This window comes from Myodes glareolus, chromosome 7, assembly GCF_982192425.1.
Source record: "Myodes glareolus chromosome 7, mMyoGla1.1, whole genome shotgun sequence".
In the NCBI taxonomy this organism is placed as follows: Eukaryota; Metazoa; Chordata; class Mammalia; order Rodentia; family Cricetidae; genus Myodes; species Myodes glareolus.
Window position 1 is genome coordinate 32,302,557 of NC_142032.1, and position 144,179 is coordinate 32,446,735.

Genomic DNA, 144,179 nt, shown 5'->3' on the forward strand with positions numbered 1-144,179 from the left:
AGGCTTTGCTTGGGACTAAATTGCTACCCATACTTGACTTCCAGAAGCTCAACCATCGACCTGCTCTTCCTGCTGTTCCTCGTGATGAAGGATGAAGAAAGTCTACGCTTCCCTGTTCAGAACAGCACACAGGTGAGATGATACTGGGATATCAGCTTAGGGACCACACTCATCCTTAACTCTTAACTGACAGCACAACACAAGAACTAAAAGTCAAAATGAGGAAACCTTGCTGTTTAACTCAACATACCCCCAAACTAGTATGAGACTACATGGCTTTTTTTTTCTTTTTTAGGAATAGTGTATCTTTTAAAAAGTTTTCACATGTGTTTGTTTATTTACTTATTGATTCTATGCGTATACATCAGAGAACAACTTGTACAGGTTGGTTCTCTCTATGCACTGAGTATGTACCAGGATCAACTCAGGTTGTTAAAATTGGCAGCAGGTGCCTTCATCCTCTGAGCCATCTCGCTAGCCCTAAATATTTTTCCAATTAACAGCCAACAACTCCTGAGGCAACATTTTCTGGGACATCTTTTGAAAAGTGTCTCTAGACAGTTCTCAGCATCCACATGGCAGTTCACACTTGTCTCTAGCTCCAGGTCCAGGGACTCAGATGCCCTTTCCCTCCTCCGACCTCCTCGCGCATGCCATGCATGTGTGTACATACATACACGCAAGCAAAACACTCATACATATGAAATAAATTTCTTTAAAATTCTGCACCTTGAGGGATGAGGAGTATATTAGTACTGGGACTGAGTAATGAGTATCTGAACCGAATTCAAAATCGGACTGAGTAGACTGGGGGAAGGAGAAAGAAATAATGAAGAAAGAAGAAGAGGAAGCTGTGGAGTTGACGCCAGAGCAATTCTGTATGGCAGGGATCTTAGATCTTAGTCTTGAAGAATGTTTCTGGGAAGAAGAAAGAAATGGTCAAACGGCACATGATTTTGTGTAATTTGAAGCATCACATGGGGGCGGGGTCAAAGGAACTGTCATGTCTATGGGGTTAATTAGGTTGAGTCAGTTCATGTAGTGATTTTGTGAAAGTCAGGCGTTCTGGTTTGAATATGCTTCATCCTTTTTCAAATTCATGTTGAAATTTGGTCCTCGTTATAACAGTACAGAGAGAATATCGTGTCATGGAGCCTTTGTCCTCTTGAATGAATGGACGCAGCTCTTGCACGACTGGGTTATCTGCTCTAAGGGTGAGTAATTTGAAATGAAGGTATGCTTATTAGTTTTTGTCAACGTGACATGAACCAGGGTGGTCTGGAAAGAGAGAAGAAGAGAAAATGCCTCCATCAGATTGGCCTGTTGGTAAGACTGTGGTGCATTTTCTTGATTGATAGATGTGGGATGGCCCAGTCCTCTGTCGGTGATGCCATCCTTGGTCAATGGTTCTTGATTTTATATATTATTTATATATTTATATGTATTTTATGTATTATATATATTATATATAATTTACATACTATAAATTATATGACATAAATATATGACAAAAATATTATGACATATAAGTATATAGTATATAAATTATATAATATGATTTATATTTATGTACTATATAAATAGAAATACAAATATATGTCATATATGTAGATTTGTACATACATATATACAATTTATTATTTCTATTTATACAATATACAAGTATCTACATAATTTCATATATATGAAAATATATTTCATATATATATATTGAGTAAGCCAGTAAGCCAGTAATCAGTGTTCCTTCATGGTCTTTGCTTTAGTTCCTGCTTCAGGCTCCTGCTTTGAGTTCCTACCCTGACTTCCCAGAGTGATGGACTGACCTGCGAGTTGTTAAATGAAGCAAAGAGTTTCCTGCCTCTTGTTGTTTTGGGCCACAGCATTTATCACAGTAATAGAAGGCAAAGCAGGACACAAGGTCGCCTCCTGTTCTGTGTATATTGTTTCTCACACCCAGTTGCCCTTTTAATTTCCCACCCTGCATCTCTGGATCAAAAACGTCATAAATTAAGTGAATGTATTCTCACTATACATTATGCAGTCTCCATTAACCCAGTATAGCAAAGAAAGCCGAGGTAGACCTAAGAAACCATCATTCTGATTATTATGGGATTGTTGCAGAGGGGAAGTTATAACAGCAAGAGCCAACCCACTAAGAATGAAACTCCAATATCGAAGTGTGTCTGGGGATAGTTAAATAAGCAATGGGAAACCTGAGTGAGGGCCAGGAGATGCCATCGTGGGTAAAAGTGCTTGCAGCACAAGCCTGACAGCCTGAGTTTGAATCCCTGGAACCCATGTGAAAACTGACATATTTCCTCTGACCACTACATGTATGTTACAGCATGTGTTCATCCTCATGCAGCAACAGGTTACAGACACATACACAAAAATAAATGAGTATTCAAGAAAAGTAAGAGGAGGGAGAGAAGGAGAGGGAGGAGGATGAGAAACAGAGAGAGAGAGAGAGAGAGAGAGAGAGAGAGAGAGAGAGAGAGAACAAACTGAGCCTTTGGTGTTCCATTTGGGAACTCCTGACCATATTTGTTCCAGTGGGTCATTAATATCACTAACATTTGTTTGATACCTACTGGACAAGATGACCCTTCAGCGATGTAAAGGAAATGATCACTTCCTGATGAAGCTCTGAGTGAGCTGGTAGGACCTTAACAATAGATACAATGATTATAGGCCTGAGTCTATTTTAATAAATTGGGAGAATACTCAAGATAGTATGAAAGCAATATGTGCAAGTCAAAGACGCGCCATTGCTAGGAAAAAATCTTAAAGAGTGAAATCCAGCATCTTTCCAAAGTCTAGGTCAGTGCTGCAGCTGAGTTAATGGCCACAGTAATAAGAAAGCAGGAAGCAGGAGACACAAGGAACAGGCAGCAGGGTGGTTTAGGGCTGAATCTCTGAATGCCATGTTAAGTTGTTAAGTATGTGTGATCCCTTTCTATGCTCAGCATGGTTCCTGGGGCTTGGGACCAACCCCGTAGAATTTTTCCAGCCAGCAGAAGAAAAGGAGGGCAAAGGTGAAAGGATGGAGACTTGGGCTTGGGCATTTCTCTCAGTACCTTGTACCCGAAGAGTCTGTCACCTCAAAAGGATGGAAGAAACTTAAAGGCACAACTAAGTTGTCCATTGGATTAGAACATCCTACTGATCCAGAAAGAATACATTTCCTTATGTTAGTCAGCTTCATACTGAAATGTCTTTTAGGAATTGTCTGAACTCTGTCACGTAGGAACAGAGAAAGCAACTGATGCCATGATCCAGGGTTGAGCCTCAGGAAAAAAGTAAATGAGTCCCTGCATAGAATCAAGTCCATTTTAGACTTTGTTGTGGCTTTTTAAAGCTGTACCATTTTTTAATTTTTTTTTCTGAAGCAAAAGCAAATTTTCACTTGAAAAAAAAAAGTCAGGGGCTGGAGAGATGACTCAGTGGTTAAGAGCATTGCCTGCTCTTCCAAAGGTCCTGAGTTCAATTCCCAGCAACCACATAGTGGCTCACAACCATCTGTAATGAGGTCTGGTGCCCTCTTCTGGCCTGCAAGCATACATGCAGACAGAATTATGTATACATAATAAATAAATAAATAAATATTTTTTAAGAAAAAGTCAGTTGAGAAACAACTGTGATTCTAACCAGTTCTGGAGAAAGCCTTTGTGGAGGCATCAGGTGTCCCAGAAGACCCACATCTGGTTTCTTAGTCCCTATGAACTCAGAGTCCAGACCACCAGTGAGCTATAATAAAGTTAGTTCAAACTTGTATCCTACCATCCAAATTTGAATGTTTATCATCATTTCTGCTGGCAAGACTCTGCTGCCATACGCTTTGAGTTTTCTAGCTCTCATACCTAAGTGTCTGCCAAAAGAATATTTCTAAAGGCAGAATTACGACTATCTTGCAAATAAAAGCTGAGCATGTGCCAAAAAGCTTGAACATTTTGCCAAGGAACTAATAACTTTTTTACATCCTTTTCTGAGGAGAACTTGGAGATACATATGTGTACCTAGAGAGACAATAGGAATGCTGGAAATAATTGAATACTGAAGCAAAACTGGATGAGAGTAGGTAAACAGATTGCCCCTCAATGAGACAGAACTTGCTTGCACAACTTGAATTAGAATCACTTGAGTTGCTATTCGTTTTCTAAGTTTATAGACCATTAGAGGCACAAGACTCAGAGAATCCGATATCCTGGAAGGGGATGTGCTAGGACTACTAGATCCTGCAGTCTTTCTCAAGTTTTCCCTCCCTGACCCACCGTTGTGCGCTACTCTATTCTTCTACCTTGTATTCTTAAAGCCATTATCTTTGACATTGACATTGTTTTTTTTCAGAATAGAGCCTTCTAGGAATTAACCCTTCCGTGAACAAGTCTGCCCCAGTTTGCCAGATTTTCTTCAAGATTGCCATTCTATTGATTTTTGGTTTTGATTCTCCTCTCTTTGTGTGTGTTGTGACGTGGTTTCCTTGGGCAGTCTTGAACTCTCTATGTACTTCCTCTCTCAGCCTCCAGACTACTAGGGTTACAAATGCTTACCACCATAGCCAGCATGACTTTTTTCTAAATTATTCTCCCCAGATCTTTCTAGCTACAATATGACTGACTGTGATGGTCCGTGGCCTTGTAGTACAGCATTTTCTGGATGTGAGCTCTGTTAAAGAGGAAACTGTAGTAGGCCATGGAACTGCATTGACAGCCAAGTCTGTTAGAAATAAGTAGCCATGCAGTTCAGGAAGAGAGGAAGACCTGGGTCTGGGTGGAGTAAGTGGGGATTAGAGGCTATTAAATAGGGCTAGCTACTTAGGAAATAAAGACATGGTTGAGAGAGGAATAATGCTCTGGGAAAATGGGTATCGTATGACAGAGTAGCTTGACCCACTATGAAAAGATGAAGGACTAACGAGTGCTCTGGAGAGGATACAGCCCTCCTTAGTCATAGAATTCCGTGTTCTTTCCTTTGTCCAGAGTCCAAACTAAACACAGAAAGTATGCGCTGTGACACTCAGAGCTGCTATAGAACAAAAAGTCTTTATAATGCATTTCATGGCCTCTTGGCTTCAGGAATTCAGAAAAGAAATAGGACTGGTGTATCAAATTCCAGTGTTGTTTCCTTTCATGCCTTCAACTTTCAGTTAAAGTATCTGCCCCGGAATGGATTTCCTCCTCACTGTTCTTACTACAAGTAAACATATAAATATTCTCAGGAACCCTGGGGCCAGCGCAGAGGCCCAAGGCCCACCTATATCTTGCCTCCAGGGTCTGGAGGACCACAAAAGACCTGCAGTCAAGTCAAAACACCAAGCGACCAGACTTGTTGCTATCCAGTCAAAAGTCACTACTTGGCTTTTGAGTGATAAACAGAGGGAAAGACATTCATTTTAAAATAGTTTTTCTCCCAAGTATATTACCTAGAAGAAATTAAGTTCACTGGAGAGAAAATATAGAGTAGAAAGGAGGAAAAAAAACATCTAAAGTCCTATCAATCACAGGGTTTGGTACTTGTGATAATTTCTGTCTTTAAAAGTGATTCTTGGCTGGGGAGATCATGCAAGTGTGTGCAAATACTTCCCACACAAGCATGATGACCTGAGTTTAAATTCCTAGAACCTCCCTATACCAAAAAAAAAACCCTAGACATAGACATATTGCCTGAGTGTGTGCATCACAGTGCTCCTGCAGGGAGATGGAAGGCAGAAATTGGAGAGAACACACACACACACACATACAACATACATACATACATACATACATACGCAAATCCATGCATACATATATACACATACCTATGAATACACACATGCACCCAATGGTTCTGATCCTACTGTGTGTGTGTGTGTGTGTGTGTGTGTGTGTGTGTGCTCTTTTTCATTAAGCATTTTATTAAAACTCACTAAGCTGAGACTGCAATGTGTTCAGTTGGTAGAGTACTTTCAAACAATGAACAAAGTCCCAGGTTCCCTTCCAAGCAATACACAAATAGGCCTTGGTCACACATGCCTGTGCAATCCCAGAACTTGGGAGCTGGAGACAGGAGGATCTAAAAATAGTAAATAAATAAAGGTAAAAGTCATCTTCTCTCAGATATAGAAGAGAGAGAGAGAGAGAGAGAGAGAGAGAGAGAGAGAGAGAGAGAAAGAGAGAGAGAAACTTTTTACTTAAAAATTTTCCTAAAACTGGTATTTACATGAATAAATATTAGTCTGGACCCATAACTCATACAATATTCACAAAATTGATTCTTTGTGGATCACAGTTATAATAAAAGCTATGAAGCTAAACGATGAAATCCAAATGCAGAAGCTTAAACTATGAAGAAAGTAGAAAATACCTTTACAGCTGAAGCAAAGTATTTTTAAAACAAAAAAGCCACTAACCATAAAGAAAAACAGATTAGATCCACTAAGCTTTAGAAGAAGAGCAAGTGGAGACATAACGTTTTCCCACAGTGAAGTATTCTGAGTACCCAAATTTCTTGAGCTGTGTGGCAGTTTTGAAGTTGGCCCTGCTACAGTAATGAGTTGGTACAGAGGAAAAGGAAAACACACTTCTCTGTATAAACTCTGTGTCCCAAGTGGAAAATGCAATGTCTAAAATAAAACTCTTGAAAATTAGTGCCCCCAAAATAAAAAGAGAAGTAGCAGAATTGGAAGAAAATATTTACAATTCAAAAATCAAAGGATTTGTATATGAAATGTGTAGGTGATTCCCCAAAACAGTGGTCCTCAACCTTCCTTATGCTGAGACCCTTTATTATAACTCCTCATGTTGTAATGACCCAACCATAAAATTATTCTACTGCAACTTCATGACTGTAATTTGCTGTTATGAATCGTAACTTAAATATTTGATATGCAACCCCAGAGGGGTCATGACCCATAGGTTGAGAACCACTGCCCTATAATGTGAAAAGGATAATCTAGTTTCATCGTTTGAATTCATTTCAAGGCATGGTCAGGTAGCTGCAAAGCAGGGGAACGGAGGCTGGGCAGAGGAGCTACTTAGCACTCTCCAAGGCACAGTGACATTAAAAATATTTTAAATCTTAGAATATATTTTTCTGTCTTGTGTGTAACCCTTGGCTGTGGAAAGGGAATCTTGTTACTCTTTGGGGAGACTATGAAGTTACTTTATATTTTGTAGCTAGCCCTGGTAAGTCAGGGACTCTTACCCCTTGGAGTCTAAACAAAGGTGATAAAACTGAGGTTAGGAATTCGTGTCTCTGGCACCGTGATTAGGTTACTTCGCATTATTTACCTTGGTTCAACAAATCACACTGCTGGCTTTGTGTCCTTGTAAATAAGATTGTATTTTTCTAGTAAGAGTTTATCTTAAAATCCATTAGCAGGACACCTAGTCTGATCTAAGGCTATTTTGAAATTTTGTATCAGTTCATAGTATTGGGCTATCTTGGCAGCTGGGGAAATAACAGCTGTTTTCTTAAGCTGTGCTCCAAGACAGTTCTTGATGGAAAATTATAACTCCCAACTTGGGCAGCATCTCTTTGTATTTATCTTATTCATCATAGGCTAACATGATTAATAACAATTGGACAATACAGCTAAGGAAAAGCCATCTTCTTGACACTCCACAAATAAAAATGCCCAGTAGATAAGGAATGAATTCATTAAAAACAGACACACAAAATATACAGACTACGGGGAAATTCCCCACAGCCCCCAGGGAAAGAATGCAATCTGGCACATGTATAAAACTACAGGCAGAAGCAACCGATATGCTGAGTCTGCATATCTCATAGACTTTACAAAACAAGGTCCTCTCTCTATCAGAAATTATTGTCTGGTAGGTTGACACCTTGAGTATCAATTGCTATGTCATATTTTTATGTCACTACGGCTTCGAGCAGGCTAAGAGAGTTCCACAGGGAGACTCTGTCTCAAAACAAAACAAAATGTGGGAAAGCCACAAGACAAACAAATGAACAACACTCTCTGCTTTCAGAGTAGTGGTTTCCGACTGGAAGGTACAGCATCTCTCACAGGAGGACACTGATGATATCATGCAGCACCTAGGGCTGTCACAGTGCACATAATGAGAAACGATTCTGACGTGTAAGAAACCAGGGGTGCTGCCAACAAACATGGTGCAGGAGAATTGTCTGTATTCTGTCAAGCATGTTTTAAATAAATGCTGATTGGCCAGGCAGGAAGTATAGGTGGGTCAACCAGACAGGAAGTAGAGGTGGGGCAATGAGAACAGGAGTATTCTGGGAAGCAGAAAGCACTCCTGCTCAGACCACAGAAGAAGCAAGATGTAATCTTCCCAGCTGAGAAAGGTACCGAGCCATGTGGCTAACGTAGATAAGAACAATGGGTTAATATAAGCTACAAGAGCTAATAAGTAGCCTGAGCTAATGGGCCAATCAGCTTTATAATTTATGGAGATCTCTGTGTGATTTTCTCTGGGACTTGCCGTCTGTAGGGTACTGGGCGGGACAGAAACCCCAATAAGCCGGCCCTTCATGTTACACAAACAAACATCCTGCTGTGTTCAGGGATAACCCCCACCACACACAGCTGCCCCCCAAAAGTCGCTCTGTCTAATGTCAGCTCGCTGACATTGAGAAACCCTGATTTAGAGGGAAAATTGACAAATTAGGCAATGATAGAGGGAAAGATACTGAATTTGGGCCATTTATTGAATCCTAATAGAGCTTAAATACTCTTATTGGGATTTCTCATTGAAAATTTTCATAAAGAATTATCACCTAAAATTATGAAAAAGTGAAAGCTCTAAGCCTATAAGAAGTAAAACTTACAATAATGAACCTACCCTCGCAATTACCTTTTAAAAATCTTTAGCTTCTGGCTTATTTTCCCATGCCTTGTGTATTGGTTAGTGTTGTCAACAGAATCTAGAATCGTCCTGGAGAAGGATCTCTGAGCATGCCTGCGAGGAATTACTTTGATTATGTGAGCTGGGGAGAGAAGGTTCACTAATGTGGATGGCACCCATCCCCAGGACTGGAATTTTAGACTGTATGGCACAGGGAAAGTGAGCTGAGTCCATCTCTCTCTGCTTCCTAGTCCTGGGCAGATGAGATGAGGCGCAGGTTCCTGTGGCCTTGACTCCCCTACCATGATGGACTACACTTTGGTACTGTGAGCTGGAATGACTCCTTCTACCTCTAAGTGTGTTTTGTCAGACTTACTTTATCACAGACACAGGAAGAGGAAGTAGACAGACCAGGAAGTAAGTGTTGCAGTGATAAATCTGACAATGTGGTTCTGAGGCCGTTGGCACTGTTTTGTAGCAGAAATGTGGAAGAGTTTGAGATCTGGGCTTAGAAAGCTACAGAATGTGGGAAGCCTTCACTGTTCTCAGTTTGTTGGCTGCAGACACAATAGGACCAGCTTAAAGCCGCTGATGCCTTAATTCCTTACCATTGTGGAGCTGTGAGCTAAAGAAATCCTTTCTTCCTTAAGTCCCTTTCTTCAGGGTATTTCATTACAGCCAGGGGAAAATAAACCAAGGCAGAAATAGAAATGGCATTGGGACGGTTGGTGTTAACTGCCAGCTTAACAGAATCTAGAATTCCCTGGGAACATCTGCGGGTGATTATCTTGATTACCTTGAGGTTGAAAGACTTGCCACTGAGGATTCTGGGCTGTGTGAGAAGGAGAAAGCAAGGTGAGCACCATCCCTCATCACTTTTCCTCACCACAGACTCATGTGACCTTGACCTCCGGAGGTCATGACTTCCCCCATCTCAAACTGTGAACCCAAATAAACGCTTCCTTCCTCGGATTGTTTTTGGTCAGAGTATGTATATATATTTGGTTTAGTTTTGGTTTGGTTTTTCATTGTTATTTTTTTTTCAAGACAGAATTTCTTGGTTTAACAGCCCTGGTTGTCCTGGAACTCACTTTGTAGACCAAGCTTGCCTTGAACAGAGGTTCCCATGCCTCTGCCTCCCAAGTGCTGGGATTGGCATGTATCACCACTGGCTGGCTGGGTCAGAGTTCCTTATCACAGTAATAGGAAGAGAAATGAAGACATCCTGGCTCCACACACTTCTCAAAAGTGATTAGTGTGTTGGTCTTGGATGTTTAGAAGTGCTGTAGTTTCTCAAGCGTGTAGATCTCTGTTCACAAACACGTCACTGGCAAATGCGCGCTACATCATTTCTGAAGCAGCTCTGGAAAGGGAGAATTCAGAAAAATATCCCCAGAAGGTCAAATTCTGGCAGTATTGCCTCTTTTCAAAATCAGTGTCTGTTGACGCCAGTCCCTCTGGACTGGATGTCTGGCAGGAGATGGTCATTGTTACTGTAAAAGTTAAAAACATTTCCAGAAGATGTTGGTGGAGGGAAGTTGGGTTAGATCCCTGATATCTGGTCTTGACCATTAATGACAATTATAAGGGTTCACACTTTATGTTAGGAGCACAGTAAAACTTTTAATCTTATACACACCTGCCTTTAAATGTTACTTTAGAAATTTCTGTCTTAAAAACCAAACATCACAAACAAGGGAACAAGAAAGGAAAACTATCATATTATCACTGAACTTCATTGTAAAGTTAAGGTATTGTCTATGGGTGCCCTGAAATGTCACTTTGCCATGATGTGATTGGATGATGGCGTTCAGTTACAAATCCATTTTCCCCTCATTAAAGGAAAATTTAGTGTAAAACACTATGGTCAAGTTTAAAGGTGTAGATTTAAAGCAGAAATCAGAGTGTTAGCCAGTGAAAATTCCAGAGTATTAATACATGTATGTAAGGATTTGGCTAACATGAACCTTGAATGATAGCATTTACCTTTCAGGACCATATTGTTAGGGAAGTTGGCAACCAACAACAGAATTAACAACAGTTTAAGGAAGGAGAAAGAGGAGGAAGACAAACGGGAGGAGAAGGCAGTAAGGGGATGCATTGAAGGTTACCTAGTCATTCACAGACTCTCTTGGCAGACTAGAAAGCAAAGGAATGCACAGGCTCACTGTGGGTGGAAGCTAGCCTTCCTGGCTTCGTCACTGTCACTACCCCAAGTGCCAGAGGTATTCAGGCACCTACAATGCTTAGGACACGAGGCCAGAAATTTCTTTTCTTCCTGAGTCACGCCGTCCCTGCTGGCTCTCGCCCCTCTCCTCACTCTGCACTGGAAGAAATTGAAATCTGCTGGGAATCCATGTCGACTAGCAACCACCACCAATAATGCCTTAAATGAAATAGAAACGTGTTCCTGCTCAATCAAAGTCCACATCAGAGATGCGGAGGCAGCATGATACTCAGTGGAATGGATGCAAGGAGAATCTTCTGACCTTGCTCAACTCCAACTCCGCAGCTTTCCCCTCCCTGTGCGTTATCTACATCCTGAATGGGACTGAGGAAGGGACAGGACAAACAGACGGCATGTTTGTGTTCTCTCTAAAATTGTCCCGTGAGACAAGGGAGTCCACAAGGGAAATCTCAGGCTCCTAGTGTAACTTCAAGCATTTACTGAGCCTGAAATGGTCTGAGCCACCTTGGTCCCTTGATAGTCCAGTGATAACCAGCCTTTTCCGGACCTCCTCTTTGAACTTATGCTTAGAAGGACAGCATCCCTAGCTATTCACTCATTCTCCCCTACCCAAATGCCGCTTCTCACACTTGCTCCTTGTCCCAGCTTCGTGCTGGCACTTAAACTCCCCATAGTCTTTCAGGGATGTGCCATAATTTTACATCTTTGGCACCTAACAGTCAAGGTCATCCCAGGAGGGATGAGCAAAAACTCATACGATGCAGAGGCTGCCGCTGGTGGATGTGAGAGCGCCTCCTAGAGCCCAAATGGGGTATGAGGCAAATTCCCTTGGTCTTCCTTCACCACAGTCCTTAGTGGCCAGAACACGACACTCTGTTCTGGCCACAGAACACTCTGTTCTGGCTTCCTCTAAATTGTGTCATCTTCATCCTAAACCCTTTATGTCTTGGCAGAGCCTTAAATGTTAAACAGAATGTGGAAGGAAAAATATTCAGTGTTCCAGTAAGATAACTGACTACATTACTAATAGGATTATGAATAATTTTTGGTTTAAATGAATTACAAACTTTTTTTTTCTTTTTCTTTTTCTTTTTTGAGACAGGTTTCTCTGTCGCTTTGGAGCCTGTCCTGGAACTTGTTTTGTAGACCAGGCTGACCTTGCATTCACAGAGATCCTCCTGCCTCTGCCTCCCAAGTGCTGGAAATAATGGCAAGCACTATCAGCACCCAGCTAATTTTTTTTCTTTTAATTAAGAGAATAGAGTTCTGTGCTTGTATAGTAGATTAAATTGTGATTATTACTTGGCTTTGTAAAATTAAAAATAGAAAATCCTCATTTATCTTATTCTGAAAAACCTTTTAAAGTGGGAGTTTTCTCGGAGCACTGGCTGCTCTTTCAGGGGACCCAGGTTTGATAGTTGCTCACAATTGTCTATAACTCCAGTTCGAGGGGATCTAATATCACTGCAGACACTTCATGCACATTGTGTACATCGATACCTATAAAAAAATTTTAATTCAAAAAGGAAAAACAAGGATTTTCTGAATGCTAAGGAAGATCAATTGAAAGCTTTTTTACCCCCTTGTAGCAAGAGCATGAGTGGAAACATTCATATATTTTAAAGTAATATATATGCTTCAAAAATATTAAATTCCATTAATATATATCTAAAACAATCTGGGAAAATCTTTTCTCAGCAGACATAAAACAGATTCCTTAAAGCAAGTATCTTTAAACAAACCATTGTTAATAAAAATGAACTAGCTAGGTCTTCTCTGTATTTTAGCCATGAAGAATTTACAGTAGTAAGAAGGAGCATTGTCCCCCACTCCTTCGTGTCTAAAGAAGCTATAATTCTTTGTCTTCCCCAACTCCAGATCCTCTACTGATGCTGTGACTCATCTCCTTACCCGAGACAAAAGGACAGGACAACTGAAACGTCACTAAAATGCTGACTTTCCAGTGTTAAAAAATCGGTTTTCCTCAATGAAAAAAAAAAGTTAACCAATTGAGGCTTGAGCGACATGACTCAGTAGTACACATCCACTGGGTTTATTCATTTCCTGTGACCCACGGCTTCCTCCGTGTCGCTCCTTATCCTTTCCTTCCTACTAATTCTGCGGTTTGATGTATATTCTCACTCAGCTTTGAAATTCACAAGTTCAGAAGTTCAGCCCTTTGACGCTGAGTCACTCAGAATTTTTACTTCGTCTGTCCACTTCCCTACCACCACCTCATCCCCAATTTATTATTTATTTATTTATTTATTTATTTATTTATTTTTGAAGAAAAAAATTGTTATTTGCAATTGGGCGTTGCTTTTGTCACTATAACCGGTTCTGTGTTGTGCGGGTTCCTCTGTTTTATATACAAGACCATGACATCTTAGTTAGTGGACTTGCATTTTATTTGCTAGAAATTTATAGCTTTCACTTAAGATTTAGGAATATTGTACCTTTCTGGGGCTGATTATCTTTGATTGTTCCTCAGACAACTACGAAACCCAGCCCCCTTGACGTTGTCTCCTTCTTCCTGACTCTTGAAGCAAGGGTGCCACCTACTGACAGAATTTAAAATGCTGTTTCACAGAGATGGTGATTTGAAAATGGCGCCCATAGACTCTGATGTTTGAATGCTTGAATCCCAGTTGGTGGAAATGTTCTGGGAAAGGTTAGAAAGTGTGGCTTTGTTGAAGGAGGTTGTCACTGGCGGTGAGTTTTGAGGTTTCAAAAGGCCAGGCCATTTCCAGTCAGCTCTGTCTGCCACCTGCTCGTGGATCAAAGCACAAACTCTTAGCTATTGATCCAGCCTGTAGGCTACAATCTCCCCGCCATGGTGGTTATGGACTCATCCTCTGAAACTGTAAATCTCCAATAAGCTCTTTCTTCTCTAAGTTGCTTCGCTCCGGGTGGTTTGTCATAGCGATAGATAGGTAACTAAGACATTGATTGAACTTAAAATTCTTTACCATAGTGTTCCAGTTTGCTTTCTGTTATTGTGATAAAGACCATTAAAAGTAACTTGGAGAAGAAAGTGTTTATCTCATCTTAGTTTCACCTAGCGACGCTAAGGCAGGGACTCAGGGCAGGAACCTGGAAGCAGGGACTGAAGCAGAGACCACAATGAAATGCGGCTTACAAGCTTGCTTCCCCTGACCTGCTCAGCTTCCTTCTTATACAACTCAGGGCCCCAACCTCCCCCACCCCCCGCCCAGCGATGTTACACTCATTACCGAGTGGACCCTCCTCCACCAATTAGCAAATGAGAAGATGTCACGCAGATGAGCCCACAGACCAATCCAACAGAAGCATTTCCTCAGTTGTGACTCCCTCTTCTTGAGCCTGTCAGCCTGGTTCCTGATACTATGTGATACTATGACCCGTGCCAAGAAACTCTGTGGCACACTGGATTTTTGGACTCCTTCTCAGATTAGTTTTAAGCATGCGTACACACGTGTGTATGTGTGTGTGTGTGTGTGTGTGTGTGTGTGTGTGTGTGTGTGTAGGGGGGAGGGAGGGAGAGGAGAGGAGGGAAGGAGGGAGGGAGATCACAAAGGAAACAAATTGCGAGAACACTGTTGCAGCCAGAAGTCTATTGATTCCAGTTAAGAAGCCACAACAAGACTGAGCTCCCAAGGTCCAGTTGAAGAGCAGAAGGAGGGAGAAGATGAGCAAAGAAGTCAGGACCGTGAAGAATTGGTTGGTTCACCCACAGAGACAGTGGGACTGATCTAATGGAAGCTCACCAAGGCCAGCTGGACCAGGACTGAACGAGCATGTAATCAAACTGGACTCTCTGAATGTGGCTGACAATGGGGGCTGACTGAGAAGCCATTGATAAAGGCAACTGGGACTTGTTTCTATTGCATGTACTGGCTTTTTGGGACCCTAGTCTATTTGAATGTAAAACTTCCTAGACCTGGATGTAGGGGGGAAGGCCTTGGACTTCCCACAGGGCAGGGTTCCCCACCCTCTCTTAAGGAGGGAGGGGAAGGGAAGAGGGTGAATGGGGGAGCAGGAGGGGAATGGGAGGAGGGGAGGAAGTGTAAATTTTCGAATGGAAAAAAAGAAGAAAATTTAGAATACATATTTTAAGTGGATGGGGTCATGGGACCATGGAAATCCCTTTTGTCTAAAATATTGAATCCTTTTTTAACTATAAAAAAATGGGAAAAAAAGAAGCCACAACAAACTGAAAAGTTGTGATTATGGCGCCTGTAGGAACAACTCCTCTCTCTTATTCTGTGATTCAAGAATCATTATTCCAGAAAGGCTTCAGGAATTCCATTGTACGTTGTCCTCACCTTTGTAAATATTTATATGTTGTAAAGATTTTTAAAAGGGTTATTGAACACATAAAGGAAGTTTCTATGCAATAAAAATTATTTACTTGGGTCCAGCAAGACAGTTCAGTAGGTAAAGGTATTTGTTGCCAAAACTCATAACCTGAGTTTCAGCCCCAGGACCTATATGGTAGCAGAGAGAACTGACATCCTTCAGTTGTTTCTACACACACACACACACACACACACACACACACACACAACTTAAAGAATATAATTTAAAATTTTTAAATTGGTGATTTGGAGGAAAATATTGGGTTGTGTGTCTAAGTTCTATAAATTCTAGAAATTTTGATGGTTTTGTCTAGGAGAAAAAGTAGGCTTCCACAGAGCAGCTGAGAAGGCTGCTCTGTAGGGTTCACGCTTCCTCTGAATAGTTTTGCAAGGCCTACAAAGCAGGGTAGAGCACAAATAAATGCTATTCTTCAACTCCTCTCAGTAGATCTGCTGCTAAGCTTTCTGATTTGTGGGTCTTAGCCCACTAGAGGGCACTGTGAGCGCTGGTCAGATGGGGCAGGACAGTCCGCCCTCTGGATGGGATCCAAGAAAGAGGTCTTGAGTCCCTTGCTTATAAATAACCTTCAAGGAAAAGGTTCACAAATGACCTCAGGAGTGGAGAAGAGAAAACCAGAGACAGCAACATCGTCCAATGTTTTCTACATTCTTTTCCTCTCTCATTTAGATGCCACAAGTCCTAGGGAAGTAGGTTTTATTATTCCTCATTTGAAATAAACATACATTTTATTATTCCTCATTTAAAATAACAAAGAGGCATCTACTTTACAGATCTTCCTGAGTTTTCTAAAGATCAGCAATATTCAAGGTAGTTATTCTACCAGTCTGAGACCCTGAGGAATTAAAGGGGACAATGTCTGCCTGCTGACCCATGGTGACCGTGTGACTTCCGGAGATATTTGGAGATGAGGCATTATTACTTGTTACTCCAACATAATACATCTCATCTGCAGACCTGTTTAAAGTCACTGAGAACCAGGTGGGGTCATGAGCAGGGGAATCTTGTCTGGTCTGAGGTATTTTTCCATAACCCAACACTTGCCCATTTTAGTGTTCCACAAACACTGCTCAGAACACCTCACACCCACCAAGTCAGTGCTCAGTGTACTTTTTTTTCTTTTCTGTGTGTTTTTTGTTTTTATTTTTTTGAGACAGGGTCTTGCTGTAGCTTTGGAGCCTGTCCTGGAAATTAGCTCTTGTAGGCCAGGCTGGCCTCAAACTCACTGAGATCCACCTGTCTCTGCCTCCAGAGTACTGGGCTTAAAGGTGTGTGCCGCCACCACCAGACTACTCAATGTGCTTTTAAGTGTAATTTAATTTAAGAAATTAAATATTTGTACACACATTCCACAAAATGTACTTTTCTCCTGATCAAAAAACTATATAATGCTATATACCAGAGTTACAAACAGACAAAATTCCCTAACTTTGTGAAGTTTGTAGTCTAGAGAAGAAAAATAATGAATATGATGTTAATGTGTATATGACTGGGGGACCGGGTGGGACAGAAACCCCAACAAGCAGGCCCTCGTGTTACAGAACATGCTACATGCTAAGGAGCTCCACAAGACAGAGACAACAGGTAAGCGACTCCTTGCATGAGGTATACACATACATATTAAAGTTTGGGTTCTGATAATAATGGAACAATGATCCATTTAATGATGTGATGCAGAATAAAGACCAGAAGTACCTGTCAAAAGCAAACCAGCTCTTTGGTAAGCAGGGAAAGATTCCATATCAGTTTCAGTGGGGGCCGGAGAAGCCTGACACTAACAAACAGGTACAGAGTCACAGCCTATTCTAAGTTTGGGGGCTTTCGTTTTGTTTATTTTTGTTTTTTGAAGCAGGGTTTCTCTGTGTAGCCCTGGCTGTCAAAGAACCCACTCTGTAGACCAGGCTGACCTTGAACTCACAGAGAGCTGCCTGTCTCTGCATCCCAAGTGCTGGGATTAAAGGTGTGCACCACTACCCAACAGCACCCTAAATTTTTTTGAAGGTGTTTCTTGGTTTATATTTTAAGGCAGAGGTCCCACTAAGTCAGTAACACTGGCCGGCCTGGAACTTGTTGTATAGATTAGGCTTGCCTGGGACTCACAAAGATCTCTTGTTTCTGCCTTATAGGTACTATACTTAAAGGCATGTAGTTCCATACTTAGTCCAAGATTTTTAACCTTATATATTAGATATGAGTATGTGTATTTGTATGTGAATGCTTACAGGTATTATTAGTGTATCATTAGAAGAAAGCTTGATATTTTTTCAAAAGGTTTATAATACTGCCTATTTTGTTGCTATAGCAAAAATAAACCCTAGATCACAAAGGATTACATTCACATTTAACCAAATTAAGCCTGCTTCTATTCCAAAAGTTTATGAATTACTTTTTAAAATCAGAATAAAAGTGTAAAGCCCTCTATGCCTCATATTCTTTAGCCATTATTAACCTTTGATTCCTGCGCCAAACACCTGGGCCCTTACTTCATTTCTTCTAAGCCTTGGCTCTGGTTCCAGCCATGGCTATAGACGTCAAAGGTCCCTTCGAGGGTCACTCTCTTAGAAACTGGTGCCTCATCTAAGGCATATGTCTGAGGCTCCAGGCACCTCCCGTTCAACTAAGCTTTTTGTGCTGTTTTGTTTTGTTTTAAAGTCCCAGGGGCCTTATCAAGAAAAAAGCAAGTGGAGAACTCTCTCCGGGTTTTGGTCACAAGAGCCACCGCTACAAAAACCACCACTAAGATACTCATTACTCAAAATCAAGTGGCCCCGTTGGAAGTAGGCAGTTGTCATACGACCTCATTTTGCACATACTGATAATTGCCAGGGCTGGGAGCTTTGCAATTAGCAACCAGTCTCCCCTTTCCAGCATGAGCCCTGTGAGAGGACCCAGCTCTGAAAAGCATAGCTCCCCATCCTTCCAGCGCCTCCCTCGTCTCCGCGAACCTGGCAGAAACAGACGCTCTGTCATCTATTCTTAATTCTTTCCTGAAAGGGTAGCCAGCATCCTCCCTGTTCCTTCTTCCCCACCACACCCATGACACCATCTCCTTGATGCGCTAAAGTGTCTATAAAGCAGAGAAAACTATCTTCAGACAACGGCTCCTTCCCTTATAAATAGCCCCAGGAAAATGTGCCTGAGTGACCTTGGGAAATGGAGACTAGAAAAAGTGAACAAAACAGTCTCATATCAATTAATGTCATACAGTTTCTCTACATTCACATTTTCTCATATTTAGCTGCCACATTGACCCTGTGAAGTAGATTTCATTATTCCCCAACTTAAAAATGAGCAATGGTTTGGGGAAAGGACTCAGTGTTTAAAGCCTTACTGGGCAAGTGTGAGGACTGTAGTTGGGGTCCCCGGAATTCACATAAATACTGGGAATGTGACGGCAGCCCACCTGTAATTCCAATTTCCAAAAGCAGAGACAGGTTCCTCAGAGCAAACCTGCTGGCCAGACTAGCCAAATCTGACCTCTCTGGATATGATTGACAGATCCTGCCTTGTAGAAGAAGGTAGACAACAACCTTGAGCCTCCACTTGCAATGCAGACACACACCTGCTCCCCCAACATATACACATATTCATGTACACAGCTGATGAATAGGAAGAAAGCAGATAGATAGATAGACAGATAGACAGACAGACAGATAGACAGATGAAAGAAAGAGAGAGAGAAGGAAAGAAAGAAAGAAAGAAAGAAACAAAGAAAGAAAGAAACAAAGAAAGAAACAAAGAAAGAAAGAAAGAAAGGGAACAAACTGGGGACCCAACAAAATGGGTAAATGCATGTGCTGCTCCAAGCCTGATGACCTGAATTCAACTCCCAGAACCCACAGGGTGAGACTAATTCCTTCACATTGTCTCCTGACCTCCATATTTGAACTTGGCGTGTGCACGTGCACCTGCACATGCGTGTGCAAGCTCCCACACAACTCACTGTGGATGCTATTTATCAGTATGGAATTTCATTTTGACTCTTGGTCTTTTGTCTTCCTTTTCTGCTTCCTTTATGAAGAGAATCTTATGCTCCGGTGTTATTTCACGTTACAGACATCTCCTCATTTACCTTCCTCTGCTGTATTGATCCTTAAAGAAAGACCAAATTAAAGAATAATATTTCAAGAAACCAATTAGTATGCTTTAAAATTTATGCTGAGAGCTGGATGTGGTGACGTACACCTTTAATCCTAACACTTGGGAAAGCAGAAGTAGGCAGATCTCTGAGGTCAAACTGGTCTAAATAAAGAGTTCCAGATAGCCAGAGCTACATGGTGAGGTCCAGTATCAACCCCCACCCAAAAATCTATGTTGATACAAATATAAACATAAGGAGAAATTCTGAGTCAGCCATATAATTTCTGTTATTACCACTTGTCACAGGTGACAGAATAGAACCTGGAGTCCTTCGCCGTAGCTAGGAAGTTATCAGTATCTAGGTAAATATAATGGTCTGAACCTTACAGCTCTTTTCTGGTGGCAATGGGTTCTAATGGACAGAAGTAAGCACTGTGGCTCTTTGGCCTCCCACTCTAACAGCAGCTGATGCAGATATCACTGTCTTTCCAGGACTGCCTCTGTTTGAAACTAAGTGACTTATGGGGCAGCTTCATGCTGTGCAGGAAGAAGCCATGAAGACGTTTTGATGGCTCTGAAGCTCCAAGTTTCCCTAGACAGGTTCTGGACCCTCCCTGTGGCAATGAGGACTCACATTCAGGTCAGGCACCAACAGACCACCATTTCACATTCATTGTGTTCTCCACAAGTAGTGCAAAAAATACATTACCAAAAGACTCAAACTGTACAAAAGTATGTAGACTAAATAGGACTGACCTTTGTTACTGGGAAAACTGGGGGTCTCTTTTCATGGCTCTTAGTCATTAATAAAACAATTTTAAAAGGGACTGAGAAGAAAAATCACGTACAGTTTTATTCAAGCTTGAGAGAAAAAGAAATACGTGGGTGAACAAAAAAAAAATCTTGGCAGGTATCTAGGGGAGGGGAATGGAGAAGAGGAAATCCATGCCTCTTGCAGTGGAGGTTGGTAAGCAGCCATATTACTGAAGAGAGGGTGGGCTTTAGAGAGGGTAAGAAAGTCATGTGTGTCCGGGAGTGCATGCTTAGGCTTTGGGGCAGTGTAAGAGAGAAAAGACGGAAAGGAGAAAATAAGGAAAGCGTCTCAGTCCTACTTCTCCAGCCCCGTCATCTACAGCACACATACAGCTTGTCCTGTTGGCTTGGGCTGGCTCTAGTCCACATCTGTCACTGTCCCCAGGGCTTGTCCAGTGGTCCTGGTATTTTGACTGTCTAGGGCTCTCTACTGTAACTGAAGCTTCACATACATATACACACTCATTCGTATACATGCACACATCTTAAAAGTCAGGGGTATTGTATAATTTTAACAATGGCCACAGGTCTTACTTTTCATAGCTTCCCTTAGGATACAGAGTAATGAATGAAGACAGTTTGCACAAAGAAAACATTTATGAACACAGTTAACAAATATCTACAGAATATACCTGAAATTACAACACATTGAAATAGCATGATCACATTTAATCACGCATGAATGGCAGATCAAAGGGCAGTTTTTAAGGTAGAAAAAGGCTGTTATAGGAAGTCTCTGACCACATGCCATTGCAATATATGAAGTTACCTAGAGTTCTGAGATGAATACTACAATGTTCAGCCCACTGAGACTGTGACCAGACAGTGTTAGATTGCTGGATTTAATGATGCCCACTGTGGAGAGAAATAAGGGGAGCAAGAGTCCTTGTGCCCTTGCATTTCCTCCTGGACATGTAACCGGTGTCACAACCAAAGTAAAGATGGGTGGTCTAGAGCAGAGATTTCCTCACTTTGTGGTAACCCACCTTCTTGATGGTTTTATTGATTTACTTGAAAAATGTCTTTATGTCTGACTTTCTTTGTTCTACTACTATAAAACTCAATGAAACTAATGCAATATTAGAAAATGGAATTTGGAGTAACCTAAATTTGTATTCCCAAGCCATGGTCACTCACACTGGACTGCTAAATAAACTATTTCTTATCCCCTCAGAGAGGAGCGCTCTCTCTCTCTCTCTCTCTCTCTCTCTCTCTCTCTCTCTCTCTCTCTGTGTGTGTGTGTGTGTGTGTGTGTGTGTGTGTGTGTGTGTGTGTCACTTGTTTCTGAAGCCTTAGCATCAGAGAACTGATTGTACAAGTATAGAAGGAACACTTAAGTCAACTGGCAAATGGCACTTCCAGTTTAAACTGAAAACTTAAACAATGATTTCCAGTGGCTTCAGCCTAAACTCTCCACTTTAGAATTCCTAAGGTACGTCTGTCTCGTCTACCGGTTTGGCATCTGTTGGTTGCCACTATCTTGATGCACTTGTTCAGTGCTGCGGCAGAACAATTCTCTGACGGAGACATCCTTTTTGCATTTATTAGGTGGAGTCTGTACAGAGAAACATTTCCTTGTCAACTATTTGGCTGATGTGAATTACAGTTTGTGCAGGAAAAGACAGGAGAAACTTGATTATTGCTCTTAGCCAACTTCCAGAGTTGCCGACTTAGGAATCTAAAGATGATCAATGTCATAGTAACTCTTGATACTCAAAATCTATAACATTTGTTCATATTTTTTATCCTCTTTTAATCTACTATAGGCCGTTATTTTCTTTTTATATTCAGGTTGGTTTATTTTAGGCCCTTAAAGTGTTCATGGCATTTTCAAGGCATTTTGTTTTGGTTTATTTTCTGTAATTTTTTTTTAGTTGTTCTGGATTATTCTTGAAAAATATCATGCATGACCAACTTAATTCTATCCCTTTCATTTGACTCTAAATCTTTCGGTTCTTCTGTGAAATTAGCAACTTATCTTGAACTTTCCCTGATTTGGTAAGATGCTAATAAACAGCTTAATTGTCTGGTGTTGGGCTTGTCTGGGGAAATGATCTTGAGAGGCCCTCTCCATCGCTACAACAAAGCTACAGTTAATTACAGAACTTAAAATCGTTCAATTCTAACCAAATTGGAGTTTATGTGCACTTCTTATATGGGGAAAGGGAGGGACAATAACAACAAAAGGTGACTACAGGACAATTATTCATTCTAAAATGCAAGCTAAGATTTTAAATCATCTTGCATTTTTTCAAAAGTAAGAAGTCATAAATGATTGCCTTAAAATGGGTTTAATTTTGCTCCTACTGTAGAAATTACAGCAGTCATGTTAGCATGTGGAGAGCAATAAGAGAACAAAATGTGGACCCCAAGATTCACTTTCCAGGGAAAGGATTTTTCCTCCCAAATAGTTAGTACTGTTTTGATTTACATAAACGCTGCTTTTTATTGCTTTAGAAATATATAAACTGACAGATAACAGCACCTCAAACCAAATGACCAGGGCAACTCTTGGGATAATGTTTTAGTCTCCTCCTCAGATACTGTGTGCTATTAATACCTCTCCTGTCCTTGCCTTCTTTCCGGCCATCAAAATTCAGCTATTGAAAAATTTAGACTTTCTGGTTAACTGAACTGGGTGATTGACCAACATAATGTTTCTATTCTTTATGCATCAGCTTTCCTGTTCTTGCCAAAGAAATCATTCTAAAATTTGATTTATAGCACTTGACTAAAATCTTGCTACCATTATGGAAAGAACCCACATTTCTTAGCATGAAATATGACACCCTTCATCATCTAACCTCAACTTGTCTCCCCGTCTTCCTCCTTGCTGTCCCAGGCCTCTCAGTCCCCACACCTAATGCCCTGACTCTGGAACATCCGCAGAGAGCTCTCACAGTTTGCTTCAGGCCTCTGCATTTCAGCAAGCTGCCCCCCCCCCTCTTCAAACGGTTAGGACCCACTCATTCTCCAAAAGCCAGCTCAGCTATCACCTCCATCTGAGATTCCCGTCACCCACTCTGAAAACTAAGAGAAATAATCAAGTTTTCTCCTCCCTTTCCCTGCACAAATTGTGGTTCAGATTGACCAAACAATTGGTGAGGAAATGTTCTGGACAGACTCCCAGTTGATCTTCTCTATACCCCAGTGTGTTAGGTGGCTTCTTAATGCCATGGGCAGAATTGTTATCACACTAATTCCTTGAGTATGTGACATTTACTATCTCCCGTAAGCATCTTCATGAAGTTGATCTTTGTGTGTGTGTGGGGGGGGGGTGTATGTTTGTGCTCATGTAGGTTTGTGCAAATTTGTGCAAGTGGAGGTCAGAGGCCAACTTCTGGTGTCTTCCTAAATTTCCTTATTGAGATCTTATTGAGAAAGGGCCTCTGACTGAACTTTGGGCTCATCAATTTGTCTAGGCTGACCATTGAGCTCTAGAGATCTGTCTGTCTCTTCTTGCCTCCACCCAGTGCTGGGTTATATATGTGCAAGGGGTGCCCAGCTTTCCCATGAGCATTGGGATCCAAACTCAGGTTCTCATCATGTTTACATAGCAGGAACTTTATTTCCCTAGCCCTCTTGTATTTATAGCTCCAGTGAATAGCTTCTGATGGAATAAATGCATGACTGAACAGCATTTCATCTATTCTCTCAAGTTGTACTAAGTTATATACACTCCTAATGTAATCTAACCGAGCTCCCTGATGCTCCGCATCTGCGCCAGCCTTGGCATTGTCAGTCATTTACATTCCCAGCACAGCGGTGGCTCTGTCATTGTACCTTCCTGTAGCTTTAATAAGCCCTTAGTATGCTAACGGCTGGAGCTGTAAGGAAAACGTTTCTCCCACATTCATTAACGTTTTCTAAAACTGCAGATGCAGAGACTTTTGCAGCCAAGCTTTTTCTAGGCGCAGTAAGAAAGCCAGGAAATGTGGTACAAGATGAAGAACTATGGGTAAGACCTTAGAATCAGAACAAAAACCGATTTGATCCATAATTCTCAAATTTGAGTATTTATGTGAAAACTCACTGTGCATATTCAAATTACACATGCTGGGATTACAGGCCTCAGAATGCTAGGGTAGCTTTTAGGAAGCTGGTCCTAATATCTGCATTTTAAAATAAACATTCTAAGTGATCTTGACATGATCCAAAGAATGAGAAATACGATTCAGAGAAGAGTTTCATATTACAAATCAATTTAAGAGACCACCTATTTGGTGTGTCATCTTGTTAATGTGAAAACTCCAACCTGTGGGTATAGGCAGCAGAATTTCACAAAACTGAAATTCAGACTGCTTGGCCAAGTTTAAGACGAAAAACAATGAATGAAGGTCTCTGATGATGTTGCAAAAGCAAGCTGAGTTAAGGAGAAGTTCAGTAGTGAAAAAGAATAGGCAGACTTTAGACTCCGTTGCTATCTTAGACGAGGTCCTTCTGTCTCCCCAGCTCTCCACTTCTCACCTAAAAGCAGTACTATCTGGCCCTATCAGCCTTACAGAATTACACAAGGCTTAAAATGAGTGAGACAACTGCAGACAGGACAATCTGACCAGACAGTTACACTTTATAATTATGGTTTCAAAAGATACACCTGTCTAAATTAAAGATATATAGCCTCGGGAATTTGTTCTTAGGTAACCTTTGCAGCATCCTATTAAAGAGTAATTAGGATTCTAATCACAGAACGCCATCACAGTACAGTTTAGAAACACGTGTAAGGAGCATCTTGAGTAACAAAGATACAAAATTTATTTAGATAGAAGACCAGAATTGAAGAAGCTTATTACTCCAGATCATTTTCCCCATACTTATTTAGTAGCTTTTCCTAATCTCTATTATAATCCACAGGCCAAGGGATTCTGATGTACACCCGAATTTGAGAATCACCGGTCTTTTTCGTTGGATGTCATAATGGGAAGGAAATCGTTATCCTTTAATTGAGCTTATTGTGCTAACAGCTTTATTATGATATTATTTATATACCCTATTCACCAATTTAAATTGTAGAACTCGGTAGTTCTTAATATAACAGTATGGCATTGGGGAAACATCATCACTATCAATTAAAGAGCATTTTCATCAACCCGCAAAAAGAAATCCCCAGACAGTGGAGAGCAGTTATACTCCATAGCAACCGCTAATTAAAATTCGTATAGACGAGCTTATTTGAGATTTTTTATAAAAGTAAGGGCATCAAACAATATGTAGACTTTCGGGATGAATTTCTCTCCTTCTATCTCCTTCCCGCCTCTGCAGGCGCACACGGATCGGGAAAACACAAGGACGATATGCCCATCACGAAGGCTGCTCCCACAGAACGGTAAAACCCCACCCTCGCCTTCCAGGGTTTCCCCACCGCGTCCACCTGGGGAGCGCGCCCCGCCCATCCCCGCCGTCGCCTCATTGACGTCACTGCTCCAGCCGCAGACTGCCTGCCTCCTTCCCCGTCGCGGTAGCTTTGACAGGGCGCGATGGCGGCTGCCGGGTCTGCAGGGTTGCCGGCGACCGTGTCGGAAAAGCAGGAGTTTTACCAGCTTCTGAAGAACCTGATCAATCCCAGCTGTATGGTGCGGAGGCAAGCCGAGGAAGTCTATGAGAATATCCCAGGTCTGGGTAAGACTACATTCCTCTTAGACGCCGTCCGTAATAGAAGAGCAGGTTATGAGGTGAGACAAATGGCTGCCGCACTGCTACGACGGCTTTTGTCCTCTGGGTTTGAGGAGGTCTATCCAAACCTGCCTCCTGATGTGCAGAGGGATGTCAAGATTGAGCTGATACTGGCCGTTAAGTTAGAAACACATGCTAGCATGAGGAAAAAGCTTTGTGATATTTTTGCGGTGCTGGCCAGGAATTTGATAGATGAGGATGGCACTAACCATTGGCCAGAAGGTCTGAAATTCCTCATTGATTCGATTCACTCTAAAAATGTGGTTCTGTGGGAAGTTGCACTTCACGTTTTCTGGCACTTTCCCGGGATTTTTGGGAACCAAGATCGCCACGATTTGGATATCATCAAGAGGTTGCTGGACCAGTGTATTCAAGATCAAGAGCATCCAGCAATCAGGACATTATCTGCTAGAGCTGCAGCTGCCTTTGTCCTTGCTAATGAAAACAATATTGCGCTTTTCAAAGACTTCGCAGACCTGCTTCCTGGCATCTTACAGGCTGTGAATGATTCCTGCTACCAGGATGATGATTCGGTGCTAGAGTCCCTTGTTGAGATTGCGGACACGGTGCCTAAGTATTTGGGTCCCTATTTAGAAGATACTCTGCAGTTGAGCCTGAAGTTATGCGGAGACTCTAGGCTTAGTAACCTGCAACGCCAGCTGGCTCTGGAAGTAATAGTGACCTTATCCGAAACGGCAACGCCGATGTTGAAAAAACATACGAATATTATTGCACAGGCTGTGCCTCATATATTAGCGATGATGGTTGATCTGCAAGACGATGAGGACTGGGTAAATGCTGATGAGATGGAAGAAGATGATTTTGACAGCAATGCCGTTGCTGCCGAGAGTGCACTAGACAGACTGGCTTGTGGACTTGGTGGAAAAGTTGTTTTGCCCATGACCAAGGAGCATATCATGCAGATGCTTCAGAGCCATGACTGGAAATGTCGCCATGCTGGATTAATGGCCTTATCGGCCATCGGAGAAGGTTGCCATCAGCAAATGGAACCAATTCTAGATGAAACAGTTAACTCAGTTTTGCTTTTTCTTCAGGATCCTCATCCAAGGGTGAGGGCTGCTGCCTGCACTACACTTGGACAGATGGCTACCGATTTTGCACCTAGCTTCCAAAAGAAGTTCCATGAAATAGTGATTACAGCTTTGCTGCGGACCATGGAAAATCAAGGTAATCAGCGTGTGCAGTCTCATGCAGCTTCTGCTCTTGTTATTTTTATTGAAGACTGCCCCAAATCATTGCTAGTTCTATATTTGGAAAATATGGTAAAAAGTCTCCATTCCATCTTGGTAATTAAACTGCAAGAGCTGATTCGGAATGGAACTAAGTTGGCCTTAGAACAACTTGTGACAACCATTGCCTCAGTTGCAGATGCAATAGAGGAAAGCTTCGTTCCCTATTATGATTTATTTATGCCCTCACTCACACATGTTGTTGAGCTCGCGGTTCAAAAGGAACTCAAGCTTCTTCGAGGAAAAACTATTGAGTGCATTAGCCATGTGGGTCTTGCCGTGGGGAAGGAAAAATTTCTGCAGGACGCATCGGATGTGATGCAGTTACTGCTGAAGACACAGTCAGACTTAAATGCTATGGAAGACGACGACCCTCAGACCTCTTACATGGTGTCTGCCTGGGCTCGAATGTGTAAAATTCTTGGGAAAGACTTTGAGCAGTATCTGCCCCTGGTGATCGAGCCCCTTATTAAGACTGCCTCCGCTAAGCCTGATGTCGCCCTCTTGGACACCCAAGATGTGGAGAACAGGAGTGATGACGATGGCTGGCAATTTGTAAATCTTGGAGACCAGCAAAGCTTTGGAATTAAAACCTCAGGACTCGAGGCAAAAGCAACTGCTTGCCAGATGTTAGTTTACTATGCTAAGGAGTTGAGAGAAGGATTTGTGGAATATACCGAACAAGTTGTGAAGCTGATGGTTCCTTTGCTGAAGTTTTATTTTCACGACAATGTTCGGGTGGCGGCTGCGGAAGCCATGCCCTTCCTCCTGGAATGTGCAAGGATCCGGGGCTCGGAGTACCTTTCACAGATGTGGCAGGTGATATGCGACCCCTTAATCAAGGCCATTGGAACCGAACCTGACACAGATGTACTCTCAGAAATAATGAACTCTTTTGCCAAGTCCATTGAGGTGATGGGAGATGGTTGTCTTAATGATGAACACTTGGAAGAGCTGGGAGGCATTTTGAGGGCAAAGCTCGAAGGGCACTTTAAGAACCAGGAGTTGCGGCAGGTGAAAAGGCAGGAAGAAAATTACGACCAGCAGGTCGAGATGTCGCTTCAGGATGAGGATGAGTGTGACGTGTATATCCTGACCAAAGTGTCGGATATCCTGCACTCACTATTTAGCACTTACAGGGAGAAGATTCTGCCGTGGTTTGAGCAGCTCCTTCCGTTGATTGTGAATCTAATTTGTTCCAGTAGGCCGTGGCCAGACAGACAGTGGGGACTGTGCATATTTGATGATATCATCGAGCACTGCAGCCCAACCTCGTTCAAATACGTGGAGTATTTTCGGTGGCCGATGCTACTCAATATGCGAGATAACAACCCCGAAGTCAGGCAAGCTGCCGCCTATGGACTGGGTGTGATGGCACAGTTTGGTGGAGACGATTATCGCTCTTTATGTTCGGAAGCTGTTCCGCTGTTGGTAAAGGTCATTAAGTGTGCAAATTCCAAAACCAAAAAAAATGTCATTGCCACAGAGAACTGTATCTCAGCGATAGGAAAGATTCTGAAGTTCAAGCCCAACTGTGTAAACGTGGACGAGGTTCTCCCACACTGGCTGTCGTGGCTTCCACTGCATGAAGATAAAGAGGAAGCTATTCAGACTTTGAATTTTCTTTGTGATCTGATTGAAAGCAACCACCCGGTTGTGATTGGTCCCAATAATTCCAATCTTCCCAAAATCATCAGTATAATTGCAGAAGGAAAAATTAATGAGACGATTAGCCATGAAGACCCCTGTGCCAAGCGCCTAGCTAACGTTGTTCGGCAGATACAGACTTCTGAAGAATTATGGTTGCAATGTATGTCCCAGCTCGATGAAGACCAGCAGGAAGCGTTACAAGAATTGCTCAGTTGTGCTTGAAGTACTTTACTGTCACTTGAACATCAGCTACCATACAAGTAACTACAAAGTGTTGTGAGTGGAGCCGTTACACATGAGAGATACCACTTCTCTCTGCTAAGCAGTTCGCACTTCCGTGTCTCCCCAGGATAGTGTTAAGGTCTTCTGTTTATTTTGCATGTGTCATCTCTTAAAGAAACTGTGGTTGTAACTCATGCTTCCAGTTGTCTTAAAGTTATTTGTCACCTGCCCTATTCAGTGTGAAATGTATAAATCATTGCTGTCTGTCTGAGCTGTTGCTGCTGGGTAAATGGTCTACACGGTGCCAAGATGTCTGTGAGCTGAGGGTGGAGTACGTTGGCAGACTCACTCTTCCTTGGTAATACTTCTGTTTGTTATGGTAATGGAAGGAGACTAGAATGGAAAGAGTTCCAAGGTACTGCGGCGGATGTAGGAGGTTGTTTTCTATAATATAAATGAACTTCTCACATAGAACTGTGAAGTGGTTGGAGCATGGCTAAATTCCAGTCTCCAAGGTGTTCAGCTGAGAGTTATAAGAACCAAACTGGTTTTAAAAACTTGTCAACTGAAACATCCATGGGTGTGGAGAAGGAAGCGCTGGTACGGCTCATCCTGTAAGCGTGTGACGGGCCATGACAGAGCATAATAAATAATCAATAGTCAGTGTTTGTGGGTGTCAGTTACTGTTACATGTTTATCAGAGTATTGCTTTGTGTTTGTATGTATTATCCCCTCTACCCTCACACCAAACAAGGAACCCTTCCTTTCAGGATGGGGCTTAAACAGATTTCTGTTTTGAAGCAGTTTCTACAGAAACAGTGAAGCAAACTTAATTTTATCTTTAAACATTAAAAAGAAAAGAGCTTTAAGATTAGTCATGTATCAGTATATTGTTCTGTAAAACAACTCTATGAATTTAGGGTTAGTTATATTAATGGAAATGTCTTACTGCTGAAGGTGTTTTGTAGAGTAGAAAAAAGTTTCTACTTAGCAAAACTTCATTCAAAACTTACAAACAAGAATGTCTGTTGTGACTCCCTGAGCCTGTTGTGAGTGCTGTTTATGTAACAGGGTAAATATGTCAGACCCAGTAAGTGTTCAATAAATTGTCAGTGTTACTACCATTGGCTGTGTTCTTTATACTTCAGAATTTGGTTTACACAAAAATCTCTCCCCTACTAGGTCTATCTAGTCTACTGTGAACAGGAATATAAAGTTTTTTTTTATATTATTAGGATTTTTAGATAGTTCAGAATTTGATATTTGGTATGGTTACAAGTGTATTTAAAATAAATAGAAAAAAAGGCTACCTTGATGTGGAATAGTTTTCTCTGGGTGGTGGGATTAAATGGCAACTTCTCATCTTGTCTATTATTTACCTACAAACAATGCATTTTCATCAAGTGTTTTGTAGCCTTCAAGGACCTGGTTTACTATCATCTTGACCCCTTCATGAACTGGAGTTAAGGCTCCTTCTACTCATCTATAACCCTTTCTCCTTATGTGGCTTCAGAAATCTCTTATCAATGTGTTGTTTGCAATTCATACAGTCTTGTGAAACTCTGGCAAATGATTTGTAATTGAGTACTTGAAGTTTTGAAGTAAGGGAGTTTTTAAATTTGAATCTTGACAAACTATTTTCCCAAGTGTTTGTTTCCCCATCTGCAAGATAAGAATAATACGTAGCTTATGTGATTATTGTGAGAATCAAAGGCGATAATGAATATAAGTGCTGAGCAACACAGGTCTGTGAGAATTTTAGAGTAGATCTGGTGGCTAAAAGGGAGTGGGCATTTGCTTGAGTTTGGTAGGCTTTAGATTCTTCGGTTTTGTCAAAGGAAACAAAGGACACCCAACCAGACATATTTGCCAGTTGCTGAAAAAGAACTGGCCTTTACCTTTTTTCTTCATGAGCTATGTCTGACAGAGAGGAAATCATAAATACCAGATGGGTGCACGCATGTGTGTAAGTCTGTGCATGTGTCTGTACTCCAAGAATTCATGTTCCTTTTTCACTATTTTTACCTACAACTATTATTTAACTTATTGAGTCCGTCCCCCCCCCCCACACACACACACAAAAGATTTTAAGGAATTGCATTTTACCAATTCTTTTGTTTATACAAAAGTAAACAATCCTGAAGGTGAGACTATCTCAACCATTCAGTTACAAATTTCATGTTCAAATTGCATTTCTATAGTTTTGGTTTGATGTATCATTTCAAGTTTCAAGCAAGTAAGTGAATATTATGTGCATTAGAAAACAGTAATATCTGTTTTATATCTAATATCTCATTTCCCCCTTATTTTATGCAGTATGTTAACTCTTGTGAATGGTGAGTCCACTTTTTTGGCATTTATGAATAAAAGTATGTAGCGAGATTGTTAAAGCTACACCAATGACAAGCTATACAGCTTAGTTTGAGTAGACATTTGAGCGAGATTGCATCCCCATAATTGTTAGCTGAACTTAAGAATCCAGGTGTTTTCCGTTTTTAAAATTTCAATAGAAAACAGGATTTGGTTTACAAATATGTTTTTAAAAGTGTTAACTGGGAGCTGGAGTTTCGAGAACTAAAGTTCTACAATCCTCCACTCTTCTTTTGCGAAGTGCTTAAACTTTCCTTTCTGATTTTTCCTGCTAGTTTTATGTAAAGAGACCGGCAAGTCACAAGGGAGGAGGAGTGCAGTGATAGTATTTTACTTTTGTGCATTCTCGTTATTCATTTGTCCTTAGTAAAGGTCAAATAGTTAACTGCTTTGAATAAACTTACAGTAAAACTTTTAGGACCAGTAACTTTTAGGCTTTTGGTCACTTTTTCAAGAGCGTGCGCCCGCGCAGGCGCTCTGCTTCTCCCTCCACCCCACCCCTCGCCCAAGTCCGCATATTGATGACATCATCGGCCCGCCTCCACACTCGGCCTCCGGGCCGGCGGAGGAGCCAAGACCTGGCTTCGGCGTCGCAGGGCGGGACGAAAGGGGGCGGGGCCACCTCGTGCCAGTACGCATGCGCGCCGGGAATGGCGATGGCGCTTCTTTCTTTGCCTCTCTACACCGCTCTCCCCGGCCGGGGGGGCTGAGTGCCCTCCCCCTTTTCCTCTCCGCCCCTCCCCTCGCCCCCCCCCCCGCTCAGCGGGGCTTCTAACTGACAGTTGTCGCCGGCCTGGTCAGTGCGCCGCCTCCTCCTGCCCAGGTCCCCCGCAGGTAGACAGGGCTGGGAGGGGGTGTGAGGGAGAAGGAGGAGCCGGAGCCGCGGCGGCCCGGTGCTGCGGCCCAGTCGGGAAGGAGTAGCGCCCTTTTCCTCCTCGCCCCCTCCCAGCGCCCCGTCGGCCCGGGAGGGGGTGGGGCGCCGAGGGCCCGCCGGCCGGGCCGGTGAGCGGGCAGGCGGAGGGTGAAGCCGGCGCGGGCCTCGCGCCGTCGCGGGGAAGGGAGAGGAGGGCACCTAGGCTCTCCTCTCCCCCCTCCCCCGCGCGCCATGTAACCCCGCCCCGCGGACGCGAGCCTGAGACCCCCGCGCGCGCGGGTCCCGGCCGGCGACTGGAGAGCAAGGCCCGATGCGGCAGGGGCTGCGCGGCGGCGCCTCGGCTCTCTGAGGAGGCGGCCGGCGCTCACACGTCTCCCGGCGCCTCGAGCGGTCGCTCCTCACCGCCCAACCTGAGCCTGCCGGGGGACATGAGCGAACCGGGGACGCCGGAGGAGATGGAGCGGGCGGCGGAGGAGGAGCGGCCGCCACCGACGACCCGGGAAGGGAACGAGGAGGAGGAGGTGGCAGCGGCGGCCCGGGCCTCGGAGCTGGTCCGCAGGAGGAGTGCCTCCTCGTTGGACGACGACGACGAGGAGGAGGAGGTGGCGGAGGCGACGGTGGTCGCGGGCGGTGGCTGCAGGGAGCAGGACCTGACCTACGAGCTGCAGCAGGGCTACCGCATCCTGGGCGAGTTCCTGCAGGAGAAGCACCGCGGCCTCACCGCCCCTTTCTTGCAGCCCTTGGGGGGCGTTGCCGCCGGGGAAGAAGAGGTGGCCGAAGGGCGGCGCGCCGGGGGCCGGGGCGGTCGCGTCGTCCCGCCGCAGCCCGGCCAGGGCATGTGTTTGTTGAAGATGGAGGAGAAGTTCTCCAGCGGCCAGTACAGGGGCATCACCGAGTTTGTGTCGGACTTCAGGTTGATGCTGGAGACGTGCTACCGTCTGCACGGAGTCGACCACTGGATCTCCAAACAGGGTCAGAAACTGGAGATGTTGCTGGAGCAGAAGTTGGCCCTTCTCTCTCGGTAAGCGAGCCGGGTCCCCAGTGGGACTGACAGACAGACACAAACACACCCGCACACGTGTCCGATGAGGGGCTGGGCCAGGGCCTGGGGGGCGGCGCTGATAGGTGCTGAGTTGGTGCTGGCACCTCGGGAGGAGGAGCAGCGCTGGTCGCGGAACCGGAGGGGTGTGATGGGCTTGGCTCGAAAGGTGGGTGAGTGCATCCACGGAAAAGCCCAGAAGGAACCCCAATCCTGGGTGTCCAGAACTCCCGAAGACATTAGAGAGGTTCCAGATGTTAAGAGTCACACGAGTAGGCAGAAGGGAAAGCCTTTTGTAGGATGGAAGTTGAACCCGCCACTTGTAGACATTTTAGCATGGCGTCTAAAGCAGCACGTAGGGCCAAAGACCTTGAGAAAATAATTTTGGCTCGTGTAGAAAGATGATCGCTTAAAATTTTTATCTTCTACCAATTTCGGCCATTGGAAATTTAGTGTTATTAGGTGTTTGTTTCATCTGAGGAAGTTAAATTTTTGCAATGACACAAAATAAATGCATCAACACAACGCCTTTCATAGGTTTAGACTTGTACTGTGTGTGTGTCTGTCTGTCTTTTTCTTCTTCCAGTGCTAGATAGAACAGAGAGTTTCGAACATACGAGACAAGCAATCTACCACGGAATTAAGTATAGAGCCTTAGAAATGTTTTTATTCTACTAGGAATTATAGGTAGTTCAAATTGTACCATCGTTTTGATATACATCACCTATATCCTCCTCTCCCCCCTTTTAGGAAGAGAAAATAAGTTAACATAGGACACTAAAATTGAACAATCTCTATATACTGGACATGAGCTCGGTTAATTAAAAATTTTCAGTAATAGAAACGTCTTTAAATATTAGGAGTGTTAATAAAGGTGGAATAATATATTGCCAAGATTTTTTTACTTTGTGTGTGAGAGAGTGTGTATGTGCGCTTGCGTGTGGGAGCATGATCACAAAGTGGAAGCTAGGAGAAAGTGTCTAGTGTGTGCTGTTACTCTCCACCTTTTCCCTTGTGGTATGGCTTCTCCCTAAATGTGAGACTTGCATTTTCTTAGAGATTGGAAGCTAGCAATACTCAGCTAGCCTCCTGTCTTCATCTCCTGTGGAGCTGGGGTTATGGGCTTGTTCTGTGGTAATGGGATCTGAACGAATCCGGATCGTCTTGATTGGGTGTCAAGGGTTGGTTAACTACTAAACCATCTATCTCTCTAGTCCTCGGAATAGGAGTTTGGCTATTTATTAGCCGAGTGAACTTGACTGATTGACTTTTTTGGCCTATTTCCTTGCCTGTAAAATGGGAACAGTATCCTCTCATCAACTTTAAAAAATTGCTGTGAGAACTAAATGGGTTTTTTAAAAACAAAGTTAATACCTTTGGCCATGCAACTCAATGTATTAATCACAGTAGTACAGTAAAATGGATATTATCTCAAATCTGAACCTGGGCATTGCATATATGTAAAATAATCTATTCTTCTTTTGTCTTTGGCTGCTTATGTACTAATTGCAAATCTGTTGCTGACTAATTTCACTAAAAGAGTAATATAGTGAGTGCTTAAGTCACTAGAAGGCTAATTCCCTTTAAACAAGCTAAAGATGTTTTTGCATTCTTCAATAAAATAGAATTATTTGGCAATAGGTTAACTATTTGCAAATAGCTATAGATTATTTTTAATATTTTTATTTGGTGATTGATATTTCTTACTGTGTTTATAACTTACCTTTACAGGGCATTGTGGCAGAGATTGTACATATAAAAAGCCAGTTTATTCACATGTTGTCATTTTATAAAGAAAGTTTTTTTAAAAAAGATTTTATTTTTAAGTGTGTATGTGTGGGTAGGTGTGTATGCGCGCGTATGTGCACACATGTAGTGGGGTGTTAATGTGCATGTGAATGCAGCTGCTCTTGGAGACCAGAAGAGTTTGTCAGACCCACTGGAGTTCAAGTTACAGGTGGTTTGAGAGCCGAGCCACCTGAAGTGAGTGCTAGAAATCCAACTCTGGTCCTCTGGGAGAGCGGTAAGTTCTCTTAACCATCTGAGCTTTCTCTCCAGTCCCACATGTCGTTATTTTTAAATAGCTAAATATACTCAAAACTGATGTCACAGGCTTTTAAACACAGAAGAACCTTAACATTCTTATAGTCCATCTAGTTTACAGATGGAGAAACAGGCATGTAAAATGAGATCAAATAGCTACATAGAAGTTCTAGAAAGTAACATAGATATAACTAAGCTGTAGATATTTCAAAGTTGCTGTGCATAAGAAATCTTTTCCTTTAAAAGGACAAGTTATTTTATTTTTCATAAAAATTTACAATTATCGTTATGCCCAGTGATTTATGCTCAGAAATAATCTCATGTGATCAATAGTGTCTACATTTAGAAGTTAAACTTAACAATGTTGTAAAGTTAATAAAAATATGTAGCTCTGATTTTTTTAGGCCAAAAGAAGTAAAAGTCTTGCATTTTAGTAGTAAAAGTAATTTGATAGTCTCAAGTAGAAAGTTTTGAGTCTTTCATGTTTTTGTACAGTATACATGTATTTGATATATGCAAACATTTTGTAAGTGCTAGACTGTATGTGTAGATACTAAAAAATTCCTTATATTAGCTTAAAATATGAGTCATAACTGAGTAAGTGTTTTGAGTGGGCAGAACTGGATGAAAGCTACAGCTTCTGGAATATAAATTAGATAAATAGATGTACTAGAGCAGTGTTCTGCAGACTTCTTGTGTGTTTCTGGAAATAGAAGACTTTGTAACTATCTTAAAGTGATGTGTGCTATGTTAGTAATTAAGCCAGTATCACAGATTATTTGTTTTCATTTGTCTTCTGATGTGTATTTCTTTCTTTTTTTGATGTGTATTTTTTAGACACCTAGTTAACTATTATTTTCAAATGGTAAAGATTACTTTAAAGGTGCTGCATATGTGAAGCTGACAAGAAGGCTTAGTGAGTAAAGGCAGCTGCTGCCAAGCCTGAGAACATGAATTTGATCCCTGGAACTCGTGGTAGTAAGAGAGAATAGATTCCTGAAAGTTGTCCTCTTTCACTAGTGGGGACACACACACACCCTCCAAAAATAAATGTAAAAAAGAAAAAGAAACCTTTTTTTTTTTTTTGAGCTGCTACACACACTGTTGAGCTTTCCATTCAGCATCTGATGAGGTATAATAGGTAAAGAGGATGCACATTATCACTAGAGTGGTACTAGGAACGTGTATAACAAAACTCAGTTTCTTCATCCATACAGCAAAAATGTTAGACTAGCTTAGTTGGTGGTACAAATATTCCTTTTTTAAGATTTATTTATTTATTATGTATTCAACATTCTGTCTCCATGTATGCCTGCACGCCAGAAGAGGGCGCCAGATCTCATTACAGATGGTTGTGAGCCACCATGTGGTTGCTGGGAATTGAACTCAGGACCTCTGGAAGAGCAGTCAGTGCTCCTAATCACTGAACCATCTCTCCAGCCCCTACAAATATTTATTTAATGGAGTTAGGCATTGTCCTTGAAATGAAAACATCAAAACTGAGAGTGGTTTTGCTCACCTTTAATCCCAGCACCAAGAGGCAGACAGGTGGATCTCTGTGAGTTTGAAGCCAGACTAGTCTACAAAGCAAGTTCCAGAACAGTCGGGGCTACACTGAAAAATCCTATATCAAAAAAACCAACTGGGGGGGGGGGTAAGAGAAAGAAATGAAAATATTAGTTCTTTGCCTCCAAGTGGTATGGAAACATTTAAAATAATACTTGTATATGATTATTATAATAATTGTATAATGGATATACAGAACAGAAATCTAAAGGAAGTTGACTTAAAGCTAAGGAGAGTAGGATGGCAAGTAAGGGGGAAAGAAGAAGGAGAGAGAGTAGTTTAAAGCTGCTAGATGGGTTACACTTGAACTGATTCTCAAAGGAGCTGAATGATGCGTTATATGGGGACATTCCAGTACACTACAGTGAATGCAAGGTGTGAAACAGTTTCTAGAAAGCACAAATTATTCTGTTTGCTTTAGTAGGGGTCTAAATTATATCTATGCTGCAGGAAGCTATGTAGTATCTAGGAAGGGAAGAAAATATTAGAACCTAAGTAGACTCTTGTTTTGGCTTGTATCGTTGTGGCATTTTTAGTAGTGCTAAATATAGAAACCTATAAACAAAATTTGTATATGTTACTGAATTGTTTCTTTCAGAACTAGGATTGAGGCTTAGGTCTTGTTCTTTCAATTCCTAAAACCTAATTAAATGCTTGCATGCTTTCTGAATTGAGCTACAAATGTGTATGTTTTTCCCCTAAAGTGACACCATATTTTTGAAAGACCAACATACCTTTTTAAGTGATTAATTTTAAAACTGTAATTTATACCACTTGTCTTAGTTTCTGTTGCTGTGTTAAAACATCATGAATAGCAACTTGGGGAGGAAAGGTTTTATTTCATCTTACAGTTCCATAGTACACTATCACTGAGGGAAGTCAGGGCGGGAACTCAAACAAGGCAGGAACTGAAGGAGAAGGCAGAGAGGAGTGCTGTGTACTGACTTGCTCAGCCAGCCTTTTTATACCTTCCAGGACCTTCTATTCAGGGTGTCACTGCCCACTGTGAGCTGGGTTCTCTCATATCAATCATCAGGCCAGGTTAGTGGGGGAATTTCCTAAACTCATGTTCCCATTTCTAAAATGATACTAGCTTATGTCAAGTTGACAATCAGTCAGGATTCTTTCTATCCCTTTGAACTCTCTTGTCTTTAGACAATGTGTGTATTTAGAAGGAATTTCATTTATCATTTAAGGCAACTGAGAAACCCTAGTTAACATTACAAATAGGGATTAAGCTGAGCATGTAATGCACACCTTCAAACCCAGAATTCAAGAGTTAGAGGACAGCCTGCTTATATATATATATATCTCTGTCTGTCTGTCTGTCTGTCTGTCTGTCTATCTATCTGTCTATCTATCTATATCTATATTGAGATCCCTGTAGGCCAACTGGACAAGGTCAAAAAAAAATAAAAACCAGAAATGGAGTAAAGTTATGTAAGTGGAAAAGAATAGAATAGATTGTAATAGGAAATTATGTATACAAGGTTTAGGAAAATGGACTGAGAGCAGGTTCAGCACTGAAGAGCACTTGCTGATCTTCCAGAGGGCCTCTATTTCACATCCCAGCACCTATGTCAAGAGACTCATAGGTGATCTAGACAGGTACACACAACCACACACACTCACACACACAAAATCTTTTAAAAGAAAGATTTTAAAAAATGACAAATTTTAAGGTTCTCTCAAAATTGATCACTGGAGGTATTTTTGAAAGTTTTAAGAATATTTGCATGGGGCTGAAAAGATGGTTCAGTTGTTAAGAGGACTGACTGTTCTTCCAGAGGACCCAGGTTCAATTTCTAGCACCCACATGGCAGCTTAAAAGTATCTGTAATTCCAGTTCCATGGGCTCAACATGCTCACACAGACAAAACACCAGTGCACATAAAGTTAAAAATAAGTAAATCATTTTTTAAAAGAAGAAAAGAAAGGCTGGGCTGTGGTGGCGCACGCCTTTAATCCCAGCACTCGGGAGGCAGAGGCCGGCAGATCTTTGTGAGTTCGAGGCCAGCCTGGGCTACAAGAGCTAGTTCCAGGACAGGCTCCAAAGCTACAGAGAAAAGAAGAAAATAAAAAGAAAATTTTTGCATATAGTCCAGGAATAGCTTTTTCCAGTTTTAAAAGGTTGATGACATCATTGATAACACTAATGAAGGTGAATTAAGATTTTTTGCATTTGAACATTTCAGATATTTTGATGAAAATAATCAAATGATTATTAAAATGATACATATATAGGTTAAAATGTCTCTTAAAACTGGTTCTCAACCTTCCTAATGCTTTAATTCAGTTTTCATTTTGTCGTGACCCCCAACTATAAAATTATTTTTACTGATACTTCATAACCGTAATTTCTCTACTGTTATGAATCCTAATGTTATTATTATATGTGTTTTCCAGTGGTCTGTGAAAGGGTCATTTGACCTCCCCCGAGGGGTCGAGACCCACAGGTGGAGAAATGCTGTCTTAAAATAGAGCTGAAGGTTGGTTTAGAAATTTCTTTTTAATTGGAAAAAAAATGTTTTTTTGGAAACAGAAATATAAAAGAATCATTAATAGTGGACAAAAGCCTCAAAATTTTAAAAATCAAGATGTCTAAGTGCAAGTAGTAATTGAATGAAAGTGAATTCTGTAGACTAATTTTAATACTGTCCTAAGTCAAATTTGAGGTTTGGTTGTTTTGACTAAGGTTGAAATTTAGAAATTGGTTGAAAACTTTGACAATAGGCTAGTTCTGAGTAGTCTCACCAAGTTCTGTCATTCTCTTTTATGAAAAAGTAAAAGGTTTATAGGAGCTCAAGAGAACCCAAAATACAGAACTCTTTTATATATATATATATATATATATATATATATATATATATATATATATATATATATATAAACAAACATTGGAGACTTTTGCCCTTTAGTGATAGAATCTGAACTTTTCTCTTGTTCAGAACTAGAGAATATTAAGAATATTGCACGTACTTCTATTATAATTGTCATTTGTTTTAGAATAGTTTTATTCAGAAAAGGCCCTGAAAATGTTTAAATGTGGGATGAAAATAGAATTCAGTAAGACATTTATTGATCACTTCTTTTGTTCTAGGATTTGAGATCACTTCCTCTTTCCAAAAGATTCAAAAACCAAACCCAGGTTTGGTAAAAGGTAAAACCTACTCTGTGATTATAAAATAGCTCCATTGACAGACACTTAGATGGCATAATGCTATATTCACAGCCCTCATGTAGTTGTATGTCGCTCACTTTGTTTTTTCTCAAGAGTTCAAAAGACTTAAGACAATTACAGGAGGAATCCCCTCCTATAAGAGAGTCTATCTAGACCTTATCTACCCCAGCTTGAGAAAAGTAATTTCTTGATGGAGCTTGTTTGGTAAATCTTGGCTTAGTTTGGAAATAAAGTACTCTGTGTGCTGTGTTCCATGGGCACATACTTTAGAGTTACTGTGGTCAACTGTGTTCTAGAGTGTTAGAGGTATGTAGAGGTAGTATAACTGGTATCGGGGCAGGGGTGAAGTTTAAAGTACCTTTCTATATTTTATTCAAGACATTGTAGTTTTGAGCTTGGTGAAATTGATCTTATTGAATAAGTATTTGAACAGTACTAGATGATGCATAAAATCCTCTAGATATATTGGTAAACATTGTCTTGTTCCTTCAAGGAGATAGTGAAGAAACCATGTAGATCTGGAGACAGGAGAGTACAGTATTGGACAAGGATACCAAACCAAAGCTTCATATGAGAATTGATTTTCTTTATCAGTCTTTTGGGAGAGAAAAAATTACTTAAGGTTGTGATTAAAATGAATATACCATATATTAAAAACTGGACAGCTTGATAGGAGACAGCTAGTGAGGCTAGAAATAGTATATTATGGTACTAATAAAAGGTATTATTTTCAGTACTGTAAACTTTATTGTCTAGAGTTTCTGTTTCACTTGAAAATATTGTAGATCTCATATAATAACATTGCCTTGGTAGAGCAGTGTTTCTTTACTTTCTAGCCTGTTAGTATGTTTGTTTAAAATTCTTATTAAATTACCTAAAGTTTGTTTGTTTTGCTTTAGTTGGGAAAAACTAATAAATGTCAGTGGTAGGTAATATTATCTACCCAAACCTTTGACTGTATCATCTTTCACCTAAGACTTGTAAAGGTTCTAGAATTATTCATGCTTAGGTTTCAGGATATTGGGTATTATTACTTTGAAACAAGAAAAATCTGCAAAATAATAATTGTGGTTATTGCCAAGTAGAAAGTTACTAGATTTATCTACCCACCTTCTTTCTTTCTCTTTCCATAGTCTCCTAAATGTCCTAAACTGACCTTGAATTCATTATGTAGTCTCACAACACACCCAGTTTATGTAGTGCTGGAGTTTGTGTATGTTAGGCAGGCAGTATGCCAACTGAACTACATCCTTAGTTCCTCTTAAAAACTTTTTCTAAGTGTGTTCCTAGAGTTTCTATAGTAAGTGTATAACTTTATGTTGAAAGCTTTGATCGAAAAATATTTATAATTTTTGACTAAACTATATAGGTAAAAAGTAGTGTTGAATGTGAATAATTAGAGCTGTGATATATGTATATATTTGTGACTACATAGTAGAACTGTGGGTATTTAATCAGTCTTTTTACTCTTAATTTTTCTGCAAACATAAAATAAAAATGCATTACAGTTTTTTTTAATTTTACTCAAAATAAAGTTTTCTAGATGTTTTAAAATTTTAGAATAGCTAGTAGGGCTAGAAAGAGGGCTCATCTGTTAAAGGCTAGGCTCATAATAGCTAGTACTAAGGTAGAATCTGTATTTTACTGTCTAAAGCTTTTGGGCACAGACATCCAAAAGTATTTTCATATAGAAATATCTTTTCTGATAGTATTTTATGCCTTTAAAAATGTTAGTGAGTCCACATTTGCTCATTTGATATGGGGATCCACTAAAATATTAAAAAGTAGTGAATGTAGAAGATAAAACTGCTTCCTCTTATAAATGTTGCTCATCTGTGAGGTTTGTCTTTTGTGTTAAAAATAGTGAAAAGCAATGCTAAGATATTAAAATGCAGAAAGTGTTTGAAGTGGTAATTTAGAGCATGAAATGTGCTTGGGATCTTCTTTTCCCAAAAGATAGCCTTCTTCAGATACATCCCATTTGTGAAGGATGAAATTTGTAAAGACTACAGCCTTATTTTGCAAAGGCTTGAAGGTTCGCTATGTTAGCAACTGAAAATTTTTTTTTATCCAACCCAGTCTAACAAAGACGAGTTATCATATGATTTATTTTGTATGTAGAATGGTGGGGGACATATCATGGAGTAACAGTTGGATTATTAGGCATGTTAAAGGGTGGAAATGGAGAGTCAGAGATGTTGGGATGGACTTGAGCAAGTACACTGTATTCATGTATGGAACTGTCACAATGAAACTCCCTTGTACAATTAATATGTGCTAACAAAAATAATTTTTTAAAATATTTATTTATTTATTATGTATACAATATTCTGTCTGTGTATATGCCTGTTTGCCAGAAGAGGGCACTAGACCCCAATTACAGATGGTTGTGAGCCACCATGTGGTTGCTGGGAATTGAACTCAGGACCTTTGGAAGAGCAGGCAATGCTCTTAACCTCTGAGCCATCTCTCCAGCCCACAAAAATAATTTTAAGAGGAAAAAAAATGGGGTGGAGAGATGGCTCAGTCAATAAATGCCTTCCCTGGAAGGACACATGAGGACCTTAGTTTGGATCTTCAGTGCTTTTGTAAAGGTGGATATGATGGCACTGGAAGGGAGGGAGGGAGACAGACACAGAGACAGGCAGGCAGGTCCTCAGGATTTTCTGGCTAGCCAGTGTAGCCAACTGATAAGCTCTGGGTTCAGGGAGGGTCCCTGCCTCAAAACAGAAAGTAGAAAGGGTTGGAGAGATGGCTTGGTGGTTAAGATCACCCAGAGAACCCAGGTTTGATCCCAAGCACCTTCATGATGATTCTGCAAGCATCCCTAACTCTAGTCCAGAAGATCCAATGTTCTTTCGTGGTTTTCATGGGCCCCAGGTCTGCACATTTTGCACAACATGCATGCAGGTAAAACAGTTGTAGACATAAAATAAAGTAAGTCTTGCCAAAATAGTAAGATGGGGAGTTATGAAAAAAGACAGCCAGCCTTGATCTCTGGCCTACATATGCATGTCTGCACTAACTCATATATATGCACAAACATGCACACATATACAATTTCTTTAAAGGAAGAAATTACAGTTTACTAGCATAGTATGTGACTTTTGTAGTAGTATATGTCCTCAGCCTTTTTGGTTGACATTAAACTTTTTCACAAAATATGCTCAGAACACTATTTTCCCAGGAGCATCTTATGTTTTGTCTTTAGTTTTTATATTTATTTCTTACTACATCTATTTATTTGTATGTTTATGTATATTTGTGCATATATGCACAGCGATAAGCTTGAGAAAGTCAGTCTTTTTATTATTTGTGTCCTAAGAATCAATCTCAGATCATTGGACTTACCTGCCACACAGTCTTACTGGCTCATATTTTTGTTTTTAAATTGCCTTCAGACAGGCCTGATTACCTAGGCCTATAAATTCCAGCACCTGGAAGGTCAAATAAACTACTAAGCTGTTCAAGACCTGCTAGGCTCTATGAGACCCTATGCTGAAGAAAAAAAAAACTGAAACATAATATTATACCAGATATGGTGGAGCATACTTTAGATTGTAGTGCTCGATCGTGGAGGCAGGCAAAAAATCCAAAAATCTAGAAAACAAAAAATTTTCTTTAGAAATATTGCTAAATAAATAATTACTAAAAAGACAGTTCAGAGTATTTTCTCAGGTTTGTCCTAAAAAGGAAGGAAGAGTACACATCGTTTCACACAGAATGCAACAGGCTGTTTAATTATTACATACTTTTCTGCTACAGTTACAAAAACATTTTTCAAATATCTGGATATTTTATATTTGAAGATGAAGATATTAGAAAATAACAAAGCTGAAGACATGCTTAATATTTTCTTTGAATATTTGTGTTTGTGCTTGGAATATACTACAAACACATTTGTTCATGACTCCCTTATTTTCCTTTCTGATACTGCCTTATCTAGAATTTCCTAACCATTCTTTCTTAATAATTTTCCTCTTCCGGGTCATTATCACCTTTAAAGTGCTTTGTTCTTAATAGCTTTTTATTTTGTTTCATTTTGCAACCTAACACATAATGCGTATGTGTTCAGTTTGTTATAGATAAGCTATTTCTCTATAATCTATTTCTCTCCTCTCAGTAGGATATAAACTGTGAATACAGGGACATGTTCTACTTGGTTTGCTGCTACTTAACTTTTGTGAATATTCACTTGAAATTAAAAAGTAGGTACCTTTTTAAGAACAAAGGAATTCTGTCATTACTTTTTGGATTGAAAAGAAGCTCCATAAGCCTCCATATGAGGGAGACCTCAAGGAATGGATACAGTTTTAGAAACCTTATAAAATTCAAGTTTGAGGTTAGGTCCTCCTGGACAGTTGAGTGAGACCCTACCTGGGGTGGTTGGGGTAGTGAGTGATACTGAATTTGCCTTCTTTGTACATGTGCTGGTGGATCAGCTGTCCATACTACAGAAAGAGAATGAGAGGGAGAAATAACAGTGTATATATAATAAAATGTAGTATGAACTGGAGGTGGTGGTGGTATTTGCTTTCAATACCAGCACTTTAGAGATAGAAGCAGGAGGATCTTAAGCCTGATGCCAGCATGAGCTATGCAACGAGACCCCATCTTAAAAAAGAAGAAGAAAAATAAAGTAGTGTATGGTTAGTGTGGGCTAGAGTCTAGACTGAATAGAAAGGAGAAAATGAGCTGAAGTAGCATTCATTTCTCCCTGCATCCTGACTGTGGATCCAGTGTTACCTTGCCTGCCTTGATGGACTGTTTCTTCAAACTGTGAGCCAGATACCTCTCATTTCATCAAAGTGCGCCTGTCAGGGATTTCTTCACATAAATAAGAAAAGTAACTGATAGAGCTGCTAAGAAAGAAAAGAAAACCACTTTGACTAAGTCAGCCCGACTCATTACAAACTAAGGTGTTTCCATCAGTCATGCCATGATGATTTTGAAAGAATTAAAACTATACCTTACAATTTTTTGATATTTCATGCCATATAAAATTAGCTAGTTTTTAAAGAGTTTTCACTACTTCATGCTAATTTGTAACAGTACTCTCAGTCTAGAGCAGCGGTTCTCAACCTTCCTAATACTGTGACCCTTTAATATAGTTCCTCATTTAGGTGACCCCTACCATAAAATTATTTTCATTGCTACTTCATAACTGTAATTTTGCTGCTGTTATGAATTGTAATGTAAATGTCTAATACGTAGGATATCTGATATGCAAACCCTGAGAAAGTCATTTGATTCCCAAAGGGGTTATGACCCATAAGTTGAGAACCACTGGTCTAGAGCAAGCAATAGAAAAAGAGCCTGTCTTGGTTGCCTTTAATATACAAAATCCCAACAATCGTTTTGAAATACTTTTTGACATAATGTTTTAACACTAGTTAACATTTATTGTCACTGCTGCCTTGTTTGAAGGGCTTCACATACATTGTTATTCCCATAGTGCTTAATATACTTATTAAGAGGCCAGAGACATGACTCAGACTAAAAGCATTAGCTGCTTTTGCAGAGGATCCCAGTTCAGTTCCCAGCACCCACATCAGGTGACTCAATGCCATCTGGAACTCTAGTTCTTGGGGATACAGTACTACTTTCTGGCATCTTTGGGCACTGACACATATATGGTACACATGCATACATGCAGGCACTCACACACATATATAAAACAAAATCTTGAAAAAGGATAGTTAATTGATTTTATGAGCTATTTTATAATTGGAAAAATTGGGGCACTAGAAAATTAGTTTGCCCAAGCTAATTAGTGGCAGAACCTGGATATGACTGCAGGTGGTTTGGATTAAAAGTCAGCATTTAACCACTGCGCTGTGTTGCCAAAAAAAATGTAGGGATTGAGAAAAAGGAGTCTTTTCTACTGAGACAGACTGGGAAGGAAAAGATTATAAGAAATTTTAAGGAACATAAGCCAGTTAGAGACCTGGGCTGTAGGATTGACAGTTTTGCAATATTATTTAAAAAATAACATAGGCAAGGTGTGGTGGCACATGCTTTTAATGTTAGCACTTCAGGGGCCAAGGGAAAGATCTCTGAGTTCGAGAGCAGCCTTCTGCTCTCTACATAGTGAGTTTTGGGCTAGCTAGAGTTACACAGTGAGACCATGTTTCAAAAAGCCAAGCCAACAGCTAAACATATAAAATAACTACTAAGGAAATCTAAAGAAAGTGATTGAAATATGTCTAATGTGTGTTGATTAATTGGCAATCCAGTGATTAATGTTTGCATTGTTAATTGTTTATTAATTTAAGAAATAGCATGTGTATCTGCTACCAAAAGCTAAATGGTATAAGAAGAAAGTAAAGTTTTTCTAAGACGTCTCCCTGACTAGGGAGTTAAGTGCTTACTGCATAAGCTAAGAACATCAGCACCTACATAAAAACTGGGTGTGACAATGTATTCCTGTGATCCAAGTATTGGGAAGCAGATAGGGGAGGGTGCTGGGGAGCTCAAACAGACCAACCAGTCTAGCCAGTTAGTGAGCTCCAGGTTCAGTGAGAGATCCTGTTTTAGAAAATAAGGAGGAGACAATTGAGAAATAGACCAGATGTCAGCTTCTGTCCTCCACAGCCCTACACACAGGCATGGCACTTGCACAGATATGTGTAGTGTCCACACATGCACTCTTAAATAAGTAAATAAATAGTGTCTTTTTTTTTTTTTACCAGTCATGGGGTCTTTTCCTGATTTGAGACCACAATTGTTTCCTGTATCTGATTGGTATCTAATAACTATTTCAGACATGCTCAAACCTGTATTCGTGGCTTGTTTTGTTATGGTAGTGGTTATAGTCTTACTGTTGATAAACTTGTGTAGCTATGGCCAAAAAACCTTTGTTTTTCAAGTTTCTTTCCAGTTCATTTCCCTTATTAAAAATCAGTTTTGATTTTGTGTATTTCTAATGTTGCCGGTTAAGTTTAGGCCTTTACCATTTTTTACCTGTAGTTTTCTAATTTTTGCATTTTCCTTTGAGATCATTTTCTGCCATCAGCCATTTAAAAATACACATTAAAAGAAAACAATAAGTACTCTTACAGATAAATGCTTCACCGGCATTTTGGGTATATTAAAGAATTTACTCTGTTCTTCCTACATACTGCCAGACCACTGACACACCAACCCTTTCCACTTTCCATTATTCATTTGGTGTTTGGGGGAATGTGCTCTGGTTCTAGAATAGAGATCAGGTGACAAGCTGGGGTTCTTTCTCTCCTTCACCACCTGAGTTCTGGGAATCAAACTTGGGTCATTAGGCTTGACGCAAGCACTTTACATGCTGAGCCGTCTCATCATCCCTAAACCATTTCTCACCTCACGGTCTTTGTATTTAGTCTTTATTTTGAACACATACTCCTAAGTTCTTTTTACTGTTTTGATTTGTTTTTTGCATGTTTGGCTCCCCTGTTGCTTCCTCAGAGAAATTATTCTTGACTGAACCTAGAGTTAACTTAGAAATTGTGTATACTTGCTTACTTTGATTTTATATATCTTTACTATAGTAGTTATGCCAGTACCTAGCCAAACTACCTATAGGCATTTTACCAATGTTGAATAAAAGCATAAATAAAATGAAATAATTTAATGAATGTGCTTAGGATTTGTTAGTCAAGAAATGAAGTTGAATCCCAGCAGTTTTGTTATTGTCATGTGTAGCCAGTTGTTGCAACGTCACTTTTCTTCACTGATTTGAAATATTATCTTTATGATAACATCTGTAGTGTATTTTTAACTCTCTGTTCTGTTGCTGATCTTTATTTGTTAATATATTTCTTCATTTTTGTGACTTTAAATTTATTTGTGTGTGTGTGTGTGTGTGTGTGTGTGTGTGTATGAGAGAGAGAGAGAGAGAGAATACACATACATGTGCACTCTGCTCACATGTGTGTGTGGAGGCCAGAGAATAACTTGGGTATCATCCCGGGAACACTGCCCACCTCTTTTGAGACAAACTTAGATTAGCTGACTAACAAGCCCCAGGGATCCTCCTGTCTTCACAGTATTGGGATTACAGGTATATATGTCCCACCCAGATTTTCTTACCTGGGTTTTCATGGTTGAACTTAGGCCTCATGTTTGTAAAGCAAGTGCTTTTAACTAAATGAGCCGCTTCTTCAGCCCCTAAAATCCTTTACTATCTTGTAAAATGGGTCTTCTGCCAAGACAAGTTGATTGTTTTTTTTTTTTTCCTGAAGTTGATTTTGTTCTGTTTTTCCTTAACAAGTGTGTCTTTTTAGTAACTCAATGGATTCAGGGTTTGTAAAAACTCCTGTTTTGGTTCATTGGCATAAGATATATATGAGAAAACTGAACAGATTACTGGTTTATACAGAATAGAAATGCTACTGTTCACGCTTGTGAAATAAAAGAGGAAACAAATAGTTGAGGTGTTGGGTATTTTCTGTAGGTAACACAATATTCAATTGTCAGATCCTCTTAATTTCAATTTTGTTTTTAACTTTGCTAGGTTCCTTTCTTTGTTAGGTCTTGTTACTTTGTTACATGTTGTCAAAGGCAAAATTTGCTGGGTTTTCCTCTGTGTCTTTGTGCCATTATCTAAATCTGAAAGTTCCCCGAATTTGTAGTCTGTTTCTAAACCTTATTGCTGCTTGGTAGATATAGAGAAGAGCCAGGGCCAGGATGATAAGATATCTACTTGCCTCAAGTATCTTTGAGATAGCACCAACATATTTGGGCAATGAGTTACTAACTTACTCAGTAATAAGATTATTTATGTTCTGCCTAAACTGAGATCTCTTTAATTTTTCTGTGTGGCAAGGAATAGCCCTAAGTAGTAGTAATATGTTTGGGAGAGCAGCCCTAGTTAACTAAAAACCAACTTGTCAAGGTTGGTAAGACACTTTTCAAACACGTTTTTTTTCTTTTTTTTTTTCTTTTTTAATAAAAGTAGAGAACTTCTTTTTAACCAACAAATCTTAAATTGAAGTAAACAAAATCAAGACATAGATTTATTCTAAGAAAAATGTGTGGTTTGAAAAACTTACAGTAGTCCATCTTCGATTTAGAATAGTATGTTTATTTATCTGCTGCTATTTCAGAAAATGTCTAAGACATAGAAATGTTTAGCTTCAAGGGTCTTTGCATTTAATTTCCTACTCAGGTTGTCTTGCCTTTTACTAATGATTGATGCCTTCTTTCTCAATCCTTGGCTTTTACTTTGTTCTGTCTCAGTCCTATTTGGAAAATTAAGAGTTTAGATTATTTAACAGTTAAACTTTTTTTTTTGAAAGATTTATTTATTATGTATACAACATTCTGCCTCCTTGTATGCCCACACTCCAGAAGAGGGCGCCAGATCTCATTACAGATGGTTGTGAGCCACCATGTGGTTGCTGGGAATTGAACTCAGGACCTCTGGAAAAGCAGGCAGTGCTTTTAACCACTGAGCCATCTCTCCAGCCCCAACAGTTAAACTTTTTATCTCTTTTTTGCATTTTTAAATTATTCCTTAACCCATCTTTGCAGTGTTCTTTTGCTATTTTTTCTTGTATTTGTAGGTAATTCTTGTTGTTATGCCTTTAGAGGTTATATTTCTGTATTTAGTCCGCTAGATAAATTATTTATTTTCCATGGCATTAGTTACCATAAGATTTTTAGAACAGTATTTTAAGACCTCCTTCCCTTTTAAAAAGCTGTTTATTTCTGTCTACAGAACTTTTCTAGTTAGTTATACAACTGCTACCTCAAAACTGTTAACTATTTCTCACCCAAATCTCTTCGTTTTCCTTTTGAACTTTCATATTTTTTTAGGTTTTTGTTGGTGTTGTCACCATTGTTTCAACCTGAATATATTTATTATCTTGATATTTAATCCTTTAATTCCATATATATAATTTGTCAAAATGTTCATTGTTAAATCTTTATTGTTTAGTAGATATCTGAATGCATTTGAATTGTATGAATGGATATTCCCTCTACTTTTCTATCCCCAAAAGTCTTAATTGTGTTAAATTACAGCTAATGGTCTTGAGAAAAGAGCAACTAGATGATAGAGAGCTTGAATAAGATGAACACTGAAAGATATCCCTTGAGTTTCATAGCAAGAACGTCAGGAAGAATGGCTCAGTGGGGTATGCAGGTAGTTGCCATGTTATAAGAGATTGAGGTGTGAACACAAGAACTTTTTGTGTTTAGGTTTGGATATTTTCAAGGGCAGTGACTGTTTTTAATCAGATTTAGACATGATTTTATGCTAAAGGAGCACACAGAAGAATTCATGAAATACAGATACTAAAAACCTGTGCAATGATTGGTTTTGGATTAGAGATATTTTCACTGAAACATTAAGACATGCCTAAATTCAGATAGCCTTGGTTTTTCAAAAGCAGAAAATAAAGAATATCTTACTTAAGAACTACCTTACTAAGTTGTAGTGGGTAATAGGGTGAGTCTTTTACATAATGATAGCGTTCAAAGTGTCTGATATGGAGAACAACAGAGATGATCTTATGAGAGACTGAACTCAGCTATTAGTAGCTAGAAAAAGACTTTAAGGTTTTGTTTTGTTATCTGCAGTAGTGCTTTAGTAGTAGAAGTATGAGCAGAGGGGCTCTAAGCTAAGGCTTAAGAGAAGCTACATGCAGGACAATAAGAAAAATTGTTAATACATTTTGAGTTCCACCTTCTTTTCATGACTAGTGAAAAGAAGCTGAATTATTTTGAGCAAATGAAAGTCAAAACAAGATACTACTTCTCTGGTGAGCTGAGAATTTCAAGGGGAGTAGGAACAATGATTGAGGCAACAAAAGGGAAAGAACAAATAAGTAATAGTTTGTGATTAGTGCTTTCTTGCAGATTATTTTTTTCTGGAAAAAAATTTTGGATATTAAGTAGCTTAAAGATGAAAGCAGTAGTCCCAAACTTGTTTTTTTAAATAATTTTTAGCATTTATTATTTGTACAAAATGATTGGTTTCACCAAGACATTTTCAGGTCTCTAAACTTTTATAAGCTGGTCTTTGGAGGAGGAAAAAATGAGTGTGTATACTATAGTATGTTTATACTTATCTATAAATTGCATTTAAGAATTTCTTAACATTAATAATACAAAAATTTTATGAGAGCATTCTGATTTGTTTATCAAGGTTTGGTTTAATATTTGACTGTTGAGATATTTGGAAAAACTTCTATGCTAGGTTTATTTGGATACTGGATTTTGATGATTGGTGCAGCTCAGAGCTCATAAAGATACTCACATTTAGAGTACACTGCCAGCCACAATGACTACATTGTTTATCTCTCAAATGTGCCCAAGTTTTTGTTGAAGTCCCTAGTAAATTCTGTATTTTCTAATTTCATTCAATTATTCTTGAAAACTAATACTCAGGTTGTGCTGTGCTGTTAGTCATCATATGCTTTTCCAAATGCATTCTCCACCCTTGTATACTCTGCTCTGTGCCCCAGGAGGCTGATTTCTAAGGACTGCATCAACTGGTCTGCCTTGTCCCCTGACTTCTGATTGGGTTCAGCCAATGGAAGGCACTGACAAGAGGACCAAGAGGTAGGAGTATTTACTTTAACATCTTTCTCTTTCCTGGCCTTCAGGTTGTCAGTAACTATGCTCAGTCATTGTATGGCTCTCTTATTTAGTTATAGCTCTCTTGGTCTGGTAACTATTCCCCATTCCCTTCACTTCCTCTTTTAGGCTTACAATTGGAATAACTCCTTGTTGTGGTTGATCCAAGAACACCACATCATCTCTTCCTATCTTCTCTTAGCCTTGCCTGCCATTTGTAAATAGTCCCTGCATCGATTATCACTCAGTTTTTTTACATGGCCTTTCTTGCTAGGACCTTGGGGCTTATAGGGTTGTAGTTGAATTTTAATTTTTTTTAAATGAACTGAGCTAACAAAGTGAAACTTTTCACTTAGAATATTAAATAAATTAGGTAATTTTATTTCTAGGTTATAATTGTAGTATATGTGTGTGTGTGTGTGTGTGTGTGTGTGTGTGTGTGTGTGTGTGTTGAGGATTGAACCCATGGCCTTGTGCATGCTAAATATGTTATCTACTTTTGAGCTCTACTTCCATACAAATAGTTGTACTACTAATGACATTCACATTGCTTTTAATAGTAACAACCAAAAACCCTGACATAATAATAGAAACATTCCTAAATATCTATTTTTAGTAGGCGATAGTATCTATTTGTATTGATTTTAAGCAAATATCAAGTATATTTTATATTAGTTTTAAGTATTGGTTATTTAACATCAATTTGCTTCTTGTTAATACTTGTTTCGGTAATTGTAAGTAGAATTTAGCCTCTGAACTCTGAAATTCAGAATGTATTAGCATAGAAATTTTATGCCTTAAAGGAAAAAAAAAACAATAGAAATGATGACACAAACTCACCTATAATTATTGCTAATGTTTTGTGTATGGTTGGCAGTATATTATCTTCAAAGTACTGACATTTATTTCATGAACAATTTTCCTCATAGGAAGAAAAGAACTTGGTTTCTTGTTGGTTTTATTTGTTTGTTTGTTTGTTAAGGGAAGGCTTACTTTAGTGTGTTTATATAGTCCTTGATTGTGTGACAATTCCTGTTTGGAGATGAGGTGAGATTCTATTTTACTTTATGGTATTTTATTCTCTAATGAATAAAAACCAAATAACACGTTTAATCAGGACTCTTACTGTAGACAAATACATCGATTGGAGTTTTAAATATATTTGTAACTGAAAAATGTGAAACAACTTGGCTTATAGCCTTTCGAAGATATTTAAACTTGTATTCACACAAATATATACACCTATTTATTTTAGTTTACGGTCAGAAAGTGCAGTCAATAAAGGGAGAAAGTCCCTTATGTTTTTGGCTCTTTCCTTATGGTTGGGGAATGGATAATTAATTTTTTAAATTGAAAATTTTTTCATACAATATATTTTGGTCATATTCATCCCCTTCCAGATCTTCCCCACCTCCTACAAACCCAATTTTATGTTCTTTTTCCTCCCATCCTCTTTAAAAAAACAAACAAAATCAAGAAATAGGTACGTACATACATAAAACACATATGAAAATAGAAACCAAATTATATAAGCAAAAGACCATAATAAAAAAAATGCTCAAACAAAGCAAAATGAGACAAAAAGTCTTCAGAAAAAAATACCATTGAATCTGTTTTGTGTTGTCCAGTTTCTCTTGGGCTTGGAGCCTACCTTGAAGTGTTAGCAGATATCAATTCCAGATAGCTTCTTGATTGGGGATGGGAGCCCACTTTTCTCTCAGTACTGGGACCCTGTCTGAATTGAGCCTATATGGGCTTTGTGTGTGCTTCCATAGTCTCTGAGTTTTTGTATTTTTCAGTCTTGTTGTGTCTCGAAGACACTGTTTCCTAGGAGTCATCCATCACCTCTGACTCTTACACTTTTCACCTCCATTTTGCATAGACCCTGAGCTTTTTCGGGAAATCGGGTGGGGGAGGGTAAACAATTATTAAATAAATTCTAATGAACACAGTATGGTGATAAGTAAAATAAAGACAGAGAAATCAATATAAGGGCATAGAGTGCTAGGGAAGCTGTTATTAAACATCACAATCAGAGAAAACCCTCTCAGACTTGGTGCCTTTGAAACTTGGTTCAAATGACAGACCTACATGTGACTATCTGTGGAAGAGTATGTTTGTGGTAGAAGAATGATGCACAAAGACTCTAGGGAAATAGATGTGTTAGTGTGGCCCAGAATAGATGAAAGACTGACTAGAATGCAGAGAGCAAAGACATAGAAATGCAAAGAAAGGCCTTAAGGAGGTAAGGACCATATCACACCAGGTCTTAGAGGTTAAAAGAATATCAGATGTGTTCTAAGTATGACTGGAAGATTTTAGAGGAGACAGCAAGGTAATGGCATACTCCAAGTAGCTTTTGAAAGTACTGCACAGATTTATGTATTGATAGAGCAGAGTGAAAGGAAAAAACCTTGTCATGAAGCATTTGTTGTAATCTAGGTTAAGAGTTTGGACTCATGTATACACAAGCACACATACTTCTAGATGCCGTTTATATTTGTGATGTTTGTAGGTTAAGTATTTTATTCAAAAACTTTTTGCACAACATATGATGATGTCTTTTTTATTGAGTGCATATACACGTACTTGGTCTTTTTAGATGAATGGTACATTAACTAATGTAATCTGGCTCTTGGGGATGGCTCAGCAGGTAAAGGTACTTGCTACCAGGTTTAATAACCAGAGTTCCTTCCTTGGAACCCCCATGGTGGAAGGAAAGAACCAATTTTCTGAAGTTGTCCTCTGACCTCCACATGTACCTGCCTGTGTACACAGATAATAAATAAATAAATGTAAAATTTTGTTTAGAGGCAGAAAGAATATACTGACACTTGAAAGCAGTCTCCTAATCGCTACAGACATAGTGACATGTTGCCCCCCCCAGTACACAATTAATTTTTACAAAAGGGTAACAGCAGCCTAAAATAGCACAGCAAATGATGAACCAAATTCTTCACTGTTAGAAAACTAATGTTCTTATCCTGTGAGGAGCTAAATCAGTTAGTGCCATCTCCTTGTAACAGAGAACAGAACAGTAGTTTAGTAGGCTCTATTCGTGGGACCCAGATGCCAGTGAAGGTAAGAGTGGTAAGTTACCCTTATTTATAATGGTAAACTGCTATGGACACAATACGAGAAGGGAGGGAATGATGTATCTTACAGTGTTATAAAGGGTTGTGTTTCAGTGAACTTTTTGACGCTTTTTAGGAAAATGGAAATATAGCCATAGCCAGCATTTGATTCATATAAATTCTTTTTTTTTTTGCGTGTGTGGTTTGTTTAAACAGAGGGAATATAGATTTATTAAGAAAAAGTAAGAAAAGAACATTCAAGAGTGGGAGGGGCTCCAAGGGAGAAAATCCTCATATAAATTATTATGCAGTATTTTGAGTGATTACCTTTAGAACGGACTTAAATTCGCCATTGTAGAAATAACGTGAAATTTTCAGAGGATTTGGCATAATTTGCAAAGGTCAAAAGATGTTTTCTCTGATTTTTTTTTTACAATTGCTATTTATATAATAGATACAGAGCTAGAAATCAATAGTTGGACTAGCTGTTAAAACTTTGCAAGGTTAGTGTAATGTTTCCTTTTCTAGGATAAATATGTTTTTGTTGACTTTTTTGCAGTACTGTAGGTCAGTAATTGTGTCCTATGCTTGCTACCTCTTAGCTACATCCCTAGGTCTATTATAATAGATGTTTTTTTAATCATTTCAAATTCATTAAAGTGATTTGTGCACAATTTGCTGGGATACTATTTTTAAGCATTAGACCAGTATCTCAGTGAATTAATAAAAATATCATGAAGGACACATACACTGAGAATGAAGAGGAATTCTAAAATTCTAAATTCTGAATCTATTCAGTCAGAAGGCAGATTACATTGTTTGTTCTCTATGTATTAATATTTTCTCTTTCATTAGTATTGATAAGTAATTAATGTTACAGAGTTAGATCACTTGGTAAAAACACATTTAAGCAAACCTCAACTTTATTTGTTCAGGGTTTGTTATTACGAGGCAGCTGTTTTCCTTGGGCCTTATAATTTCTTTCTCTTGGGGCTCAATGCAATATAATTGCCAAATATTGTAATGCTGTCCTTGTTTATAATTTCCCCCAAAGTGTTTATGTATCAAAATCTTCTTTCCCAAAATGTTTCCATATCATTGTACATTTCTCATACATCAATAAACAGTATACCTATTGCAAACAAAAACTTTCTATTGATGTTTTTTTAATAGAATTAGTGTTGTCAGGTTGTTAGTCCTTAACTTGAATGCTTCATGCTTATGCTTTTTTTTAAAATGTAGAGGAGGGATTCTCAATGAATTTTATATGAAAGAAGTTAGACTCTTATGTGGAACAGATAAAACTCTGGAACATGGCAAAGAAAGTTTTAACTAAGTGTTTTGTAGTAGTCAACAAAAGAAATTTTTCTTAAGGTACTGGTGAAAGGGTGTGTTGATTATCCAGAAGATTTGACTTGTGAATTGACTTATTCTTCTCCAAGGCACTTGAGAGAAAAGACAACGATAGCAGTTACATCTAGAGGCTATTATGGATTGGAGGAGGAGAAGGGAACTGCATGTACTTCAACAAGGCGCCGGTCAACACCTCGAAGTTTGGCAGGTTTGACAAGTGGAGTTTTTGAGTCTATAATGGTTCAAGTTTTGAGACAGGAAGAACAGCTGAGAGCAAAAGAAGAAAAAAGGTAAATGTTAAAATGTTAAATGTAGAGATTTCCAAGAAGAGCTGCATTTCTATGCCAATATCACATTTTTGGTCCCATTCTAGTAGTATTCCATATTATTTAGTAGTAATGCACTATCAATAAAATATGGATTGTTAATGAATCATAGTGAAATTTTTAAGTGTAGCTTTAAATTTTAAAACAAAATTTTTGACAGTATACAAAAATAATTTTTATAAGATTTTTGAGTTTTCTAGAAATAGTCTCAAGGAACTTCAGATTATAGTAATTTTTATCTGCACTTGTATTTTTAGAATAGAATCACATGCCATTAAATTATTACCAACTGCAGAAATAGTGATGTTCAAGAATGATATAGGGGCTGGAAGCACTTGCTGCTTCCACAGAAGATCCAGGTTCAATTTCCAGTACCCACATGGTAGCTTAAAACTGTCTAACTCTAGTTCTGGGGAATCCAATGCCCTCTTCTGGCCAGGCATGCACGTAATAAACAGACAGACATACCTGGGGTCAAAAAAACCCATACACATAAAATAAAAACTAAATTTAGATAAAAACTGACAGAAATACACCTCTGCCATTTCTTCCAGTAATATTATTATCTTCTTGGATAACTGTTTGATTTATATTCTTCAGAAAAGAGTCTTGTACTCAATTTATGGTACCTTTTTGTACCAATGAACATAAAGTGATGACCTTATATAACATTTTATATGTAACAAAAGGAAAGTAGAGCCCCAAGAGGTAAGTGAAACTCAAGTTTCTATAAATTACTAGTGATTTTACACCAAATCAAATCTCAGACTATGCAAGGAATGTTTGCTGATATAATTAAGATTTCCTAATGCTAGTTGAAGGCAACTTAAAACATTTTGTTGCTCTTATATTAATAAATGTTACTTGCTTTGATAATTGTAGGGCTAAAACTCAGTCGTGATGCTTTCAGCAATCATACTTTTTATAGGTTTTATAGCAGTGATTAATTTGGGAAACAACTATGAAACACATTTTTCCCCCTTGTTCAGTGCCTCAGTTTTTCTTCTGTAGGAAATGGGAATTTTGGAAAGAATTAAAATTAAACTGATAGTAGTACATAATTGATTTGAATGAGAGTAACCAAAAATTTGAAAGGCTGATGGAAGAAAATGCCTTCATTACTGCATCTCCATTACTAGTTATCACAGATAGAAAAATTGTTCTGGGAAGAGCTAGCAGAACTTATCCCTTGCTTGATATAAGTAGAGCAAGGAAAGAATAAAAAATGGAGCTCAGCTGGGTGAGTTGGCCCTTACCTTTAATTCCAGTAATCAGGAGGTGAGGCCGGTGGCCCTCTGTGAGTTTGAAGCCAGTCGCAGGCAGTAGTAATGGCACTGTTATGACAAGGAAGAGAACTTTGGGTGTAGTATTTATTTATTGAGACTGAATTAGCTCTCAACATGTGTAGTCAGCTTTGTATTATGAGTCACGGAGGAAGTAGTTTGCCCAAAGTCACCCCATGCTACTCGGCAGTACACCATCCTGTGATGTTTAAAATGGCTGAAATAGTAAAGAAACTGTAAGCTTGAAAATTTGAGCTGAAAGGGAAGAAACAGTGGTGAACTTGTCTAAAAATAAAAGGATTGAAATGATGATAAATGTTGAAGCATCCAAGTGTGATTGTATAGTAGGAAACTAGAATAGTCCCAAATCATCTTCTTTTTTCAGGCTTACATGTATTTGTGTTACCCTAAATGGCCCAGGCACCACCACACCCAACTCCTATATATTTTCTTACTTAATTGCAAGAATTCTTTATATATTCAAGACATAAGTTCTTTACCAGGTAAATATGACTTGCAGATGCTTCTTCCAGAATGTGTCCTGCTGGGCAGCAGTAGCACACACATTTAATCCTGGCACTCAGGAGATAGAGGAGGTTGGAACTCTGAGTTTGAAGCCAGCCTGGTCTACAAAGTGAGTTCCAGAGCTATTACACAAAAACACTGTCTTGAAGGGGGAAAAAAGCAAGCAAAATAAAAACCTGTGTCCTGCCTTTCTGTTTTCAGTGTCTTTCAAGAAGAAATTTTTACCTTTGACATTTAGTTGATTGGTTTTGTTCTGTTTTGGTTTTTGTTGTTTTACGAGATAGGAATTTCTCTTGTAGCGTTGGAAACTGTCCTGGAACTGGCTCTTGTAGACCAGACTGCCCTGAAACTCACAGCAATCCAGCTGCCTCTACCTCCCGAGTGCTGGGATTAAAGGCGTGTGCCACCTCAGCCCAGCTTTTTGCATATAATTTTAGAATGCTGTAAATTTCTTTACAAAAAAAATAGGTCCAATGGACTTTTTATTAATATTGCATGGATATTACTGATTAATTTCTGGGTAATTGTTTTACCCAGAATTTAATTTCTCTTAGAAATATTTTGTATTATGAATCATTTTAACTTGTAATTATGTAGTTTGGTGACCTTTTGTCAGATTGCACTTCATCAATTGCAAAATGTTACTACATACTTGTAAGTTTGGGGGATTTTTTTGTTTGCTCGTTTTTTTCTGAGACAGGGTTTCATTGTGTAACCTTCACTGCCATAGAACTAACTGTAAAATAGACTGACCTGGAACTTACTCTGTCTGCCTCCACCTCTTGAGTTCTTGGATTGAAGGCGTGCACCACCTCTGTTCAGCTTACTTCTAATTTTTTTAATTATACTCGTTAAGTCAACTCATTATTGTAAAAATTAGCTGGGCATGGTGGTGCACACCTTTAATCTCAACACTTGGAATATCAGGAGTTGGCTACATAGGGAATTTGAGGGTCAATAATGATCTATATCATATTCTGTCTCATAATTTGGGCCAGAGAGAAGGCTTAGTGGGTAAAGTGCTTGCTTGGCAAGCATGTGGACCTGTGTTTGACCTCTAGCACCTACACAAACAGCTGCGTGTGGTCCCACACATCCAGTGCAGAAATAGGGATCTCATGACTGTGCCACCCATTCTATCAATCTAACCAGTTGGTGAGCTCCAAGCTCAATGAGAGACTCTGCTTCAAAAGTAAGTTGGAAAACTGTAGAGGAAAAACGCAGGGTGTCAACCTGTAGCCTCACCATGCCCACCTACACACACACTTATGCACACACACATGCACAGACATTTTTTAATTAAAAAAATAAAGGAAAATTGTAGCATACTAGCATACTGTATAGACTTAAGTAATAGTGTACGTTGTCAGCTATTTGGGTTGATAACAGAAAAAAACACACGATAAATTGTGTGTTTAGGTAGAATATTGGTTCCTCACTAGCATTTCATGTTTTTTACTCAGTAAAAGACTCTTTCTTTACAAAGTAAGATAAAGTGCCTGGTGGGATCGCGCGTGCCTTTGGTTTCAGCACTTAGAAAGATCTTAGTGAGTCCCAGTCCACTCTGGTTCACATAGAGAGTTAAGGACAGCAGAGCTGCATATGGTACCCTAGATCAGACATGCCAAGCAACCAAACCAAAACAAGGAGGAGCACTGTAGAAGAAAACAGTCAACATTGACTTCTTGCCTCCACAATGCCACAGGCATATCCCATACACACACCTAAGATAAAAGTACGTTGTACATATTAATTGTTCAGTTTGGATTTTGAGTATTTTATTGAATACTCTTATATAAATGTTCATCAAGAATCTTACCCTGTATTCTTTTTGTTGTACTTTTATTAGTTTTGATATCAGAGTAGGACTGGTATTGTAAAAATGAATTTGGAACCTTCTCTTCCCTGCTGTTTTCTAGAATAGTTTGAGAGAATAGATACTGATACTTAGGAGGGAGTTATGAAAAGGTTGTTTTAAAAGTATGACATCTCTTACTGAAGAGTTTAACTCAAGCTAAGAAGAGAACCAAAAGAATAAAATCAATCCTTTCTGATCAATTCCCAGAGGTCTCCATGAGGGATAAGGTTTCCTGTCGATAATCTGTACTGCAAAGGGTGGGGTAAATGCAGAGGAAAACAAAAGATATTTGGTGTAGAAGGAGAGGCCACTTGTTCATCCCAGCCACCCAGAACCAAAATAATCACACAGAAACTGTATTATTTAAAACACTGCTTGGCCCATTAGCTCTAGCTTCTTATAGTCTAACTCTTATATTAATTTAACCCATTTCTATTAATCTGTACTTGTCACATGACAGTAGCTTACCGGCAAAGATTTGACATGTCTGACTCTGGTGACTTCATGGGTTCTCTCTCACTCTGCCTTCTTCCTCCCAGCATTCAGTTCCGTTTTCCCCACCTACCTAAGTTCTGCCCTATCAACAGGCCAAGTCAGTTTTCTTTATTCATTAATGGTAATCACAGCACACAGAGGGGAGTCCCATATCAATTTGGTATAGTATCTTTAAATTGTTTGTATTTAAAATGAATTATGAATGTATGGGCTTACTTCTTAAAACTTAACATTGCAGGGCCCTCTTTTGGTGAATGATGTTATTCACTTATGCAGGTGAGAAATCTGGTGTTCATCCTGGAAATGTTCCTACTTCTTTTTTTAAAATATTTACTTATTATGTATACATGATTCTGTCTGCGTGTATGCCTGCAGGCCAGAAAGGGCACCAGACCTCATTACAGTTGGTTGTGAGCCACCATGTGGTTGCTGGGAATTGAACTCAGGACCTTTGGAAGAGCAGGCAGTGCTCTTAACCACTAAGCCATCTCTCCAGCCCCCAAAATGTTCCTATTTCTTGCATACATTTCAAATATTCCCCCAGATTTCAACATCTTATTTCCCAAATATCTTTCACATCTTTATGTGTCTCTTGTTTCTGATTTCATCTAGTTCTTTTATCTCTCATTTAAACTAATGAGATTGTTTCTTAATTGCTTTAACAGTATCTATTCATGCTCTACTCATTCTAGTGTTTTTTGCACATTAAAACTATATTGCGGGCTGCAGAGCAGATGAGCTATCTTTAAGAAAATGCTGAAAGGACAGCGGGAAGTTTGATCTAACTGGTACAGAGAGGGCCTTTTGGTTTAGGAAACATCAACACTATTGGTCAGAGACTTAGAAAATTGAATTAGATCCAATTAATTTATGGCTGCTAAAACAATCTTGGCACTATCCCTACCACTTCATTTTATTTCTGTTGGTGACTTTAAACCATTTTAAGGAAGGAATATATTTTGTAGACCTATTTATTAAGCAAAGAAAGTATGTAACACTTTCAAAAAATAAAATTTGTTAAAAGGACATATTGATTCTCGTTACATAAATTCTGTTTGTCCTAATTTTTATTATGTTTGTGTGCTCATTCACTTTAGTTTCTTTGTCTTATGGGATAAGTGTTGAGATCTCAGGCATGCACCATCTTTCTCAACATAGAATATGACATCAGATAGTAGTTTTTGATACCGTAACTGTATTAAAAATATTCTCACAGTTGCTTTTTGTAAAATTTAATGTTTAAATGACCAGAAACTTATATCCTTTAATATTTATTGCTTCACATACTTATATAAACTAACTCATCTTTTGATTTGGAAATCACCATAACTAAAATAGTAAGTAGTTTCTATGTTTTTGTAAAATAAAAATTCTGACTTTATAATCCATTTCAAATTTAACAAAAAAATAGCAGTGTAATTATAGTCACTTTGCATTTTTAATAGCTTTCCAGACTTTTATTAATTTCCCATGCAAATCTTGACATTCCAGTACAAATGTTCACAATTTCATATTCTCATACTCACTCACATCTAAGGTGAGAGCATGTGATCAGATACATATTCTTACATGAAACTGCATAGACACAACATGAAGCAGCAGACTGAGGTAAGAGACTTTATATCTTGGCAAAAGTGGTAGTAGGAAGTTTCTGATTATTCTAGGCTTTTATTTTCAGAAGTGTAAAATACTACTGAAAATCTTAATTCTACTGAAAATCTTAATTCTCCTGGAAAAGTACATAGATATAGTAGGTTACTCTGTGGCTTCTTTTAAATTTGTGTCTCAGATCCTACACAGGGCTTCTGTAAATTCCCTACTAACCTTTAAATTCCTTTTTGGTTTTAACTGCGAGACTCTGTTGTTAACAGGTAAGTTTAAAACCTCTCTAATAAATTTGATATGAGTGGTTAATATTCCTAAAATATAATATATATTACTCATTTTAAAATACAAATGCCTTAGCTTTCCTTTGTCATGCCATTATGTAGTGTTTTTTTAAAAGGATAATTTTTAATTGAAGCTTCTGTGTTTTTTCTAGATTGTAAACTCTTGATAAGAAGAGGTCTATATTTTTTTTTCTTCATTTATAATGAGCATTCACTAAACGTTTGTAAAACTAGTAGGGATACTTTCAGATGTGATTTTTTTTTTTTTGTAAAATCATTCATTAGCAGGCTGGAGAGATGGCTCAGTGGTTAAGAGCATTGCCTGCTTTTCCAAAGGTCCTTAGTTCAGTTCCCCGGCAACCACATGGTGGCTCACAAGCATCTGTAATGAGGTCTGGTGCCCTCTTCTGGTCTGCAGACATACATACAGACAGAATATTGTATACATAATAAATAAATAAATACTGTAAAAAAATCATTCATTAGCAGTGCTTTTTCTAAATTATATATGCATGGATAAAATAACACTAATTAGAATTTCTGTTCATATTTTATACAGTAGCAGGTAAATATTCTCCAGGACAATAAGGAATAACAACAAAAGAAGCTTATCTAGAAAAAGAAATGAAGGCCAGTTATTTGTTCATTTGATTTTTAATGCGTGATTGTGGGTTTTATGATTAGTCTTTTACTATTCCTCCAAACAGAAGGCTTAGTATCTTGAGTTAACATTTTAAAACTATGTACTGTTTTCTTTTATTTATTTTTATTTATAAGTGCTCTGTCTGCATGTATGCCTGCAGGCCAGAAGGGAGCATAAGATCTCATTCCAGATGGTTATGATTTACCATGTCGTTGCTGGGAATTGAATTAAAGAACTTTGGAAGAACAACCAGCACACTTAACCACTAAGCCCTTCTTTCTTTTACTTTACTACTGTGCCTTTAAACAAATTTTTGGATAGCTGGTTTAAAAGTCTGTCTTCATCAGCAAAATGTGGTTAGGTTCAACCTGCTTGTCTTGGTTTTTGTTTGTTTGTTTGTTTCACTGTGTACCTTTGGCTGGCCTGTTAACTTACTGTGTAGATAATGCTGGTCTTGACCTCACAGAATACACCTGAAGAGATGGCTCCAGTGGCTAACTACTGACTGTTCTTGTAGAGAACCAAGTTTCAATTTTCAGCACCTACTGTCTTCTGCATGCATTAGGCACACATGTGGCACATATACATACATGCAGACAAAACACTCATACATACAAGATAAATTTAAATTTTGTAGATTGCATACATTATCTTTAGAGCTCTGAATACTGAGACCATCCCATTCCCTATTCACCTCATTGTTGAGAATCACTTGAAAGACTTCATATTCTTGTTTCCACAAGATTAGAGTAAGCCTGGAGTAGTAGTATTCACCTGTCATTCTTGAATCTAGTATTTAATGTTCCTTCATAGGAGTTGAACATATTGGATTTAAATTTAAAAGCTTTAATGTTCCAGAATCTGATGCTTTTAAGTTCTGATAACACCACAAATGGAAAATTCCATACCTGATGAAATTTACACTCAAATTTATAAAGTTTATATGGGTTGCACTTAGTGCACAGGTTCATTACAATGCTGCACATTCATAAAACTACCATCAGTCAGAATGTATATGATATATATGGAACATAAATTAATTTTATGTTTAAATTTGGATTCATCTTTAAGATGCTTCATTTTATATGTGTGTATGTAAAAACTGTGTAATCCAGAACATTTTCTTCCCAGCATTTCTGATAGACTCAGCCTGTGAATTCATTCTGAGGAAAAAAAAGTATTACACATTTTGATTTTTTTAATTATGTTTTTCACTTATATTTTATGTGTATGAATTTTTGCTTGCATGTATGTACGTACACCATGTATGTGCCAGGTGCCTCTGGAGGCCAGACGAGGGTGTCTGGCTCCTTAGAACTGCAGTTACAGACAGTTGTGAATTGCCCTGAGAGTACTGGGAACTGAACCTGGGTTATCTGCAAGATCAGCAAATGCTCTTAATTGCCAAGTCATTTCTCCAGCCAAAATGTGTTTTGAGATGTGTGTGGGAGTGGGGGGGGGGGCATGCATTATGTATGTGCAAGTCAGAGGACAACTTTACATACTGAGCCATGTCCCAGGCTCTTACATTTTGATTTTAAAATTAGAAATCTTTCATAAATGTAATTAAATTTAGTTTGTGTATACATTTACCTAAAGATGATCTGTAGGCTTAGTATCAGAGATTTTTCTAATTAAGTGATTTTACAGTAAGTTGATAGTTAAAGGTTATAATGAAAAAGTTGATCAAAAACAGTGACATAGTGAGTAAACCACCTTTTTTGATGTTTAATATTCTAACAGATACATGATCTTGCAACAAACTTTTAAGTTCTTATTTAAATTTTATGGAAAATGACTCAGGACCTTTTATATAGTTAGTAGAACTTTGAAGAGGAAATTCTTTTTTTTTCTATTTTTTTTATTAATTTATAAAAGTTTCCACTTCCGCCCCTCCTCCCAATACCCTCCCACTCCCCCCACTCCCTCTCTTCCTCCCTCCCCTGTCCTAAGAGCAGTCAGGGTTTCCTGCCCTGTGGGGAGTTCAAGTTCCTCCCCCCTCCCTCCAGGTCTAGGAAGGTGAGCATCCAAACAGACTAGGATTGCAAAAAGCCAGTACATGCAGAGGAAACAAGTCCCAGAGCCATTATCAATGGCTTCTCAGACAGTCCCCGTGCAGCCACATTCAGAGAATCCGTTTGATTACATGCTCATTCAGTCCCAGTCCAGCTGGCCTTGGTGAGCTCTCATTCGATCAGTCCCCTTGTATCAGTGGGTGAACGCATCCCTGGCGGTTCTGACTTTCATGTTCTCCCTCCTTCTGCTCCTCATTTGGACCTTGGGGGCTCAGTCCAGTGCTCCAATGTGGGTCTCTGTGTCAATCTCCATCCATCCTCGGATGAAGGTTCCTTCTGATCCTGACTTCCTTGTTCATGTTCTCCCTCCTTCTCCTCATTTGGACCTTGGGGGCTCAGTCCAGTGCTCCAATGTGGGTCTCTGTCTCAATCTCCATCCATCGTCGGATGACAATTCCTTCTGATCCTTACTTCCTTGCTCACGTTTTCCCTCCTTCTGCTTCTCATTTGGACCTAGGGAGTTAAGTCCAGTGTTCCAATGTGGGTCTCTGTCTCTATCTCCATCCATCGCCAGATGAGGGTTCTATGGTGATATGTAAAATATTCTTCAGTATGATTATGGACCAAGGCCAGTTCAGGCACCCTCTCCTCTTCTGTCCAGGGAACAACCTGGGGAACTCTCCTTGGACCTGGGAACCCCTCTAGAATCAAGTCTCTTGCAAACCCTATAATGGCTCCCTTAGTTGAGATATATACTTCCCTGCTCCCATATCCATCCTTCCTCCCTCCCCCATCCCAATCCCCCAAGCTTTTTCCAATCCTCCCCTATTCCCTTCTCTCTAACCCTCTCCCTTTCCTTCCCCCCCCCCTCGTGCACCCGAGGTTGCCTGGCAATCTTGTCTACTTCCAATATCCAGGAGGATAACTATATGATTTTCTTCAGGTTCACCTTCTTATTTAGCTTCTCTAGGATCACGAATAATAGGCTCAAAGACCTTTAATTATGGCTAGAATCCACTTATGAGTGAGTACATACTGTAGCACAAAGGCCGGCTTGTTGGGGTTTCTCTCCTGCGCGGTACCCCACAGCTGGCAAACCCCAAAGAAAAATCACACACAGGACTCCATAAGGTTATAAACTGATTGGCCCATTAGGTCAGGCTTCTTGTTAACTCTTATAACATATATTACCCCATTATCCTTATCTATGTTAGCCACATGGGCTCAGTACCTTTCTCAGTGTGACAGCTTACATGTTGCCTCTTTGGTGGTTTGTGCAGGAGTGGCAGAGGAACCTCCCTGCTTCCCAGAACTCTCCTGTTCTCATTGCATCACCTCTACTTCCTGTCTGGTTTTCCCGCCTATACTGCCTGCCTGGCCAATCAACGTTTTATTAAAATATGATTGACAGAATACAGACAATTCTCCCACATCAACATACTATATTCCTCTTTTTGTATATGGGTTACCTCACTCAGTAAAGCGTTTTCTATTTCCATCCATTTGCATGCAAAATTCAAGATGTCATTGTTTTTTACCGCTGAGTAAAACTCTAATGTATATATGTTCCACACCTTCTTTAACCATTCTTCTATTGAGGGGCACCTAGGTTGTTTCCAGGTTCTGGCTATTACAAATAGTGCTGCTATGAGCATAGTTGAACAAATGCTTTTGTGGTATGATAGGGCATCTCTTGGGTATATTCCCAAGAGTGGAATTACTGGGTCCTGAGGGAGGTTGACTCCCAGTTGAGGAAATTCTTCTTATCTTAGTTTATGAGTCTATAGAGACTCCATTTATTGGTAAAATAAATAGAATCTATAATTCAAATTACATAAAAAGGATCTTCAAACGATCTGATTCATCTTTAGTTTTTAAATTTTTGATATAAGATTTTTTGTTTGCTTTGTTTGCTTGTTTGTTTGTTTGTTTTTCAAGACAGGGTTTCTCTGTGTATTCCTCGCTACCCTGAAACTCACTCTGTAGATCAGACTGGCCTCAAACTCAGAGATCTCTGGCCTCTGCTCCCAAATGCTGGGTACAAAGGATCATGTACTGCCCAGCTAAGATTTTTTTTTCAGTTTGTAGAGTATATGATTTACAAGCCTATATAGTACTGTTAAGGCTTCTAATAAAAGAGAACAGTCTCATTAAACCTCATATTCAAGTCCCTAATTCAGAATCACCCACTTTATTGCTTAGCTATTTCTTATAATTATTTTCACATTTCCAAATAAATAATTATATCACTGTTTCTTGACTTTTTTTAGTATAGCACTATATATTGTTAGCCTGTGTGGAAAAGATTTAGTTCTATTGAAACTATTTCCACAGGTAGAAAGTTGCATGTTCTTCTTCTGTCTTGATTTTGACTTCTGCTTCATATTTTGTTTTGTTTTGGGTTGGTTTTTTTTTTTTTGAGATAGGGTCTCACTGTGCAACCCTGGCTGTCCTAGGACTCAGTAGGTAGATCAGACTCACCTTGAACTCAGGGAGATTTACCTGCCTTTGCCTCCTTTGTGCCATCAGTTTTAGATTGTTTTGATTGATTTTTAAAAATATATTTATTAATTTTTTGAGAATTTCATGCAATGTAATTTGATTATAATTAACCCCCATTTCTCTAACTCCTCAGTTTGACCTCTATTATCTTCTCCCTCGTGTATGTGTCCTCTTTCTCTTTTCAGAATAACCTACTGAGTCCAATTTGTGTTGCTCATATACTGCTGGGTGTGTCAATAACCAGTGGAGAAACCTACCAGTGTAGTGATAGTGTGTTAGTGTTTTAACAAATGAAGCTTGCCTGAAGATCAGAATGCAGAGCTAATCCACTAGGGGCCAGGCAGTGGTGGCACACGCCTTTAATCCCAGGACTCAGAGACAGAGGTAGGGGGATCTCTGTTAGTTCAAGGCCACCGTGGGCTACATGAAATTGATCCAGTCTGTAAGAGAAACAGAGGTGATCCCAGCACTAAGGAGATGGAGACAGGAGTGATATGGTTGGGTGGAGAGGGGAATATAAGGCTGGAGGCGACAGGAGCTTATTGCAGTCTAAGAATGCACTCAGGGATGCAGTCAGTCAGAAGACAGGATTGCCCTTTTGGTCTGAGGATTCAGTAGAGTTAAAGGTCTTTCTAATGGCTGACTGCTCTGCTTCTCTGATCTCTCATCTTCCACCCCGCCCCATACCTGACTTCAGGTTTTTATTAAGAACAATTAGAATTTGAGCTACATACCAGGGGCCACACTCTTAAAGAAAACTGACTCTTCCTCCCTAAGGAGCCATCACCTGTCCGTAGCTCATTAGTTATGCATGGGACTTGTGAATTCTTTCTCCTCCATTTTAGCATGTTAACTGGTTTAATCTGGTGTGGGTCTTAATGTCAGCATCTGTTCATGAGTGTGACATTCCTGTCATGTCCCGAAGACAGTGTTTTGGTTCCCTGACGCCTGGCTCTTACAACCCCTCTTTCCGACCCCTCTGGGGTGTGATATAGTTGACCTTATTATGACTGTGCATTCCATTGCCACATATTTGCTCCATTTTGACTAGTTATGAGTACCTGTGTTTACCATCATCTGCTGTATATCTCTAATGAGATCTGATAGCTGTACTAATCTGTGTGCAGAGAGAGATGGGTTTATATAGTCTATCCATTTAGCAGAATAATTGTAGGTTCATTCCTGGAGTCTGTGAGCTTCCTAATCGTGGGTCCTTGACCAAATTGGCAGTATCAGGTATGGTAGATAGGGTTTCTCTTACTGTGAAGAGACACCATGATCATGATAACTCCTATAAAGGAAAACATTTCCTTGGGACTGGGTTACAGTTTCAGAGGTTTACTCTATACCATCATGACAGGACATGGCAGCATGTAGGCAGCCATGGTTCTGGAGAAGGAACTGAGAGTTCTACATCTTGATCTGCAGGAAGCAGAAGCAACTGTGTGTCACACTGAGTATAGTTTGAACAAAAGAGACCTCAAAGCCCATCCCCACAGTGACACACTTCCTCCTGTAAGGCCACACCTCCTACTGGTGTCACTGCCTATAAGGGGCCATTTTCTTTCAAACTGCCACACCAGGCTTTCATTTTCTCCTGTGGAGCAGACTTTAATAAACCCAACCAGAAAGTGGTTAGTTATCCCCATAACATTTGTACCACTTATTGCACCTGTAAGTATAGCTTACCATGGTGGTTATTATTATAGCTCACAGGGTTCTCAGCTGGCTGAGACTGTCGACTTTTTTACCCAGCAGCCAAGCAGTCAACATCATACCTTCCAGTACTGTGAAAGCCAGCAGGGAAGAAGCTTGCCTTTTTTTTTTCCCAGATGCATTAATTATGTATAGTGTTATGCCTGCAGGCCTGAAGAGGGCACCAGATCTCATTACAGATGATTGTGAGTCACCATGTTGTTTTTGGGAATAGAACTCAGGTCCTCTGGAAGAAAAACAGGCAGTGCTTTTAACCCCTGTGCCTTCTCTCCAGCCTGGGAAGAAGCTTTCTGTTCTTTCGCCATGTCTTGTGACCTATATATGTGGTGTCTTCAGCAATAGGGTCTTTCCATTATATTCTAGTAGGCAACCGAGAGCAATGTCAGTCTCCAGGATACATCTGAGCAACTACTTGAGGGAAGGTAACACATACCTGGCACTGGCTTTTTATTTGGCAGTGTATGGCTTTGCAGAAAAGCAGAATTCCCTGTGTATGGGTAAATAACTAGATGCTTATAAAATGAGTTTCCATATGGCTTTTTAAAATAGCCTTAGTGTACTAGTTATATATAGTGTATACCACTTGACAATCTATTCCTGACTTTTTAATTAGCTTTCTCCATTGTCTTGGTCAAAGGTTTAACATATTCTATAACCTTCTCTTTTTTGGTGCGTTGTTTTTTCAGGACAATACTTCAGGACAGTATTTTTGTTGCGGGAAATGTGTGATAACTAGACATTGAATCGTGGGTGCTTTGATACTGGCTTTTGGCCCTTGTTTAAGGGTTTTCTGACAACATGAGACTGAAAAGTGTATGGATTCTGCTAGCCCTTTAGGTCCTGAACTGCTAAGGCACAGACGAATCTATCGGTCTAAGAATGTATTCTTTCCTTTCCTTTCCTTTTCTTTCCTTTCTTTTTTTTTTCATAATCAAGTTGAAACCTCTCAGATTGGTATCTTTATAAAAGGAAAAAGCCAGTTTCTACCAGCATACTACTCCTGCCACTACCATGTAGTAAAAATAAAATTCTTCAAAATTATAAACTTATTTTAGAGGGAATAGCTTTTTGTTTCGTTTTTTGAAGCATAGTATCATGAAATTAAAAAAGTTCAATATATTTGTGTTTGCTCCTTACCTGTATACAGCATGTGCTTGGAAGTCAGAGGGAAACTTTTGGGAACTGATTCTTTCTTTGCATCCTAGAGGTCAAATTTAGGTCATCAGCCTTGGCAATAAGTAGCTTTCCCTATGAGCCATCTTGCTAGCCCTCAACAGCTGAATGTTGTTAATAATATTTAACATTGTTTGGATGGCCAAATGCACATACATACTAAATCACTAACGGAGGTATCTGTATTAACCTTATTTAATGAACTAAGTCTATAAAATAGCTGGTTGCATTTTAATATAAATGAGATAACAGTGTGCGTTCTTAGCCAAAACCATAAAATAGGTTTATTCTGCTAAAAAAAAAAAAAAGACAAAAACAACAGCAAAAAAAAAACAAAAAAACAAAAAAACACCTGATATTTGTCAGTGTGGTTTTCTTTTCTTTCTTTCTTTTCTTTTTTTTTTTTTTTTTTTTTTTTTTTTTTTTTTTTTTGAGACAGGGTTTCTCTGTAGCTTTGGTACCTGTCCTGGAACTAGCTCTTGTATACCAGGCTGGCCTCGAACTCACAAAGATCTGCCTGCCTCTGCCTCCCGAGTGCTAGGATTAAAGGCATGCGCCACCAGCCTGGCTTCAGTGTGGTTTTCTTACTGTGTATTTGTCTTAGAAGATTACAGTTGCTGAAAAACAGAATTCTTCCTGTCTGTGTTTTGGTATTCTCTGACTGTATTCTACATGCTCCTTTTTCCTGGTCTCTTGTGATCATTATTTCATTTGGTTCTTGTAACCTTTGTCTTTCTGTATCTGGTTTATTACTTTTACATATGGTTTTCAGTTCTCATATTGATAATAACAAAAATTATTTTCTTTAATGGATGAGTAATATGCCATTGTATGTATGTTACTGCATTTTCCTTATCAATTGATCTGTGATGGGTATCTTGGCTCATTTTATATATTGGCTAGTAATAAAATTTTTTGTGTTTGTGGTGTGTGTACATGTATCTGAGGTATGTGTTCATGTATGTGCAGTTGCATATGCGTGTAGAGACCTGAACTCAGCATCAGATGTCTTCTTCTATCACTCTCCACCTTATTTTTTCAGACAGGGTCTCTCACTAAACCTAGCTTCTGGGATCCACCTGTCTTTATCACTTTATACCCACCACACACATGCACAAGTACTGGGCTCACACTTGCACACCACTGTGCCCAGCTTTTCATGGGTGCTGGGATCTGAACTCACAACCTCATGCGTATGCATTAGGCACTTTACCAGTGGAGCGATCTGTCTGTCCCCTACAATTTCTTTATAGTTCTGCTTTTTTTTCTATCTAATAAATCTCCATGTTAACACTGACAAACACATAATCTTTTGCTTAAGTTATTATTATTATTTACTATTGTAATCTGTTCTTTTTTTTGAGTCGGTGTTTCTCATATTCCAGATTGGTCTCATAGTCTTATTATAGCTAAGAATGGCCTTGAGCACTCGATTTTTATGAAGTACTTGGGATCAAACCCAGAGCTTCTTACATGCTAGACAGTCTACAAACTCTTTACATTCCCAGCCCCATTACTGTAATCTTATAGAAATGAAATGATGTGGTTAAAATATAAACATTCTTATAGTTTTTAAATGAAGTCAACGTATAGAAATAACTACAGTCAAAATTTACTGTGTTTTATTACCTAAAGTAGATATACACAAGTTAAAGTGTTTCACCCTGGAGATGGTGTTAGTGAAAAGTCTCCATCCATAAAACTGAGGATACAAAGGAATATGTATTTCCTTATGGGGATTGAATTACAACATACTTTTAATGGGGCACTTAGTAGTGATGTGAAAAATGAAAATAGTTATCTCAATTACAGAGATAAATATCACTTTAAATTTCAGTGTTTTAAGCTACTGTCTTTAAGTAATAGTAGTATAATTTAAATTTTGTTTAGGCTTCGGGAGCAAGAAAAAAAAGAAGCAGAAGAAGCTTGCCAAAAGGAAGTAGAAGAATGGGAAAGAAAACTCCTTGCTCAAGCAGCTCCAGCCTGTATGGAGAACATGTGGGAAATTCCAGCCATTGGGCATTTCCTTTGTTTAGCCCAACAGATTCTAAACTTGCCAGAAATTGTCTTTTATGAACTGGAACGCTGTCTTCTGATGCCTCAGTGTAATGCCTTTCTGTCCAAAATAATGACTTCTTTATTAAGTCCTCCCCACCGCAGACCGACCTTACATCGAAGACCTACTTTGCCTTACAGGACTTGGGAAGCAGTGCTGAGGCAGAAAGTACAGCAGTGGTACACTGCTGTAGGACAGACTGAAAATCCTGATAACTGTGCTGAAAAACTTGGCCTTTGTCCTCAGTTTTTTAAAGTTCTTGGAGAAGTAAATCCATTGGAAGAAAAACCTTTTCACGAGCTACCTTTCTACCAGAAAGTGTGGTTACTTAAAGGACTCTGTGACTTTGTGTATGAGACACAGAAGGAAGTTCAGGATGCAGTGCTTGGGCAGCCCATTCATGAGTGTAGGGAGGTCATCCTTGGCTACGACTATCTGGAGAACGCTTATGTGCACTTTCCACAGTTCTGTGGTGCAGATGTACGGATTTATAAACAAAGACCCTTTCAAGCCCCAGAATTTCCAGTTCCACCCATTAAAGTAAAAAGAGTACCTCGAATTAAACTGGAGAAATTGAAGTGTGACTACATTAGTACAAGGAATGGAGAACATAGATGTAATAGAGAAAGTCTGCCCTCAGCCTTCAAGAAAGAGCAGGAAATTGATTTTGAATCAGCCTGTTGTCCTGCTAAAATGAACTTTGATAATTATGACGTTTCTGTTGAAATGGAAGTAAAATCCAGCTGTGACATTAAAGTCCACAGACCCTGTGAAATTGAAAAAACTGATAGTTGTAAAGAAAATTTGGAGAAGCCTGGAAGTCCAGGAGAAGTTACTAGCTTTGGAGAGCCACTCAGTCCAGGTGAAATAAGGTTTATAGAAAATCAGGGAAAATATGGGGAAGCTTCCAGAATAAAGACAGAACCCAGTCCCTTAAAAGAAAATGCTCTGAAATCTTGCCAAATTCATATAAATGGAAGTCACATTGATCATCAGGACATAAACTGCCACAAAGTTGTAAGAGATATATTGTTAGAGCAATCGTTGCAGAGCCACAAAAAACTCAAATTAACTAAAATGAGGGCAAAAAAGAAGAAAAAGAAAAAAAAGAAATTGAAAGATGTTTTGAATGAAAATTTGCAAAGAAAGCGTGAAGGTCTTCATTCTCTTGCCTTCAAGTCTTACAAACCTGAGATCCAAAATAAGTTATTGATCATTAAAAAGAAAGGCAAACACAAGAAGCACAAGTCTGGTAAGCTGACCTAATGGGCAAGACCTACCTTTAAGTGTCTTTACATTTTTCTTTTTGATTTATGCATCATGAAAGCTCTGATTGATAGAATGAAATGCATGTGTGTACTTACTTGCTTGTATGTGGGAGTCAAGTTTTATTTCACATGATGTAAAAAAAAACAGGGCAGAAAAGATTTTTACGTACTAACAAAAAATAACTAGTATAATACTAGTTAATAATTGAATGAATCTCAATTACCTATTTGGATATTGTATACTTATATTTTCCCTTGTAATGATGTGTCTCATCACTTATCTTAAGTGATTTTTTTTTCTTCCAAGCTAAGTACAGCACAAGTATAGCAACTTATTTCTTTATCTAGAGTAGTAGGATTATTTACTGGGTCTGAACTTATTCTCCATATTACATATTTTTAGCATTTGTTTTCAGTATATATTTTCATATCTAGAAAAACTGAGCCTAGCAATTATGTCAACTAATAAAGCACCAGGTATAAAGCATATACTTATAAAAGGGTTTGTAAGCCAACAGTGGTGGCTCACATCTTTAATCCTAGAACTAGGGAGGTAGAGGCAGGCAGGTCCCTGTGATTTCTAGGTAAGCCTGGTCTTCAAAGCAAATTCTAAGATACTCAGAGCTATTAGGCAGAGAAACTCAAAAAGAATTTTTAAGTGTGTTTTTTGCCCAATTTAAATACCCTATATACTTGTCAGCAGTCATTTCAACAACAAAAATTCTGTGCTGGTTCATTGCCCCCGTTTTTTGTTTGTTTGTTTGTTTGTTTGTTTTTCTTCTCTTTTTTCTTTTATTTTGGATTCTGTTGCTTTTGCTTTTCCTGTTTCTTGATCAGTTTATGCCTCATTTACCACAGGATAGGTGAGACCAAAAACATATGGTCAGTTTTATTAGCATTATAAAAAATTGCTTGATGGAACTAAAAGATAAGAATTGCTTACTAAAATGAGTTGTGGTTCCAGTTATCATTGTGGGTTCCATTTTCATGTCTTCCAACAGAAGCATAGTTAATGAAATTGGCAGAAATTTGCTACTGAGTCATCAAATGAGGGAGTGAGTTTTTAGTTGCTTAAATCATTAAATAGGGCCAGAGAGATGATTGAGCAGGTAAAAGCTCTTTCCACCAAGCCTGATGACGTGAGTTCTAGCAAGTACACACATGTACACATGGTGTGGGGGGGGAGGGGTTAGATAACACGTAATGAATATGTTTTTAAAGTAGAAGTGTAATGTTTCCTACCAAAACCAGGCCTAGCTTGTTTGACTAAAACTTCCAAAGTGATCCATATTGACCTAACTTTTTAAAGTAACTTTCAGAAATAAGCCCAGGGAATGAAAATTGACAAAGACTGTGTGATGGTCTTCATTCTCTTGCTTTCAGGTATCACGAACCTTAGATGTAATGATATTGCATCCGTTGCTATAAGGTAAAACCTTGGTTTCAGGCCACTTGTTCTGTAAATTTTTATTAGGTGTTGAGCGAGTAGGGTCTTTTAAAAGTTGAGTTTCCATCATGTTTGAGTCCAGTACTTCGTTTTTATATTTTTTAGAAATTGAGTTCTGTAGTCATAGTTTGATAAGGTTTCCTCTTACTATGTCTTAGTATAAGTTCATGGAGCATTCTGGGAAACTACCACATTTTTTTGAAATTTGGAACTCTTCAGATTTTAAAGGAATATTATGATATATCTAGTACTTACTAAATAGCATTGCTAGTAGAGCTTGTGGGTGGCTAGAGCAGAGGAAATAAAGTTGTTTTTGGAATCTTATAACAGTTCAGTGCTGAATTTGTTAAGCATATAAGTTATTTTAAAATTTTTAGTTTTCAGAGCCTTTTCAACTTAAAATTTTAGATAAATGATTTGGGGCTCATGTATTAAGAATTCTGGAAGACTTCAAAGGAACGAAAACTTCGTTTTGATTAATATAGTATTCTCTTTAAGTTTACTATAAAATAACTTTTCAAGCAGCAGTTAGCTCATGTGCTTTATAAAGCATACTCTGGGATAAGTGATGTCATCCATGATTGATTTATGAACTTACACAAGAGTGGACTAAATTCTTCGTGTAGTTATCTAGTCCACAATGTGTACAGGCTTTAAATTTTTAGGTATTTCTGAATTTTAGTTAATTGTGATGGGAGATGATATTTTTAAATAGAAGGTACAAAGGCAAATCAATTTGAATTATTTGATAATTTTAGTCCACTGTGATCTAGTTTTGTAACTTTTAAGCATTTTGTTTGCCTTTTAGACTTGGGTTTTATTTCTGTTTTATAGATTGTGGTTTCAGTTTTTTAGTCATTTATGCCTTTTGCCCTTGTCATTTAAGGTGCACTAGTGAAATTAACCAAAAATAGACTAAAAATAATTCTTTTTTATTTGCATTTTCTTTTTTACTTTGTTGTTTTTTTAAATTTTATTTTACATTCCAATCACAGTTCTCCTTCTCACCCCTCCTCCTTTTCCCCCCACACATTCCCCCTTCCAGCCCATCTCCCATCTACTCCTCCCAATGGGTAAGGGCTCACATAGGAAGTCAACAAAGTCTGGCACATTAAGTTGGAGCAGGACCAGTCCCCTCCCCACTGCATTAAGGCTGAGCATGGCATCCAACCATAGGGAATGGGCTCCATTGAGCCAGCTCATGCACCAGGGATAGATCCTGGTCCTACTGCCAGGGGCCCTTCAGATAGTCCAAGCTTCATCACTGTCTCCCACATATTGAGGGCCTAGTTCGGTCCCATGGAGGCTCCGTAGCTGTCAGTCTAGAGTTCATGATTTTCTATGAGCTTAATTTAGCTATCTCTAGATTTCTCCAACATGATCCTCACCTCCCTTGCTCATATATTTCTTCCTCCCTCTCTTTGACTGGACACCTGGAGCTCTTGATCTCTGCATCTTGTTCCATCAGTTATTGGATGAAGGCTTTGTTATGATAGTTGGGGTATTCACCAATCTGATTACAGGGAAGGTCAGTTTGGGTATTTGATTATTTTCTGAGAATTTAATACATGATTATGTATAAAATATGTACTTCATTTCCACTCTACACTTTCTCAGCTACAGCTCTTCCCTAATCCCTAAGAAACTATAATCATCAAGATGGCCCAGTTGAGTAAAGAAAGGCTCTTGCTGCCAGGCTTGATGGTCTGAGGTCATTCCTGGGACCCCTAGGGTAGAAAGAAAGAAGCAACTCCTACAAGTTGTCCTTTGACCTTCTCTCTCTCTCTTCCTCTCTTTCTCTCTCTCTCTGAAAAACAAACAAACAAAAAAAAAGTGTGTGTGTGTGTGTGTGTGTGTGTAAATTTTTTTTTTTTTTTGCTTTAGAAACAGTCTCACTGTGTAGCTCTGGCTAGCCTGGAACTCTATATAAGACTAGGCAAGCCTTGAGCTCAAAGGGATCCACCTACCTCTTCCTTCCAAGTACTACAATTAAAGGCATGCCTGACTAATTAAAAAAGAAAGGGAAAGTTAATTTCAAGACTAATAAAAATGAGTCTGTGGAGGTGGCTCAGCTATTGAGAGCATTTGCTGCTCTTACAGAGGACCTGAGTTCAGTCCCTAGCTCTCACAAGAAGGCTCACAGCCATCTGTAACTCTTCTTCCAGGGGATCTGACACTCTTCTGGCCTCTGTTGGCTACAGGCATACATGTGGTGTACATACATATATGCAGACAAACACTTATAAGAATATATAAATCTTAAAAAAAATTGATTAATAGCCTTCTCAATTTAATAAGACCACACAACAAAAAGAGGAAGCAAACGGAAAACTCAGTGTATGCCATGGGAAGATATCATAAAGAATGAAGAACTTTGAAGAATAATTAGGCTTGAATATGTAAACAGTGATTAATATCATGAGTAAAGCATATTTATAATTAAGTGATTTTTAAAAAGCACAATAAAAATCTTTGAAGTAAAAGTTGAGGTATTCAAATCTACTCAAGAGTATGCCATTTGGGAGAGAACTTTTTCTAGGCATATGATGCCAGCTTAAATAATTGGATCGTGATCCCAAGAGCAAATGAATGAATGTATATGAGATGTGTCCAATATACGAAAAGCAGTTAGTTTATAGAAAATAACAGAAATAACATAATTTCTAATATTTGGTTACTTATAAGGCTATACTTGTGAAAAGTTTGTAGAATTCTATATTGATAGCACCTAAAACCTAACTATGTGTCTTTGTGGAAAATATTTTTAGAGTAACAACTAGAGACTGCAAAGTTATGTGAGAATGAAAGAATTCACTGTACATCTTGTCAGTTTATTTTTATTTTTAGTACTTTGCAGTGCTAGAAAAGAAATCCAAGTCTTCGTGCATGCCAGGCGTGTGTTCAACCACTAAGTTACATCCTCTCCCTTTTGGTTTTTTTCCTCAGGAGAATTAATATTCATCTAACACTAAATGTTAGCCTTTATACATATATTTTATTTAATTATGAAACTGTAAAAATGGATAGCTACTGTTAGTCTCATACTTATTTACTTATTTGTTTATCAGATGTTTTTGAGGACTTATTTTTATTTTATATATGTAAGTGTTTTGCCTTTGTTTGTATATGTACATCACTTGGGTGCCTGTGCTGAAATGGAGTTTGAGGTGGTTGTGAGCTAATATGTGGGTACTGGGAACTGAACCGTGGTCTTCCACAAGAATAGCAACTGCTCTTAACTCCTGAATCATCTCTCCTGGACCAAGATTTTATAGATATTCTTTAAAATGAGAAACAAGAAGATCTATTTACTTATTCAATGTTACATAACTAATAAATGGCGGGATCCAAAGAAAAAATCTTAAAAGATAATTTGGATGCCCTAAATAGCTATGAAAAGAAGCTGATAGAGTTTAAATGAAAAGCTGGAAGATGACTGTGAGGAGAAAAATTAAACACAAATAAGCATGCCGTGTAACTTTTCTATTACATTGACAAAAAAAAAGTATTCCCTATTAAGAGAGGTGTACAGAAAATAGCAGACCTTGGCACTTAATTTTTATTTACTTTTCAGTTCCTTCTACTCCTCCCCCCACCCCCGAACTAATATTCATGTAACACTAAGTTAAAGAGAAAGATACTGGATGTTCAAGAGTTACTGTGTTGTGTGACTAGGTAAAAGAATTACCATCATGACAAGAACATTTCTCATAAGCAAGGAGAACAATATGAAAATCAGTTGTTTAATTAAGATCAAGTTGTTTACTTAGAGGAGTTCAGAAGTCCTATAGACTAAATATTAGTTTAAGACATGTGTATGTGGTAAATAAGACACAAGTGAACTCCATTTCTGTGGCTTCCCAGATCTACTATTTAATATCATACAATGCCCTTGGATTTTTCACTTTTAGCAGTACCTTAGGCCTTTCACCCATTCACATAATAATATTCCTAAACTGCGAAAATTGAGGAGGTGATGCATGTGTTGGGAGAATTTTAATCCATGAGAAGGTTAGAGCCAGAAAAGATTGTTGAAATCGTTGAATAGCCCAGTGGGCTAAGGGATGAAACCAGACATGGGAAAACAGGTGAAGAGTGGGATTATAGATAAGGATAAGGATGAAGGAAAGGAGAACTCAAATTTCCAGCTCCAAATTATAAAGATGAGGGAGGCATTTGTGCCTCTGTTAGAGGATAATATACTTTTTAGTTATAATTTCATCTTAGGTAGAATATGAGTTTCTTAAGCTGTTCCGTGCATGGTGTTTTAGAAAACTTCATTAGGTATATTATTGTAGCATTAATTGCTAAGTTTTATTATTAGAATTATTAAGATACTCTTTTACATTTTCCCAAGCACAAATTAATTTTTTGTACATAACAATGTTTTAAAGTCAGTGGTGTGAGATTAAAACATCATTTTTATATTCTGATTTGTGTTTTAAAAGGACTTTGGATTCGCACACAATCTTAGGTCTGGATTATGGTTGGTTTTATACGGGCCAGGTTATTTGAGGCTCTGGGAATAAAAGCCTTGAGTATGCTCAAGCCATGAGAATGCCCTACTGATGGCAGTTAGTATATGTCTTGTCGTGAAACAAAAGCAAATTATCAAATAACTGAAATATGAAGGTGATCTGGCTGTGGCTTCTTTCATTCCATTAGTCAGCCAGAGCTGATCTGCCTTACCTGACCAGCCAGTGCCCTCCTCCTCACAGCTGTTCATGGGTCCTTTGCCAAGCTCCCTGCTCAGTGAGTGAGGACGGCTTTTCCCTGAAAGAAAAGGACCACTCTGAGTTGTAGCTCCAGGTGTCCGTACTTCACTGCTAGTTTCTCCAAATAAACCCAAATAACAGCTGTGTGGTTTTGTACTAACCTATGCTTCTTTTAAAAAGTGTTTAATTTTAAAGGCCTGAAATTTAGCAAACAAGGAGAAAACAAATATCCAGACTATCTTTTGAGGTTGCACAAGGTGTTAAGTAACAGTGAATGTGCAAATCTTTTAATCCTGGTTTAAAAACTGATTACTCTGAAGTCAATCATAAACATATTTCATCCCTGTGTAAATCTGAAAGGAAACAACACAGAATTGAAGTGAGGAAAATGTAGCTGATAATATCTGCTCCAGTACACAGCCGCTATAAAGCCTCTTTTGATTTCTGTTTGTAGTCTGTTCGTTAGTATAAATGAGCTAATATAGTCTCTAGCTTGCTAATTTACTAGCAAGAAAAGTTAGAATAACAAATTCATAAAACTTATCATGCTCGTCACTTGCTTCATAGAAAGAATCAACAAATGGTAACTGATTTTTTTGTGAAATAGAATTATGTAATGGAGGAACTTGGACTTTGAAGTTAGAATCCCTGGGTGTGGTGCTTACTTACTGGTACTTGAGTAAGTTAACTGATCCTTTTGATCTTTAGTTATCTCTAGCATCTCTAGTAAAATACTGGTTTCAACAGTTTTGAAAATTAAATAAAATAATTTATATAAAATCATTTTAGTAAGTATATGCCATATATTATATGACAATATCCCAATAAATATTAGTCCTCATATTACCACTATAAACATTAGTCCTTTTATGTCCATGGTAAATAGTACAAATTAAATCAGGAATGATCATGCCCACCTATAATCCCAGGTGCTACAGAGGCTGAGGCCAGAGGATCTCAAGTTCAAGGACAACCTGTACAATTTACCAAGACCCTATCTCAAAATAAAAAAAAAAAAACAGTTGGACATATAATTCAGTGATGGAGTATTGTTCAAGAAAGCATGGTGCTCTTAGGTTCAATTCCCAGTACTGAAAAAAAGTATTAATTACTTAAAATCATTTTGGTGTGGTCTTCAGTACAAAATGGACTGAAATAGATGCACATAATAGTTAAGATGTGACTTGCCTCTCTTTTTCCCTACCACTAAACTATCAAAATTTCTGGTGGAAAGTGGGATTCTAGTATTTGAGGATCACTTCTTGGAAGCTGTGTATTGTGTATTGCAAGTAATATATTTTCTGTCATCAGTGGAAAAAACATTTGGTATGATGCCCTGATAGGTGTCACATCAGTGGACTTACTGTAAAAAAATAATAATAATAATAACATCAAGAAACATGGATGTAAGAACAAAAATGATTCTGTTACACAGAGAAACCCTGTCTTGAAAAGCCAGAGAGAGAAAGAGAGAAACGAAAGAAACAAGGGAGGGAAAAGCAGGGCCTAGTGAGATGGCACATCATATTAATTAAAGATACTTGCTCCCAAGCCTGATAGCCTGAGTTCAGTCCCCAGAACCTATACTGTGAACAGAGAGAACCAATTTTCACAAGCTATATAGCACACGGATAAAAACCCAGAGACAGAAATTGTGGTTCAAACCAAAACAGAAACCTCTACCAAGACTGGGTGACCATAAACTAAAACAGATTCAGCCTTTCTCTCTACTCCCATTTTATATTCCCTCTAGTGCTGGGATTAAAGGTGTGAGCCACTACTACCTGGATTTGTTTCTGCATTGATCTTGTGTAGCCAAGGGTGTTCTTGAACTCACAGAGAAACACCTGCCTCTGTCTCCCAAATCCTAAATGTGTCACATTACCTGACCTCTAATGACTTTAGCTTTGCCTCTGGTCTTCAGGCAAGATTTATTTATCAAAATACAAATAACATGCCACTACAAAGCTGCTTACCGACCTACATGCTAAGGTCATGTTGCTGGTAGGTGGCTGTAGCAGATATCCAAGTCCACATAACTTGGTTCCAGAACTCAATCTTAAAGCCCCCACATGACTACTGATGCATCAGTAAGTCCAGGAACTTAATAGCATTTAATCAGCCTAATGATTGAAGGTCATAACCATGTAAATTTCCTAAATCCATTGACATAAGAGTGGCTGCTAAAATTTATTGGGAATTTACTACCTAAGTTTAAAAGACTATGAGACAACATTTGCATTTGACTCTAAATGGTGTCTGTAATTGGAGGAACTGGAGATGTGGCTCAGTTGGTAAAGTGCTTGCCCAGCATGCATGTAGCCCACGCATGATTCCCAGCACGGTACAAATGGCATTGTAGTACACATGCATACTCCCAACAGTAAGGAAACAGATTGTAGAATTGCCATGAGTTTAAGGACAGTTGGGACTATATGGGGGTGAAAAAAAGTGGTTTTGGGACCTGCAAGATAGCTGAATAGGTTTAACAGCCTGCCTCCAAGCTAAACATTTTGAGTTGATCCCCTCAACCTACATAGAAGGAGGGAACATACTTCCACTAGTTGCCCTCTGACCTCCACAAGTATGCCATGATACGTGACTACCCACATACATGGATACACATGCACACTAAATATTTATTTTTAAAGTAATGGAGCATGCTTATTACTCAGCAATTGGAGGAAGGATCAAAAATTCAAGACCATCTTGGACTCTAAAGATCTAGGGTAGCCTAGGATATGAGAAACAGTATCTAAATAAAGCAAGCCTGTTAGAACAGGATTGGGGAGAGTTTTCTTTGTTCAAATTGTGTTTGAAAAGGCTCCCCATAAAATATAAGGCAGATTTACTTTTACTTAGCAAATCTTTTCCTATGTACTGTCTAAAAAATAAAAATAATAATGGTGAGATGGCTCAGCAGTTGAAAATACTTGTTCTTCATAGGATCTGAGACCCTCCCTGGTGACTCGCGGTGTTCCAGATCACTAGTTCAGGGTATTCATAACCTCTTCTGATCTCCCTGGGCACACATGCAGTACATATACATGCAGGCAAATCACTCATACACATAAAAATATATCTAAAGAACTTTAAAATGATAAGTAGAAAAGGCATCCTGGCATTCAGATTTCAAAGACTCCTTGAGCTAGCTCTATTTTACAGACACTAAGAATTGAGTTGTTTCTGCTTGAATATTGCTCATTTAACATTCACTCACTTCTCTAGCTTCCTAGATTTAGTGCTGTCATAGGTGACAGTGTAAGCACAGAAGCAAGTAATGGTGATGAGAAAAGAGATGTATATTGGGTAATTATATACTCATTTAGTTAAAGTAAGAGTTAAGTTACAGCAGATTGATATGCTTACTTAAACCAAACACTGAAATCTGTATGAACGTAAGCACCTCAAAATTCAGTTATTCATAGTATACATACATTTTGTGTCAAATGTTAGGAATTATCCAATTATAATTTTGTGATTTCATTGAAAGAGAATACAGAAATAATAATTTTATTATAATTAGAAATTATTTTAGTTGGGCTTAGTAAAATGTTGCAATAAAATTAACAGCTTTCATGTGAAATCTTATCAATTTAAAAAATTGTTTAGAGAAGGATATTAGAATTATGTAATTTTATTTATTTTCTCTTCTGAAAAAGTTAATGTTAAGTTGATTTTAGCCTAGAAATAATTGTGAATCAAAATTAACAGAGGACTGCAGGTGTAGCTCTGAGGTAGAGCACTTGCCTAACATGCCCAAGGCTTTGGATTTCATCTCCAGCACACACCAAAAATTTAACAGAAACATTTTCATTCTCTTAGAAATTGTGAGCTTCTAGAAGAAAAGATCTCCATTTAATAATTCCTTGTTGTCCTCATTAACTAGTGCACTATATGTATCATTTGTTGAACAACTAAGTAAATATTTTTATTTCTTATTCTGAATATGCATGTTTTGCCTTTGTATGTGTCTGTGCACCATGTGTGTGCAGAGCCTGTGAAGGCCAGAAGAAAATGATCTCATGGACCCAGAATTGTAAGTCACCATCTGTGGTTGCTAGAAATGGAACCTAAGTCCTCTGGAAGAGCAGCCAGTGCTTTTAAAACCCTGGAGCTATTTCTCCAGCCTACAATTAAATAAATTTATTATTTGATAGTCCCATGTGAGAACAAAATGTGGTAGTTCACACATGTAATACCAGTTCTTGGGGGCCTGCAGGAAGAGAATTTTTGTGAGGTTGAGCCCAGGCAGCCTTGGTTACAGTGTGAGATACATTAAAACAAAATAAGGAAAAATTTTAGCATGTTCCTTGCCAAAAGTGCATTTATGTATGTTTTACTTTGTGACATTAAATGCAAAGAAGTAGATATATATCAGGTGTGTTCTAGAAGTTTGATTCCTTAAGAATGAGGTTTAATTTCCCTCATGATTTCTGAGTGCCCAAAGTACTAAGTGAACATTAAAGGGATATGTTAATTACACTTTCTAAAAACCTGGTTATCAAATACAGCCCAAAGCAACTCATTAAACAAATACAGAGCTAAAGGAAGGCAAGCATCCTTATGTTACTAAGGGGTTTCCGCTTTTGATTGAGAAGTTCATAATCTTTAGATAAAATGCTTACCCAGATTCCTGACTGCAGAAGTCATTGTTAAGGTAAGGCTCTTTTCAGTCTCTTGTAAGTTGTGAATGTAGATTTTAATTGAGCAGTAGTTTTGTTTGTGGCTTTTATGCCTACTCCTCTTAATATACTCTGTTTTTATATCACCTTGAACACTGTAGTAGTTCTGGTTCTTACATAAAGAGGCAGGGTTATGTGTCTGTTACGGTGGTTACAGTTTAATATTTGCTTTCACTGAGGCTTGTTTGATTCATTATTTTCGTTTGACTTACTAGCAACCATCTGTTAGTTACTGTTTAACTTTTAAGGCACTATGTAATTTGGTTTCTGTTAATGAGGTGCTGTAAACAGCATTATAAAGTTTTTCTCTTTTAATCTTGAAAGGAAAAAAATCCATATCTAAAAAAGCAATCACAAAGAAGAGGAAAACTGTCACAAAGTCACCTGCTGTGCCGGAATTTCAGGTAAATGTTTCAACATTGTCACAAGTTCTTCTGTTTCATTTTTTTCTTCAGCGTCATTCCTTGAGAGAATGGCTGAATTTCCAGAAACTACAAGGTGTATACTTTTTATGACTTTTTCAGTGTGCTTTCCTTTAAAGTACAGATGTAAGCAAAAGTATAATTTTTTTATCTTTGTCTTACAAACCTTGGTATTTTTAGTTTCCAACCGATACTAACTTTTGTAGATGTGGTTTAATGGAAATGTGTGTATACATTTCTTTCTTCTTTATGTCTATACATATTCCTCAGTATGTGGTAAACAAATATGTAAATGAAAGTCTTCTAAGGAAAAAAATCATAGTTTATACACAGTAATGTTACTCTGCCAAGCCATTCTTATGTATTTAACCAATATGGAAGTGGTGAACTGATTTACATGAATACAGGTATTTAACTCTTAGCTATAAATAAGCTTTAGAGAGAATACTCAGTAAAGGCCAAATATAAGTCTTTAAACATTTTTGCAAAATAAAATTTGCTGCCATATGTGAAGTACTAATATTGAAAATAAGCAACGTCATCGTGAGGGAGAATGCTTTTATTTTCTATTTATCTGGTAAGTGTTTTCTTCAGCAAATGACACTTTCTTTACAAGTTTTTCTTTGTAGTATTGTGGCTAGTCCATTTCCAAAATTTTATAGACTCAAAAATAAAAGTGATATATTTGAATTTGTAGGCCCAAGTAGTTATGAAAATAAAGAGACAAGAAAAATACTGTGTGACAGTATCATACATCTATTTGGGAAAGTTGAAAATTGATAAAAAATCAGATATCTTTAAATAGTAAAAGAAAAAATATATATATAATAGACTACTTTAATGACATTGTTATGATAAATTATATTCTTCAGAATTTTTTTACATAACCTTTGTTATTCAGTAAAATATAATTTACTGTTTGGTTGGAGGCCATCCTGCCCAATTTATTGCTTGTAGCATGTAATGGTGTATATTATATTTTTATGCTTCCACTAGTAGTCATGCTAGCTTTTGTTATTTCTCTCATTCATTTTTTCCTCAATTTTTTTAATATAAAATTCTATATAGCTTAGGACAAAATGGTCCGTTTTTAGTATTTTCCTTGTTTCTATATTAATAAATAGACTTTTGTATGTAATAGTAACACAGACCACATAAGTACTGTGCTTTGTACAGGTGCGGGTGGTGTTAGTGATTTATGAAATCAACGTAGTGGATTGCATGACCAGTGTTTCTTTTTTTAAGTTATCAATATTAAAAAATTATAAGTGTATCACATATATTTAGTGTGTTACATACAATACCATGAATATGTATAATTGAATATATTGTTTTATTAAACTTTGGTTTTACTTTCCTCTGTGTGTATGTGTGTTGACATGCATGGTAAAATGTTTTTTTGACTCTAGCTCATGGAAAAAAGTTGGAAAACATTGTTGTGAGTGTTAGTTATTGACCATTTGCTTATCACTCAGAAATTTAAGGTCAAAAGTACATGTTTTGTTAGATTGAACGGTTCAATAAACGGTTCCTGGTTCTTAAGGCATGGGAGTAGAGGAGCGCTCTCTCTCTCTCTCTCTCTCTCTCTCTCTCTCCCTTTCTCCCTCTGTCTGTGTGTGTGTGTGTGTGTGTGTGTGTGTGTGTGTGTGTGTGTGTGTGTGTGTGTGTAGCTATCTTTTTGGTGAGTCTAAGGTAGCTCTCATTTCTAGTTTGCAGTGTGAATGCTATATTGTGATTCATGAAGAGAAACTGAACTGTTTTCTAAATAGAGATGGAAGGGAATGGAGCGGTAGCTCAGCTATGAGGAACTTCTGCTGTACCTGCAGAGGAACCAGCTTTGGTTCCTAGCATCTGCATGGTGACTCACAACTATCTGTACCTCTAGTTCCTGGGGACCCAACATCCTCTTCTAGCCTCCAAGGACAGTAGGCATATGTGTGGTGTACATGCATACATGTAGGCAAACACTCATATGCATAAAAATAGGTTAATCTTAAAATACCAGTTACTATCTAATAAAGAAGTGATTTTTTTTCTTCCCAAAGTACTGGCAATATATTTAGCACCTTGTTTATTAGTATTGAACATAAAAGTACTTTGTAAAAATAGTTAAATAAGATTTTAATAGTAGCCATTCTAAACTAAAATATCTATTCTTATTACTGAAAATAAAACTTTGATGCATAAATATAAAATCACTTTTATAAAATCTGACATATTTACTAAAAGGCTGATCTTTAATTGCTAAAAATGCTTTTTTAGCATAAATTAGAGAAACAATTTAAAGAATTAAAAATTTTAAGTCTTAATGAGCTAAAAAAAAATCGTGAAGCCTGTTTTCACTTCAATTTCTTTGACAGTGTTTTTGTTGACTTGTTAAATGCTAGAAGTTAAATTTGCCTCCCTTAGTTGCTTCATGAGAATTCATGTTTATATATACTATAAAACTCCATGTCAGAAAATATCTTGCCATTTGGATTTAGAGTATGTTACTATACCCTTGGTTCTTTAAGTTTATAAAGTATTAAAATAATCTGATGCCTTTATTAAAAGTCAAGATTCTTCATCCTCTCCTCTCCACAGACCTTAAGTGATTAGTGGGTATCAGTGATATACATAAGTAGTTAAAACATGTAGATCTTGGCTACTTGAATTTGAATACCAAACCTACCACCTGACTATTCGTCACCTTAGGTAAGTTAGTCAGTCCGAGTCGAGTTCTTCATTGCACAGAGGAGTGATAGTAACATTCTTAGAGTCATTGTGAGGACCAATTTCATAGTTTACTTTTCTAGGTGTTCTTTTTATTTTTCAAATAGGCATGGACTTCTGTTGGAAAATACTGCATTTTAATTAGGACAATTAAGTTAGGGATTTACTGAATTGCATCTGTTGTACTAAGTGATAAATGACTTTAGCACTTTTCTCACTATTTATGACATTGAAATAAGCCTTGAGTTTGCTCTCATTAAAATCGTTCTTGACGGAAACTAATACGAATTTTAAAGTGAAAAACCAAATAACAACATCAGACCGCAGAGCGAAAACTCGGACTTGCTTACTCTAGTGTCCCGATTAGTACACAGTGACATGGCAGCAGAATTAAAAAAGAAGAAAAAATGGAGTTTTTTTTTAAATTTCAGATGGTTATAACTTTGATGGTTTTAAGTTTTATATCAAATTTAACAGTTACACTTTTATAAATTAATTTTTCTTTATTTTATAACATAAAGACTCTTAGACTCAAAAGTAAATGTCAGTTTTCCTATTAAAGTTGATTTTTGCCCCCCCGAGAACATTTTTTTTTTCAGTATTTTAGGGCTGTAATTGTATATCAGTTCTCTTTTTTGTGCTTAATTAGGTTAGAAAGTATTTTTAAACTTGATGTGTCTAGTTCCATTAAGCCACATTTATAAAAGGAGAGCTGGAAAGACAGTTCATTAGCTAAGAATACTCAGTGCTCTTCCAGGGATTCGAGTTCAGTTCCCAGCACACATAGCAGGCAGCTCACAAACTGACTGCCAGTAATGTTAGCTCTAGAGGATCCAGTGCCTCTGACCTCTGTAGTCACCTGTGCTTGACATGCACAGACACAGACAGATACACTCACACACACAGTTAAAAATAGTCAAAATAATTTCTTAAAGTGCTAGTAAGTAGGGGTTGGAGAAAGGCTCAGCAATTAAGAGCACTTGCTGTTCCTGCAGAGGATACAGGTTCTGTTCCCAGCACCATGTGATTTGGCTCACAAATGCTTATAACTCCTGCTGCAAGGGATCTCGTGCCATCTTCTGGCCTCCAGCCACTCACATGCTTGATATTCACTTAAACAAACATACATAAATAATAACAGATAAAATCTAAAAGTGTAAGAATAATTAAGTGACCTTAATTATCGCCATGTTTCTGTTTTTCACTGGTAATCTCATCTATACACACAAACAAACACAAAAGTACTTTTTTGGGCTGGAGAGATGGCTCAGTGGTTAAGAGCACTGACTGTTCTTCCAGAGGTCCTGAGTTCAATTCCCAGCAACCACATGATGGCTCACAACCATCTATAGTGAGACCTGGCGCCCCTTTCTGGCCTGCACACATGGTAGGAATGCTATACACATAATAAATAAATAAATAAATCTTAAAAATAAAAAAAGTACTTTTTTGATGAGTGTGTACTTGGCATCTGTTCTATGTATCTTATTCATTCTTCGGGTTAATTTGGAAAGCAGAGTCCATATGCTAAGACTTACACAATTTTGTTTACAAACATAAAACTTTTAACTAGTATCCCAGGAAAAAAAAGAATTGTATTTCTCTACCTAGCCAATTTAAGAATAAAGAAACCAAGTATTAATTATCTTAATAAAACAAATGAGGACTAAAATTAAAATCAGAATTTTTAACTTTACTATGTTATAAGGACCTATAGAATAAATCATATTTTAATTGCTACCATTTAAAATACATATTTTCAACTTTACTTCTTAAAAAACTATTCAACTATTTTGTTTAAAGCATTGAAAAATATTTTAATTGCATGATATTTTAAAATATTTTGTTAATTTGTTTGCCAAAATTATTTTGGTTTTATGTCAAATTAATATTTTTTGTAATTTATTGTCCTTGCTGTTGTGGCATAGTGTTCTTAAGAAATAAGTAATTTTCCTATCAGCATAATTCTAACAACTATTAATATAATTTTTGTTTAAATGCTGTATGAATTTTTAATTTGGATCATATGTTTAGTATTTTAGTTATAATTTTTAAAACAAATCATAGGATTTTTTATTAGAATGGTAGTGAAAATAATCCGTTTTGTTTGAACTTACTTATTTTTACTTTTCACTTTTTTAATATAACTTACATTTTTTTTATTTTGTATGATATTTTATTTTTAAATGTCTTTCAAACCTAGTGAGCCTCTACCAGAATGGCATGATTTCAGTGATTGATGTTTATGTAAGGAAATTTTTATTATGTAATTTTTCTGAAATATGGCCATGAAATTCTTTTAACTATATAGTACTTCCCTTACCCTAATACATCCATTCATTCCTAATTTTTTAGTTAGAGGAGGCCTTTTAATACTGTCAGTCAGTGTAAATAATTAAGTTGTGAATTGTATCCTAAAACTATGCCTTCAGTTTTTACTAGTCTTAAGGTTTTTTTATTGTGTTTAAAAAGACCCCTTGTAGATTGTGATATAGTAGATGGAGCTTAAAGTTCTGTTGTTTTCTTTCCCAGGTCTTCATCTTAGGTCACTTTATGTCTCTTGCTTTTAATTGTGTATCAATTGAAGAGATGCCTTTTTAGCCTACTCTACGCCTTGAACCAAGTTACATAACTTTAATCCATTTCATCTGTAAATTGGTTGATTGTGGCTCAGCCTTGATTGAGTCAGTGAAAGACTTTACTTTAACATGAATGTGTCACTCTTAATGTTCTCCCTGCGGGGGAGCCTCTCGGAGTATGATAATCCCAGCTGCTCAGGAGGAATCTTTTTCACCCAGGAGGCCCTATGTTTCAGAAGCACTTTATAAATTAATACTAATGAGAAAGGGATTTAATGAGATGCTTTTTTTTGTTCTTATTAAATGCATCTGTCCTCTTACTACCGTGAATTTTTACTGTGTTGATACTAGTTTTCATAGGATCACCATCTGAAATTGAAGACCTTCATTTTTTAAAAAGTAGGAATTGATTGTATCATAAAGTTGGCATAAATCAGACTGTTTCTAGTCCAGAATTTTCTAATTTCTTAGCATCATTTAACATATTGTATATTAGGTATACATTAGGTATATAGAAATATAAAGAATATATTTACATATTAAGAGTGTAAACCAGGCCAGGTTGTGATAGCACATATCTATGACACATATCTATGGAACACTGAGACTAGCCTAGGCTACATAATAAGTTTGAGGGCATCTTGTTCCATGTAGTGAGATCCTATCTCCACAGCAACAAAGCCTGTAAATTATTATGTAGATATTAAGTTATTTTAATGTACCTTCAAGATAAATATCATTAAAAATATTTTACCCTTAAATGTAGAAAAATTACATTTACAACTTAGATAAGGTAAGAACATTATCCTAAAAATACCTCATCCCCTTCAATTCAGAAATTATTTTGAAGTTGCATGTTCATTAGCTACATAGCACCAGAATGTTTTAATGTCCCAGTAGCTGTGCTGGTTTATAATTCACAGTCATTAAGTACATAACTACTCAAAAGTGCGATCCACTGACTATTTCAATAAACTTGTCAGATATGAGACATACTAAATACAAAACTATAAAGGTTCCCTGTAGTTCTTAGGCTCACTGAAATTTGATAAGCATTGATTTAACACAGCTTATTTAACTCTGTCAGCCACTAAGAAGTGTTACTTAGTATAGCTTTTAACACTTTGGCCTCAGCTATGTACCAGTAGATGAAATATAATGATTTGTTACCATGACTGCCTGATATTTAAAGTTTTTAGGATGTGTTTAGTTTGTTGGGTGTATGCCTTCGTTGTTCCTGTAAATTTCTCCATGCTGCACATAAAGCATGCTCATCCATTTTACATGTGATCCTAAAATAGAAGGAAACTTTCTCTGAGCCTTGCCATGTAAGTAAGTGAAAATCTATGCTGTGATATTAACCAGTACATCAAGTTCAGTGACAAAGAACAGATCTGATGTAGTAGTAATAACAACAGTGAGTCCCCACTAAAACCTACTTGGAAAGCTGTGCTTTGTGACTTCATAGATACAGTAAAAGCTGACTGTTACCTAGTTGTACAAGTGCTTACATAGTTGTCAGTCTCCTGCTTGACCATCATTCTTTCATAACCAGATTTAACACATTGGAATGTGTGATTTCTAATAATTATCAATTACACTCTCCCACTACAATACTTTGTAATGCTTTCTACTCTGAAATTGCTTTTGTTTTTGCATTTTGTATGTACTCTACCACTGAGCATATCCCCAGTCTTCAAATTGTTTAATTTGGATTACTTAAGTATATACTTCCCTGCTTTATCAATACATTTGGAGTTTTATAGATATTTCTGATAAGTAATTATTAGTACTAATTATGATATAGTATCTGTAATAATTTTTTAATCTCTTAGGTTGAACCATATTGCCATTTTTGTAGGTAAATGTATTTCTGAATTTCTTAGTTTTAACCAAATTTAAATCATTTCCTGTCTCCTCTTTTAATCAACTCAATAACAACTAGCATGTATCTTGTTGTGACCCACTTTTGCTTGTTACTTTTGTCTGATTTTAATAATAAAAGAAAGTATGTTTTAAGAAAACAGTAACTACATTAATGAATGTAGTGATGATAAATGTTGGTAATAATTTGTAAATATATAGTATATTTTAAGTCATATGGTATAAACATCAAAATTTTCTTGACTCTGAAACTGTTTTTCTATGTAGATGGAATTTTCTGTTCCTTTAGATGCTCTTGTTTAAATTAATGTAGGAAAAGGGTTAAATATATTAAACTAATTGGAAATTTGATTTAATTTTACAGGAACCAAATGGAATAACTATTATTTTTTGTTAGTATTTCTGATGCTTTAGTTTATAAAACTGCAATTAAACCAAGATAGGTCAGTTAATAACTAAGAATTCATTATTTTGGTCATTTGCCAGAGTTAACCAGCTAAAATAAAATGAATCACACAATTACAGAAGGAAATAGATACTGCCTGTAAAGATGGTTTTACTAAAACCTTTTAAGGTCAGTTGGGCTGGATGGCACATGTCTGAAATCTAGCACCTGGTGGCTGAGCAGGACATTGTAAGTCTGAGGCCAGCCAGGGATACATAGTAAGACCTTTCTCAAAACACAGAAACAAAAACAGCAACAGTAAAATCTATTAAACTCCTGACAAGAAAGAATGTGTACTTAACTTTGTTCATGTCTTTGAATATATTACACATGGTTTGGGTCCTCCTTTAGTACTCCTACCAGCAGCTATAACTCAGTTTGTTAAATTATATAGTTGGCAAGCCAAAGCAAAGGGAAAGCGGCCACTCTCACAGGGCTGCAATTCACCTCGGAGACTGCCGGGTGCAATTATTTCTTACAGGTGATTCAGTCACCTGTGAAATCTAATGAGTTTCCAGATCTTTGTCATTCTGGGCTTAAAGCTAGTAATACTAAGAAAGTAACGGATTATAATGCAAACTTTTAGAGGTGTGGGGTGAGACTACCAGTGTTGTAATTTTAGCTTATTTTATATGAAACCTGAAGTTCATACATCATAACAAATAAATATCTCAGATAGTAACTGTAGAGCTTTCCTTTTATTATTGCAGAGAAGTAGTCTTAATTTCAGTGTATGTTAAACAATTTCTGTTACCACATTTTTGGTGTTTTATATTATGTGTTATCAAGCTGTGTTTTTGTGTTTTATTTTAGCTTATTTGCACTAATCTTGATGAACTCAGGGAATTAATCACAAAAATCGAGAATGAACTCAAAGATCTGGAAAACAGTAGAAAAAAATCGGTAGGTGTTTATCCAAAAGTTCTATCTGTTATTGTCAGCATTAAAATTTATTCCTGCTTTTTTCCAAAGTTTTAAAAAATCTTGTTCTCCTAATTACATGAAAATTTACAATTAAAGATAGAAGCATTGTTTCTTCCATTTCTCCCATGTGGTCTAATTTTTCTTTTCAATACAAAAAGATGGTATCGGGGCAAGAAGATTCATTTTCTTTGCCTGGTTTATAACAAGTAGTCTAAGATATTACTCAATATACTGATTGTTTTATAACTGGTAGCTTTCTAGATACTACATATTCTTAATTACATATCTTTAATGGAAGCCTATTACATAGTAACAAACTTTTAATTATGTGTAGTATAAAACATATACCAAACCCCAAATTCTTTTTATTCTTACCAAGATAACTCCTTAAAAAAAACTGTTATCAGGAAAAAAAACTGTTATCAGACTGCAGGTTTTTAAGATTAATTTTTACTGTATTTCCTAACAATAGTTGATCAACTAATTTCCTAAAGTTTTCATTAAGTCACTACAGCATGAGAGTGTTACATATATGCACTCACTTGGTAAAGTGCTCCATGTTGCTCTTTATCAAGTAGATAACACCTACTTAACTGGCATTTATAACTGGATTATATCATAGTGGAAACATAATTATATACCAATAGATAAACAGGGAAAGTGTCAAATATTTAAGAAAAATTAATCATACAAGAACCCTTTTATCGTGAAACCATTTGCTTTGTACTTAAAACCTGTTAGTATAAATATGTATAATGATGACTGATTCAACAGGTTTACAGTAGCCATTTTGCATGCTGTTAGGAATGACATGTGGAAGTACTTTGAAGGGAGTAGACGGAAGTGTCAGAAAACTTCAGCATTCTGGAGTTATTTAGCGCAAAACTGAAAGAACATTAAATATTTCAGAAGTCTTAGATGACTGTGATCTAAGAGGTGAAATAAATGTTCAGAATAATCATCAGCCAGATGTGGTGGCACACACCTTTAATACCAGCACTTAGGAGAGGCAGTGCCTAAAGGATCTCTATGATTAGAGTTCAAAGCCAGCCTGGTCTGCGTAGTGAGTTCCAGGCCAACCAACACTGCTGAATGAGACCCTGTCTCAAAAGGAAATAAAAACAAAATTAGCCGTCATCAGTTAACAAGAAAAACCTTATGGTCAGTATACCATCAGAGTAGAGGAAACATTTCAGAAATACTTCCATTTAAAAATAGTAAAGACCTGTATGTTTTTATATGTACTTTAGGTATCTGGGAAGTCTCTTGATGTGGAAGACTTCTGTTAAAATTTACTGCAGTAGTATATTCTACCAAAAAAAATCATGTGAGAATATTTTCAGCCAGAATTATTACCATATTTAATATTTTATGTTCATAAAAGAATAATTATTTAGTAGGAAAGGCTAATGTTTTTTAAAAAAAAAAACCAGAGCATAACATTGTTTTACAGAAGCTATTGCTCTTAGTTATTGCCTCAGAAGCTATTGTTTTCATATTTCACAAGTGAACAGAATTCTGTAAATTGCTAAACCTTTATATACTTAACCGTAACTTTATTCTGTGTATATGAAAAAGTTTTTTTCCTACTGTGTAGTTTAAACATAGCTGATTGAAGTACTTACAGCACATACTACAGGAAGAATACTTTTACAAGCACTCAGGATTTTCCACAAAGTCGTCCTCCTCCCTTAGTGGAGCGGACTGCAGTGTTAGCACATTGCCTTCCTTCGCAAGATCGCGTAGAAGAAAAAGTAAACAACCTAAAGGTACCTGACAGTATAGTCTGTGAGAATCTGTTTATTAAAAGTTTCAGATTTTATATAGAGTTTGATAGATTCCCTTTTGTGTCTCCAAACTACATTCTTTTGTATTCACAGGTTGCTTTTAATATTTCTTGAAGAAATGGGGTTCTTGGAACTATACTTTATAGGGATAATTTTACTGATGTAACAGCGTAGAGTATAAACTATTTCCCCCTGACTGAAACTGCCTAGAGGATTATTACATAGACAACTGTCTCAGCCAGCGGAAATGACCACAGAGTATAAAATAAATAAGTTTTCATTTTAGAATTCTCTCTTCCCCCAAACATACCTTTTTCCTTTACAAAATCTATTGATGAATATCTGTAAGTTGCAGAAGTTACCTTATTGGGCATTTGTTACTATTTAATAGTGGCTTGTATTTGGTATCATTTACGAGTAATATGCTCTCCTTAACAGAATTTTTGCATAAACTAAGACTTAAACATTAGTAAACATAAATAATGTCAAAAATCCTTATATTAATTATTTAATGAAGAGCTTTCTTGCCTCCTACTATCTGGGTACAATGTAAGCCTTTGTAATTGATTCCAGGGTCACTGTTGTGAATATCAGTTGTTTTATTACTGTAAAAATCTGTTCCTATCACTTGTTCTTATTAAAAATCCATCCATATATTTTGAAGAATTATTTTGGTATGTTTGCTTCTCGTCTTTTTTTATTTTCCCCATTGCCAGGCTGTCAGTTATCCCCTCTTGTTGTGTCAGTTTATTTGCCCTAGTTAGAATGCTGTGGGCTAAAAACACAGGTAACATACGTACTAGGATTGGGCTTACAGTGAAGACCATAATAGAATGTATGAACCTCACCACAGAGATAGCTGCCTTGACTTACTCCTTCTCTTGTAATAGATGAAGGATTGATATTTATCCCCTGAGGATTAATGTCAAGACTAAAATGATATTTAGAATCAAACATTAATTTAATAATGATTTTAATTTTTCAGTAACAGTGAATAACAGAATATGTTAATGTCTAGTTCCCCATAAGCGTCACACTGAATTTAGAAGTTACACATGGGATATTGACATAATACAGATTCATATAATGAGCACCTAGCTGTTCCAGAGAGTTGTTCTCTCTGGGGTCTATCCAGATACTGTTTCCTACCAAATAACAAGAAAAACCAGGCATTCTGTACGTCACTGTAATCCTAGCAGTAAGGGACAGGGAAAGGCGGATCAGAAGTTCCAGGTTCTCCTCATCCACATAGTGAGCTTGAAGCCAACCTGGACTACCTGTGACCTTGTCCTGGGGGTAGAAAAAATCCATTTTCTTATCCAGTCAATAATGCATTAGGTTATTTTTGTTTTCTAATTTAACAGACTTTATATTCTAGAGCACTTGATAATTAAAAGGCTTTAAATATATCAGGCTTTGCCATTGAGCTGCTTATTACAATGAAAGGTTATAATTTCTTAAATCAAGGTTGTTTCCTTTGGATTCTGTAATGCTGTACTTAATCATCTGCCTAGTTTTGTCTAAAGTGAGGCCTCTGGTTGAGATGGAGAGAAACATAGTTTGACAAAATCTTTTAATTTTTCTCATCATAATTTAAGTCGCATGAGTTTTTAGTGTTCTCAAAGAGGAATCCCATTTTTACTGCATGTGTTCTTATGACTTTAGTTGACATAAAAATTTCCATTTTACTGAATTATTTGGAAAACATTCTTTCTAGTCTGATTTTTTTTTTAGTTTTCCTGAAATAGCATTAATGTTTTAATAAATACTCAGTCTTACTGTGTTTAGAATTTGTTGGACATACCGCATTCTAGGTAGTAAAAACATGAAAGATTTTTGCTACTCTTTAAGAACTTTTCATATGAGCATGTTTTTTCATCATGTTTACTCAATGTGTGCTTTTTCATAGTTTATCCAAAGAGGCATCTGCGTTTAAGCAGACATTTGCACAGAGATTGAGCATAAGAAAAAAGAATGTATGTCTTTTTTTTTTCTCTAGTGAAAAGTAAGCTGCCTCACTAGGAGTGTGATCTCTGTGTTTCTCTGTACAAAGCAGTGGTGCTATCACAGCGGTAATTGTGTGCCTTTATACTTGGTTTTAATTCTAATTTAGAAGTATAATGAAATGTTATATATATTCTTAGATATGATACTTACTCTTAAGTGAAAATTGATAAGAGCATCAAGAGAAAATTTTACTCTGGTATTGTTAAAATACTGTTTTAACTTTTTCCATAGTAATGTGCAGTCCTTTCACTGTATTATAAAGCCATCACTTTTCAAAAGGCGCTATGTAACAGTATGGTTAGGGTGATCTCTGTCTTCTGAACTGAATGTGCAGGAGGTAGTTTCTCTAGGTAAGAAATTGCAAAAGCAGAAAATACTTAGTGATGTAGTATTCAATTTCACTTAATATTACTTAGACTACAAAAATGTCAAGTAACTTAGTTTATTAAAATAGTTTGTGTTTTTTGTGGGGTGGGGTTTTGGCTGTTTGTTATTGTTGTTGTTGTTGTTCTTGTTTTTCAAGACAAGGTCTTTCTGTGTAGCCCTGCTTGACTTGAAACTCAGAGATCTACCTGCCCCTGCCTCTTCAGTGCTAGGATCAAAGGAGTCTGCCACTACCTCTGGCTAAAATAGTTAAATTTTATTTATGCTGTTTTCGTTTGTATGAGTTTACATTCTTTACAAGTCAGCTTTGGATTGGATTTGGTTTTAAATGAGCCATCATTGGTCATTAGATGTCCACTGACACTTTGACAATTTATTTTCATTTTTCTTGAAAATTATAATGCAGTTATATTAATAAATTGACAGTCCTTTTCCGCCATAGGATATTTGTTCATTATAAGAATTAGGTCTATAATACAAGTACTTTGCCTTGTGATGGTTGGTTTTTTTCTGAGCACTGGCGTTTGTAAGCAAAGCATTTTAGAAAGTAGCATTTAAAAAAAATTATGTGCATTTATACATGACTTAACTTCCTTATTATATGGCTCCTAATAACCTTTTTGGATTATATACAACATTACAAGAAAATCTACATAAGAAATTGGATGGTTTGTAAAACTGGGTTTACCATTTATTAATATATAAACATATCCGTAATGATGAGATACTTAATACATCTAGAATTTGTTTTTCCTATTTTTTTTCTCTTAGGTTTCCAGTGTCCCCAGCATTAGTAGATTGCCAGCTCCCTCTTTACGGTAAGCACGCTAGGAAGTGTTAAATTGCCTTTGTCAAATCCACCCCTGATTACTGCAGCAGCATGAGTTGTTCTTTAGTCATTAGGTAAGCTCCCCCGTGCTCATTTCACACTTATTGAGATGCGGGTTTTTATTTTACAGTATTGTGTAGTTCTGTAAGTTTTTTTCCTCATATAATTCCTTAAGTTATGCACTAAAAAATTTAGGAAACTGCATAATATAGTAAAAGACTTACCTTGTGATCATAGATCAGCTTCTTTAAATAATATTCCCTAGAGGGTCATTTAAAAACTCCATGGTTTGGTAGTTGAGCATCTAATACAAAGGGAGCTGGCAAACTATAAATGCTGTGGACATTGGATGAGAAGCAAGGAAAGGTAAGCTGCAAATTTAGACTATTGGCTGTTGTTGTTTTTCTGCTGTATGTTCACATTAAAGTTCATAATCTGTTAATTTAATATATATAAGTATATATATTACTCTTTGGGCTGGAAAAATGGCTCAGTGGTTAAGAGCAGTTATGCTTGCAGAGAACCATATTCAGTTCCCAGCACCCATACGGTGCTTCACAACCACCGTAACTCTAGTTCTATGGGGTCCAGTGCCCTCTTCTGACTTCCTTGGGTGTGAAGTACTCACATGGTGCACATATATACATGCAGGCAAAACACACATAAAATAAAATGAATAAATCTTTTTTAAAAACTACCCTATTTTGCTTCCTTTTTTATTGATTTATTGAGCTATACATTTTTCTCTGCTCTTCTCCCTTCCTCTCCCTTCCAACCCTCTCCCATGGTCCCCACACTCCCAATTTACTCAGGAGAACTTGCCTTTTTCTACTTCCCATGTAGATTAGATTAGATCCATGTATGTCTCTCTTAGGGTCCTCGTTGTCTAGGTTCTCTGGGGTTGTGATATGTAGGCTGGTTTTCTTTGCTTTATGTTTAAAAACCACTAATTATCTTATGTACTCACTCATAAGTAATTTTTATATATAAAACAAAGAATACCATACTTTCTTAGAGTGACCTTTAATGTTCATAATGTTAAATATATATATATGTTTGAATTTTACCTTTAAAAATTTTTAAGCCCTGAAAATGATCATAATTTTGATAAAAATGTTAAAAAAAATTATGCCTGTGTTCACTTATTTATTAATGTACTAATCAGATTATATGCATAATTTATGTTAAATGTTATACTAGGTACATTTTTACTAATGTTTTAGCACTGGGGCACCTGACTAATTGTCCCAACTACCTGTCCTGTCTGTTGATTCTTCTGTCTACCAGTTTGATTGTTAGTTCTGTAATCAATACACATGAAGATTTTGTCTTTCTTGAAATCAGTGAATTTTACATTAATAAAGGTAAGGAAGCACATTATTTTCACTCTTATTTTTCTTGGACACACACTCTGTAGCCCAGGCTGACCTCAGACTTGCAGCAATCCTCCTGCCTCCAACTTCAAAGTGCTGGAAGTAGTTGCTTGTGCCACCATGCCAGTTGTTTTCTTTTGCTTTGATTTAGTTTTACAGTATGTCACTATTTTAATTACTATTATACTTTTAATTAACACAATCTTTAGAGATTGTAACTTTTAAGATTGCAAGGGTATCTGTACAATATAATCTTGTTATAATAATATCAGTTCTTATGAATTAGTAGTTGCACAATATAATCTATTAGTACTTATTTAGGAATTGGCTCTGTGGGGACCAGGAGAAACACAGCATGGTGATTTAGAAGGAGAGTAGATTTTAACATTTGTGAGATACAGAATTTTAGTCTGAAGTCAATTCTATTTTACAAGTATTTGCTAGGGTGATTTTAAGCTTTCTAGCTTTCTTCTAGAAAATTATGCCCTTTTAAGTTTTAATAGACCCATCTTGGAAGGAATATCAAAATTGTTTTTTCTCATATCTATATATGATCAATAAAGTTGGTCAGTCAGAAGAGCTATTTCTGGCTTGTGGTTACTTACTTAGTTTAAACAACAGTAAATATTTGTTTATTTGAAGTAGATTTTTATATTGAATCAAAGGTAAAGAAGATTCTTATTAACTCTAATTGCTTATTAAAAATAGATAACTTTTAAGCTAGGCGATAGTGACACACGCCTTTAATCCCAGCACTCGGGAGGCAGCAGGAGGATCTCTGTGAATTTGAGGCCAGCCTGGTCTACAAGAGCTAGTTCCAGAGTAGACTCCAAAGCTACAGAGAAACCCTGTTTCAAGAAACAAAAAAAAAAAACTTTTAATGCTTTTTGTAATAGTTCCATTGTGCGCTGTAAAAATGAGGTCCCAACTCAGTAGGAAGCAACAGTGTTAGGACTAAGGAGTCAGTTTGGTGGTACAGTGCAAGGCTCAGGATTCAGTCCTTAGCATAGTGGTGTGGGGCACAAAAAGTTGTTACTTTAATTGCATTTGGTTTGTAAGCATCATATTTATCCCGGTAACACTTGAAGGTGAGTTCCCCCTCCATCTGAGTAGTTGAGTAAAAACCCTGTTTAAACACCAGTACAAGCAGCGGTTCTGCCCTTTTAATCACCTCAAGACTAGAGATTCACATTCCCATGGCAGTGTATAGGTTCCTTTCACTGGAGTCATTATATCGTTTATAGTTTTATACATTTTATTAATCTTCTATGATAGAACACCATAGATATTTCAAAACAGATTAATGGGTAAGGCACTTGTATAAAAATTATAAATCTGTTCTCTGATTAAATATTTAAGTTCCCTTCCTTGTATAGAATCTTTTGGTCAGTCATATATTTTGTAGACATTAATTAATTTTAAAAATCAGAATTAAATGTAAAATCTTCTTAATCATTTTTAAATTTTATAAAGCAAAAATTAAGTAATTTAACAGAGACACCACTACATCGATGTCTTGATATAAAGATGTACAGATATACCATCTACCCTTCCTGTTTCTCATCTTCCTAGCCCTAACTGATGTCATCTGAATTCCCTATCCTGTCACCACTGTACTTATTCAGACAGTAACTGTACAAGCCAGGTTAGTTCTGCAGGCGTCACTTTTCTCCTTTGGTCCCCACTAGTTTTCTCAAGACTTTAATCCTTTTTCTAATGAATTCCACCACACACAGGATATTCTTTCTACTTTCTTCCTTAACATTCTTCCTTCTCTTAAGTTTGAGGAAAATTGAATTCTATTCTCTCACCATTTCGTTTTCCATCAAGGAGTTGCTGAGCATATGATTGGCACTGGTAATCCCAACACTTGAGGGGCTGTAGCAGGAAGCTCAAAAGTTCCAGACTAGCCCGAGCTACATAGCAAGTCAAAGGGTTGCATAGTGAGATCCTGTCTAAAACCAAAAGAAGTGTGGTTGCCCTAAATGAATACTAGCTCTTGTTCCATTTAATAGTTTTGATTCATGTGTTAGAATGAGCACTTCATACTATCTCACCAATTCTTTTAGAAAAGTTTTCACTTTTAAGGTATAACTCACTGCTTACTTGGGTCTGACTTGCTTTTCTTGGAATATATTTGAAAAGGAATGACTATTTTAATATGCTATAGCAGTGTCTCTCAATCTGTGGGTCATGACACTTTTGGAGGTGAACAGCCCTTTCACAAGGGTTGCCTAAGACCGTCTGCATATCAAGCATTCACATTGTGGTTCATAATAGCGAAATTACAGTTATGAGGTAGCACAAAAATAATTTTATAGTTGGGGGTAACTACAACATTAGAAACTAAAGGGTTATGGCATTGGGAAGCTTGAAAACCACTGTGTGGTAGGAAATAAACATTTTCTTAAACTGGGTGGTGGCCTTTAATCCCAATGCTCAAGAGGCAGAGGCAGGTAGATCTTTGAGTTCAAAGCCAACCTAGTCTACAGAGAAAGTTCCAGGACAACCAGTGCTATGTGGAGAGACCCTGTCTGGGAGGGGAGGGATTTTTCTTAAAATTTTCCTTAAAACCGTGATCCGACGTCCTATTAAGATGCAAATTGGGGTGGAGAGATGACTACAGTTATTAATAAGTGCTGCTCTTGCAGAAGACCAGCACCCACGTGGAGGTGCACAAGTACCTGTAAACAGTTTCAGAAGATTCAACTCCCTTTTCGAGCTTCATATGCATTACACACATGTGGTGCACTTATATACATGCAGGCAAAACAGTCATGCACATAAAATAAAATAATCTTTTTTAAGACATAAATTAGCATAGGGTTCATATTTGGTGTGTCCACAGCATAAAATCCTACATCTTCTTACTCTTCTAATAAACAGTCCCCCTTCTAAGATTCAAAACCTCAGAAGAAATGTAGCTCTTTGTGTATATGTAAATGCACAACCTGTTGCTTTAAAGTTCTGAAACCTTTTTGGGTTATAAAATTATAGACTTGTCATTTAAAATAGCAAAGATATTATGTGTGTGCATGTGTATGTGTGTGTATATAAAAAATTGGCAACTCCGTTTATACCTCTAGAATATACTTTTGCTGTAGATAGTGACCTTATTCTTGATATGGGCAGATAGACTTGATAGGATGAAGTGTTATTTTATGCATGTTAAATGTGATCTGTAATATATGACTGTGTGACTTCCATTGGAAATAATACATATGGATTATATGATGCAAGATATTTCTTCCTTTTATAAACTCGTGTTTTGCTTTTCTATGCTAGAAACTGCTAAAAGTAATTGTAGCAATTTCTTAGGGAGTTTGTTAAAAAAAAAGTCTCTCTTTTTTCTCTCTCTTAGAAGTTACAAAAACTTTGCTTCATGACTCTATTTATTTGGTGAATTTATTTAAATATTTGTGCCTTTAAATGGTTTTGATCATTTGTTGGTGGGCCCCTCCCCTTTGGCACTAGAACTCAAACCCAAGACTACAAACATTTGGTAAATGATTTATTAAGATATTTATAACTGACATAATTAGATTTTTTAAGTATGCATTTCCTACTTAAATAACATTTGGAATTTAATCTGTAGAACTGAAGATCACTAGATGTAGTGATGTTTCATTTGTATTTAAATAAATAAAGCTTGCCTGAAGATCAGAGAGTAAAACAGCTGCAGTGATGAGTCACACATACTAGGTAGTGGTGGCACACACCTTTAATCCTGGTAGCCACACTAGTTCGCTATAGAGGCTGGACAGTGGTGATTATACGCCTTTAATCCCAGCACAAGAGAAGAATATAAAAAGGAAGGAGAAAGATTTCTGTCTCAATGTCGTTATGAGAATTCCTGGAGGCAGGATCATCATTTTTTGGACTGAGGTAGAGGTAAGAGCCAGTGACTGACTGCATTGCTTTTCTGGTCTTCAGGTTGAACTTCAATATCTGTCTCTGGGTTTTTATAAATCATGCTACAACTAAACATATTCAGATTTCTTACAAGATATTTCCTCCTTTTGTGTATTTTTGATGAGTTATTGACATTTTGTTACTTTATTAGAGGATAAAACTTGATTGATACTGATTTTCGAGTAAGTCTAAGAAATTTACTTTTTAAACTTATGTTTCTAGGGCAAATGGTACCATCGGAGGCAAGCTGTAAAAGAATTGCATAGTACACTGATACGCCTTTTAAATGAATTGCTGCCATGGGAACCAAAGTTAATGAAGGCATTTCAGAGAAACAGGTAACAAACTGTACAATGTATTTAACTTATCCTAAGACCCTTATTTTATGATTTGGGGTTTTCCCATTCATCAAATACAAAAACATGTGTTCTGTGATTTGCTTTCTAATGGAAGAAACATACGTACTCAAAGGTGATGAATATTAGTGGGGAGGTTCATGATGGAGGGGATGTGAGACTGAGACTGGGAAGGCTACGCATAAAGGAAATAAGGTGCACATTGGAGAGAAAGTACCCACCTTTTTCCTCTAAGGGCGCACTCTAAGAATATAAGTGTATTTGGCATTTGGAAGAAGCACAAATAGTCAGTTACAACCAAAGAAAAATGACTGGTGAAGATTGACATAGGACATAAAGGTCAGAGGTCAAGTAGCCAGGTCAGGTAGGACTTAATCTCTTAAGAGTTTACGTAGACCAAGATGAATAGCTTTTGAAAGGGTTTTACAGAGACAGGATGTTACCTTCTGTGTTTCTGTTGCTTGCTTGGCTGCTTGCTTTCAGTGCTAAGACTTGGATCCAGAGCTTTACACATGGCCAGGTAAATACCACCAAGCTATATCTCTAACCTTAAGGTTTGTTTTTATTTTTGAATGTTTCTGTGTGTGTGGAGGGTGGGGACTGGAATTACACTTGTGTTTACTGTGGTCACAAGTGGAGGTTAGAGAACAATCTGCAGGGAGTTGGTCCTTTCCTTCCTCTTATGTGTATCTTGGTGGAAGGCACTTTTATCCATTTGAACCATCACTGAGACTATCTGGCCTTAAGTTTTAAAGTGTTCACTCTAGCTGCCATGTTGAAATTGTTGTAAAGGTGAAAGCAAATGAGCTAGTTATACTATAGTAGTTACCCTGAGAAAAGTGGGAGTAGCTGGTAGCATTGCACATGACAGGAAGTGATTGGGTTTTAGATACAGCTTCAAAGTAGGGTTGGTAAAATTTGCCTAAAGAGTGTGCTACAGAGTGTGTGGTAGGTTAACCCTATCATCAACTTGATAGTCTTCCAAAATAGTATGGAAACAAACTTCAGGCATGTCTGTATGGGATTTCCTAGATTAAATTAATTGAGGTGGTTCACCCTCACCTGGGGCCCTAGATTGAACAGGAAAGAGAAGAGGAGCTGAGCTGCAGCATTTGTCTGTTTTCTGATGGGTGCAAGGAACAGCCACTCAACGCTTCTGTTGCTATAACTTCTCTGCCATAATATACCCTCAGACTGAGATAAATATGCCCCTTCTTTCCATAAGTTACCTCTGTCAAGTTTTTTATACCAGCAGTTAATGAAGTAGCTAATATAAATGTGATAGAAATTGATGAGTAAAAATTAAATTTGGTCTAAACGATTTTCATCATGGATTTGCCATTAGCTGAGACAGGAGTGACTAAAGGAGAATCAGGTTTGAAAAATAACAAGGTTGGAATAGTTGGATTTAAACATGTTAAGTTTGTTATACTTTCTAGACACCTAATTGGTGGTATTGAGTAGGCATTATCTGAGTTATATAAGTAATTCAAGACTTTACTAGACTTGAGGTACAAATTTGGGAGTTATAAACATTGATTATATTTAAGGCCATGACATTAGTGGAAATTATGTGGACATTGAACATTGCAATATTTAGAAGTAAGGTAAGCACTTGGAAGGCAGAGATAGATACACACGTACACACACAAACACACAAACATACTAATAACAAAAATAAAATGCAAGCTGGGTGCTATTGGACGCCTTTAATTCTAGCACTCGGGGAGGTAGAGGTAGGCTGATCTCTGTGAGTTCAAGGCCAGCCTGGTATACAAAAGCTAGTTTCTAGGACAGGCTCCAAAGCTACAAAGAAACCCTGCGTTGGGGGGGAAAAAACCTAAATAAATAAATAAATAAAATGCAAAACTATTATCACTTCAATTATTTTTTAATGATTTTTTTTAGACTGAAATAGTGGTATGCACTTGTAATCCCAGCAACTAGGAGTCTGAGGCAGGAGAATTGTAAATCTCAGATAAGCCTAGACTGCTCCATAGTAAGACCTTGTTTTTAAAACCAAGAAAAAATAATCTAAACTATACTGTAATGAGTAATTTAGGGCTGTATCAGGCTGGAGTAGTAGTTCAGTTGGTATAATACTTGTACTGTAATAAAGTGATTGCCTTGCAAGCACAAGGACCAGAATTCAATCCCCAGAACCCATGTTTAATGCCAGGTATTGTGGTTCATGCCTTTAATCCCAACACTTAGGAGGTAGAGGCAGGCATCTATATGAGTTCAAGACAAACTTGTTCATCATAGCAAGTTCCACAATGGTCACAGCTATATAGTGCTGTTCTATCTTTTAAAAACAAACAAACAAAAGGAAAAAAAATCACTTTTTTTTTTTTTAAGTCAAGCATTCACAGGGCATGGAGATCCCTAGGGCTTGCTGGCCATTGTACCTGCTGAGCCCCGGGCCAGTGACTTAGGGCTCATTTTTCAATTCAGATAGAAAATTTTAGTTATTTATTGCTTTTCTTAATAATTCTAACTACAACCCTCAGAAAGACAAATAGATGGTGTATTCAAATTTTATTCAGAAATTTTAAGATATAACCTTTAATTTCTTAAGCATATGTCATAAGTTTTGTCTTCTTGGGTAATTAATAATTGACAAGACTGAACTAATAGGCATTTTAGATACACTTAAAACATAATTTTAAGACAATTGAAAATATTTCAAGATTTATTTTAAAATTCTAATTAATTTAGCTTCCAAAAATTCCATGTTACATTGATTTATTTCAGGAGCCGCCTGAAGAAAGACTATGATGATTTCCGAAGACAACCTGATCATGGTCAGTTCACTAGGGAACTATGGACTACTGAAGAATGTGAAGGGAACCCTGAGAGAGAGCCCCCTACAGCAGAAATCAGTAAGTCTGTAGATGCAGCAGAACCTCTAGACAACCTGGAGAAAGAGCACGTGGATTCTGGTAGGCATTCAAACTTTTTAAATATAAGCACAAAGAGAACTTTCTGTTTGTTGTGAAGGCAAAAGGTAATCGGGTCAGTGAATGTTGATGAGGAAATCTAATAATTTACAAAAATGCTATCCATATTCTTATAAGCAATTTCTTGGCAATCATTATTAAATTTCTCAGAGTTTCTGAAGCCAGTGTCTAACCCTAAGTTATATATGTGTCATTGCCTATTGCAGATCATATACTGCTAAACTGTTACCTGTTTGAAATTTATTTATTGTTTTTTATTGCTACTACTCTTAAAGCTCTGTTGGTAAAGTTTGCTGTAAATGAATTTGAGAAATCCTTAAGATTGTGAATATTTTTTAAAATGAAGTGTGGCCAAAGCTGATGGCTGACTGAGACCAAAGTAAACATATATAAATATTGGTAGCTAGACCAATTTACATGTGATTCATTTCAGCTCATCAATGGCATTCTTTACTTAAATAAGAAGTTAATATGAAAACTTGTAGTTAGTAATATGTTAACACATTTCATATCTTCTGTGAATTGTAAGAGTGAGCTTCTTTTGATCAGAAATGAACACAATTTTTTAAGGATAAAGAACAAAAAAGGCTAAACATTTGTTTTCATTTTTTGTCTCTAAAGATTAAAGTACAGAATTGTAACCATTCCTCTATGGTATAAAGGTTTCCCTATCTAGAGAAAGAAAACTAACCAGATTAAACTGAGTATATTTTTAAAAGCTGTGAGTTTTTCCTTAATGCTTATGCATGAACAGCAGGATTAGTCCAAAATTAATCTGGTTGCTCTTAACCTATTGTAATTGGGATATAGGAAGTCAGCATGTTTAAGGTCACTGTTAACTTCTTCGGTGATGTTGAAGCTTTGGAATGACTGGACCATAGACTTTTTAAATTGCCTGCTTAAAAATTGACTATAATTTTTTTTGTAATTGATGTTACTCAATCATTGTTTTCTATAAACAAAATGCTTATTTTTATAATTTCAGATGATATGAAATTATCAGAAATAGACTTTCCTTTGGCCAGAAGCAAGTTGTTGAAAAAAGAATTGTCATCTAAAGATGTAGTGAAGACACTGCCTAAAACACTTAAACGACAGTCTAAGCAAAGTAATTATCTGGACGATAGCACAAAAGAGCTTTCCCCAAGGAAGAGAGCAAAGCTAAGCACAAATGAGGCATCACTTGAGAACTTAGAAGTTGATATGCAGATTGACTGTTTGAATGAGTCAAAACATACAGAACTGCCATTTTCAGAGTCATTTGCCTCAAAGGACTCAGTACCAGTGTCTGCTCTCCAGAAAGGGACCAAACCTATTCAGGCCTTGCTTGCAAAGAATATTGGGAACAAAGTGACCTTAACAAATCAACTGCCCCCTTCCACAGGTGGAAGTGTTCCTGCTGTGGAAAAGCCAGCTCTATCTCCTGCAGAAACAAGCCCCCTAAAGCCAGCATTGACTTGCCTCGCCAGTACAAAAGGACCTTTGCAGATGGTATACAAAATGCCCTGTGGTCAGTGGTTGCCAGTAGACCTTCACAATAGTTCTGTCAAGATTCAAATGCAGCCTGTGATGGATTCTAAAACAGGAGAAAAGATCTTGCAGCAAGTTCTTATTCTGCCTAAGAATTTTGTGATTCAGCACAAAGAAGGAAAAGCAATTGCAAAAGAGCTAGCAGCCCCTCAGCAGAAAGGTGCCGAGCACTGTTCATCTTGCCCACAGACGACAAATGTGACCTGTTCTTTAGTGTCTGTTCCTATCACCTCAGTAGGGACAATATCTACCCAACTGCCTAATACAGTTTTCAGTAAGACAATTACACCTTCATCAAATGTGAGTGCTAGATCACAGCCTTTGCCACCTGTAAGCTCTGTAAGTAATGCATTAGCATCACCAATTCAGACTAGCCAAAGTGAAGCAGGAAAAGTCAAGAGTGCAGTTTCATCAGCCTCATTCCCCCAGCCTCTTATTTCCCCCACCATTTCCTCAACAGTTCAGCCTCTCTTACCAGCAACAACACTAGATGAATCTACAGATTCTGGCAGTTCCCTCACCTGTTTTTCACAGCAAACTGTTGATTCTTCTGAAGCAAAGCAAGAGCTAAAAACTGTATGTATAAGAGATTCACAGTCGATTCTTGTTAGGACTCGAGGTGGGAACACTGGAGTTGTAAAAGTACAAACTAATCCAGAACAAAATTCACCTAACAGTTTATCTTCAAGTTCTGTTTTCACCTTTGCACCTCAACTTCAGGCATTTCTGGTGCCAAAATCAACATCATCCCCGGCTTTTTCACAAGTATCTGGAATGACTACTACATCTAACCTCCCATCTTTCAGCCAAACGCCTACTTCTGTTTCTATTTCATGTGGCTTTCATCCATCTGTAGGGAAAAACCTCAAACCTATGTTAAACCAACCCTCCAACAGTGGCTATGTGGGCCCCATGGTAGAAAAAACCTCATACATGCCCTCTTCACCCTTGAAGCCCTCTGTTTCTTCCAGCTCACTGCTACCATCAACAACAAATAATTCAGTTAGTGTAATTAGCATATCAACAGGAAATTTTGGACAAACCAATACAAATGTTATTCATACATCAGCTAAACCACAACAAGTAGATTATATCCCAAAAACCTACTCAGTTACAAGATCAGAAGCAGCAGCAGCAATAAACGGAGATGTGCTCAGTGAGACTCCTGTTCAAAAACTTATGCTGGTACCAGCTCCACCTGTTCTTCCTTGTAGCAGTGGACCCTTAGTTAATATGGCACCAGCACCAACATCTACAAGTGTTTCTACCCAGAAAGTAGTTTTTATTAACGCTCCAGTTCCTAGTGGCACTTCAACCTCAACAACTATTGTTGCAGAATCATTAAAACAGACACTTCCTCCTTCTTTGAATAACACATATGTTAAGACTCCAGAACAACCCCAAATAGTACTGATTCCATCTACAGTGGGAGCACCAATAAAGATAAATCCTTCACCAACTGTGTCTCAGATTAAAGATGTAAAAATTGGGCTAAACATAGGTCAAGCAATTATAAACCCTCCAGGAAATCTGCCAGCTATATCATCAGTTAATATATTGCAAAACGTAATGGCAAAAGGAGAAGACAAAAGTAGTAAGGGCTGTGTTTCGCCCTTGTCAGCAAGTGGTAACTCAGTCCCAGCAAGCTCAAATATTGTGAGTCAAAATCTTCCTCCTGTTAATGAGTCAGTGGTTTCTTCAGCAAGAGCTGCAAACATGTTTTCAGGAACAGGAGCAAATATACCTTTGAACTCCCTTTCAGTGACCTCATCCTCTGCTTCAGCTGGAACACGACCTCCTGTTTTAGTCAGTGGTAATGATACCTCTTCAAGGATTATGCCTGTTTTGTCAAATAGACTTTGCACATCAAATCTGGGAAACACTGTGGCTATATCAACTGTAAAAACAGGACACCTTGCATCATCTGTTCTCATTTCAACTACACAACCAACAGTGTCTTCTAAATGTTTGACATCAGCTTTGCAAATCCCTGTTACTGTTGCTCTGCCCACACCTGTGACTACATCTCCAAAAGTAATCAACACAGCTCCACATTCAGCAACAGTACCAGGAGTCACACGCCCTGTATCTCTTTCCAAAAGACAGTCTCAGACTTCTCTCCAGTTTCATTCACCAGGAACTTCAGCTACAGTGCCAACAAATGCAAACGCAAGTAAACCTCAAGCTGAAATATCATCCCTCTCACCAAGTCCAGGTAAAATAAACAATACTTCCAATGTTACATCTATACCAAACCAGCATATATCCCCTTCATTAGTAAAAACAACTCCCGGTAACAATTCTACTACAGGCGGCTCTGCCATTCACACTTGTACAGCACCATTAAATATAACTAGTCTGGCAGGTGTTCCATTCAGTGAACCTTGTATTCATCAAAAAATAGTTATCAACACCAGTACACCTTTGGCACCAGGTACTCAAATCATGATGAACGGAGCCCGGTTTATTGTTCCACCACAAGGTCTTGGAGCTGGTAGCCATGTCCTCCTTATCTCTACTAATCCAAAATATGGACCTCCCTTAGTTCTTAACAGTGCCCAAAGCATACCGGCTACACCTGTTGATAATCCTGTCCAGAAGATCATACAGACATCAAATAATTCTTTAAGTGGGCAGCCTTTAAAGCATACTGTAAGAAACTCTACAAAGATTGTAAACTGTCTTGGAAGTCCAAGCTCTCTCTCTACAGTACATTCAACACCACAAATCATAAACACACCTGCTAAAGTTTATGTTCCACCTGTACCAACGGTGCCATTGACTTCAGTAATTAAGTCCCCTCCAGCTACTCTTTTGGGTAAGACATCTTTGATTTCTGCCGTTTCCTCCAATAATCCTCCACTGCCAAGTAGCACATCGGTATTTCATTTGGATACCTCTGTCAAAAAGTTACTGGTTAGCCCAGAAGGAGCCATTTTAAATACCATAAATACTCCAGCATCTAAGGTATCTTCATTGTCTTCATCTCTTTCTCAAGTTGTATCTGTTGGTAAAAATCCTGCCTCTGTCTTCCCTGCTTTTCAATCATCTGGTTCAGAGAAGCCTGACTCAGCTGCATCTTGAATTTAGACTAAATGAGCCAGTTTTTAAAAAATGGGGCATTGTTGTAACTCCCATAAAAATTTTAACTGTTTATTATACTGTTGTAAACATACTGTTTATTATTGTGTGTATGTTACAAGTTGTGTGTGTGTGTGTGTGTTAATGTATCTTCATTAGCTTGCACAAGACTTTGTTTTCTTGGGGAGGGCAAAGTATACCATTTCATTTGTTGGTGTAAGGATATTTTCCAAGGTTCTTTGTTCAAAATTGTCATCAAGATTTGCCTGTCTATATAACATAAATTGAACAAAGTTAAGTTTGACTAGTTTAATAAGCTAGCCTTTTCATAATTATATTGATGTTTCTTCTTAAATTTGGGTGGTTGTGGTGTATCTACAGTATAGTATTCTGTGTCACTAGTGACATTTTTTGTTTCTGTAAAAATATATATATATATTTATGCATTAAGAAAATGCAGTCCATGGTGTAAAATTGTACATATTCCTTAAATCCCTAATAATCTGTACTAAATATATGTACAAAGAACAATACTGTCTTATTTATGTTTTGTTTACATAATGTATAGTTTTTTAAGTATTTTAGTAATTTTGGACCAGTGAACTGTTAGCAACAATGCAGAAGAATCTGCATATAATAAACTGAGTTGCTGTATTTCTTTGTTTGAATGCCATTTTTAAAATGTGTTCTTGTCCATTGGGGAAAAAAATGATATTAATGAGAAAAGTCCTTTAAAAATGTGTTGAAATTGGGAAGTATATAAAAACAGTAACATTCACACAGGCTTTACACTTGACAGAGCTTCCTTTCATGTAGCTCATTTGATTTGCGCAGTAATCTTGGGAGCCGAGTGGCATGTCCAGACTTCCTGGTTCATGGGGAGTAGAGCCAGGACATGGATCAGATGCTTCACATTCTTTCGCCATAGTTCTACTTTACTTTTGTTTTGAAATTTTCATTCAAAATTTTGTGGTTCCAAACATTAAAAAATAAATAAATAAAAAGTTGGGCCACCACCAAATTCTGTATCGACCAAAACAAATATGTGGTATTGTTGTTTTTCAGATAAGAATATTTGGTTTATATCTATACATCCAAAACATGTTTCTTAAAACTTTTTTTAAGGTTTCTTTATGCCCTAAATAGGCCTGGAACTTTCCATATAGCCCAGATTGGCCTTGCCTCAGCCCCCTGAGTATACCAGGATTGTAGACATGTATGTACTGCCATGCCTGACAAAACTTATTTTTTAATAACCTGGGTTCGTAAGAGGTTGCAGAGTAATGCAGAGTGATAGTGTCACTCTTCGCCGCCCTTCTCCACATTCCTGTTTAAATTGAGGTCTTAGTTCATTGTTTCTTCTATTATATTTAAGAACATGAATTTCTTTGTCATTTGACATTAAAAGTGAGCAAGGATAGTGCCCTTCTTTTACTTAGATTATAGAGCAGCTGCTTAAGGTCTAATATGAAGCAAATTTTGTTCTCAGTTGATTTGACTCAGGGCTTGACTTTGTAGTGCTTGAGAATGTGCCTCATTGTAAATAAAAGGTAGCTTTGTATTTACTGGAGCCTTATTTTTTTATTATCTTATTGAGATACACTTATATATACACATTCAACTTTAAACATTAAGCCTCATCACAACATTCTAGTCTAAAATTTAGACTATTAGGAAGAGTAGGCTTAGGCCTATGAAGCGGCTCAGTGGGTAAGGGTGCTTGCCACCAAACCAGAGGGCCTGAGTTCAGTTCCTGTGTCCTACATGATCAAAGGAAACAAAGAACAGGCTTGAGCAAGTTGTTCACTGATCTCTACACGTACACACAAAATAAATACTATTTAAGATATTTTTCATTATTAAAAGAAGAAGAACTGGAGAGATGGTTTAGTGTTTGAGAGCACTTGCTGCTCTTCCAGAGCACTTGGGTGCCATTCAACTTCCCATACCTGAACTCTCACACCTGCCTGTAACTCTAGCTCCAGGGAACCCCATACCTTTCTCTGGCCTCCATAGGAACCCACACAACATATACACTCACATATGTAAGAAGAGAAAACGAGGAGACCTAAAGGTTTCCATTCAAATTATATCAAAATGTTATTGAGGTGGAAAGGATAACGAGTGTTCCTAAAATGTTGCTCAGATTTCTCAAACAATTGGTTTATACTGATGACTAACTCAGTGGTAGAGTGTTTGCCTAATTTGTACAAGGTCATAGGTCCCATCCCTAGCATCCAGGAGTGAGGCAGAGAAAAGAAATTATTCAGTGTAAAAGGGAAAATAGAATTGTTTTTGTCAGTGTAGGTTAGGCTAGCCCCAAACCCTTGATCTTACTACAATGCAATGGTTGCAGACATATACCACTTCTCTCTCTGTCTCGAAATGCATATTCATGCTCTAAGAGTGCCTTTACCAGCGTGTGTCTGCTCTACTTGATCACCTACTCCTCCCCTTCCCTATTTCCCTATCAGTATTTAAAGAAAAAAAAACAAAAAACCTTGGTTTTCAAGAGATGTCATGTGGGTGCTGTTTAAAATGCATTGTAGGGGGCTGGAGAGATGGCTCAGTGGATAAGAGCACTTGAGGACCCAGGTTCAATTCCAAGCACATACATGGCATCTCACAACTACCTATCACCCCAGTTCCAGAACTCTGACACCCTCACACAGGCAAATCACCAATGCATAGAAAATAAAACTTTCTGCTTATTTATTTTTCTTTATTTCTTTTTCAAGACAGTGCTTCCGTGTGTAAAAGTCCTGGCTGTCCTGGGATTTGCTCTGTAGACCAGGCTAGTCTCCAACTCACAGAGATTTGCCTGTCTCTGCCTGCTGAGTGCTGGGATTAAAAGGCATGCATCTCTGCCTGGCAAAACTTCTTTTTAAATGTATCATATTACACATGGATAGTATTTATTCAATGAATGTGTTTATATACCCAATTTATAAAATAAAGTAACCTAAAACTTCACCTACGGTCTCAACAGAATTCTCTAAACTCCCATGGAACCTAGTTTACTGTTACCTCTGGCCTAACCTCAGTCCCATGAAGCTCACTACTAAATCCCTGGAGTGAGAGGAGTCTCTTGCATGTGCCTGTTTCTCATTCATTTCACTGTACTGGGCTGTAATTTCCAGAAAGTTTGAGACATAGCATCTTCCTTTTCTGACTTTAAAGCTTGATTATAGGTCCTCATCGCACAGTATCTCTGTCTAACTGCCTTGCTGCAGCTGCCTTGGTACCGCACATGTGTAGCCTGAGGACAGCACACCTTCATACCTGGATGTGTTTGCCTGCTGGTTTTTAAGAGAGATGGGGCCTCTTCAGTCACCGTCATCCCAGTCTATGGCACACGGTATGCATATTTGTTGACTAGAACTAGATAACGTTTTATCTGAAGGCCTAGTTTACTTGGTTTTGAGGCAGTAGAATGCTTCCCTAGCATATACTCATGAGGACCTGATTTCAATCCCTAACACTAAGGAGGCAGGAAGATCAGAAGTTCAAGGTCGTTCTCAGAGACTTAGTTGGAGGCCAGTCTGAGATACACAAAGCTCATCTCTAGAAAATAAAAAGGCTGACCCAGTTTCAGAAATTTTCTCAGATTCTGACCTTTGTGCTCTGTCTGATTAACATCCTCACATTGATGAATTTTATTTCTATTTTCCATGCTGATTTGTCCCTCACAGTTTTAGGTTAAAAATGATGACTTTTGCCATCACTTGAAATTAAGGAATTTTTATGTCTCGAGACTGAACTGTTGGAGTCAAGCCAAAAGATAAAAATTTAGAGGACTCCTTCCTGTTCTGTTGGAGATCTGAGATATCTCCAAGCCAAGCAGGCCTCTTCATATGTCCAGAAGTGCTTCAAGTTTAGCATTTGTAGCTTCACATAGAGTAATGTCATCCATTATTAAAGTCAGTTTTACCTTCTCACTATTTTTTTTTATCATTTTGGCTAATTCTTCCTTAAATAAGTTATGCCTGCTGAAACCATAGTAGCAATCACAATGTCCACATCAGAGTCTCCACAGAGTCTGTAGGAGCTTGAGCCTGGGAGCCCAGCTGCCCACAATGTTAGGACCGGGTGGGGGGGAGGGGGGACAAGTCCACAAAATTGTTCTCTAACTTCATTCACCTCAGAGTGACAACAGTGTTACTTGTTCACAATACTTGGCTAACTGGAAAAGACTATTCCTAGTCAGAGGAAACTAGTCCCCACCTGGCTCTCAGAAAACAAGCAGCACTGTACCCTGAACCCTTCTCTTCCTGTAATGGAGGCTTGATCTCCTAAATTCATGTTTTCAGTAAGTACACCAGTCCTACAGTGATTACAAGGATCTCCACTCCCTGAGTCTGTTGTTTCTTGCTTTTTTAGCTCAGACAACAAAGAAAGGCCTTGAAGCTCTGAGTTCAGACCACAGTGCTAATGGTCTTTGGTGTCAGAATGCCCAGGTCTTAATTCGTGGATTTTCTGTGAAGCTGTTTCCTGATGCAGCGTGAGCGTTTCCAGGTGGGGTAGACTCCTTCCTTGTCACCAGACAGACTTCTAACTCCATGTGGCACTTCTGTCTTTTAGCAAAGGGCTCCCAGGGTTGCCTACAGTTGATTGTGAGTCCAAGGAATGGTCTTCAGAAGTAGGGCTAAATTTTGTACCTTATGTTTTTTTTCAGCAAACACTTGATTGCTCTCCGGAGTACTTAGCCTAAGACTATTGTCTGTCATCCATGACACTGGAGGACACTGAAGAGAAACTTTCCTCATGGAAAAGAGAGTTGTTTGTGTCTTAGTGTGGGAGGCTCAGAGAGGCCTGGGGATCAAGCCGGAGCTCCCTCTGAAGATGTGAATGAAGTTCAAAGATCTTGTGAAGCAGGGCTGGAGGGAGCAAAGTCCTGATAAAGTCTCTTCATTAGAATTCATGTATTTGAAAGGAGAACAAGGGCATTTTAAGTGATAAGACATAAGTCAGGAAAGGCACAAACATTTTTTAGTATCTCATTGCATGTTGATTTTTGTTGTTTTTTTTTTGATAGAAATGGTTCTGTTAATGTTATGCTTATGTTTCTAATGACAAAAGGTATTTTAGGTGATTTATTGACAGCATTAAATAAGAGTCATAGTGAAAAGGGCATTGAGTTTCCTATGAGTCTTAGTAATATATTTAGCAAAGAAAGCAGGTCTCGGGCTCATAGTCTTTACAATCGTTGCTTTCCTAGGTATTAATAAAAACAACCTGTTTTTATTATAACGTTCATTTTGTAGCTCTACTGAGGAAAGTGACACCTTTGCGTGTAGGGTGTGTTGGGTGTTAAGAGCATGAAAAGGAGCTGGCAGTTACCCTTCAGAAGCTGTTAGGAAGGGGGCCCTGAACGGGGTCCACAGCATGTTCTCCTGTTGTGAGGAACACATGGCCAAAAGCAACTTGGGGACAGTTGTCTTACTTACTGCCACACCCATCACTCAAGGGAGTCAGGACAGGGACAAAGGGCAGGAACCTAGTGAAAGAGCTGATGCAGAGGTCATGGAGGAGCTTTGCTTACTGGTTTGATCCCCATGGCTTGCTTTCTTACAGAACCCAGGACCACCAGCCCAGGGATGGCACCACCCACAATGGGCTGGGCCTTCCCCATGAATCACTAATTTTAAAAATGCTTACAGGCTCGCCTACAGCCCAGTTTTATGTCTTCAGGGCCAGCTCACCCATCCCCCACCCCCTCATTCCACCCCACCCCCACCTCATAAACAGGGTCAGCTCTATTGTGCTGCCCAGGTGATGTGTAGGACCTCTCTCCTGAATGCGACCTACTGCCCGACTGCAGGCGAGGGGACGGACTGGTTCTTCCTAGTGCTGCAGTCAGTAAGGGGTGGGGCCAATCCTCTACAGCCCTATCCTTTCAGTCTTTAGTGGTATCAGGAGCCATCGATGCCTACAAAGACTGTGGCTGCATCAGAGCCATGAACCCGGACATGGGCCCCAGCAGCAGCCAAAGCCCAGGCATCACCATGACCCTGGGTGGCAATCAAACCACCCACATTAGCCCACTCCTCACCTCTTTCTCCTCTTCAGATGTGCGTCTGTCCACAGGGCATGAACCCCACTGTCTCCCTCCCTCCCATACCACACCATACATTTGACCAACATAATAGTGCCTGACTGCCTGGTGCCACAATTAACACTTGAAAATAAAGATGTATAGATAAAAGGGTTTATAGAGTAACTTCTCCCATGCTCCCCCCATCCTTTTTCAAATTCATGACCTCTTTTCTGTACTTATTATCCTTACACTTGTATACATATACATGCTTATATGTATGTGTGTGTATACAATGTACATAAAACTGCCTGAGTCCACACAGCGTTGCTAAGCGCCTAGATCTTAAACAATATACATTAAATAGTTCTAATTATATTTTACTTCAACACTCATAATGAATGGTAAGTTAATCTTCTGTTAAGATTGAAAGTGTGAAAAGATTTAAAAGTAAAAGCTGGTTCACTCACAGCCCAGTCAATAGGGTCAGCTCTACCATGATGCCCAAGTGAGGTGGAGGCCTACCTTACCAAGTGCTGCAGCTGGTGACAACAGTCGGCTCCCTCACCCACCAAAGGTGGCAGGGGCAAGGGAAAGAGGGTATCTTTTCCTTGCCCTCACCACCATGTGGCACACAAGAAGGGCACGGCCTGCTCTCCCGTTCCCATTTGAGCATGGGAGATCAGGCCAATCCCTCATCTGCATATGGTGACCTGGCAAGGGAAGAAATGGCCTCTTCTCCCACCCCTCACTTCCTGTAGCAGGTGGAAGAGCTGTTCCTGCCCCTCAGCAGCTGCTGCACTCAGCATGGCTCTGCACCTGGCCTGGGCAGCACAGTAGAGCTGGCCCTGATTGGGCAGGTGTGGGAGAGCCCGTCCTGTAGATGGGAAAGCAACATAACTGGTTCTGCCCCTTGCTCCTTGCTACTGAGGGTGAACTAGCCAGGGCAGTACTACAGAGGTCACCCCGGTCCTGAGATGGGGGAGGGCCGGTGGGGTGAGCAACTCTGCAACTGACCTGCGGACCCAAAGCTGCAGGATCTCCACAACATAGGACAAGAGAATATCCAAGAGGACTCCTACTGAGGGCCCAATATTGATAATGTAACAGAAACTAGAGGCCTGGAACCAGACCAAAGACTACAATGAACACTTGCGAGTAAAGATGTACAGACAAAAGGGTTTACTGCGCGACTCACTGTGTCACACTACAGCTTCCATGATGAGGTTTTCTTTTTTTCTTTTTTTTCTCTTAAATTTTATTTTATTCTATTTGGCGGGGGTGGGGGCGAGGTTGAAAGGGCAGAGAGAGGATACAAAGGGATGGGAAATGAATGGGATCAAGAAGCATGATGTGAAAGACACAAAGAATAAAAAGAAAGAAAAATATTTTCTTCACAAATCAGACGCTCCCAGATCATCCATGGAGTTTACCCCTCAAAATGACGACGGTGATTTAATAGCATTTCTTCTGGGACAGATGACATGCATTAAAGTGTTTATTAAAACTTTTCCCAGGGTCCTATTACTTGTCAATCCTCACTATCCTCTGGTTGCCCTAACAAGAACTTAGCACTGGCCTGTTAAATGTAGAGGTGTTCGTAGCCTTCTGAAAAACACGGGCGTCTGCCAGCCTTAAAGCAAAAGCGCGAGGGAAACCATCTCCGCATTCCCAGCCCCTTGCTGGCGCTCAGGGTGAATATGGTGGTGGGCACTGGTCTGGAGAGAGCTTCTCATAGGCAGGTGGAGCGTTGGGAACCTGTGAGGTTAAGGAAGGTCAGTGAGCTTGACAGCAGTGTACATGTTCTGGGAGGGATGAGGCAACACAGCCTGCATCGCATCTATACTTTTGCTCTGGACCGAAGTGTCTAAATATTCATACATACGTTTTTGTCCAATGGAGTAATGGTTATATCTCACAAATGCATATTTTGAAACATTGTTGGGGTGGGAAAAAAACAAGAGACAAGAGGCTTCCCAAAATCTAAATTATTTACTTTGTTTTGAGGGCAGCACCTGTGCCACAGCACACGTGTGGACGTTAGAGAATAATTTTGAGAAATTGGTTCACTCCCATTACCAGCTGGGTCCCAGGGATCAAACGCAAAGTTGTCAAGTTTGGCAGCAGGTCCCCATTGAAGAAACTCACCTGCCTGTGAATTCTTGAATCATGTGTGAGTCACTCAAATACTGCATCTTCACCCACAGAGTTCCCTATTAGGTGTGTCTAAAGGCATATTTAGGGCTGGGGGCAGGGGCAACTCAGAGATAGACACCATCCAAAGACAACACCATAAAGGTTGGGGGAGACACATCTGTCTACCAGCGGAGCACAAATGTGTCAGTTATCCAGTTAATGCTCAGTTAGAAGAGATGTTGTCAGGTGGGAAATGAGGCATAGACAAGTCACTTGCCCTAGGTCACAAACAGTAAAGCCAAGAGCTAAGAATCAAACACAGTTACCTGACCCCAGAGTCAGTGTCCATTTGCTATGCATAGTGTACAGAAGTGCATGCAAGTCACATGTAGAACTTAAATTCCTAATAACTTTACCTTTAGAAAACAGGTAAATTAGATAAAAATACCTAAATAAATAGTAATTTCAACATCAAACCCACAGGTCAGTAGTGGCTCTATTTGTGTATTCTGTCTTTGAAATATATATCATGAAACTACTTCTTTCAAACTACTATGTTTCAAGTGTTTAATACACGTGGCTCAGTTCTATAGGGAAAAATCCCCCTGTGGCTCCTATATGCAGGGACTGTAAAATCTAAATGTAGGAAGACAAAACTTAAGAAAACCTATTTCCCATTTTGTTTGCTTTTATTATAAAATATTCTAACAAAAATTACCATTTTGACCTTTATGGAGGAGAGGCAGTTGTGTAGATTAAATCTAGGTCCTCATGCATGCAGGGCAAATGCTCTACCATTGAGTTACGATCCCAGCCCTAATTTTGACCATTACTGACCAGTTAAGAGTTTAGTGATATTAAGTATATTTGCATTGCTTTTGTTTGTTTGTTTGTTTGTTTTTCAAGTCAGGGTTTCTCTGTGTAGTCCTGGCTGTCCTGGAACTCACTCTGTAGACCAGGCTGGTCTTGAACCCACTGAGATCTGCCTGTCTCTGCCTCCCCAAGTGCTGGGATTAAAGGCATGTGCCGCCACCACCTGACTAGCATTGCTTTTTCAATGGAAATCACTTTGTTCACTTGACCTGAAAGCAGCTAACATGAAAATGCCCAGACGCACAATCTCAACCTACCACAGGCTGCTGTTTTTTTTCTTGAAAAGACAGTCCACTGTCCTGATGACCATCACTCGGGCATCTTTCCTTCAGGGTACTTTGTGTACCAGCATAAAGTCTTTTGTCCTGAAATGCAAAGTCATAAAAATGAATGGTTTAAAAAAATATAAGAACTGAGTCCATGAACGAAAAGATAAAAGAAACAGCATTTTAAAAATGGGCTTTAAACTAGCTGCTGCCTCTCAGGCTCCTCAGGCCACTCCCTTTACCTCTGTTGATTCCAGTTGTTAGCTCTATACAACCTGCTTCTCAAGAATTGTTGGAACGAACTAAAAACTGCCAAGGAAGTGCCCGGCACCAGCTGTCCCTCACTGGAGGCTTTGAAGAGAAGTCCCGGGAAGACTACATTTACAAAATGAACAACTTGTGAAATTGTCCTTCAAAAAATAAGGACATGGGGCTAGAGAGATGACTCGGTGGTTAGGAGCATTTGCTTCTCTCGCAAAGGACCCAGGTTCTGTTCCCAGCACCAGCGTGGTGGCTCACCACTATCTATCTTTCAAGTTCCAAGGGATTCTAAAACCCCTTCTGGCCTCGATGGGTACTGCATGTATATGGTGCTCTTTCATCCATGTAGGCAAACACTTACACACATCAAAATAGATGAGAGAGAGCAAGAACGAGAGCGAGAGAGAGAGAGAAAGAGCTAGAGAGATGACTGCAGTTAGAAGTATTTGCTATTCTTGTAAAGGGCCCATGTTCAATTCCCCTCACCTATGTTTTGTAGCTCACAAGTGCCTGTAGCTCTGAGCCCAGGGAGATGTGCTTCTGACCTCTATGAACACAGGCACTCTCATACACATGCCCACATGTAGACACACACATGTGTACAACTTAAGATGAATATAAAAGATGAAGATGCAGATGGTAAAAACTAGTAGCATTTTTTTTTCTGTCGTGTTTTTGCCATGACTAGGTGTAGAGCAGAGCCAATGAGGTATGGAAAAATTAGTATCCAAGGCCCCCAGCAAGTCAGTGGTGGACAGTGAAGCCAAATCTTGATTCTCTGCATCCAAGTGACTTTTCCGTAACTGTTGAGCAAGAGGACCAAACAGTAACTAACCAATTGCAAGGTAGTGTTGTCACTCCGTGCCTGAGGAGCACAGATGGAGTCAGATGACAGGAAGTGAAGTCCCTTCCCCTCTTCAGCCTGGACGGCAACAGTGTCCTATTGGCAGAGCCTTGTTGTCCACACTTTAGTGTGAGCTCACTAGAGGACTCTGCTTGATCATGCGTGGCTCCGGATGTACTTTGCCTCTTTGGTTTACATTCTGGACCCTCAGCTAAAAGGCAGTTGGGAAAGAGAGACACAGATGCCACCCGGTTTCCAGGAAAAGGAATGTTTCAGCTGGGAGGCTGAAGACAGCAGGCGTTTAAAAAATATGAGTATGGCTGGGCAGTGGTGGCACACGCTTTTAATCCCAGCATGCAGGAGGCAGAGGCAGGTGGATCTCTGTGTGTTCGAGGTCAGCCTGGTCTACAAAATGAGTTCCAGTACAGCCAAGGCTGTTACATAGAGAAGCCCTGTCTCAAAAGAAGGGAGGGAAGGAGGGAGGGAGGGAGGGAGGGAGGCAGGGAGAGAAGGAGGAAGGGAGGGAGGGAGGGAGGGAGGGAGGGAGGGAGGGAGGGAGGGAGGAAGGAAGGAAGGAAGGAAGGAAGGAAGGAAGGAAGGAAGGAAGGAAGGAAGGAAGGAAAGCGAGTATGATTTGAGTAGGGGGACTGAGGGCATGCACATGCCAGGGAGGCAGCCTGGGCTATGGGCTGGAACTTGGGGTTCATATGCCTTCTAGAGAGCTTGAACTGTGCCTAGTACTGGTGGAGTTTTGTTAGATTCGCCCTTCGTCCAGAGAGGATAGAGCGAAGGTTTTGAAAAGCAAAGCGTGGGTCAGATCTGCAGAGGTTCGCACTCCTGAGTTTCCAGACACTTTGCCGTGTTTCACTCACCCGAGGTCAGTGCTTTGGTTTCTGAGTATGCTTTCTCTGTTTCTGTGACAATATACTTTGATGATTCTATGACAGTCTAACTTTGAAGTGATGTGTGTGGAAGTCTGATGGGGGATCAGGAGGCTTTATTGTTGTTTTCAGCAGCTTCTTCCTGGTAGCCTGTGGTGGCCCGAAATCTGCCCTCCTGGCTCAGCCTTCCTAAGTGCTGAAAACTACATGCTGGCACTACCATCCCTAGCTAGTGGCTTTAATTTTTTTTATTTTGTTATTTATTTATTTTGTGTCTATTGGTGTCTTGCCAGAATGTATGCCTGTGTGTCACCATGAGCATTCCTGGTTCCTGCAGAGGCTGGAAGAGCATAACAGATCCCCTGAGCCAGCATGTGAATGCTGGGAACCAAACCTGGGTCCTCTGGAAGAGCAGCCAGTGCACTCAACCGCTGAACCATCTCTCCCATCCAGTGGCTTTCAGTGCTAAAAAAAATTGTTTTTACTATGTAGCACTTAGTTTTCCTTTGAGATCACATTTAAATTTTCCTACCTTGCTGTGTCTTGCAGGTCTCAAAACACTCAGACTTTGTTTGAGAACCTACACAAATATTCAGGATTTTAAGGCCCCTTTCTTTTTTTTTATTACTATTTATTGAGCTCTACATTTTTCTCTGCTCCCCTCCCTGCCTCTCCCCTTTTCCCTTCAACCTTCCCCCAAGGTCCCCATGTTCCAAATTTATTCAGGAGATCTTGTTAAGGCCCCTTTCTAACATTAACATTATGACAAGTTTGCCCTGATCTCTTCAGGACCAATGGACAGATAAATAAAGGAAAAAGCTCAGTGGCGCACCCTGATGCTGCAGGGAGGTTGTTTTTCTCGTGCTTGGGGACCATGGTATGACAGAGTTAGAAGAACTTGGCATTTGGCAGGGAGCGAAGAGTGGTTGCTACCCAGGCTGACTAGCTAGGTTTTCTCCGGAGCCCCACATGGCGGAAGGAGAAAACCGACTCCAGAAAGCTCTTCTGCCTCCACCCCCGTACCATGGAAGGTGCAGCATGCACACGCATGCGAGGACGTCCTCAGAGATTCAGAAGAAGACTGGGACCCGGCAGGGAACCCTGACTCACCGTCAAGGTTCGGTATCCACTTCGTCTCCTATAGTACCAGCAGCCGATGAGCAGAGCAATACCCAGGACCACAATCAGGGTGCCAATCCCTGCGGCCCTGGACCAAGAGATAGACACATCCAACACTGCTCAGAACCATTGGTCCAGACTACAGTGAAACAACCAACCTTCTCCCTTTTCGTGGTCCAGAAAAGCATCTTCTAGTCTCCAAGTAGTTTGCAGTTTTCCACACAGGGCACCTGACCAGACCTCAGCTCCAATATCTAAGGATAGGGCCTAGTTTAGGAGCTCTTCAGTATGGAACACCCAAGTCCAAAGCATAAAGCATGCCTGGCACCTGGCCGTTGTGTGGACAGAATGCTTACTGAAGAAGTAAATATTTGCTTCTCAACACAGCTCTTTTAGGCATTTTCCCCAACTCAATCCAGAAAAAGGAAGTAGAAAGGAGCACTGGCTACGAGCCAGTGTTGTAACTCTGCAGCAAGGAACCAATCATTATTGCCACTTCACAGAGGAAGAAATGAATTCAGAGGATCAGCGGCCTGCCACCCAGAGCTCTCACCGGGCAGAGTCAGGGTGTGAGCCTGAGGCTATCCCCGCCCTAAACTCTGATGTGACTCCCTGTGACCCAAGGAGAAGAGTCTGAGCTGGCCCTACTGCAGAGTTCCGCTGTGGCTTCTCTGTGCATCTGGTCCTGAGCATCAGGATGCTGTTGTGAGGCTCTTAGCAGCCGCTGTGCCCTGTGTCCAGAGTTCCCTGGGGAGCAGTACAATTGCTTGCAAAGACCCAGCAAGTGTGTGACACTGCCAGGCAGCTGGCATCTGCCTGGTACTTGGTACGATCCGCACTGAGGACCGGACACTGTCTGCAACTCTGAGCTTGCTAAGAAACTCTCTGCCAAGGCTGGGTGATGCTTACTGGACCGAGTGACTACAGGGGTACAGGGGGGAATGAAGGAGGGAGTTTTGCATTACCACCCACCTTCATCTCAAGGCTACCAGCTCTAGATGGAATGAAGAGACCGGGAAGATGTCTGTGTCAAGGGAAGTTCTGCCCTAGTTGTGTCGGTCAACCCACGTGTAGAGTCAGCAACTGCATGACCCAAACACCCAAGCCCCGGGCACTGAGACCTCCTCTGAACACCGTTTCGTGCCAGGCACTGCGCTACTGCCCCCACCCCTATGTTTCATTTTATCCTCACAGCAATCTGAGCTTGGGATAGTTTGCGTCACAGCCGACATTGGGCTGCCAAAATGCTCAAGGCTGCACAGCCGGCACACGGTGGAATCAGCGTAGTAAGCGGTACCAGACAGCCATCAAGAAAGCTCTAGGATTCAGGCCGGACCTAGGTCCACTGTCCAGTGTTTGCTGGGAAAAAGAAACGCATCTAAGGTGACGCTGTCACAAGGAGTGTTCAGTGGCTCTCGTGACGGCAGGCAGCTGACGCAATTCCCAGCATGCGCGTGCTCTTGCTTTACCCTCTGCTCTTTCTTCGAGTGTCTCGACACAGACAGGGCTCTGTTCCAGCTCCGGACGCACAGTCACGTTGTCCTTAGACTATGCACACGAGTGATTGAAAGCATAAGACATCAAAGACCGCCAGGCGCCAGAGGAAGCCGCTGTCCAGCCTAGCAGGCTCCTCAGTCACCCGAGGTGCAATTCAAGTGCAGACCCTGGGGCACCACGCCAGGCCTAAAGTGACTCCTTTTGGAGGGAGCACCTAGGAATCTGCATTTAGGCAAACTCCCAGTCGAGGGTGTAAGAACCCCGTCTACTGAGGCTTCAGAGAGAGCTAATGGGCAGCAATAGCCCTTTCTGATTGGCTGTGGGAGTTCATTGCGTATCATTCTTCCTCGTACCTCTGACAGATTTCAGAGGAGAAATACCCTCCGAGAATCACGGAGATATATCTCTTCAATACAGATACCTCTGCTCCCTGTGTCCCCCTGTGCTCCCCTGTGTCTGACCCTCCCGTTTAAACGGGCAGCCAGATGAGTGAGGTCCTGATATCAGTGGCCTTGTGCCGTGATTTTCTCGAGTCCTTCCCTGGTCTCTTTCACTACCCAGCACAAAATCGTGTACCATGATGCTTCAGGTTGCGTCCTTCAAGGACTGAGGTTCAAAGGGTCATTGCACTGTGCTTCGCCTCTGGTGATGTCCGTGGACATGACGGCATCCATATGTGCAGACTGAGCGGCTGTTTTGCTTCTGCGCTAGACCCGGGACCTTTCTGGGCTCTCGGAAAACACCATAGTGTTCTCCTGACCCTGCCTAAGCACTTTGGTCAGATGCAAGAAAGCAGGAGCCTTCAGTGAAAGGGACCTAGCATGAAGATAGTAAGCCACAGGGGCCCTTTGTAAACTGCTGTCCCCAACTCCAAACCCACCTTTTTATGTCCTGCTCTGGGACGCTGGCAATGGACTCTGCAAACCCTAATTCTGCTTTGCCTGTGGTCCCTGCAGAGTGTCCCAGAAGCGGAAGCGTCTTGGCAACAGTTTGCTTCCTGCTTTGTTCGGCATCCCCTGCAGCTGCTCTTCACAGTACTGGTCAGTTCAGTTGCCCCCCCTCTCCCTGCCACTCCCAGAACTGGCCTCTCCATGCCCCCAACAGCTGACCAGTGCCCCACTAGCCAGAGGCCTGAGCACCCGGGAACCAGCCAACAGAAACCCCTTTCAGTCATGTGGGCCCCATTCTATGGGCTTGCTTCCCTCCATTTTAGGTTCCAGTGACCCCTGCCTTCCCATTTGTCCCCTCAGCCCCAAGGACAGAAGCAACATGCTGCAGTTTTTGCCGCCCCTTGTTACTTCTGTGCCTTTGTCTCCTCAAGGCTCCCACCTGCTTAACCAGGTGCTCATACTGAAGGGGAAATGACTTCTTGATGTCCATCTTCCTTCCTAGACCTGGAGAGTAATTTGACATTGTCTGTGGGTGTGGCGCTTAGCTTCACAGGTTGGAACTGATGGTGAAGGACCATAAAGGACGACTCAGCTGTCAGCCCACTGAGCTGACGCTGCCTGCCTCCGGCTTCCAGCTTGGCAGTGAGAGATGCTGATCTCTGGCCTCTCCTCTATTTGAATAGGAATGTGCAAGTAGTTGCCTTTGTTAGCCCACCAGCTTAGTGCTTCATGGGCAAACAGAGCTGGGCTTAAATCCCGGCATCACCACATGCTGTCGCATATCTCCTAGTTTCTCTGCGCTTTTTCCCACATACAACACAGAGGGCAGACATGAGTGTCGTGGTGTGTGGGGCAGGCATGGGTGCTGTGGTGTGGGGCACACAGTGGGCAGACATGGGTGTCGTGCTGTGTGGGGCACACAGTGGGCAGACATGGGTGCCGTGATGTGGGGGGCACACAGCAGGCAGACATGGGTGTCATGGTGTGGGGCACACAGTGGGCAGACCTGGGTGTCATGGTGTAAGGCATACAGCGGGCAGACATGGGTATCATGGTGTGGGGCACACAGTGGGCAGACATGGGTGTCATGGTGTGGGGCACACAGTGGGCAGACCTGGGTGTCATGGTGTGGGGCATACAGCGGGCAGACATGGGTGTCATGGTGTGGGGCACACAGCAGGCAGACATGGGTGTCATGGTGTGGGGCACACAACGGACAGACATGGGTGCTGTGGTGTGGGGCACACAGCGGGTAGACATGGGTGTCATGGTGTGGGACATGGAGGCTGAGTGCCATTGGAATCGTGGCCCCAGCCCATCAGCCTTCCCTTGATTCCTGAGTTTCTGTTGGGGAAATCCTAAGCTGAGGACACACTATCTTCACTTAGATAGAAACAATGTCCAGGTGACAACAAGAAAGAAGGGAACTTATGGGCTAGGACTCCTGGACTACTAAATGAGAGAAAATAAAATACTGGTCTAAGAAGAATATAGTTTAAGTGGAGTTACTCTAAGGATGACAACACAATGCCATACCCAGTCTATCTCCCCACCTAGACGGTCTTCATCTCCAATCTATCTCCCCACCTAGACAGTATCTTCATCTCCAGTCTATCTCCCCACCTAGACAGTATCTTTATCTTACTGAGACAACTTTCTGGAATGTATCTCTTCCCCTACCTCCGCACTGGCTATGCTGAGTGTGGAAAATGCTCCCAGCTAGACTCCGTGGATGGAGTCTGTTCCTCGTTTGCTGTTTGACTCTGTGTAATTTATGTAAGCGTTTCCGGAAACTCTTCCTATAAGGGGAACAGATCTGCTGGGGTTCTGAACAGATGGCTTAAAGACGGTCTAAATCAGTGGTTTCCTACGTGTGGGTCATCACCACCCCCATAAAGACTCTTTCAAAAAGATCGAATATCAATATCCTGCAAATCAGATATTTATATTGTGATCCATAACAGTAGCAAAACTAGTTATGAATTAGCAGCAAAATAATTTTATGGTTGGGGGTCACCACAACATGAGGAACTGTATTAAAGGGCCGCAGCGTTAGGAAGGTTGAGAATTGCTGGTCTCATCAAAGCCTGGCTGGACTCCCGGCTCAGGTTCCCCTCCTGCCACACCCTTCCCATTCCTAGCACCTGCACGTGGGTCCTGGGTTCCCCTGAGAGCACTTACAGATGCTGGAGTTGCTTCCTGCCCAATTTTCCCAGTGGACTCTGGACCTTTTCAGAGATATAGAACAGTATCTCCAAACCACATACTGAGTTCTTGGAAGTCATAATCGCATAAATACTTATTATTAATTAACTCAGAAGTCGAACATCTTTCTGTCGGACGGCACCATGGTACAAAAGTCATGGCCACCATCTTCAGCCTGGACTCCGCATACGGACTGACACCCATGCATATGCCCCTCGTCCACACTGGCTGGCTCTTTAGCATCTTAACGCCATTCTGTCTGCCGGGTTCCCACCGGAGTCCTGAGAGGAGTTGATAGGATCGGCCTGAGGAAGGAGATGGCTGGGTCCTGGATAGATGTTTCCCAACTTTGGAACCAATAACCAAGGCCCAAGGAGGCAGACAAAAATAGCAATATTTAACTTTTCTCACTTCCGTCTCCCAACCATGTGGCCCCAGAGATGTGAGTGAGACCATTGTAGGGCCACCAGGACACCAACTTGTCATTGGCATGTGTGGGTGGGAGTCAGCAGAAGGTCTGCTTATTAACTTACTCTTCGGCAGTGACATAAGAGTGGCCGTGCCCCTTCTTGGGATAACTGAAGTGATCATTTCGTGGCATTGTGTGAACTCCAAGGACACCTAAAGGAAGGTCACATCGGCATTGTTTAGTGTGTCCAAAACACCCTCACGCATCTCACAGCGACTGTCCCCAGGATGGGTGTCAGCTAACACACCCTCTCGGTCTGCCTGTCGGGATTCGTACCTCCTCTCATCGATTCCAAGAGCTTTGGAAACAGCTTAGGTTTCTGACGCCTTTTAATTATGGGAGAATTAAGTTCTATCTAAGAAGAAACTGTAAATGAAGCATAGCATGCGAACCCTAAGCTACCATGGGGAAGCGTGTCTCCCCGGCCTTCAGTTTGACTCTGATAAAATCAGGGAGGTTTCTGTTCCAGATTTCTCTGGCGTTACTGGCCTAGGGCAGCAGTTGTTAGAACAAGTGGTGGGACTGAAGGTGGGACTGCAAAGATGTTGGCTGAACAGGTCTGGCAACCTGAGTGTGCTCCCCAAGCCCCCAGGTGAAGGTGGAAGGTGGCTCCGTGGTGTTATCTTTTGATCCCCACATATGCACTGTCACACACACACACACATGTGCACATGCACACACACGCGTGTGGGCACATCGTGTAATCATAAGTTTAAAAAGAAGTAAAAGAAGCTAGGCACTGGTTACACACGCCTTCAATCCCAGCACTTTGGGAGCTAAGGTAAGTGGATCTCTGTGAGTTTGAGGACAGCCTGGTCTACAGAGCGAGTTCCAGGACAGCCAGGGCAGTTACAAATAGAATCCCTGTCTCAAAAATCAAAAGCAAAAGATGCATTGCTTTTCTCCGAAATTACCATTGTCATCGATCTCTGGCTAAGCTAAAGGTTACAATGCCCAGGGAGATGTATACCAGCACACTGCAGCCTGAGGTTAGCCAGGGTGTGGGTAGTAGTGACATTTCATCTTCCAAACCACTTTTCAACAAGGGAACCCACTCCTTTCGGCCAAGTACACATCACCCAAGACAAACATAGGAAGGCCAGGACTTCATTTCATCTAGTAATTTGTTTTTCCTCCCATTCAGTTCAATTTCTGTTTCCATCTATCCAGGTTTCGTGGCTAGGAAATTAATTTTTTTTTAAGACAGAATCTCACTGCACTGCCCTGGCTGTCTAAGAACTCAATATGTAGACTAGACTTTGAACTCATAAAGATTTGTGTGCTTCTGCTTTCTAAGTTCTAGAATTAATTAAAGGTGTGTGCTACCACACCCAATCCAAATACACACACACACACACACACACACACACACACACACACACACACACCCTAACCCTAAAATGTGTATAAATAAATACCAACAAAAATTCTCATGGGCTACAGTGGCCATAATTAAGGTAAGCTCATTAAAAAAGCAATAATGGAAGCTTCAACCCTTGCTATTATTGTGGGGTGGGTTTTTTTATGGTTTCTCTACATTTTAAAGGCCTGTCCCAATGGAGTTACATTAATTAGTTCCATTTTGAAGAAGAGCAATATCGGGACTTTCATTTTTCGCAGTGCAACTCCTTTCCACGGGGTGGGGGGGGGGCATTCTGTATGTAATTGCCCTTCCTGGTAACAAAATTACACTTGAGCTCAGGGATCATCTCAGGTGAGCAGTGGAGGAGTGGAGCCTGTGCTGACACACAGGAGACCGAATCAATTCTGCATTCATTGTTTTTTGTATGCATCTCTCTCAAGCTCAGAGCCTCGGAAAACAGTTGCAGGACAAGTGTACCTCACCTGACTCAAGTCAGCAGAAGTCCTTTTGGGTGACAGACTACATCTAGTTAGTGCAAAGGGGTTTCTGGCATCAGCAACCCCCCGCCCAATCACTGTTCTTGGCAACCTTGGAGGACTGAGAGAGAATCTAAGAGACCGTAACCTCCAGAAGAGAGACTATTACAAACAGGGAAGGGGGTAATTCTGCTGACAACTGAGAGTCAAGAAGGCCCAGAGCAGGGACAGAAGAACCCCCCTAAGGCCTGTTCTGAAAGAAGTCAGTACTCTTACCTTCTTGTGGAGACAGCCCTCTGCGTGGTGACTGACTGGCTGTGTGTGAGAGACGGCTTCTCTGGCTAGTAATCTAAAAAAAATAATTTTTTCCCTCATTCTTGATCTTGAGTCTCATGATAGTCATGAGTTTGGCTTCCTAGCGGGTTGTCTGTGATTACTTATTTGGCATGAAAGAAGTTAACCTCATTCTACCCTTAGGAAACACACACACTCACACAGCTCTTGGTGGCCTGTGTTTCCCCAGTCCCAACATTTTACCCCAGGGAAGACATTCATTCATGGGGTGTCCAGGTAAACTTGGATTTCAGATAAACAAGTATTTTTGTCATGTGTCTAATATGATTTTTTTTTTAACTATAGAAATGCCTTCGTCGTGGAGTGCTCAGTCCTAAATGCGACTTGCATGTCACCCTCCTCCCTGTCAGACTCTGGGACCTTCGAGGAAGAGGAGGCAGAAAGATTGTACAAGTCGGAGGTGGTGGGTGACTTCGAGGAGACAGTGTGCTTCGGACACAACAAGGAGGTTCCACGTAAGAACTCACAGGCATTCTGACAGCACACGCAAGGCGTGCTCGAATCAGACAAAGTCCACACTAGCTGAGGCCTGTTTGATAGCTGCGGGAGGGAGTGTGGGTTTTTGTTAATGGTGTTGACCCCTGATAGGTTGACCACCCTCTAGGGCGGATTCCACTCCCAAGAGTAGTTGGGCAACAAAAACTGTACTCCATAGGTGAAGAAGAAGAAGAGGAAGAGGAGGAGGAGGAGGAACTCAGAGTCGGGTGGGTAGGGAGGTAAATGACGTGGGGTGGGGGTCTCGAAGGAGGTGGAGAAGGATTAGGATCAAAATTCATTGTATAAAATTCTGAAATTTTTATAAAATGTTATTTTAAAACATATATCAAAAATTTAAAAATGTCTCATACATTATTGGGATAAAGTTACACTAAAAATTCTACTTTGTGAGCAGAGCATGGTGGCTCATGCCTGCAATACTAGCCCTTGGGACTTTGAGGCAAGAAGATCAGACGTTCAAGGCCACCTTGGGCTATATAATGAAACCTGCCTAAAAATATGTATAGAGTTTATCTGAAGCCCAAGTTTAACTGGGTGCCCTACTTAAAGAATTGAAGAGTCTGCAGGCTGAGGTCTGGAAAGCAAGTCCCAAAAGCCCATGTCCTTGTTGTTTGTGGTGGCCCTGAGGTTAACTGTCCACTGAGGATTCTGAGCTTCCATGCACTTGCAAGAGACAGGCGAAATTTTCCATTTCAAGGTGGACCTACTTGGACTCTTACTAAACCTGGGATAGTTCCAGTTACTGATAAGTATTTATGGATCCCTGGAGTAGGTTTCTCCACCAACACAATAAACCAGATAAAGCCGAATTAAAAAGACCAGGTTTAATGAGCAAAGCGCCCCAGGGTGACTCTCAAGTCCCCCAGAAGTGAGGCAAGGGAGAGAGGAGGAGCTTAAATATCCTGTAGCTGCAGCCTTGAGCAGCTCTGGGGGAGGAGCCACTGCTTGGTGGGCTCTCTGCGGAGGGCGGGGTTTGGAATGAGGGGGTGAGTCCAAGGGGAGCTTCCAACTGAACACTTACCATCAAAATCCAGTATGCAGCAACGGGACCATGGTCACCTTTGCTAACTGGCCCTCCCTAACCATCACAGACAGACAAACTCACCCGAGATTAAGGAGTGCAAAAGCCTTCATTAGCTAGGGCTTGGGTGAACTGACCACAAAGACCTCTTCCCCTCACGTGAGAGGGCCACATTCTCTCAGCGTCTATGATTCTACTTTCCATGCCCGGCTATGAACAGCGCTTGCTTTGTGCGAGGGCGATAAGGGCCTACTAGAGACTTGGTGGACGTCACTATATTAGCAAGGGACACACAAAACAGAGAAAGAAGAGAGTTGATCCTAGGGGAAACTTTTCTGCTGTGGAACAATCCTTGTGCACTGTGAATATGTACTACTCTCATTGGTTAGTAAAGAGCTGACTGGCCTATAGCTGGGCAGAAGACATTGGGCGGGGGATGCTGGGAAGAAGAAGGGTGGAGTCTGAGGAGCAGCCATGAGAGGCCGAGCAAGCAGAAGGGGAAGTGCGTAGATGAGGCAAGCGTGCCTCGGGGCAGCACACAGATTCATAGAAATGGGTTAATTTATTAGAGCTAGCTAAAAACAAGCTTAAACTATGACTGAGCGTTTATAATTAATATTAAGTCTCTGCATAATTATTTGGGGAGCAACTGGTAGAACAGAGAAGTCTACCTATGCCTTTCTACAAAGAACAGATGTTTTTAACTGAGAACCGAATGGCAGAAAGGAGAAGGTCACGCTTTTCATTAGGGCATTAGGGGTGTGGCTCTGTGGCAGAGCAATTGTGAGGCCCTAGGTTCGATCCCTGGCCATGTTAAAGAAAGAAACAGAGAGAGAGAGAGAGAGAGAGAGAGAGAGAGAGAGAGAGAGAGAGAGAGAGAGAGAGAGAGAGAGAGAGAGAGAGGAGATAAACATCTCAGATAGAAACATATTGCAAAGGCACTGAAACAGAACCAGAGCATGAGCTGGGCTCCAGCACTGGGGCTAGATCAGTAGATCTTTAAAAACAATCTGGCCTGCCTGCAAGATATCCTAGGGCAAGCTGGGAGGTGGTAGCACTAAATTAAAAATTCCAGCACTCGGGAGGCAGAGACTTGTGAATTTCTGTGAATTCAAGGCCAGCCTGGTCTACAGAGCAAGTTTCAGGACAGACTCCAAAGCTTCACAAAGAAACCCTGTCTCGGAAAAACAAAACAAAACAAAAAAAATAAAAACAAAACCAAACAAACAGATATCCTAGGGCAACAATGGGACAAACTTGTAGGAGCAGCCAACCGCTGTCTAATTTGATTTAAGGCCCACTTGTGAGACAAAACCTATACCCAACACTGCATGAGTGATAAGATCCAGAGACTAGATAACTCAGAAACCTGGGGTAAAACAAAACACTACTGCTCTGAAAAAAAGGAAAAGATCATTAAAATGAATCCTAATGATAGTCTGCTATTCTCATAGACCAATGCTTTTATCCAGTCCTCATCAGAGAGGCTTCCTCTGGCGGCAGATGGAGCAGATGCAGGAGCAGAGCACAGCCATTATGTGGGTGCTGAGAGTGGAGTCCCTGTCCTCTGGTAGAGAGGCTCTTCACTGCTCTCCCTTCACCCCCCCACCCCATTTTATGTTTTGAGACAAGGTCTCACATGGCTGAGCTGACCTTGAATTCACCAAGTACAGAAAATAACAAACTCCTGATCCTTCTGCCTCTCCGCCGAGGGCTCCAACTACTTAGAGACGCGTGCACCCCGACCAGTTTGTGTCAGGAGATTTTGTGTAATAAGTTGGGCCGGAGGCAAGCCTACGAATCTTCACATCTGGAGGCTAAACCTCAGGGTTACGTCTGGTGGTCCCCCTAGGGGTGATTGCCGATCTACAAAGAGAGCTGCCGTTCTGAACAGGAGCCCAAAGGTCGCACCCAGGAGGGATCTGCAAACAAGTCGAATGCCTGGATAATTAGGGCGAGACCACTGAGGAGGAAGGAGGTGCTGTCTTTTCTCTCAGGGCAAAGTGGAGCTCCCAGGTCTCAGTCGCATCGCATCCTCCGTGGTGTGAGCCGATTCAGAGAATCTGAGTCCTGGCATTCTTCCGGGGTGGGGACATCTAGGAAACTGTCACCAACCCCTCCCACAGAAGGGCTCTATGGACAGACGCAGCGTGCTGACTCCGCTGCCATCTGCCAGGTGTGTACTCTCCAGCTCATTTGTTTTGTGACCCCTAAGGAAGCCACCACCACCAGATCTTCTCCAGGCGTGTCGTTGGGGATTTTAGTGTTTTGCAGCGTCTGAGGTACCCAGCTTTTGAGTTACGGTACTCAAATGATCTGTGTGTGGTTGCTCCAAGAACCTCAGCTTGAAAAAAAAAAAAAAAAATCCGACCATATCCTGTTTCTTGGACTCACACAACCTCCAGGAAGCCCTCCCTGATTAGATCTTAGTCATTGTCCTTGGACTGGCCTCAAGCGTACTGGAGCCAGCCCAAGCCAGGCAGTTTGGATTCCTTAGCCTTGTCACTTCCCAGGGATTGCCCTTTCTTCCCCCTCTTCGCTTCAGTCTGAACTCTGACCGCCTCAGTTCGCTCATCCGAAGAACATGAGGCCAAAGGCATCCGCTGCACAGGTTGATCCTGAGAGTTAAGGAGGTAGCGCGTTGGCCACGGCGGAGGGAGCTGTCTCCACGAAGCTGCCCACACCCACTCTGCCTTTGTCCCAGCTGAGACCTGCACCTGTCTGTCCTGGCCACTGATGGTTCTCGGCTGCCACCTACTGGACACTCCCTAGCGCCCCAGGCCCCTTTCATCAAGGGCCTTGCTACCTGTTGTTTGATCCTCCTCTCTCGTGGGGGCCCGGGCGGGTGTGGAAAGACGCACGCCTTCCCTAACACGAGTGACCCTGGATCCCAGCTCTCACCCTTCATTACTTGCACCGTCTCACTGACTTTTCCCTCTGAGCTTCATGATCCTTATCTGTAAAATGAGAAGAAAGAAAAGGAAATCACGGAATTGTTAGCTCAGAGCTTGGCCCCTTGCTGAAGCCGGAGGTAGGCTGGTGCCTCTGAATTTTCTGTGGTTCCCCCAAATACTTGAAGGAAGACGCCAGGCACACCCGGGTTCGCGCGTCACAGCTAAATGCCAGTCTAAATGAAAGGTTCTGGTGATATCGGGGCAGTGTGAGGTGGGTAGACGGATGCAGGCTGTCTAGGAAGTACCTAATGGAAGGTCCTCCAATCCTGTTTCTCCTCCCTGACAAGCCCACGCAACAACCCATCGCAAGCCTCAGGAAGGGTGCCATCATTCTGGCCCTAAGTCGTGCACAACAGCTCGCTCGTCGGTGTGACACAGCTCTGCTCCAAAGGTGAGCAGAGAGAAAATGGAAACGTAAGATCCCGTAGTCACAGTGAACAGTCCCTGCCCGTGTTTGCTCTGACAGCAGATTAACAATCCCAGGGTCTTGTCTCAGGAGCCGTGGGAATATTGGTTCTATGTGGATCAGGAGGGGTGCAGAGGGTCAAGGGAAAATGGGCTTTTCTGATAAAGTAGGGGTTTACCAGGCACGAAAAGAGCATTCCAGGTTGAAGGTAAGTGCCACTATCGGGGGTGGGGGTGGGGTGGTGGTGGAGCAGTCAGATATGGGGGTGGGGGGCTGGTGGATTGGGAACTCTGTACCCAGAGTGCCAGGTATGAGAACGAGACAGAGAAACCTGAGGTCAGGTTCAGCTCTTCAGAGGGTCTGGGTGGCCACCCAGGCTTGTGTAGTTTGGAAGAATATGGCCACTTGCCCTATTGGGAGGTGTGGCTTGCTGAGGTAGGTATGGCCTTGTTGGAGGAAGTGTGTCACTGAGAGGGTGGGCTTTGAGGTCTCTTTTGCTCAAGATTCCCTCAGTGTGACACTGAGACCATTTCCTGTTGCCTGCATGATGTAGACCTCTCAGCTCCTTCTCCAGCCCCCCATCTGCCTGCATGCCGCCATGCTCCCTGCCGTGATGGTGATGGACTGAACCTCTAAGACTGCAAGCCAGCCCCCTCAATTAAATGTTCTTCTTATAAAAGTCGCCGTGGTCGTGGTGTCTCTTCACAGCAATAGAAACCCTAACTAAGACGAGGCTGTTGGACTGACTTTTTTTTTTTTAATGATTTTGTTTTATGTGTATTGGTGTTTTGCCTTCATGTATATCTGGGTAAGGGTGTTGGGTCTCCTTGAGCTTGAGTGATCGACAGTAGTGAGTTGCTATGTGGGTGCTGGAAATTGAGCCTGGGTCCTCTGGAAGAGGAGCTAGTGCTCTTAGCCACTAAGCCATCTCCCCAGCCCTGGACTGACTTCCTAGGCTGTTTGAAGAAATAGGGTTCCAAGGCTGAGCGGCAGTCAACATTCTGTGTCACGGAGATACCCACCACTAGGGGGCGCGAGGGCGGCCTGTGTTACCGTGTGGGTAAAACATTTGGTGAAGCGCAAATTCTATTGTGGCAAGACGCTGGAAGCAGCATGTCCTGGACACGCTGAACGTTGGATTGGTGATGGGAAGGGCAGACAGGAGACATCTGGGGCTTCGGATTCTGAGCCAAATGCGTGCTCCAGCCTTGACTGGTTCCACATCTTTGGGTGTGGAAGAGGTTGCCTCTGCAGATGGGAAGGCAGCCTCTCGGGGAGATTGATAAATGGGGTCAGCTGACATCAAATAAACTCTTTGATCTGCTGGTTTTGAGCAGCAGAAACTTGAACCTGGTTCCTGAGGGAAATGGAAGGCCGGTTGCCACAGAACTGAAGCTGCTTAGTAATTCGAATTTAGGAATGGCCAGGTGTGGTAGTGTACATCGGAGATCCCTGACCTTGAGGGACAGAACCAAGGAGGCGGCCTTGAAGGCCAACCTGGTCCACACAGCGAGACCATCAAACTGTGACCATCCAGTGAAACCAGCTTTAAGGATCTTCATTTTTGTGTATAATATTCAAGTTCTGTGGGAGTCCTGGCTAGCTTGGGGTGGGAGAGAAAGTTTCCCCGCTATCACGGCTGATGACAAGGAAGTGGGGGATACTCTAGAAGATGCTTAGATTTCTGCTGCCAAAACAAGACGGACAAGTCCGAGAGAGACAAAAGGCTGCTTCTACATCCCACAGAGGCCCTCGGTTATACCCGGTTCATCAAGCCAGGACTTGCCCCTGACCAATTTTTGCTGGTTCTTAAAAAGCCCGGCAGGAGAAGCTGAATTGTGTGTCTGGACATCCTGCAGGAGAGTAGGGGGCGCTGCCCACAGCTCGCTGTCCATACAGCCTGTCCCTCACTGTCTGCTCACAATTACAGCCTGCCCTGCTTGCCCTCGAGATGGGGTTATAAATCTCTGTACCTCGGTGACCCAGCACTCTGTCATGAGGTAGAGACTAGAGAACCAGATTGTTGCTCAGCTCTCCTCTCCAGAGGCTTTTTACATAAGCTGGACTAGCAAGGAAAATGGCAAAGACAACTGTCTGCTTCTGCTTATTTATTTTTTTTTCTGGGTTCGATTTGAAAAGAAAACACCCCCACCCACCCCCGTCCCCGAACGCGCGCCTTTCTCTACTCAAGCATGGTCATTGATAGTATAGCATCTTTCTTGAGCACAAGCCATCAACAGTTCCTCCCAGCATAGGATTCACTGGGAGGGAGCAGCTCCCGTGTGCAGCCGCGGGGGTGGCCTTGCCCTGGAACCATTGGGGACAGATATGTTCTTTACGCCTCCCTCTTCACCTTTAGTAACAAAGAGAAAAAGGGTTGGTAGAACATTTGCAAGAATCGAGCATTTGGGGCTGGAGAAATGGTTCAGAGGTTAAGAGCACTGATTGCTCTTCCAGAGGTCCTGAGCGTAATTCCCAGCACCCGCATGGTGGATTCTATGAGATCTGGTGCCCTCTTCTGGCCTGCAAGGACACATGCAGGCAGAACACTGTATGCATAATAAATAAGTCTTTTTTTTTTTTTTAAGAATCAAGCATTTTAAGTGTGAGACAGCTCACCTTCCCTATATAACTGGGGGCCCTTTCCTTGGTTCTCTGTCCAGTTATAAACTACAGCCCCACAGGACCTGGTTCCCAAGGATATTTTGAGGTTTGTGGAGTTTTTAAAATTTAGGGACAGGCTAATTAACTGACGACAATAACTGTTTCAGCAAAGAGAGGCATTTCAACCTGCTATAAATCCTTTTCCATTTCTGTTCATAACCGAAAGGATCCAGAGAAACAGCCCCCAGACAGTGAACAAATCAACATAGCCAGAAAAAGAAAGAGTTATTGTGTGTGGAGAGAACAACCCAAGCATTTGACAGAACTCCTGTCCCTACTGTGGGGGGCAAAGACAAGATTTCCTCCTTAGGGTGAGATATTATTATCTCAAGCTTTATATGAGGGAAAAGAAAGGGGGCCAGATGGTGGTGGCGCACGCTTTTAATTCCAGCACTGGGGGGTGGGGGGAACAGAGGCAGGCAGATCTCTGAGTGCTGGGCCAGCCTGGTCTACAAGAGCTAGCTCCAGGACAGGCTCCAAAGCTACAGAGAAACCCTGTCTTGAAAAACAAACAAACAAAAAATGGAGGGGGGGAGTTGAAATTGCCCAAGGCCGATTATGTTTTATATATTTTTAAACTTTTTATTATTTATTTATCTGTGTGTAACATATGTTTGTGTATGTGCCCAAGGAGAGAAGAAAAGGGTCCACTCCCTGACGCTGGAGTTCTCGACATTTGTGAGCTGCTTAATGAGGGTGGTGGGAATCGAACATGGTAACACGGGTCCTCTGCAAGAACAATAAATATGTGCTCTTAACCACCGAGCATTTCTCTAGCCTGTGCTTTATATTTTGTGGGATAATTTGACTTCTTTTCCTACTTGTATCCTCTTAATTTCTCCTGCTTTATTGTGCCAACTAGGGCTTCAGCACACAGCATTGAAAAGGAATGGGGCTAGTGGGGTCTCAGACTCCTTCCTGAATTTAATAGGATTATCTCGAGTTTTTCTCCATTCATTATGATATTGTCGTGGGTGTGTCATGTGTGACCTCTATGTTGAGGTATGTCCCATCCACTCTTTCTCTCGGGTACCTTTTTCACAGGGGTATATTAGATTTTGTCAAAGTCTTTTTTGCATCTCTTGTCTGTTTTCATCTAATTTTTTTCTTTAAGTCCATTTATTAATACATTTATTCACTTTCATGTGTTGAATCATCCATGAATCTCTGGAACAAAGCCAACTAGAACATGGTGGATGTAACATGAGGGCCGGCTTGTTGGGGTTTCCGTCCCGCCCGGTACCCCAACAGCCGGCAAATCCCAAAGAGAAATTACACACAGGACTCCATAAGGTTATAAACTGATTGGCCCATTAGGTCAGGCTACTTATTAATTCTTATGACTTATCTTAACCCATTATTCTTATCTATGTTAGCCACACGGGCTCAGTACCTTTCTCAATGTGACAGCTTACATGTTGCCTCTTCGGTGGTCTGCCCAGGAGTGGCTGAGAGAGCTTCTGCTTCCAGAATACTCCCAGTCTCTTTGCTCCACCCCTACTTCCTGTCTGGCTTTCCCGCCTATACTGCCTGCCTGGCCAATCAGCGTTTTATTAAAATATGATTGACAGAATACAGATAACTCTCCCTCATCATTTCCCTCTTTTTTTTTTTTAAACAAAGGAAAATACCCATAATCCATTTGTTGGAAATGTGGGCGTAGTATTTCATGCTACTTCCTGCTGGTTGGGGGCGCTGATAATCTTATGGGGACCTAAAGAAAATTTAGAGTTATCATCAAGTCCTGACTGGAGTATCCTGTGAGTCTTGATCATCTCAGGCAGTAGTCTTGAACCAGTTCTGGATGAAGAACTCAGACATCTGGGCCATCTATTCCTGTCGGAGATTTTTCAGGTGGCCTCCCTTGGTCAAAGGTGATTTTTCTTAACTCTGAATAAATCCAGAGCCTCTCGTTTTCTGTGGAAACAAAAGCAAAATATCTTCTCCAAAGTAGCATACCTTTTGACTTCAGTTTTGAAGCCAAGGTATTTTCAAAATACCTATCTTGGGTTAGTTCAGCAGCATTTATAAACAAAAGTCTTTTAGCAGCTGTTGCTCCTTCCTCAGCATTCAAACAATTGAAAGAGAGCATAATAGCATACAGTATCAAGATTCTCTGTGTATTTTCCATCTTTATGTGGCTTTATTTCAACCTCTATTTCTTTTATTTTTACTTTTAACTTTTGGCTTTTTTGAGACAGGTTCTCTGTATATATCTTTGTCCTGGAATAACTCTGTAGACCAGGCTGTCCTTGAACTCACAGAGATCCTCCTGTCTCTGCCTCCCCAGTGCTGGGATTAAAGGTGTTTGCTACCACACCTTGAACTCAGAGATCTGTCTGTCTCTGTCTCCCAGGCATTGGGATTAAAGGTGTGTGCTACCACACCTTGAATCACAGAGGTCAACTACCTCTGCCCCTTAAAGTCTCAGAGGTCAACGTACCTCTGCCTCCCAGGCATTGGGATTAAAGGTGTGTAACACCACACCCAACTCCTCTCTTTTTACTTTAAGAACTTTAACTTTTATCCTGCATTTATTTTTAACACACTATAAACCATTTAGAGGTTTTCTTCATCTTTGAAGCTCTCTTTACTGTATATCTCTCTTTTTCTGACCACATGAGCCTTTAATTTACAAAACAATACGGAAAGCCGTGGCTTTGACGGCTAGATCCTTAGCTTTCCAGCCTCTGTGGAGGTACTGGCTGTAGCCATTTTTGTTGCCACAACTCTATGGCGTTTCAAGGTCCTTGCCAGCAAGCTGCAGCATTCTGCTCACAGATCACACTCAGTCGGACTTCCTGCCTGAAAGAGTCAGAGTTTGCCCTGGCAGGACAGCCCAGAAAGCCAGCATTTTAAAACAGCACAGCTTTTTTCCTGCTACAGCTTAAAACCGAAAAGCATGCGTTCAGCTTTTCATCAACACCGTTTAAGTGTTTCATGGCAGGACCACTTAATGAGCTGCAAGGTTTTGCAGCTAAAGCTGAGTCAGGAAGCCTCTCTTAGATGAAAGCCTTGCTTGCCCCTAGCAAGCAAAGTAGACCCGAGAAATTGCTGCTACCAACAAAACATGCTTTACTCTATTCTTTTCCCAAGCTTTCTCAGGCTTTCTGTGGATTCAGTTATCCACGTCTGGGCGCCATATGTAACATGAGGGCCGGCTTGTTGGGGTTTCCGTCCCGCCCGGTACCCCAACAGCCGGCAAATCCCAAAGAGAAATTACACACAGGACTCCATAAGGTTATAAACTGATTGGCCCATTAGGTCAGGCTACTTATTAATTCTTATGACTTATCTTAACCCATTATTCTTGTCTATGTTAGCCACACGGGCTCAGTACCTTTCTCAATGTGACAGCTTACATGTTGCCTCTTCGGTGGTCTGCCCAGGAGTGGCTGAGAGAGCTTCTGCTTCCAGAATACTCCCAGTCTCTTTGCTCCACCCCTACTTCCTGTCTGGCTTTCCCGCCTATACTGCCTGCCTGGCCAATCAGCGTTTTATTAAAATATGATTGACAGAATACAGATAATTCTCCCTCATCAGGTGGAAAATCTTTTTGCTATATGCCTGTGCTCAGCTTTAAATAAAATACTTTATTGAGATTTTTGAACATATGTTCATCAAGGACATTGGCCAATAGTTTTCTTTTTTGTTGTTTCTTTATCTCATGTCTTCATTTGGTTTCTATTGCTATGATAAACACCGCACCCCCCTCTGCAAAAAAATGGAGAGGGAAGCGTTTATTTAGCTTACACTTCCAAATCTTAGTCCATCATTAATGGAAGCCAGGACGGAATTCAAACAGGGCCGGACCCTGAAGGACAGAGCTGATGCAGAGGCCATGGAAGGGTGCTGGTTACTGGTCTTCTCTCCAGCTCAGCTTGCCTTCTTATAGAACCCAGGATCCCCTACCTAGGGATAACATTGCCCACAGTGGGCTAGGCCCTGATTTTGCCTCTTCCTTCCTTCCTTTCTTCCTTCCTTCCTTCCTTCCTTCCTTCCTTCCTTCCTCCCTCCCTCCCTCCCTCCCTCCCTCCCTTCCCTCCCTCCCTCCCTCCCTTCCTTCCTTCTTTCCTTCCTTTCTTCCTTCCTTCCTTTTAAAGATTTTATTATTTATTTTGTAGACTGTGTTCTGTCTGCATGGATGCCTGCATGTCAGAAGGGGGCACCAGATCTCATTACAGATGCTTGTGAGCCATCATATGATTGCTGGGAAATGAACTCAGGACCTCTAGGGAGATCAGCCTGTCCTCTTAACTGCTGAACCATCTCTCCAGGCCCACCTGTTTCTTTATGTTCCAACTTCATTACACATTTTTAAAGTATTCCTTTATAATATTTTAGATTTCTTTGGCATTTCTCGTAGTGTTCCCCTGCTCATTTCTGATTGTGTTCATTTGGGTCCTTGCTTGCTTGCTTTTTTTTTGGGGGGGGGGAGTTAGTTGGGCCAAGGATATGTCAATCCTGCTCATTTTCTCAAAAAACCAACTCTGAGATCATTGACTTGTATTGTTTCTATTTTGTTAATTTCTCCTCTTTTCTTTTTTATTATTCCTTGATGCCTACTACATATAGATTTGTTTTATTTTTGTTCTTTCAAAATACTGAGCTGCAAGTCATTTTGTTTGACTCTTGCTAATTGTTTAATACAGGCTATAAATTTTCCTCATAGGACTGCTTTTAATGTGTTCCAGAGACCATGTGCTATGTTTGCATTTTCATTGGTTCCATTCCTGGTGTGGGAGAATTGTCTGTATCCTGTCAATCATGTTTTAAATAAACGCTGACTGGCCAGGCAGGAAGTATAGGCAGGTAAACCAGACAGAAAGTAGAGGTGGGGCAATGAGAACAGGAGAATGCTAGGAAGGAGGAAGCTCATTCCTTCATTCCTGCCCAGACCACAGAGAAGCAAGATGTAACCTGCCCCGCTGGAAAAGGTACTGAGCCACATGGCTAACACAGACAAGAATTATGGGTTACCGTAAGATGTAAGAATTAGTTAATACGAAGACTGAGCTAATGGGCCAATCAGTTTATAATCTTATGGAGTCCTCTGTGTGATTTTCTTTGGGATTTGCCGGTTGTGGGGTAC

The 144,179-nt window shown here is 39.7% G+C and overlaps 3 protein-coding genes and 1 long non-coding RNA gene across 10 annotated transcripts; 2 read left to right on the plus strand and 2 right to left on the minus strand.

Annotated features, from left to right (window-relative positions):
* Positions 1–25,681: 25,681 nt before the first annotated feature.
* Ranbp6 (RAN binding protein 6) lies at positions 25,682–30,163 on the plus strand. Of its 2 annotated transcripts, XM_048438815.3 has the most exons (2): positions 25,683–25,916; positions 26,973–30,163. In XM_048438815.3, the coding sequence occupies exons 1-2, from the start codon at positions 25,722–25,724 to the stop codon at positions 29,037–29,039; spliced, it is 2,262 nt and encodes a 753-aa protein (XP_048294772.2). In that variant the 5' UTR covers positions 25,683–25,721; the 3' UTR covers positions 29,040–30,163. The 2 variants fall into 2 exon arrangements, with proteins under 2 accessions (XP_048294771.2, XP_048294772.2); XM_048438814.3 differs by having other exon boundaries at positions 25,682–30,163.
* Positions 30,164–32,565: 2,402 nt separating this feature from the next.
* Brd10 (bromodomain containing 10) lies at positions 32,566–113,441 on the plus strand. Of its 6 annotated transcripts, XM_048438812.3 has the most exons (9): positions 33,166–33,304; positions 51,557–51,653; positions 56,185–56,385; positions 72,411–73,828; positions 85,016–85,095; positions 93,547–93,636; positions 104,172–104,287; positions 107,060–107,247; positions 108,251–113,441. In XM_048438812.3, the coding sequence occupies exons 2-9, from the start codon at positions 51,625–51,627 to the stop codon at positions 111,877–111,879; spliced, it is 5,751 nt and encodes a 1,916-aa protein (XP_048294769.3). In that variant the 5' UTR covers positions 33,166–33,304; positions 51,557–51,624; the 3' UTR covers positions 111,880–113,441. The 6 variants fall into 6 exon arrangements, with proteins under 6 accessions (XP_048294766.3, XP_048294767.3, XP_085549901.2 ...); XM_048438809.3 differs by lacking the exon at positions 51,557–51,653 and having other exon boundaries at positions 32,566–33,304; XM_048438810.3 differs by lacking the exon at positions 51,557–51,653 and having other exon boundaries at positions 32,566–33,304; positions 107,060–107,187.
* Positions 54,219–84,809, minus strand: LOC125403458 (uncharacterized). Its single transcript, XR_015003268.2, has 4 exons — positions 84,635–84,809; positions 79,981–80,064; positions 57,678–57,755; positions 54,219–56,362 (listed from the first exon to the last, which is right to left on the minus strand). It is a non-coding gene; the product is annotated as an uncharacterized LOC125403458 (long non-coding RNA).
* Positions 113,442–119,392: 5,951 nt separating the features above from the next.
* Mlana (melan-A) lies at positions 119,393–131,537 on the minus strand. Its single transcript, XM_048438676.3, has 5 exons — positions 131,467–131,537; positions 129,416–129,503; positions 124,282–124,378; positions 121,177–121,284; positions 119,393–119,668 (listed from the first exon to the last, which is right to left on the minus strand). Exons 2-5 carry the CDS (start codon positions 129,481–129,483, stop codon positions 119,600–119,602), a joined length of 342 nt encoding a protein of 113 aa, XP_048294633.1. The 5' UTR covers positions 129,484–129,503; positions 131,467–131,537; the 3' UTR covers positions 119,393–119,599.
* Between the last annotated feature and the right edge of the window lie 12,642 nt (positions 131,538–144,179).

Bases quoted from the DNA above. Each gene is read 5' to 3' on its own strand.
- Ranbp6 (XM_048438814.3), top strand. From the start codon at position 25,722: ATGGCGGCTGCCGGGTCTGCAGGGTTGCCGGCGACCGTGTCGGAAAAG.
- Brd10 (XM_048438809.3), top strand. From the start codon at position 32,712: ATGAGCGAACCGGGGACGCCGGAGGAGATGGAGCGGGCGGCGGAGGAG. The intron at 93,637-104,171 runs GTAGGTGTTTAT...TTATGTTTCTAG, and splicing joins AAAACAGTAGAAAAAAATCG to GGCAAATGGTACCATCGGAG. The intron at 107,248-108,250 runs GTAGGCATTCAA...TTATAATTTCAG, and splicing joins GAAAGAGCACGTGGATTCTG to ATGATATGAAATTATCAGAA.
- Mlana (XM_048438676.3), bottom strand. From the start codon at position 129,483: ATGCCACGAAATGATCACTTCAGTTATCCCAAGAAGGGGCACGGCCAC. The intron at 124,379-129,415 runs GTAAGTTAATAA...CTCTTGGTCCAG, and splicing joins TCTTATGTCACTGCCGAAGA to GGCCGCAGGGATTGGCACCC. The intron at 121,285-124,281 runs GTGAGTCAGGGT...TTTGCATTTCAG, and splicing joins GTGGATACCGAACCTTGACG to GACAAAAGACTTTATGCTGG.